The following is a 144,179-nucleotide window of genomic DNA, read 5'->3' on the forward strand; positions in this document are numbered from 1 at the left end:
GTCGTCCTTGTTGCGAGAGCGTCGGAGGCCTGGGCCATGGCTCTCGCCGTCTGCGTACTCCATGGAAGGTGGAGGGGAGTAGGCTGGGCTTTCTGAGAGTTGGCCGTCATGAAGATGTCAGACTCGAATGTGGCTTCCTCTTCTTTCGGGGGGCCCAGTCGATTCGCCCTCCGAACCCTCGCGAGGACGTCCGAGAAGGAAGGTGGGACCACCATCGAGGATTCCGACTGGGAAACGGGAGGGGAAAGGGAGCGTGGCCCCCCCCCCCCTACGGCGCTGTGGACATCGTCGTCGGCGTAGGAGGGGTCGGCACGGGCAGAGAGGAACCGCACGCTACCATCCTCGTCACTGATGGGTTCAGGGGGGGGGGGGCTGAGCAAGTGGAAGCTGGTCGAGGGGGGCCCTTGGGGGCGGAGACTCCTCACGAGCTTCCGTGCGGTGCACGAACCGCGCTTGAGAAGCGCGGAAAAATTATCTGTTCCTTCAACGTAGTGACGAGTGAACAGAGAGTGGGGAGGAGGTCCGGGGAATGTCCTCTTGGAGAGTCCCGCCTGGGTGCGGATGGTCCGGGAGACGCCAAGGGGAGACTGCCTCCTCTGGACGAAGCTGAGTCACCTACGACGAACGCGCGTGTGGGTACACCTCGGGCTTCCTGCCCACCGGGCATAGAAAGGGTTCCGGTGATGACCCGGCTCGTCTGACGATAGGTGGAAGGGGGACTGGGGGTCACCCGAGAAGGAGAAGAGGCTGACGCGCTCCGAATCTCCGAACTCGGTTCCTTTGTCCGTGGGGGGGGGGGTGGAGCTGCCGGGTAGCATCGCGGGGCCGGCGGACGCATCCGGGAAAAAGCTCGTACCCGGGGGGTAGTTCGCGGGGGCCAGAGGCGCGTGCCCGTCGAAGCTAACCACCCTGTGGGAAGGAACAGGAGACAATTTAGCCTGAGACTGACTCGGGGCGGCTATTGTACAACCTCTCCGTTTACTACTCTTAGGAGGGGGGAGACAACTGCCCGCGTCCTCCGCCGACGTAGCATGCCTTCTCTTTGTGTCGGGTGAGGGGGGAAGCCATCTTCCTTGCCCGCGTACTTTGACCCGTGGCTGCACCTTCCGGTGAGCATGAAAATACGCGGACCACTGCTTATCATCCCATTGAGCGAACGTAGTACACGGGGATGAAGGGGAACATTCCAGATTCCGACAATGGATACACCAAGAGTGTGGGTCCACAGTTGTCGGTGGGAGAATAGCCCGGCAGCGAAATTCACCGCGGGCGAAGGCACACATGCTATCGCGAACAACAACACTAGGACCAGATTCCATACTTACAGAGAAGCGGAGAATACCCGGTGGAGATTAAAGAGTGGGAAAGGGAACAGGGGTCTCAAGCGCTTCCAAGCAGGGGAATGGCGGCGATGCAGGACGTTCCACACAAAGGACGCCGTTGGAAGGGTGTAGAAGGCCGAAGCAGAGTGCGTGCCTTCCGTTCGACACAATCGAACGGGTCGGGTTTGGCGCAGGAAATTAATTTTTCCTGATACAAGCACGGGAGCGGGGAATACTGTCCCCGAACTGAACTTCAGTGTTAGCCGGACTGTGAGAGATGTTGACTCGATCGCTACCGCTTAGACAATGGAGCTTCTACCCTCCTACCCTTGTGGGGGGAGGGGGGGCCCCCCTTGCCCCAGGAGGGCCCCTTACTGAGGATAATGGTTGCCCAGACCCTCGGAGTGAGGTGTTTTCAAGCACACACAGTGTTAGCGGTAGAAACGCGCCGCGTATCCTTGGGTAAGGAGTACCGAAGAGTTTGTATTCTTCGGAACAAATTTCTTTTATATTCGTCTTGCAAGATGACCTGCAAACGTAAGCTTGCAACAGTGAAGATATGCAACCTCAAGAAGGGTAAAGGGAGAAAGAAAAGGTATTAAGACTCTTCAAACCAAGGGGAAACTAGCAGAGATGAAGGGGAGAATGTATTATCGCTGCCTACCCTATAAGTGATTAATACTTTCTTTAGAATGGGGGACCAAATGCCTCTTTATTCTCCACTAGGTCAACCATGTGTATTCATGCCAATCAGATGAATACACATGGCAGAAAAAAAGAGAGAGAGAGAGAGATTTTTTCTTAGAGGCTGATATCTCGAAATGTTTTTTGGACTTCAAATAATCTCAACAAAAATATAATTTGATATAGGAAATACATTCTTTAATTTGTCTAAAAAAAACGGGATTCAGGAGGTTAGGTTAGGTTTAGTTTGTTAGGTTGGATTGGGTTAGGTTAGGTTGGTTAGGTTAGGTTTTGAATATCATTAGGGAATCGGCAGAGAAAGTAGGAAGTACAAAAAATATTAGAGAAAACAAATACTCCAAAGCTACAAATGACCTAATTAAAAGAAAAAGGGCCATGCAGATTAAAAGCAGGAAAGACGAAACAGAAAGAGTAGAACTAAACAAGCTTATTAACAAAAGGCAGATATTAGAGAAAAGAAAGAAAATCATGGATGAAATAGAGGAAACTATTCGGAAAGGTAGAAGTATTAAAAGGACCGAGCGCAGACATGCTTTAGGAAGACAGCAAATGATATGTTTGAAAGATAGAAATTGAGAAATAATTAAATGCAGGGACAGAATGCTAAAAAGAGTAGAAGAATCTTATAAAGAACTTTACTCGTCGAAGACCGTAGTTGAGTCAGTAAATTCATGCGTAGACGTTAGTAATGTACCAGAGATTACAAAGGAAGTAGATTTTGCTCTACAAACTATGAAACGAGGAAAAAACACCTGGGAAGATGGTATACCGATAGATCTGTTGAAAGACGCAGGGAAATTAGTTCATATTAAATTAGCTCAGTTGTACACCCAGTGCCTACGTCAAGAAAGCGTTCCTGATGCGTGGTGCAATGCTACAGTGAGTTTGCTTAATAAAAAAGGAGACCAGAAGGACCTTAGTAACTATCGACTAATTACCTTGCTATCAAATGTATATAAAGTATTCTCTATTCTCTAAGATCCTTACAAATAGACTAAGTCAATTTTTAGATGGAAACCAACCGAGAGAACAGGCAGTCTTTAGGAGCGGATATTCGACTCTAGACCATTTGTAGGCGATAAACCAACTAATCGAAAAAACGACAAAATACAACATACCACTCTGTTTAGCTTTTGTAGATTACGAGAAGGCCTTTGACTCGGTAGAACAAATAGCAATACTAAACTCGCCACGTAAGCAGGGTACAAACGAAAAGATCGTAAGAGTTAGAAAATATTTATGCGAAAGGTACCTCTATAATTCGACTACATAAAAGATACAGAAAAGATCAAGATCGAGAAAGGAGTACGGCAAGGCGATACAATTTCATCCAAACTATTTACAGGTTGCTTGAAAGATATTTTCACAAGATTGAGTTGGGAAAAGAAAGGTTTTAAGATTAATGGCGAATATTTGAACCACCTAAGATTTGCGGATGACATTATTCTTATTTCAGAAAGAGCAGAAGACTTGCAAGATATGCTGAGTGATCTAAACAAGGAAAGTCTCAAAGTAGGTTTAAAAAATGAATAAGAGTAAAACCAAAGTAATGTTTAACACGAAAGTTCAAAGTAAAGATATATAATATATATATATATATATTTTTAGAAGCTCCGCCGTGGGATACGAACCCTGACCCGTGCGTCGAATATCACGAGGTCAAGACGTTAGCAACTATGCTACATGGTGATGGTTCAAAAGGACTGTACTAGTCCCCGACCACGCTTCACGTAACATTGGAAGATCTAATCTCAATTTCATCTAATTGAGATTAGATCTTCCAATGTTACGTTGAAATTGAGATTAGATCTTCCAATGTTACGTGAAGCGTGGTCGGGGACTAGTACAGTCCTTTTGAACCATCACCATGTAGCATAGTTGCTAACGTCTTGACCTCGTGATATTCGACGCACGGGTCAGGGTTCGTATCCCACGGCGGAGCTTCTAAAAATGTTCAATCTGTCATAAGAAACATACACACACACACATATATATATATATATATATATATGTATATATATATGTATATATATACAGGTATACATATGTTGATCCGTATAAAACAGATGAATGGTAGGGTGGTGAGGTAAACACTGTTGATTGGGACTGTCTTTCTCCTATGTTACTTCTCTTTCTGTATTATTTCACATATTTTAGTCAGTAGGCCCTGTGCCTCCGGTCATCCAACTTATTAAAAAAAAAAAAAAAAAAAAAAAAAAAAAAAAAAAAAAAAAAAAAAAAAAAAAAAAAAAAACGACGAAACGAAATGAATATCGCTGAAAAATCCAAAGAGAACACCATAGAATTCTATAGTTACATTAGAGATAAAGTGGCTATCAAAAATCACATTGGCCCACTATTATCTGCTGACGGTCAACTTGAATATTCAAATGAAGGACTGTGTGATATTTTAAACAATTATTTTAGCTCAGTATTCGTAAACGAAACACCTTAAAGTGAACTCCAAACTGAAACCTGTGAAAAGTCTAGGGCGAACTTACTACTGTAAATATAACAAAAAGAAAATTTAAAAGGTGTATTACAGCAATGGTCTGAAAAGTGTATTACAGCAATGGTCTGAAAAGTGGTTAATGAAATTTAACACAAGTAAATGCAAGGTTATGCATATAGGTAAAAATAACAGTGAGTGCGATGACAACTAGTTATTTGGAAATTCGTTAACAAAAGTGGATAGTGAAAAGAATCTCGGCGTAATTATCAGTAACGATCTCAAATCATCTAAGTAGTGTATTTCAGTATCTGAGAAAGTAAATAAGATTCTAGGACTGACTGTACGATCTTTTGTCTTCAAAAGTCCATCTCTCATTAAGAAGCTATAATCGTTAGTTCGTCCACATTTGGAATATGCTGTTTTCGTATGGTCACCGAATTTCATTAAAGACAATAACAGATTGGAAAAAGTACAACGGCGAGCCACAAAACTGATTCCAAATATCAAAAATAAATCATACGAAAATCGACTAATACGTATGAATCCGTTTTCCCTAAAAAAGTGTAGACTCAGGAGACTTGATACAGGTCTTTACCATTTTAAAGGGAATTTAGATGATGTCTTTGATACATTTCTCGTCTTGGCGGTAAGAACTACAAAAGGTGTTTTTATAGAATACTGTGACCGCATTTGTTTGGTCCACAATATTACGTTCAAGTAATACCTTAGTTATCAAGTCAAAGTCACGGTTTGAGTAACCGTTGTTCACCAGCATGTCACAAATATTTAAGTTCAGAATGGAGCACGTGTCACGAAGAACAAAGAGAAATTGCCCGTCGGACATATGCTCTAATCACACCTTTATTGTAGCTCTGTGCACATTCTCCAAAACAATTCGTATATCATTTTCTATGACAGCCCTTGTTCTTGTTCCCTGGTAATGAAGAATAAATAATCTGTCCGCAACCGTGGGATTTTCGTCAGTATAATGCAGAATCCCAATAAAGTATGATAAAAAATTCTAACTTTTTATTTTCATTGGCATACATACATATACCAAGGCTTTTTCCCCCTTCCAAGGGAGGTAGCCAAAAAGGGAAAGGCATAAAAACACTCCCACCCATTTCATCCCTAAATACACTCCACACCCCTCCCACCCTTCCTCTCATCTGAGCACCTCATCTGAGCACCTCCTGGATGACGGGTCATCCCTGCACCCTGCCCACCGCCCTGGGTCAGAAGCAGTGTCGCAAGACACAGTACATCCACAGCAAGGCCGCTTCATTTAATCGGCGACCCCCCCTCTCCGTCCCCCTTTGCATATAAGGAGAGGACGGGGAGAAATCCCTTCGGGCTGCGTCAAAATTTACTCACACATACTACCCCACCCCCCCGCCCATTCCTCCTCATGCAGTCACAACATCATCCATATACAACCATTCTCCACTCACCTCTGTCTTCCGTCCTCTCCCTTCCTTCCTCAACAGACATTCCCCTCTTCCCCAAAGCCCCCTTCACCCCATCCATCCACCTCATCCTAGGACGTCCCCTCATGTTCACTCCCTCCACATCTGCCTTCCATACCTCTTTTACTAGTCTTTCTTCACTCATTCTTTCCATGTGTCCAAACCATCCTAATATTCTTTCATCAACCCTATCTCCCAAATCCTTTTTCACCCCTGTTCTCCTCCTCACCTCCTCATTTCTCACTCTATCTAGCCTAGTAACCCCCACCATACTTCTCAGACACCTCATCTCAAACACATTCAAACTCCTTCTCTCTTCTTCTCTTATGTTCCACGTTTCTGCCCCATACAATGCTGTTGGCACAATCACTCCTTCATACAGTCTCCTCTTCGCATCCATTCCCAAATGTCTATTTCTCATTACACTCTTTAAACCACCAAGGCATTTACTCGCTTCTCTCAATCTACATTCTACCTCCACCTTCACTCCACCTTTTCCTGCTACACTTGCACCCAAGTATCTAAAACTATCCACTTCCTCCAGTCGCTCTCCCTTAATGTTCACTTCCAGTCTACTGCCACTTTCACCCCTTGTACATCTCATCACCTTACTTTTACCCACATTTATCTTTAGCTTTCTTCTATCACATACTCTCCCAAACTCTGCCACCAGCTTCCTCAATCCCTCCTCTGACCCTGCCACAAGCGCAGTGTCGTCTGCAAACAACAGCTGGCTCACCTCCCACTTTTCTCCATTTTCTTTAACCATCTCCAATCCCTGACTCACTACCCTAGCATTCACCTCTCGCACCACCCCATCCATGTATAAGTTGAACAGCCAGGGCGACATAACACATCCTTGACGAAGTCCCACCTTTACTTCAAACCACTCACTCTCTCCATTTCCAATCCTAACACATGCTCTACTACTCACATAAAAACTCTTGACAGCTCCCAAAAGCTTTCCTCCTATCCCATAAATCTGCATAACCTCCCACAGTGCCTTTCTGTCTACCCTATCATAAGCCTTTTCCAGATCCATAAAAGCCCAAAAAACATCCTTCCCCTTTCCTATAGCTTTCTCACATATCTGTCTTACCACAAAGATCTGATCTACACAACCTCTACCCGTCCTAAATCCACACTGTTCCTCACCAATTACTCCTTCTGTTCCTCTCCTAATCCTCTCAATTAAGATTCTCCCATAAGCCTTCCCTACTACACTCAACAGGCTAATCCCTCTGAAATTACTACATTCACACTTGTCCCCTTTTCCCTTGTAAAGAGGAACTATACAGGCACTACTCCAGTCCTCCGGTACTCTACCCTCTCTCCAGCAAACATTAAATAATCTCACCAACCAGTCCACCATCACTGAACCTCCCTTTTTCAGACATTCTGCATGACATCCATCCAGACCAGGTGCCTTACCTGCTTTCATCATCTTTACAACTGCCTTCACCTCATCCTTCCTTATTTCTCCTCCATTCTCCTCACTCATCACTCTCATTTTCTTCGTATTTCCCACTGCAGCTATCTTTCCCTCCCTATCCTCCTTCACATTCAGCAACTCCCTAAAATATTCTGCCCATCTTCCCCTCACTGCCATCTCTTCCATTATCAACTCTCCATCTGTACCTTTTACCTTTTCTTCCCTACTTGATTCACCTCCTCTTCCTCTCTTAATTTCTTTCCAAAACATCTTTTTATTACTTTCAAAATTTTCTGTCATACTCCTACCCCATTTCACATCTGCTCTCCTCTTTGCCTCCTTTACCTTTTGCTTTACTTCTCTTTTCTTTTCTTTGTACGTCTCATATGACTCCCCTGTCCTCTTTTGTAACCAATCTGTGAATGCTCGCTTCTTCTCTTCTACAACCTTCTTTGTTTCCTCATCCCACCATTCACTACCCTTTCTTCTATTTCCTCCTGTCCTTCTTGTTCCACACACCATCCTTGCACACTTTAAGACTCCCTCCTTGAACCATCCCCATTCCTCCTCCACACCCATCTCTGCTCTATCCTTAACTCCCTCCCACTCCTCCTTCAGCTTCTTTTCGTACTCCTTCTCCTTTTCCTTTTCATTCAAGGAGTTCACTCTAAGAACCTCCCTACCTTTTGTCCCTTTCCTCCTTCTCCATCTATCCTCCACTCTCAACTTACCTTCCACCAAAAAATGATCTGATATTCCCCCACCCTCTCCCCTTAGCACATGTACATCCTTAAGAGTTAAGAGTTAAGGATTTTCATTGGCACCCTAATATATATATATATATATATATATATATATATATATATATATATATATATATATATATATATATATATATGTCAAATGTCACAACTAAATACTTTCCTAACTTTTACAATTCGATTTATATAATTTGTTCATTGTGCACTAAATGTCACATAAATAGTAACCTATACCGAAATATTAAAGTCATCTTAACCATTTCCATAATCCTGAAAATTGGAATTTTAAAGATTTCAAACATTTGACATAGTGTAGGGTCGTTGATGACGTCCATTGGCCTAAATTGAAAATTTCAACAATTTCCAGTACATGGAAGTATCATTCTTTTATAAGTAAAATTAATAATCAATCAAGATACAAGCACTAAAGTATGTACACAAATCGGTCGACTAATTTCTTTAAATTATCACTAGTGACAATAGTCTACAGTAGGTAAGCTATTTCCTTTGTATGCCAGGCAGCATAGCAGCAATTCATAATATTTATAGGCATTATTGGAATGAATTGTAGACCGTTTCCCGCCGCTCATCGGTGTGGCCCGGGGTGCTCCGCCGTCACTCGGGTCATTGTATTTTTTTTTAACCTAACCTAGCCATTAATGCTCCCAAACAGTAGATTAAGAAGAGAAAAACGTCACCATGACCTGAGTGACAGCGCGGAGCGATTCGGACCTTTGTCGAATGGTGTGTGTGGGGGGCGGGGGGGTGATTCAAAGGATTACAAAGGCGGAGCATGCCGACAGGAGACCTTTTGGTCCATAACTAGGTCGGATGCGAAAAAACAACAACATAATAACAATAAATTAATAAATAAAAAAATATAATAATGTAAATAATAAATAAAATACATAAATAGATGCATAGGTATAGTTAAATAATAAACAAACAGGTAAATAGTGAATAATAATAAATTGACATATAACTAACAATCAATGAGAATCAAACAGACAAATGATAACAAAACAAAAACAATTGATCCCATTATTGTATTGCTGTTGATACTGGTAATCACTCAAAACACATGCAAATTTCGTTAAACTCCTACCACTACAACCGATAACCAACAACGGTATTTACCTTATTTAATTCGATATTATCTCTACTAGAAAATCAACGTTTTCCAAGCAGGTTCGGAAAATATAAGGTCAGAAACTATTCTACATCTTATGGAGTATTCCGGAAAAACCTTTTGGGCTAGTTTCTGAACAGTCGGAAATTCACCTCCGTTCTTCGGAAATTACGGCCTTTTTCTCTAAATAATAGTCGGAATGACCGTTATTTTTGTTCCAGTTTTTGGAAAGTTCCAGAAAAAAATTGAGATTTCGACTAGGCAGACTCTTCTCTATTTTCTCAATAATCTTCATAACCACATGCTTCCCATTCTTCCTAATTGACCTCTGAGGGAATGCAAGGCGTATTTTGCCTCTTTGGAAGAACAGCGGCCCCCAACTGCCCCTTTTGAACAATAACGTACGGTCCCAGTTCTGTCTTTTGAAGAAGAAAAATAAAATAAGAATACAGATATTAAGTTATTTACTCATCATAAAATTTAGGTAAGGTTGGGTGGACCTTTTGAACAATAGGGACCCATTTTTGCCCTTTTGAAGAATAGGGACCCAAAATCAAACGGATTCGCTCTTCTCCAAAAGCTCCACGCCCTACTACATGTAACATGCTACGTAGGCCTGCTTGGGTACCCAATTTTGGACATATATGATGAAAAAATGTCTAATAAACTGCTCAAAATGGTAGCCAGATGCGGTGAATGTCTTTAAAGGGTAAGGGCCATGATCACAACACGCAGGCCTATCAATGCCTATTGATCACTCATTCATCACGACGCATCTCGCATTTTTTTATGTTTTTGGGAAGCGTGTTGCTGTGGATGTACTGTGTCTTCCTACACTGCTTCTGACCCAGGGCAGTGGGCGGGTGCAGGGATGAGAGCTGAGATTAGAGGGAGGAGGGGTGGTAGTGGAAGGGAGTGGAACGGGCGGGAAAGAATCACTGAATGCATACATTTTGACTTGGTTGTCTTCCTTATTCAAGGGCAGAAACCCATGGTATATAAATAAATAGGGAAGCCTGTTGGCCCAGTCGATTTACTATAGCCATCAACGCTAAGAATTTGGTGACAATTTATATTAACTCTGCTGGAATATATTTTTACTAACCTCTGTTATGCTTCACACCTTTAGCGTGACTTTTCAGTGCCGTAATTCCTTGGTTTTTTAACGAGATTGGTTTCACACAGACACTACAATGAACACTAGTGGAATCACCATTCAAATATTTTTGTAACCAATCCGAGAATTCGGGATCCAGCCACGATCATACGATGACTGGAAATGACGTTGTCCAGGCATTATTCTTTCTGAAACGGTCCTCAACTATGTATAGAAATTCTTATGAATAGCGCATGACAGCCGATTATTGTCTACAAATTTCGCAACATCTTACGCCGACGTGACACTACACTGCAACAAGCGTATAATAATGGCGTCTGCCGGAATTTGAAAAGGAGCGGTCGGAAATCACCAGAAAACAGGACGAGAAAATATCCAAAACATTGTTTGGGGATCAGTGGATCGTCCTGCAATCAGATATTTTCTTTAAATGCGACATTTTTCTAGGCGAATTATTCTATTGACAATTGATTAAACGAAAATGCACGAATTTTCAGTGCCATATTAGCGATCCGCACATTTCCTGAAAATGAAAACAAACATTGCTATGACGTCACTTTTTATTGCGCGGGAAAGCCTCCCCGCGAACAAATAAATTTGTACGCCTTGCAACACTATTAATTTTCTTGAGAAAAATATCCAAATTTACTGGCTATTTTGACGGGATCCGACTTGATTTAACTTTTCAATATGCCACCCACCAAACACTGCTGCTATGGACTATGTCGTAGTGGCTCACGCTATGCGGATAGACCGCATATGAAGGGTGTTACTTGAAGTTGGATCGTTTTCCGAAGACACATTTGGACTTTGAAAATGTCAGAGATGGGTTCAAGCGTGTGGGAGTATTTTGCCACCGAGAACGTGAAAAATTACAAACCCTGTGAATACAGTATCCTGGTTGCAACCAGAAAAAATATTAGAACTTTGTCTCTATGTTAAACTTGAAGAGCTTTAATCCATTTGTGTGCAATTTCCTTCAGCTGAATAAAATAGCAGCTACAATAAGATATTCAAGAATGATTACAACCATCTATGATTGAGAGGAAGGATAAAAATCTACTTTATCAACTCAATCACATATGAGTTTATTTATAAGTGTATATATAAGTACAAACATGCTGAGGTCAATTCAATCCACACCTCACAGTCATTAGTAATCACAAATCCTGAACTTGCTTGTTAACTTGTTTACTTAAAATACATCTGATAAAATGATAAATCTTTGACAAAGAGCCCATGGCAATACAAAGAAGATAAATTTGGTTAATTATATAAAGATTTCACATTGTTGATGACTAGCATGAAGTATAATGTAACTTAAGGGTAAATATCTTTGTGGAATAGTCAGAAATAGATCAGTGTTCTTCACTTGTTTTCCCCAAATTATCTTTACTGACTTTGAGAGAAATAAAGCTCCAACTTGCATTTCAAAGGTACTGTATTATGATGACCTCCCTTTAACACCACTGGCACAATTCCTGAATTTACTTCTTCACTTCATTTGGCACAATGGACTCTTAATTTACTAAAAAGAACTAGTCATGTAATCACTCCAAAATCAGCTTATCTATCTTTCCTTTTGAGAAAAATTGTTATCTAAAGTACATATTAGAAGCATCTAATTAAATTAGCAGAGGATAAGATTTGGTAATATTTTGTATTTGAATGAAAATATAATTTCATAATGAGAGAGTAAACACTATTTCAGGATGAAGACTATGTTGAATGTACAAAATTTTGCTTGTTGGAGTTTTATCAAGTACATGTCGTCTCAGCTATACAGTTTCATTCCTGAAAACCCAATCATATAGCAATCAATCAATCAATTCTTGCATTGAGTTTCACTTTGTGGACCTGCAGTCCCTTAGTGAATACCAACAGTCCTTGAAACCACCCATAAATCTCTCTGGGAAGGAACTTCAGACTGCTGTCTGTGCTGTATCAGTGTGGGTCTGTTACTATATTAATGGTTGAAAGTTGTAAGAAGAGGAGGGCAGTTGCTAGTTGTCTGCTCTCCATGTGTGGAAAAAGTGTAAGAAAAACAGCTTGATAGAGATCTTAGTGATCTTAGAGATCTTGGACCCAGTTTGGAGACCAAGTAACAGCCTCTCAGGGCTGCACCTCCTGGTGGAGTTATGAGGGTTGATAAGCTTTGAAAATGGGCAGCTTCTCTGTCCATCTACATGCAGGTAACCGTTACTGGTCCCTCACATAGCAATTGATCATATGGGCAAAAACAGGAGCAGTGATTACCTTACAAAAGCTGAATATGACAACCTGCTTAGCCTGCCTGATCATAAAAGTGAAACTGTCTAAACATACAGCAATATAAGGGTATCAATATAGTGATCACATATATGTGAAATATCACATAATGAAGCATTGTACAGCATGGAAGACCCATACTTGATATAGCTCCAAAAAACGGAATGTCACACATTCAATAAAGGCTCTGTCCTCAAATGGTGTTTACTTGGCTAAAACCGTAGGCAGCTGCCATCTTCACAAATAATTTCATAATGTCTACTGGCTTTTCATTGAGCAAGTGTACTAGCAATTCATAGTTAATTTCCACCCTCAACATTTAAGCAACTAGTGATATTGTGATACTGTTCTATTAAAATAGGATTTCTCACTGTGAGGAACAAAATAATTTACTCTCAACAAGAACAGATCCAAGGCTTCCTCTAACCATGACACTACAAATTTACTATTTAGACTTCAATGCATCATACAACACATTTCTAAAAATAACTGACTTGTGATAAAATCTGCAAATTGTGCAAGCTGTAACCATTACACAAAAATATTATTTATCATAACATTCAGCTCCTTAAAATGTATGATTCTACTTATCAATAATTTGTATTCATTGCAAAATATCTCGCAATTTGACAAACATGATTGTTTAACATCACTTAAACATGACAAGGCAGTACATCACCACTGTGATAACCTTATGATATTTTTTACACAAAAAACGTAATCTTTCTTTTTCAAATCACTACTGGAATCTAAACTTTCCACATTTTACCTTCAGTTTAAATACTATATATTTATTTTATCAATTATATATTGAAGATCCAATGAAAGATCAAGGTGTTCATAATGACAAAGGTGGTGTAGCATGTTTTAATAAAGCTAATACCATATATAGTGTTTCTCATTTCTTACCTGAAGCAATACATAAATAAATAATTTATGTAATAGATCTTAAGAACTACAATATACTAGAAAAGAATTGTAAAATAATACAAGTCAATGTGATGAAAATAATAGTGGAGAGCAATATGCTGAATAATTTTGTATGTCTAATTTTGAAATGACAATTCTATAATTTTCATACCAAAGAAACAAATTCTTTCCTTTAGTCAGAACCATAATGCAATTACATGGGAGATCCCCAATGATAAATAGTAATATTATTTAGGAAGTAGTATACAGGAAGGGAGCTATGCTTATGGGGTTCTCTCTCCTAATCCCAAATTGTCATATTTACTTGAAATTCATGTATGCATGTATGGTTCCATTCTGTTACCATTACCCCAAGTAATGTTCATGATATCTGGCATTTCACATGGTAATTATATAGAAGTACCATGATTGTCAGTCAGAATGTAGTAAATGTAATGAATAACAATGTCTTTGGGTGTGATAAACAAAAAATGTGGCAATAGTATATATACTGTCATATCAATGCTGCATTAATGTGGGAATGATATTTTTCACTGTTCCCATATAACAATATGTATCTTGCAATACAGCTTGTGTCATATCTCTTCAGAGCAAATAAGTAAAGTTGTAGTAACAGTAATAAGTACTCTATTCAACCATGGCATACAAGTCAAAATGTGGTCATAAAGTTGTTTGTAAAACAGTCTGACATCTGAGTTGCAGTGGAGTGATGTTCAAATGGAGGCTGTATTAAATGACAACAAGAGAGTAGCAATACCAGTAGCAACAGTTTTCATTTCCTATCTGTACATCATAACTTTAGGGCTCTGATAGAAACACATATAGGCATCACAAAGAAGTCTACGTGGCAAGTCTGGAAGAGCCTTGTTGTCTTTCACTGCATGGAGCATCTGGCTTCCTTCTTCACCCACCCACTGCATCAGGTCACCACACTCTATTACCTCAGGAATATTGTACCCATGTTGTTCACCTGAATCATGAGAGAAAGAATAGAGGAATTAACTTTTTAAGTATAGTATGTTGTTGAGTGAATGTAATAAAATTAATCAACAATATTAATCTATTCAAAATTATTCATTATGATTACAATAGGTATTAATCTAATTTCATTACAAGAGAAAGGTAAAAGATAGGTAATAAATAGATTGATAGACATGGGAAAGGAACTATAAAATGTATGAAGAAATATCAAAACCATTGGAAAGAAAGAAGAGAAAGGGTTGACATAATAGGAGAACAACTTTAAGTGGAACCAAGGGGTGCATGTGGTGCATCAATGAAAGGATGGATAGTTGGGGTGAATAAAGCAACAGAGCCTGGGGACAGAATAACAAGCAAGTGAAAAATGAGGGATTGAAAAAAGATGGCAAAGAATACATGAACTAAGGCAACCTGTTCCATGTCAGGAGTGCCCCTAGGATGAACTGGCAGTATTGCTGGGAAACGGATGTGTAATCTTCACATGGTTTATGTGGGAAGGAGTGAAAGAGACGAGGATGTTCTTCTCCCATACCTAACCATGTTAATTTGCAGAAGATGAAGAAGAAGAGATGATGATGTTTGATGATGACACTGACCTTTTCTGTCTGCCATAGAATCAAAGAAACACCAGGTGGCATCTGCTCCTGACCCACAACGAGTGAAGGTGACATAGTGTGAAGTTTCAATGCAAACCACAGCAAAGAGCTCCATATAAACTCTTGGTATTGTACCACAGTGGTCAGCCAACATCTGAAACTCTGAAGGAATCTTGAGGCGTTTGGTTGAGGAATGACACCCTCTCTTCTTGTGGCTATGAACCTGAAGGAAATTAAAAAAAAAAAAAAACTGTTCTCATCACTTCTTGTCATACATATATACATAAATACACAAATGTGAGCCCTTTAGGGCAGCACCTCCAGATGGATGTGAGGGTGTTCACAGGTTTTGAAGATGGGTGACAGAGAGATGATTCGCTCTGAGGTTTGTCTTGTAGGATCACTACTTGCAGGCACCTATCATGGCCCTAACCTGCAACTGTAAAAGGACAACTATGCTTCACTTTCCACACTATATACTTAGAAAAAAATCAATCCGTTTCGTGAAAACTAACCTTATCCATACACTTTGTACAGAATGCAATGCTCTCTAAGCCAGAACCGCACTGTCCGAAGCACTGTTTACACTCGTATTCTGCCAACTTGCCACATATAATGCACTGTCGAGGAGCTAAAAAGAATAAAACAAAAATTAAATTAAGAGCATAAATGGCATACTAGAGTAAGTAATTTTTTTTGCTAAGAAATATACATTGATATAAACAACAAAAGTAGTAAACATTATGTTATGCTTTCAAGTTCACTATTCTTTTTTAAAACATTATTCATTAGTGCCTTCACTTCAGTTAAATACTCTCCAGATTTCAGCCTGGTTGATGCCAAATAATTTCATTCAGTTTGGTAAATATTACCATGATGAAAAGGTTGTGAGTACCTTGATAAATCACCTACCAATAGTGACATACTTATTCACTTTATTCTGGCATCTTACAACCAACCAACCAACCAACCAAAAAAAAAAAAAAAAAAAAAAAAAAAAAAAATATATATATATATATATATATATATATATATATATATATATATATATTACCATGATGAAAAGGTTGTAAGTACCTTGATAAATCACCTACCAATAGTGACATACTTATTGACTTTATTCTGGCATCTTACAAAAAAAAAAAAAAAAAAAAAAAAAAAGCATCCTATAGTCCAATCTCCCTACCATCCACTTTATTGAAAGACAGACTAATTTCAGAAAGAGTATCATAATTTCCCAACTCCCCTAACTAACATGGATTCAAGGAGGGGCACTCCACCAGTATGCTACTCTCACACATCACAGGGAAAGTACTGGAGGGGTGGGAAAAAAAAAAAAAAAAAAAAATTATGCCTATAGACATTTGAGTCCTAAGCACATACCATCAAAACAGATCATAAACACATCCACAACAATGACAAGAAATAGTTAAAATACTGTGCAGCTGGAAGAGAAGCCAGAAGATCCCAAAACAACAACCTGAAATTACATGGTTAAACAACGAAATCCCTCCAGGTGAAATATTTTCACAAACACTAATTAACCTTTTCATAACTGATCTCTATACACCAAATCTAGAGTATAACACCAAGCTTCTCACCCAAATTTACTTATATGAACTAGAATAGAGACAGGAACAAAACAAAATGGAAGCTTCCCTACAAACCTTCAGTGACATTGCTCACCCTAGATGAATCAAAGAAACATCATATAATATTAAACAGAGAACTTATTCTACTGGACAAGTCTTTCATTTTTACTTGTAAGTCTTTCAGCTCACATATCAAGGAGTTAACAGTGAAAATCGACACAGAAATAAACATACTATGATTTGTAGCAAGTACAGGTTTTGGTCTACAGAAAGAAACTCGAATCCCAAGCAGTTCTTAAGAACCACATTTGACTATGCATTCCTGGCATAGTTTCCTATGAATAAGAAAAGCGAAGATACCTTAAACACTACACAAGAAATACACAAAGCACTAAGATAATAACAAGAGGGGGGAAACTGAAAGTAAATGTAAAAAGTAAGATAATGTGTATAAAGGGTGAGGGTGACAGTGGGATGAAAATGAATTAAGGGCAAGAAGCTTTCAGTATCTGGGGTCGTATATAGCAGGGAGTGGAGGTGAATCATAGAGTAAAAGAGGCAAGTAAACGGGAGAATGAAAAGCGTCTTGAAGGATGAACACAAAGAGAAAACTGTATAATGTGATTCACCATGGTCTTGGATCATGTCCTGGGTTCATGATCGACAGCTATTACCTTCCTGGACAAAAGCTCAGAGCTCATATATGACTGATCTATGAGTAATGCTGTGACCTCACACACACACAACTCCAACTCCCCGCCCATGAGAGTTGGAGTACCAACTTGCAGTGCAGCAATACTGAAACTATTTCAGCCCTAGATGGGGTTCAAACTCAGACCACTGGAACAGCGATTGCAAATGCTACCATTGCGCTGTTGAGCCGTTAATCCATAGCACTGCATGAAGCAGATATGAAATTTCAAGGAGGAGGAAAGTAAGACTCTAAACATGTTTGAGATGAGGTGTTTAAGAAGTATGGTGGGGCTTCAAGGGAACAGCAGAGATTTTAAACTTTAACATAGCTGAATGACATGTGGCTCAGCTTCATAGGGGCACCCCAAAACAGTCCCTAAAGTATTGGCTGCATGGGAACATGCAGCCAATACCCCAGTATGGGGACCTACCATCATTGAAAGAAAGAAGAGGTGACATGACTGAGGTGTTTAGGTCAATGAAGTGAGTGGAGAAAACTGACAGAGTTCATCACTTTGGGATGGGAGGGCATCCTGAGGTCATGGGAACACATGTCTGAAAGATATCAAGAAACAGTTTGCTATACCGATGTTTCAACCTAAATGATATAGCCCAAGCTAACACCATAACTAAATTTAAATCTAGATATGACAGAGGGGCAATCTACCATCTGTACATACATACATATACCAAAGGTTTTTTTCCCCCTTACACAGGGGGTAGCCAAAAAAAAAAAAAAAGCCATAGAAACCACTCCCCTACATACTCCACTTCTCTCCACCCTCCTCTCTCCCTCTCATCTTGGCACCTCCTGGATGACGGGTCATCCTTGCATCCTGTCCACTGCCCTGGGTCAGATGCAGTGTCGCAAGAAAGAGCACATCCACAGCAAGGCAGCTTCATAAATTCAGCAACCCACCCTCATGCAGAAAAGGAGAAGACAGGGAGAAATCCTTTCGGGCTGTGTCAATTTATTTCTCATACATACTTCCTCACCCCCCATCCCCCACCCACTCCCCCTCATGCATCACAGCATCATCCATACACAACCCTTCTCCATTCACCTCTATCTTCTGTCCTCTCCCATCTTTCCTCAACAAACATTACTCTCTTTTGTAATGCCCCTTTTACCCCATCCATCCATTTCATCCTAGGACACCCCCTCATATTCACTCCTTCCACCTCTGCCTTCCACACCTCTTTCACTAATCTTTCTTCACTCATTCTTTCCATGTGTCCAAACCATCCTAATACTCTTTCATCAACTCTATCTCCCAACTCCCTTTCCACCCCTGTTCTCTTCCTCACCTCCTCATTTCTCACTCTATCTAGCCTAGTAGCCCCTATCATACTTCCCCGACATTTCATCTCAAACATATTCAAGCTCCTTCTCTCTTCCTCTCTTATGTTTCATGTTTCTGCCCCTTACAATATATCTACACAAAAATGCATACACATTCAGATTACTAAATAACCCTTTCAAGATAAACAACCAGATTCAATACTCGACCAACAACCCCCTAGAAAAAAAACTTTCACATCAGGTAAAAACTATACTGGCATGCTTGTATTCAGGACACCATCCAGCACTGAAATGGTGCTAACACAGAATTGGCCTGGCCACAGATTCAAACTGCCCCAGATGAGACCACCACACAGAAGACACTGAACACCTCAAACTACAAAGCCCCACACTGACAATTTCTAGACAACAACACACTATGCCTTCCCTGAGTGACTTGTGGATCTGCCTAGAGGCCACAGGTCTTCTACAAGAGAGACCAGTGGCAACACACTGATCAACTGACATACATGCATATACCAAATGCTTTTTTCCCCCTTACAAGGGAGGTAGCCAAAAAAACAAAGTCATAAAAACCACTCCCACCCATTCCATCCCTATCACACTCCACTCCCCTCCACCCTCTTCCCTTCCTCGATTGATAGATGGAGAAAAAATATATGGGCCCTATGAGCATGACAAAGAACTGATAAGGCCTCATGCTCAATATCATCCACTTCTTCATAAACATCATTATCAAACCAATTTTTAATCCCCTTTTCCTTGGCACATCAGACCTCTTCAGAGTTAAAAAGCACCATCATTTCCACATCATCATCCTCCATCTGAAAACTATTAAAGTTCTTGTGTAGGTCCCCCAACTTTCACTGCCATATGAATCCCATCTGATGTTACAGCAGTCTTTATGTTTTCCAGTTCCCTTTCCTGCTCTGCTTAAAATTCACCCTGACATCAATTCTCTATTAGTATTGTGTATGCCTCATATCCTACAACCAACATTAAGTTTTCGTGGCTCTGTCTCAAGTACATTTTGATTTACATGGATATCAGGTCCTCATGAATTTCTGTCACAATCAGAAATATTACCAGCTTCCTTAGGTCCCAATGCAGCATCAGAACTAGTCTTGGGTGCATCTCTGGATTATTCACACAACTTGTCCTCACTTTCTTCATCACTCCTCAGACTATCTCTGTCCATTTCACTCACCACAGGCTCACTCCTGTTACAGCTAGTCCCTGTACCATGGCTCTGCATGAGTCTGCACTCCTGAGCTCTCACATAGATACCTCCATGTCTCAACTCCAGGGCCATGCCACTTGTTACCCCATTCTGAACATCGTTCAAATCACTGGAACTAATAATGTGTCTTAGAGCTCTAGCTAACCATTCACTCGATTCAGATGTGATAAACTTACTCCTCACTAAATGTAAAGCACTCAAATGGTCCCTTACCATATCTGATATATGAGTAGGTTCCAAAGCCAGAGGATCATTCACATAAACATCAGGTAGCCCAGGGTTGTGTCTAAAGACCAGTTGGTTTGGGGAAAACCTTGTAAAGTTGGACAAAGTATTCCTGGTCAATATGGCCCAAGCTAGAGCCACTTCCTGGTCACATCCATTATTCTGCAATGATCTTCCTCACTATGCTGCCGAGTACTCCACTCTGTCGCTTATACATCCCACTCCTCCATGGACTCTTTGCCACAGTAGCCATAACCTTTATGTTGAATGCCTCTCCCAACACCTGCATCTCATTATTCTTGAATTTCAGGCCACTGTCTGATAAGATCTTTCCAAGGGCACCAAAAATACTAATCCAACTCTTGAATAAGGCTTTGTCAATGGTTGTGGTACACTTATTCTCAATAAAAGTAGCCATACAGTATCTCATTGCCAAGCAAATAATACATACATACATATACTAAAAGCTTTTTCCCCCTACACAGGGGGTAGCCAAAAAGAAAAAGGCATAGAAACCACTCCCACCCATTCCATTTCCTATATATTCCACTCCCCTCCCCCCTCCTCTTATCTTGGCACCCCCTGGATGACGGGTCATCCCTGCATCCTGTCCACTGCCCTGGGTCAGAGGCAGTGTCGCAAGACACAGCACATCCACAGCAAGGCCGCTTCATAAATTCGGTGACCCCCCCCTCTCCATCCCCCTATGCAGAAAAGAAGACGGGGAGAAATCCCTTCGGGCTGCATCATATTTTTTCTCATACATACTTCCTCACCCCCCATCCCCCATCCCCCACCCACTCCCCCTCATGCTTCACAGCATCATCTATACACAACCCCTCTCCATTCATCTCTATCTTCTGTCCTATCCCATCCTTCCTCCACAAGACATTCCTCTCTTTTGTAATGCCCCTTTCACCCCATCCATCCATCTCATCCTAGGACATCCCCTCATATTCACTCCTTCCACAAATAATAACAAATAATAAGCACAAATAATAAGCAAATAATAACCAGAAAATACTTATCGCCCTACACCTTGAAATCCATTGTAATAACCTTGTTGAATCTTGATGCCATTGGTATACTCATAACAGGACATGGTTTAGTCTTTTGAAACCTTAGGCAAATATTGCACTACTCTGTGACTTTTTTCACTGCACACTTGAGTTCAGAGTTCTTAATACTTGCATCCACAATTAATTTAATGAATTTTGCTGGAGTGAGATGTCCAAATTGTCAATGAAGTTTCAAGGCAGTATTCCTAACATCACCTCCTTTTAAGGCCACTAAAGTAATTGTTTCTTCACAAAACTCTTTTCCTAATCATGCTGAAATTGGCAAAAAGTAGTGACCTGATGAAGAACTATGCAAGTCTATACAATGGCCATTTACTGTCATCTGATCAGAACCAAAATCCATCACCATATTTGCTTTCTTCATGGACATCTTACTCAGCAGTAAAAGAATCTCAAAATCTTCCACATCTGTTGGGATGCTTCTAATCATTCCACCAATTGTACCTGGAATCATGACCTACTTCTAGGAAGGGATCGTAACCCCATCAGCAAACATGAGCATAGCCACTGATTTCTCTTTGACCATGTTTCCATGATCATAGTCACTACGACCAAATAAAAACTCACTTAACCAATTTCTTCTACATAGTCATAGAACATCCAGAGTCTAATACAGCACATCCCTTTGCTTCCTCCACCAGCATAACTCACAAACAAGGATAAATTAACAAACTCTGTCTCGGTGGTGCCACCTTAACTTCTTTTTTCATGGGCATCCAGGCAATGTCTGGCCCATTGATAACATGAGTCACAAATCACACATTTTGTTACTTTTCCATCAGGTCCTAGTGGGTTAAGCCTTCTAGATCCACTTCTTGACCTCCTCGACATTTTTCTGTAGCCACTCATTCTACTTCTTGACCTCCCATGCTGAGGGTCTCTAACAAATAATGCTTGATTACTCCTGCTTTCCTCATGTTCCGCCCTCTCGATCAAAAACACTAGTTCAATCTTTACCTTTCCAACAGACTTACTATACTGTGCACTATTATCCCCAGCAAATATTCTATTTAAAACAGCTTTCATGTTACTATATGTTACCTCAGATAATGCTGATATCACTAACTGCTGCTCCCGATTCCTCAATTTGCAAGCCGCCAACATCATAAAGGCCATAACTGAGTCTGGAAGTGTCATGTCTTGCTTGGTAAACTTGAAATAGGCACGTTCAAATTCTGCCACAAACTTTCAAATGTCCATATCACTAGGCCTTGTCAATTGTATAGCTCCTGGAAAGCAGCAAACTCTCTGCACCCTTTGTCCACAAGGAAAAACCCATCAGGCTTCTCCAGAATTTTTTGCACACTGTTTTCAGCTTCTAGATCACTCACTTCCAACTCCAAAGTAGTGATTTTCGCCCTACCTTCCAGTGATAAGTGAATGGCCAATGCTTTCTTCTTTGCCAAATCCATCAACTTGCATCATATTTCCATGTCTTTCTTCCAGTTCTCATATCCATATTCTTCCACAAACTTCGGGGGGTATCTAGTTGTCATTATCACACTTTCCTGGCCAAGAAACTATGCTCTGCTTACAATGTTAGTTCTTTACTTGTTCACTCGCTGGTTGTTCACTACTGACCATCCCTTTCACTCCACCATAGCCCCCATGTAACACTGGCAGGACCATGATCTCACAGCTGACAGGTGCACTCCACTTACTGGTTGGAGGGGGGGAGAGCGTGGTGTCATATTCATCCTCCTCTAAAACCAGTGGTAGGAACAAACATCACAGATGACATATCAACATAAGAAATTATCACATACTAATAAAAGAACATTATCTTGAAGAAATTGTCCCAGACACAACCACCACACCAAGGACATTGAACACCTCACCTGACAAAGCCCTACTCTAGCCTTACCCAGACAACAAAACAATATCTCTTTTTAGAATGACATATGGGCATATCTGATGGCTACATTACTCGTCAAAAGGATGCGGCCCCTACCTCTTGCAGTCACATATTTATGACAAAAATAGGAAGGCATTTTCAGAGGTGAAATTATGTAGACAAAATGTATCTAGTAATCCCCTGCTGTCATGCTGGGTCAACAGAGTGGAACATGAGGGAGAACCCAGTCAGTTGCTCCCACACTGCTGTGGGAAGAGCATTTATAGGTAACCACTCAAAGAAAAGAAATACCAGACCTGAATTATACAGGCAAACTAATTCTGAGTCACTTACAGTCCTCAATGACATCAGTGACATCTAGCACCATGGAAGGTAAGATGCGTGGATACATTTTGTAGTCTTTTCCGAATCTTGGCATTTGTATGATGAGGCATGATGGAACCTGAAAGAAGAAAATAAATTTCAAACAACTGCTTTTGTAACCAAATGTACTCTTCATCTATATATATAAAAAAAAAAAAAAAAAGGTCCTCTCCACATGTAAGAATTTATTTCAAATCAGTGGTAATAAGATATGAGATATGGGCTGCCGATTAAATGAAGCAGCCTTGCTGTGGATGTGCTGTGTCTTGCTGCATTGTTCCTGACCAAAGGCTATAAGTAAGATGCAGGAATGACCCTTTATCCATGAGGAGCCTAGATGAAAGGGAGGGAAGGGTGGTGGATGGGAGTGGAATTATACCTTTTGACTTTGGCTACCTCCCTGGTAAGGGGGAAAAGCCCTTGGTACATGCATATATATATATATATATATGATATGATGATGATATGGTTTAACGTAACAAACTCCCCCCTATCGGAAGGCTAGGACGGGGCCCTCACAGAGGGCTTTGTAGCATGGAATTTAATGAACCATGCCCTTGGTTCAACTTCGCTGGTGGCAGGATTCAAAACGCCATCCCCTCGACCTTCGCCGCAAGTAACGATGCCCTAACCCGCTCAGCCAGCGAGATGGATAGATGGTTTGAAAGGGGCTTTGAGCAAGAATGGAATGTCTGTTGAGCAAGGAATGGAGAATGCACAGGATACATGTGAGTGGAGAATAGTTGTGTATGGATGAGAGAAAAACAGTCACATACTACTAATACAACACTGACAACAGTCCAATGTTTCTTCATAGAGGGATCTATGTAAGGACCTGAGGACTGCTCTCAGCCACTGTAAGGCCATGGGTTTACATACACATATATACCAAAGGCTTTTTCCCCCTTACAAGGGCGGTAGCCAAAAAACAAAGGCATAAAATCCACTCCCACCCATTTCATCTCCATATAATCCACTCCCATCTACCCCGCTCCCTCTCTCTTATTTTAGCTCCTCCTGGATGACGGGTCATCCCTGCATCTAGCCCACTGCCTTGGGTCAGAAGTAGTGTCGAAAGACACAGCACATCCACAGCAAGGCCGCTTCATTAAATTGGTGACCCCCCTCTCTGTCCCCTCAAACAGAAATGGAGTAGATGAGGAGGAATCCCTTTGGGCTGTGTAAATTTATTTTTCACATGTACTTCTTCAACCTCCATACCCCACCCATTCCCTCTTTTTTTTTAGTTAGTTAAGGTTTATTCAACAATATAAAATACAATTTAGACATACATATATACAATTTTTTTTTTTTACAAAATTAGTAGTTGAAAAGGGAGAGCGAGAAGCAAAGCTTATGGGGAGTTGCTCTCCCTTTAAGGATTTTTTTTTTTTTATTAATTTTTGTTACATGTTAGTATGATGCATACATACACATCTACACACAAATATACATATATACACACATACATACATACACATATATATACACACACACACAATGAGATGCAACACGACGTCCGCTAACTCCGACCTCACGTAGGAATCGGGGTCATCACAGCATCATCCATGCACAACCATGGGTTTACAGTATTATTTTTATTATTATTATTATTAATTATTATTATTATTATTACAATAATAATAATAATAAAAAAAAAAAAAAAAAAAAAAAAAAATCCAGGCAACTTATCATCATCATATAGCAAATAATCATATAATAGGCTCTGCCTGTATTTACCGTCAATCTGAACTTCAAATAGTAATCCCTAACAAATTTCTTGACTATAGTTCACTAAACATCTAAAATGTTTTCCAGGAATAAATTACTATGAAAACTCATTTACCTGTTTGAGCTTGATATCAGATGTTAAAAAAGACTGATCGAATAACGTTTGGACTGAGGGTAGATTTAGCCGTTCATCCTTGTCCACAAAGAGCTGGTAGTGGTATGCTTCTTGTCCAGAAGACAGCTGTAATAATGGTTCTGCCTGCAGAATCTGGGCTAATAAAGAGTGCAAGAATTCTTCTGGATCTATAAAAGATAAAAGGGAAAAGACATACATGAAATGGGAACAGCAGGTTTTAAAAGTAATAGGGATTCATTTTAGACACTATATAGAAGTATATATGCATACATACATGTACCAAGGGCTTTCCCACCCTTATAACATAAATCCACTCCCACCCATTAACCCCTTGAGTACCGGATGTGTGTTTCGTGACACCTGCGTGTCACAGCTGAGTGCACCCGCCAGGAACTGAGTGCGCTCCCCGTGACACGCACGTGTCACAGTTATAAGTTGTGTGTATTGAGGGCTCTCAAGGCCTCGGTTTCTGGGTTATTTCTACCCACATGGTGGCAAGTGTCTGTATTTACAAACATAAGAGTCCAGCCATTCGTGGGATGGTTTGAAACGTTTGTTTACATAAGGTTGACGGGTTGGTAACGAAGGGGTTAATCCCCGCATACTCCTCTCCCATTTACCACCCCACCCTCCATCTTTTCTTGGCTCCTCCTGGATGATGGGTCATCCCTGCATCTTGTCCACTTCCTGGGTCAGAAGCAACACAGCAAGGCACACCACATTCACAGCAAGGCCACTTCATTTAAGCAGTGACCCTCCCTCTACATTCCCTCATGTAGAAAAAGAGAAGATGGGGAGAAATCCCTTTGGGCTGCATCAAAATATTCACACATACTCCCTCATCCCCCCATCCCCCGATAATATCCCATCCATGCATCACAGCATCATCTATACACAACCATTTTCCATTCACCCCTATCTTCTGCTTTCTCCCTTCCTCAACCAACATCCCTCTCTTTCCCAATGCCCCTTTTACCCCATCCATCCATCCATCTCATCCTTGACCTCATGTCCACTCCATCCATCTCCACCAACCATGTTGGAATAGAAGTATAACACAGATATAAGAAGACAGAAACATGAAGATGCTCTAGTAAAATAACAAAGCAGAGTTAAAAGAAGAAAAATCCACCAATCTCTTCCAGGACAGAACCTGGGTAATGAACTCTCTGATTGTGTGGATAAAAGTAATCTATATTTCATATGTGGAGTGCCAGGTAAAAATTCAGTGGAGAGTTAATGGTAAAGATGTGTTTCGAGAGTTGATGATCGCTAACACAGTGTTTAGGAAAAAGGTCAAGCATAAATACACATGGGAGAGGGTGGTTGATAAGGCATTGACTATGTGTAGTGGTATCCAGGAGAAGAGTAGGAAGAGTTCTGGATGTTCATATTCTTAGAGGAGTGGGGGAATTATAAGATCATTTTTTGGTAGGAGGTAAGTTGAAAGTGGAAGATAGGTGCAGAAAGAGGAAAAGGGCAGAAGGTAGTGAGGTGCTTAGAGTACATACATATATTTACCAAGGCTTTTTCCCCCTTACAAAGGAGGTAGCCAAAAAGAAAAAGGCATAAAATCATTCCCACCCATTCCATCCCTAAATACACTCTACTCTCCTCCACCCTCCCTCTTATCTTAGCACCTCCTGGATGACGGGTCATCCCTGCACCTTGTCCACTGCCCTGGGTCAGAGGCAGTGTCGCAAAGCACAGCACATCCACAGCAAGGCCGCTTCATTAAATTGGCGACCCCCCCCTCTCCATTCCCCCCTGCATAAAAGGAGAAGACGGGGAGAAATCCCTTCGGGCTGCATCAAATTTTGCTCACACATACTACCTCACCTCCCATCCCCCCACCCATTCCACCTCATACATCACAAACTGTTTAAATGAGAAAAAATGGAGCACGGGTACCAGGAAAATCTGAGAAGTGTGGGAGGTAGTGAAGGATACAGTATAGGAGGAATGGGGGTGTTTCAAGGAGTGACAAGGTGTGCAAAGATGGTATATGGAATGAGAATGATGGGATGGAATAGAAGGGTAGCGAGTGGTGGGATGATGAAGTGAAGAAGGTTGTGGAAAAGAAGCGACCATTCAGGGACTGGTTGCAAAGTAGGATAAGAAAAACATATGAGAGGTACAAAGAAAAAAGAAGTAAAACAAAAGATAAAGGAGGCAAAAAGGAGAGCACAAGTAAAATGGGGGAGGAGTATGGCAAAAAAAACTTTGAAAGTAATAAAAAGATGTTTTGGAGGGAAGACAGGAAGGGGAGTCAAATAGAAAAGGTAAAAGGCACAGGTGAATAGATATTCACAGAAGAGGAGGCAGTAGGGGGAAGGTGGGCAGAGTATTTTAGAGAGTTGTTGAATATGGAGGAGGACAGGGAAGGATTGGTGATAGCAGTGGGAGGTGCTAAGAAAATGATGGTGTTCAGACAAGAAAATGGAGGAAAAATAACAAAAGATGAGGAGCATGTAGTTCTGAAAATTATGAGAGTAGATAAGGCACCTGGGTTAGATGGGTGTCATGTGGAGTGCATGAAGAAGGGAGGTAGAGTAATAATGGACTGGCTAGTGTTGCATGGACCATATTTTTGTGGTACAACAGATCTGTGAGAAAGCTTTATGGATTTGGAAAAGGTTTATGACAGGGTAGACAGAAAGGCACTGTGGGAGGTTTTGCAGATATATTGAATTATGGGAAAGCTGTTAAGGGCAGTCCAGAATTTTTACTAAAGTAGTACAGTCTGTGTTAGAATTGGTAATGGAGTGAGCAAGTAGTTTGAGGTAAGGGTGGGACTGTGACAAGGATGTGTCATGTTGCCATGGCTGTTCAATTTATACATGGATGGAGTAGTTCGAGAGGTAAATGCAAGGGTAGTGGGTCAGGGATTGGGGATGGTTAAAGAAAATGGAGAAAAGTGGGAGGTGAGCCAGTTATTGTTTGCTAATGACACTGTGCTTGTGGCAGGGTCAGAGGAGGGATTAAGGGAGTTAGTAAGACTTTGGGAGGGTGTACGATAAGAGAAAGTTGAAGGTAAATGTGGGTACATGTAAGGTGATGAGACGTATAAGGGGAGAAGATGGCAACAATTTGGAAGTAAGTCTTAAAGGAGAGAGGCTGGAGAAAGTGGACAGTTTTAGGCATTTGGGGTCACATGTGGCAGGAAAAAGGAGTGGCAGTGGAAGTAAATTGTAGACTGAAAGAAGCAAGTAAGTGCCTTGGGGGATTAAATAGTTTTATAAGAAGTAGGCATTTGGCAATAGGTACAAAGAGGCGACTATATGAAGGGGTGATTGTGCCAATGGCACTGTATGGGGCAGAGACTTGGAATTTAAAAGATGCAGAGAGGGAAAGTTTAAATGTGTTTGAGATGAAATGTCTGAGAAGTATGGTAGGGGTTACAAGGTTGGATAGAGTGATAAACAAGGAGGTGAGGAGGAGAGCTGGGGTGAAAAAGGAGATGGCAGATACAGATGATGAAAGAATATTGGGATGGTTTGGACACATGGAAAGAATGAGTGAAGAAATACTAGTAAAAGAGGTGTGGAAGGCAGAGGTGGATGGAGTGAACTTGAGGGGGTGACAGAAGATATGGATGAATGGGTGAAAGGGGAGTTGAACAAGCAGGGAATGTCTATTGAGGAAGGAAGGAAGAAGACAGGAGATAGGGGTGAGTGGAGAATGGCTGTGTATAGATGATACTGTGATGCAAGGGAGGAGAAGGGAGAAGGTAGGGAATGGTTATATGTGAATGATATTTTGATGCAACACAAAGGGCTTTCTCCCTGTCTTCTCTTTTTTTGCATGAGGGAATGGAGGGGGGGGTCACCAATTAAGTGAAGCTGCCTTGCTGTGGTTGTGCAGTGTCTTGCTGCATTGCTTCTGGCCTAGGGCAGTGGGCAGGATACAGGGATAACCCATCATCCATGAGAGGCTAAGATGAGAGCGAAGAAAGGGTGGATAGGAGTGGAATGGGTGGGAGTGGATACTTGTCTTTTGACTTGGCTATCTCTCTTGTAAGAGGGAAAAAGCCCTTGGTATATAGGTAGATATTTCACATAGATATATCAAAGTTTCTTGTGTTGGAAATTCATGTCTTGTGTGTACTGAATATGTCCCAGTATGACTCCTTCACAATGTATACCCTGTACCAATGGTCTATCTATACATCAAAGAAAAAGAAAAGAAAAGAAAAATATCATAATATTCTATATTTGTACAATTACTGACCTTTTTCTTCTGTTGTAAGTCCCCGAACAGAGGACAAGTTGTCAAGTTTGGTCCGAAGCTTCATGATTCTGTCTGCACGCACAAACATATTTGCACGTAGTGGATTGACTATTTCTTCCCGCAAGATTCTTTGCACCTCTGAATATTCCTTGATGTCTTTGGTTGTTGGAGGTCTATATAACAGACTATCAAATACACTGCAAAAAATTGAGAATTCATTTCACTCAAATTTAAATATTGATGAAGTGTAGCAACATTAATACATGTCTGTCAGCAAGGATATTTTCTTGTAGTCTAGAACTGGGAGGGGGAGGAGGAGGAGGAGGTGGAGGAGGAAGAGGAGGAGAAAGAGGTGGTCAATAATTTTTACTATCATTACCTTGTAAAAGCAAACATGCTGAATAGCGTTGCGTCTAAATAACAGGAGTTTTGGTGGCCCTGAATTCCCCGATTTTTACCAAACATCGATCTGACTTCTTCCATGGTAGACAGGGGTGCTATCCGTCCAGTGACTGGCTGGCAGTCTGTGCTGCCAAAAGCTGAAATGTCAAGAAGCTGTGCGTGCATTCCAGTACACTTTTCTAGTAATACATTTACTATTTAGCAGACCAGTGAAATTATGATTCATTATTATGCAGTGTTGAACAATCACCATCCACAAAGGTTCTACAGTCACACAAACATAAAGGATCAAACAGTCATGCAAGTTACAAAAACAAAAACATCAATCCCTAGTTCAAAACCAAAAGCAAAACTACACAAACCCTTCAAACACAAAAATCTGATAGGAGGAGAGTTGGGTAAAAGTGATTAATACTCAAGATATTTCTATTTTCCATCGGGAGAAAAGCTTTAATTAACAGGGTACATAAAACAGTACATAAAACAAATAACATACAAATCTTGTCTAAAGGCAGTGTCTTCTACATAAAACTAAATGGAACTGAAAATATCCATATAAAGTCTCACCCAGGATGATGACAAACTTTTTTGAAAAAAAAAAAAAAAGAGAAGAAGAAGAAGAAGAAGAAAAAGAAAAGAAACTAAAGTCAAAAGAGTGATGCAAGAGTGGACACAACTGACAGGGAAAACTTCTTAACTTGTGCTAAGAATCACAAGATATTGGGGGGAAAATATTATAAACGAAAGGACATCAAGAAACAAAGTTTTCCATACAAATGTGTCAACATTAAATGACATAGGTACCAGCAAAATTGTGGGAGAGATGTATGGATTGCTGCAGAACATTAAGGTGACTTTTCACTATATGGACAAAGAGATGATGAAAAACACACAGAAAGCCTGATATATCCAAGACTGGAATATGCATCAGTAGTATGGCTCCCTGCCAAGAAGACCATAAAGATCGTCTATGAGGGTTGCAAGAACCACCTACCACTGAAGGGTTGTGGGTTGCCAGTCTATGAAATTCAAGACAACAACTGTAGCATTCCTTGGGGAGACGGGACTGCTTGGACAGACAGTCTAGGGAACGACAACAACAACAACAACGACAACAACAACAACTGTTATTACTTACTATAGGGTAGTGAAAGTAGGATAACATAAAGTCAGACAGAAGTGTTTGGAGATAATGGAGATGTGGTTGCAGAGAAAGATAATAAAGATACCACGGACTCAGAGGACAACCGATGAAGAGGTGCTTAATATGGTGGGAGAAAGGAGGAACCTACAAAGAACAATAAGGGGATATCAGCTGAGATTTGTGCATCACAGAGTGAGAGAGGGAGGGCTGGAAAAAGCTGCTCTCACCTGGATGATTGAAGAAAAGAGAAAGAGAGGAAGTCCAATAGAAAAATATCTAAATGACTTGGCAAGAATAACAAACCAAGAGCTAAGACCGTACTGCAAAACATATTGACATCCTTGAAGATATGGCAGTGGTAAGGGTAAGGTGAATACAATAGAGTAAGTATGCATGATGACAGGGATTAGAATCAACAAACATTTAGAAAAGAGAGGTTAGATCAAGATAAGCTCAATAACATGATCAGCAGGTACAAGAGAAGACAATACACAGAATTATGGTTAGGAGGATGAGCAAAAGAAGACACATGGAAAAGTAACAGTGACAAGATTATGTAGTTCTAAAACAAAGAAAAACTATGAGCTGCCAGAAGTGGATATGATACAAAATTTAAAAAGGACTACGTGACATGATGTGGGGCAACAGGTGAAACAAAATGAATATTTATAGCAAAAGAAAAGAATTACAATCAGAAGAAGAAACTTTAACTAGAAGAACTGGCAGAAGGAAGAAATCATTTAACTATTCAAGATCTAACTACCCTGAAATGTACCTCCATATTACTGACTGTCAGATTTTGTAGTCAACACATCAAGGGCTTTAGTGATATCCCTATAGACCAGCCACACAACATTCTTTTATAACTGGAAACTAAATTCCACTCATTAAAGAATGCTGATTACTTTAAATTTCTATACTTCCTCCTTTCTGTTATCTTCCATTAGTCTCTTCTTTACCACTTCTGATTCCTTCTCTTCAGCACACCCAAGGACAGAAGCGCTGCTTATCAGCAACAAAATACAAATGCCATGAACTCTACAATTACTGTACATCAAAGTGTGATGTGGATCATATCAAACCATAGTGTGTGTTTTTTCATTACACCCAAACTCAAATCCATTCTGTTTTGCTTCCAATGACCAAAAAATGATAAAAAAATACTCTCACTACAAAAGCAAGAAAACATTTCCACCTTCAACTAAACACAGCCTCATTGCATGCTTATGACATTCTTTCATTCATTAATGAAAAAGGAAATTATTTAATCAAAACTTAAAGTGTGACCCAAGAGTGATTTAGATCAATAAAAAGTTGCTTATAAATTTCTATTAGTAATGAACCAAGTAAGGAGTAAAAGGGTAGGACATGAAAAAGCTAGTGTTGAAACAGAAGTAATGCACTTTACCCCTTTGCTTTGCTGAAACAGAAGAGATCCATTGTGAATACCTCAGGTGTCTATTACAAAATTCTACTGTAAGTTTCAAGTATATAAATAATTTGGTTATAGCATGAAGAAATTGTATTACTGGTAATATAAATTTTATTCACATATAAAGGATGTTCAACTTCTTTAATTTTTTCCTACTTATTAAAACTATATTTCTAAGACTATATAACAGCAATCCTGAAAGCAATGCCTTACAACTATATGTATATGAAAGAACTGACTATACTATACAGATAAAAGTAACACTTCAATTATAAAATGTTAGTTTTTTCTAAAGCTTATAAGTACAAGCTCAATATAATGAACTAATTTAGCTAAAGCCAAGTTTGTTACAGAGAAAGGTTGGCTATCTAGTTTGTTATCAAAATCCCCATCACCCTTGTGCTCTAGTTTGTGAAATTTTCCTTAGATGAAATGCCTTTCCGCTATATCCTTCATGGCTATTTAACAATGAAGTTTTCTCTGATTCTTTTTGAGGGCAACATTAAGGTAGATCATGACAGAAAAGTACAAATGAACAATATATATGGAAGAAATGTTAGAACAAAGAGCACAACAGGACTGAAAACCACATGAATGAATAAACATGCTTGCCATTATCTAATGCAATCTGATTTCTTTTTGAACTTTGTTCACAATCTGTTCTTTTTTGTGGACTTTAATTCACAATAGGGAATTTTTTTCTGAAAATTTTAAATTCAGTTACTGCAACTGGGGAGTTTCCTACATTGAGATTGTACCACATACGTAATCCACCACTTGGCTTGGCTTACCTGAGACCAATTTCTTAGATAAATTTTGTGAAATCTATGTGCAAATGTGTAAAAATTTATGAATGTAAGTTTGAGTGAATTTATAAATATATCTACCTAGCTCTACTTTTCAGAACAGAAATCCTCATTGTACATACATACATATACCAAGGCTTTTTCCCCCTTACAAGGGGGGTAGCCAAAAAGAAAAAGGCATAAAATCATTCCCACCCATTCCATCCCTGAATACACTCCTCATTGTATCTCATCTAAATTCTAATTTGTCTGACATAACCTTGAATTCCTGGATACCTTTAAAATATATACATTTTACCAGCCCAGCATTGGGAAGTTCTCAACATCTTTTGTGCCCACTTCCATTCTATTATGGAGTTTGTATTTTAGCCTTTTATTTCATATTGAATTATAATGGCAAAACATACCTTCAAAGAACTCAAGGCAATTTTCCCATTGACTCCATTCCTCCAATCATATGTACCCAGGACTTTATTAAGATATTTCATCTGTGTATGGATACTAATGATATTGATACGGAAGTACTAGAGGTGTGCTATGTCAGATGTACAGTGGATTGCTAATACTCTTGATTTGTATGTCAATGGAAATATATTGTGATTGAAAAAGAGGCCTTAGTGGTGATAGAGGGGTTGGATAAGTTTAAGGTGTATTTAGGGTGTGAAAAGGTGGACTAAGAATGGCAGGTTGGTCAAATGGGCATAGGTAAGACTTAGGTAGTAAAATTAGACACATGACCATGAAGTTAAGTTTCATGGTAGATGCCTTGTTCTTCCTTGAATTTTAAAAACTGTAATCTCTAGTTCACATTTCTTCTTACAGTGTGAGGGTATATGGTAAATGTGTATATTTATTTTTACCGGAACTATTTTGTGTGTCAAGGGGATTGTTTGACATGGGGTGAAGTGTTTGTGTGGATTGGTTGGTGAGGTTGTTTAATATGTGCCTATGGGAGGAGAATATGTTAGAGGACTGGAGGAAAGCTTGTATAGTTCTGCTTTTCAAAGAAAAAGGGACCAATATAAATGTAGTAGTTTTTGATGGATCAGTTTGTTGAGTGTAGTTGGAGAGGCACATGGAGTATTTAATGAGAGGATTAGGCAGGGAATAGAGGGCATCACTGTGGAAGAACAGTGTGGGTTTAGGAAAGGTAGAGGATGTGTGGATTAAGTTTTTGTGGTGAGGCAGATATGTGAAGTGTTTTTCAACAGTCATTATATTGGTCCATAAGAGTCATTAAAAAAGAATACTGAGTTATTGTTAGGGAAGTGTAGGATGAGAAGTTCAATGTCTATGTGTGAGGGTTACATCTGGAGCAGTTTGTTTCTGAAGCCAGGCCTATTCTGTGTTGGTACTGTTTTTGTGCTAGTATGGTTCTTGTTTCTTGGTTTAGGGATGGAATGGGTGGGAATGATTTTATGCCTTTTCCTTTTTGGCTACCTCCCTTGTAAGGGGGAAAAAGCCTTGGTATATGTATGTATGTATGGTTCTTGTTTCTCTTGGGAGGGATTTTTCTGTGGGGCTGATGTCTGGAAGGGTTTGATGGTGTATGACATTTGGAGGCTGGTCTTGAAGTGACTGTTTTGTGAATATGTTTTTGTATGGATGTATTGTGTCTCCTCTTCATACCACTTTGAACTAGTGACATACAAACAATCCCATACTGATACAACACAAAGTCCAAAGTTTCTTCCCAAAGGGATCTGTGGGAGGTTCCAAGGACCACTGCCAGCCACTGTGGGGCTGTGGGCTTTCCAGTTGGCGAAACTTCAGGCAACAATTGATTGATTGGCTGACTGCTCTATCCATATGATTAAACTTGTTTCTCTAAATCATCATAGTTCCATTCTGAGGCAAACGCAGCACCTAAGTTTTGTTCCGAGATAAAACATAAATTAATTTCTATATATCTATATACCAAAGTAAATGAACTACATACCCATGCTTGCTCTTGGATTTGATGATATAGACTCCAGGAACCTGCTGTCTTTGTGGCACATACGAAGAGGTACAAACAAGGCCTTTCCAGGTGTACAGGAAAAGTATCTCTTTCCACTAAAAGTTCCATCTGAGAGTCCATCTTCTTGATCTTCCTAGAAAAGAATACAATCAACCATAACAATAAACAAAACTTAAAATTCCCTTACAGATTTTATTCAATTTCTGAGTTATGACAATGAAAATGGTGCTGGAGGTGGTATGCAGAACAAGAAATGTTAGGCAGGGAAGGAAAGTAACGGATTAGTGGTGTGAGGAACTTGAAAAATTGTGGAAAGAGAAAAAATGGAAACATGAGGAATGATTGGAGAGTAGCATGAGAATGAGCTGAGGAATTCAAGGGATGTAGACATGAAATGTGGCAGAGGGTGGCACAGTGTATGTACATACATACATATACAAAAGGCTTTTTCCCCTTTATAAGGGAGGTAGCCAAAAAACAAGGGCATAAGAACCACTCCCACCCATTCCATCCCTATCACACTCCATTCCCTTCCATCCAGTGTACATGGGAAGTGAAATATGGAGACAGAGGATACGTCAGGATTCTAAAAAAAATAAACTCTTCTGGAAGCAGGTAAATGAAGTTAGAAAGACAAAGAAGGTGGAGACTAGGGTTACAGAGAGGAGGAAAAGGCAATTAACAGAGGAAGGAAATAAGGATGGATGGAGTATTTTGAGGAACTACTATCTGTGAGCTAAGACAGGGGAGTTAAGCTAGAACATCAATGGCGGGGAGTAGTGGAGTACAAAACTGTGGGAGAGTAAAGAAGATACAAATTAGTGAAAAAGAAATGGAGGATACAGTGGCAAAATTGAAATCTAGGAAAGCAATGGGATTTGATGAGGCGAGTATGGAAATGGTTAAATAATGATAATTGTTGCCTCAAGTTTGACTGATAGCCTGCAGCAGCCCAAAAGTAGCTAGTAATAGTCCTTGGGCACTCCCATTCTCTGGGAAGAAATGCAGTTTTCATTAGTTTACATAATGATATAAAGGATATGAGGTATGCTTATGGTGTCCCGTCTCTATCCTACTATTGATCAAATCTAATTTTAGATTCACTCCTTGTATCTGACTACAGGGACCAAAGATGAGTACCTGCATTTGGTGGTCCTCTAAGATGAACAGTGAAGCTGCCCATTTTCAAATCTTGTAAAGCCCCTCCATGAGGTGCGGCCCTAAGGATGACACTCAACCTTCAGATTAGGCCCCAGATCTCTCTCATCAATTTCAGCTGCGAGTCTTACAGTTCATCACACATGGAGAGCTGGAAACCAGTGATTGCTCTTCTCTCCCTGCAACTTTCGGCCAGTGACATAAAAACAATCCCACATTGATACAACACACAACAATCCAAAGTTTCTTCCCAACGAGACCTGTGGAAGGGTCCAAGGAATATTGCCAGTCACTGTGGGGCTGTGAAACTTGAAGCAACGGTTGACTGATTGACTATCTGACTATACTATTCCTTCTTTCATATTATTCCAAGGATCAATACACCATTGTGGAAAACTACATTTTTCAGCATCTTTCAAAAGTCTTCTCTTTTTCAGTTTCATCATGTGACCTCTGGTATTTGATCCTGCATTAATAAGTCTTTTCTGTCAATTACATCCACTCCTCTCACAGCTCTAGATATTTTTATAATATGATCTCTTTTCTTCTTTTTCCTAATGGAGTGGACCAGGGGGTGATGTTGCTGGTTGCAAGCTTCCTTGCATTTAAAGGTGGAGAAAATTCTGTTAAAGTTGATAAAGAAAGATCTTGGGCCTAGTTTAGAGAATAAGCACCAGCCCTTCACAGCTGCACCTCCAAACAGAAGTGAGGAAGATGACAGGGTTTGAAGATGGGAAGCAAGAGGATGACTCTCTCTGACATTCTTCTTGTATGATCACTTTGTGCAAGTACCCATCATCAGTCAACATGAATAGGTAAAGAGGCATAAACAGCAGTGAGCAATATACGTACCATCTCAACACCAGCCACTTTGCGCCCTTCTTTCTTGTCCCCAGGAATGGTTCCGATCCAGCGAATAACACCAAAGCTTTGAAAGAAATAAAGAATAACATTCATCATTCCTGAACCTACCATATACAGAGTGTACATATATATACATAAATATATGTATTTATATATATATATATATATATATATATATATATATAAATATATATATAATATATATCTATATATATATATATATATATAAAAAAATATATATATATATACATACTTATTTGTATTTCTATACATACATAGGTCTCCCTTGATATACAATTGGGTTACATTCCTGAAAACTCAATCATATAGCAATCATTCATATAGTAAGCTTATAGAAGTATGTGAAAAAATAGGGGCAGTGATCACCTTAAAGAAGCTGGAAATGACTGTCTGCTTAGCCTGCCTGATTACAAAAGTGAAACTGGTGAAATGTAACTATATAAGGACATTAGTACAGAGCAACTGTATATTGAAATAATATACAGTAGACCAATACATCATGTACTGTGGGAGACCTGCATATAATTTAGCTATAAATTGGACCACTATATCCCAAAAATCAGATAAATAAGACTTAGGGATTTTGACACATATCCATAAATAATAAATCTAGGATATATGGCACATGTCTGGATAGTATTCAGACAGATATTGTACATTGGATGATGATCTGTTTTACTGCTAAGGATTTGGTACAAGTCCAGAACAGATCATATCAAAACAAAGGCTGCCTGCTTCTCACATGCTGCCTCAGTCCTATTTGTGTTTTCATTCTGCCTGCATCTTCATGCAATGCTTGCTTGCACACATACTAAGTGCTTTGTTGCCCCTCTAGCCTTGTATTAATGCACTGTGATGGCTTCCAAGACTAAGGTTGTATCCTTTACTTCCTCTGGAAAAGGGGAAGAAGAGCCTGAGTATGGCTAAGAAATTAAAGGTGATGGAAACTCATGAGAGAGGGTTTAGCCGAGTGCAACTCATCGTCCAGTGTGACCTTTAAAAGTCAACCCATCATGACATCCTGAAGGGTGAGGAGTGAACGAGAAAAATTATTAACAAAACAGATAGTAAGAAGGGGAAAGATGTCTACCATTCAAGAAAACTGCAGAATGATAACCTGGACAATGTTGTCTACAAGTGGTAAATGTTGGAATAAGTTATGGGTGTTCCTGTATGAGACATAAATATCCAGCATGTTGCACAAATGCTTTCAACCTTCTTGGTATCAAAACCTTCAAGTGAAGCTATGGCATTGTCAAATGTACCATAACTGGACAGCTACGGAGCACAATTTTTGGAGCTGTGGAGTCCCCTTCATTAAAAAGCTTCACCAGGTAATGGAGATAATATACCACCCAGTTCCAGCTCCACGATGCTGACAAGACTGCACAATTCTGGTATGATCTTCCTAAGAATATGTGGGCCTTGAAGAATATCAGCAGCATCTAAGGGCACTAAGAGCTCTCATTATGACTTAGCTGCCTGTCAAATACCATGGGGCCCTTTCAGTCTGGTTTAACCAGGATACTTTGATATAGTGGTACCACAACACCTTTGAAGCATCAGACAACTTATTATGGGACAGGGTCAAAGGATGTGAAGGGAGTATTTTTCTTAATAATGCCCCAACCTACTCCTTAACTGACAAATTGTATATCAAAGATGACCAGCCAATGGACCAAGAGATACAGGGTGCCAAGAGATACTACAGAAACTTCACTAGTGTTTCATGGTCACAAGGAAAGATATGAGATCAATAAGTGAAGAAGACAATGCAGAACTTCAAAATGTACACCATAAGGGATGTAATCTTTATCTAGGCTGAGGTATGGGAGAAGATTCTTCTGAACACCCTGAAGAATGCTTAGTGCAAATTCCTGAAAACAACACCACAAACTCCACCACTTGGTCATGATAAGTTTGGAGGCTTCAAGTCTTCTATGGTCAAGATATTGGTTGGAATAGCCTAAATGTTAATGCAGCTTAAGCTAGAGCCACACATGAATTGAAAACTATGTGATAATTGAAAAGTAAGCGATAGGACCCTATGACTACAGCTCTTTTCCTGTATATGACAATTAATAATTAAGTAAATGAGATCTATAGAAGCTGGACAGGGACAAGGTCAATGGGAGGAGATGGAGGAGTGTGTGGAAAAGAACTTCAGTGTATTAGGTTACCACCACCTGACCAAAAAGAAGATAGCAGAATAAGCTGAATGTGCTGAGACACCAGCCGAGGAAAAGGATGAGGAAGAAAGGACAGCTACTGGTATACCTTTGTCAGCTGGGCTGGATGCCATCAACATCTGCTTTATATTCACGAACAAGCATGGGCAATGGCTCAGAGGATATTATGCTACCATGAGGATGATGAATATGCACAACTATCCCACCTCCACAAAGAGTTGCGACCCTGAGGGAATGGTACCTGACCTGGTCTCCAAATTAGGCCCAGAAATACACACTATTCACCCTGTCACTCATTATCTCCCCCTTCTTTATACCTGTTTTTTTCACATATGGAGGTCAGTACCCTGGTGCCTACCCCCTCACACCTCCTATTAGCCAAATACACAGAAACCATCCCAGGCCCATGCACATGCTTTACATGTACAAAACCAATAAACTGTGCACACATCCATCATATGCAATATATGCCATTCTTAGTTCCACCTCACATGCACTACATTTTCCAACACAAACCAGTACACAAAGAACTGAAGCTGTAACCATCACATACTACATGCAAAAAGATCTAAATAACCTATAAACAAACATTAATGTAATTGCAAACAAACACATAGGAGTTGGTTCATTTCCTACATGAACACAATATTCACATAGTTTTAACCCAAGAAACAAAATTTACACCACAACCTACACTATCCACATTCACTGATTACACAACACACAACACAAAAATGAACTCATAACACTAGCATACAACAACTTACCCTATTCCAATTAAAGAAAACTAGCATGCACAGACACAACAAATCAATCCCAATCCAAACACAAATGAAGAAAAAAAAACTTACATTATAACAGATATTTACATAACCACCCACTACATCAACCCCGTAACGATACATCCCTCAACTCTAAACACTCAACTCATCAACCACTTCAGTACGAGTCAAATTCTCATATGCAACATCAGCTGCATATGTACAATTCATCACACTACTCCCCAAAAAGAAATAACATACATACATACATATACCAAGGCTTTTTCCCCCTTACAAGGGAGGTAGCCAAAAAGGAAAAGGCATAAAATCATTCCCACCCATTCCATCCCTGAATACACTCCACACCCCTCCACCCTCCCTCTCATCTTAGCACCTCCTGGATGACGGGTCATCCCTGCACCTTGTCCACTGCCCTGGGTCAGAAGCAGTGTCGCAAGACACAGCACTTCCACAGCAAGGCTGCTTCATTAAATCGGCAACCCCCCCTCTCCGTCCCCCCATGCATAAAGGAGAAGACGGGGAGAAATCCCTTTGGGCTGCGTCAAAATTTTGCTCACACATACTACCTTAACCCCCATCCCCCTGCCCATTCCACCTCATGCATCACATCATCATCCATATACAACCATTCTCCATTCACCCCTGTCTCCTGTCCTCTCTCATCCTTCCTCAACAGACATTCCCCTCTTCCCCAAAGCCCCCCTCACCCCATCCATCCACCTCATCCTAGGACGTCCCTTCATGTTCACTCCCTCCACATCTCCCTTCCATACCTCTTTTACTAGTCTTTCTTCACTCATTCTTTCCATGTGTCCAAACCATCCTAATACTCTTTCATCATCCCTATCTCCCAACCCCCTTTCCACCCTTGTTCTCCTCCTCACCTCCTCATTTCTCACTCTATCTAGCCTAGTAACCCCCATCATACTTCTCAGACACCTCATCTCAAACACATTCAAACTCCTTCTCTCTTCCTCTCTTATGTTCCATGTTTCTGCCCCATACAGTGCTGTTGGCACAATCACTCCTTCACGCAGTCTCCTCTTAGCATCCATTCCCAAATGTCTATTCCTCATTACACTTTTTAATCCACCAAGGCATTTACTTGCTTCTCTCAATCTACATTCTACCTCCACCTTCACTCCACCTTTTCCTGCCACATTTGCACCCAAGTATCTAAAACTATCCACTTCCTCCAGTCGCTCTCCCTTAATGCTCACTTCCAGACTACTGCCACTTTCACCCCTTGTACATCTCATCACCTTACTTTTACCCACATTTATCTTCAGCTTTCTTCTGTCACCAACTTCCTCAATCCCTCCTCCGGTCCTGCCACAAGTGCAGTGTTGTCCGCAAACAACAGCTGGCTCACCTCCCACTTTTCTCCATTATCTTTAACCATCTCCAATCCCTGACCCACTACCCTTACATTTACCTCTCGCACTACCCCATCCATGTATAAGACCTTTAACATACACCAGTTTCCATCCTTAGAGAAGTGAATGAAACAGCAATGACTCTCCAGAAAGCAGGCAAAAGATACATTCCAAGGGGCTACAGGAAAATAAACAATCCTCAAGTATACACAAAAAATAGCCATAAAAAAAAAAAAAAAAAAAAAAAAAAAATCACTGAACAAGAAAAAGAACCACTACAGTTAAACAAAGAAATCACCAAAGAAATTTGGGAAAAACACACAATTCAACAAGAGGCAAAATATATAATACATACATATAACAATGGCTATTTCCCCCTTACAAGGGAGGTAGCCAAAAACAATGGCATAAAATTCACTCCCGCCCATTACATCCTCACATACTCCAATCCCATTCACCCCCTTCCCTCCCTCCTATCTTGGCTCTTCCTACATGATGGGCCATCCCTGCATCTCACCCACTGCCCTGAGTCAGAACCAGAGTGGCAAAACAGCATATCCACAGCAAGGCCACTTCATTTAATTGGTGATCCCCCTCTCTCCGTCCCCTCATGCAGAAAAAGAGAAGATGCGGAGAAATCCCTTTGGGCTGTGTCAAAATATCATTCACATACTTCCCCCCATCCCCCTCCCACTCCCTTCCATGCATCACAGCATCATCCATACACAACCATTCTCCATTCTAACACATGCAGAACTGTAAATACCATCAAAAACTAAAATTTGAACCCACTCAACAATGAATTAGAAATTATAGAATGGTGGCCTCCCCTCACAAATCACCAACAGCATTACTCACTCCAAATAACCATGAATAAAACAAGCATACAATAGTAAAACTGAATAGTAAAATCCTTCCAATGGAGGGAGGGAGGGAGGGAGGGAGGGAGGGAGGGAGGGAGAGAGGGAGAGAGAGAGAGAGAGAGAGAGAGAGAGACAGAGAGAGAGAGAGAGACAGAGAGAGAGAGAGAGAGAGAGAGAGAGAGAGAGAGAGAGAGAGAGAGAGAGAGAGAGAGAGAGAGAGAGAGAGAAAATCTAAGCTTCAAAATCTGGAAAAAAAAGGCTTTAGACAACAGAAGGAAACTCTGATCACAGAATACAAACAGTTCTTAGAACCCAAAACTTGACAATACTTTCACAGCAATCAGGAAAACAAACTTTGACACTTATCACACTATACAAAATAAAGCGATGATAATAATAACACAATACATGAAAAAAAAAGCAACATACTACTCAAACATCTTCATCCTACCACCTGTACAACAATAAAACCATAAAAAATACACTCCCTCTCAGACCACAAAACAAGCACTCCAAGGCTGACCACAAAATTCCCTACTCTATCAAACACCTCCAGAAAAACACTTTCACAGAAAAATCACTTCCAAGAGAAGAACCACGCTAGGACAACTGTGTTCAGGTCATCACCATCCAGAAATAAAAGACTACAACAAACACAATCAATCCATCTATTCCCCCTGGTTTCTCTTGCAGAAGACAAACACAGAAAAGGCCTGGCTATACAAACTGACCCAGATGAAGCCATCACAAAGAAGGTAATGAAGATCTTATCTTACCCAAACAATAACACAATTTTTCTTCCTTGAGTGACTTATGGATCCAATGGTTGTTACCAGTTACCTGGGTCATCCACAAGAATGATCTGGGACAATGGATTGACTGACCTACTCAAATTAGAATATTAGCTACTTCTTGCCAATCTGAATATTTTGTTCAATAAAATAATTCACAAGTATTATATCTTCACTTATACCACACATTCCTTTATTAAACTAGTATCAACTGGATACTCTACTGTACTATAGCTTAGCCATGTTAAAAGGGTAATTCAGATATTACATGGACTTGTAGGAACCTAGCCCCTATTCATGTCATGACGCTAATGTACTACACTCTATGTATACATATGGCTTGGGTCAAGCTGAGTATTTGGCTCTCTAGACATGTAACTAAACACATAAATTAGACACACTTATGGGAAATGACAAAAATAGTCAAGGAAAAATTGATTATCTGGCAACATAGGTCACAGACATCACCTCTGAATTAATGGTTACATGGCCTCAGTCTAGGTTACATTATCATGGGGAGTGATTCTTTTGTCTTAGGTCCTGGCAGATTTGAAGCCATATATTTTACATTTGTAGTGATTTATGTAACTGTCAATACCCATGTTGAACAGGGGCATATGCATACTTCACATGACAAAAAAGTAGGTATTGTCAAATTCCACAAGGCAAGAAAAAGTGATTATGAAATATTGAAGCACGTGGATATGAACGAGAAAACTGGGATTTGTTGTATGGCTAAATATCATGTGGGTAACAATGCTAAACTTTCACAAACATTATAAAGACTAGAATTTCAATGAATGGAGGAAAGTTTTATGAAACGACAAGTCCGTTTTTTTTTTTTTGTGAGCAACACAAAAGGGAAACAAGTGTAGTGGGGGTTGGGAGTTCAGATGCTCATAACCCTAATCTCACTGCTAAAGAAGATGCTGTAATGATTATTATTTATTTCATATTATTTGTTTTTGTTTTGTTATCATTTGTCTGTTTGATTCTCATTTATTATTAGTTATATGTCAATTTATTATTATTTACTATTTACTTGTTTGTTTATTATTCAACTATACCTATGCATTTATTTATGTATTTTATTTGATATTTACATTATTATAGTTTTTACTTATTTATCTATTATTATTATTATTATTATTATTATGACTATTTTGTTTTTGCATCCGACCTAGATATGGAACAAAAGGTCTCCTGTCGGCATGCTCCGCCTTTGTAATCCTTTGTAAATTCCCAGCATCACTTATGTTATGGAGTGCTTCCTGGTATGGAGGTGAATATTCAATATCAGTTTTCAATGTATTTCATACATATCTATAAAATTTCAGTGAGTCTACTTATGTGTTGTGGTAAAATTTACATATTTCTCAACTTGATCCATGCCCATAGTATACATAATGAAAAAAGGAGAAACACAAGAAAATGAGGTTAAAAAAGTTACAGTATCTGACACTATACCGAGGAACTTCCTTGATGATCACTTGCACCATTGAGCCAATATCTAGGTCTTCGTCTCCATTAATACTACCCTCAGGAGTTTCATACACACTGCCTTCCCCTTCTGATACTACTTCCAGTTGATCTATTCCTGTAACATTTTCTGTGTTGCAAAAACATTAAATGCATACATAGAAATGGAAACATATATACACTAGTTACTAAAAGTTAGTTTATATCAAATTCAGCAACATTGAATTAGTCTGAGGTACAATCTTTCACAGAGAACATAAAAAACAAATGATCTACTCCTACCTTGAACTGAAAGTTGATAGAGAGGATTCACTGGGACATCATTGTCATCAAATCCATGAGAGTCTAAATCATTGTTTATTGTTAATGGTCTTCCACTAGAACCTCCACTTTTTACCTTGTTACTCTTTTTTTCTGGATTTTTGTTCAACATCTTGCTCTTTTCTCTATGGCGGGGTTTATGATCATGTAGATTTTCCTGCAAATAAAATTCAATAATCTATGAATCCAAATCTATACATGTTTATAACGATAGATAGATAACAAAGAAATAATAATAAAAATGGACACCTTTCTGTCTATGAAGACAGACACACACACATAAGGTATTTTATAGGAGTAATATGAAAATTGGAGCTTGCTGAAGGACACCCTTTCATTGTGGGGGCATTTTATTTACATCACGCTCTCCTATGAAGGTTTTCAGCAAGATGTAAACATACATATGAGGCCCCGCATGGAGAAGTGTCCCATGCGACACAATGGCCGGTTTTGAGTTACGCACATATAACACTATTTTGGCCCTTCTACTTCAATCCGAGCATGTCGGAAAGGACAAAACGTGACCTGCAATATGGTCGAAACGCTCCTAAAACAAAGTGGTAAAACCTCACGCTCGCTCGGCCGGTGCAAAATAGTGTTATATGTGCGTAACTCAAAACCGGCCATTGTGTCGCATAGGACACTTCTCCATGCGGGGCCTCATATATACATGCATGAAAAGGTCCTTTCCTCCTTATAAGGCGGTTGGCCAGGCAAATAAAGTTAACAAAAAAAAAAATGCACAAAGTGAACAATTGGTGACTGCTCTCCTATTTCATCTCCTGAGTCAAGGAATGATTTATAAGGGAAAGACAGATTCAATTTTGGGAAGATAAACTTTTTCAGGTTTGTGGAAAATTTTTCAAGATACGAACTGAGAGGAACGAATTTGTAGACACAGAGAATATGGGAAATCCTTCTATACTTTTGCAACTTAGGTGTGAATGGACACTTGTCCAAAGTCAGTAGAAAGAAAAATTGTAAAAGTGACAGAATACATTAAAGTGTAAACTATAAATACGGCTTCTTAAATCAAGGGATGGAATAATTTCCCCAAATCCAATAATGTTCATACTGATGCAATAACAGAAATATGGAGATTACAAATCTATTCATACAACTCTCAAATGCTCACACATGAACATATCAATACCAAATTATATATATTTGAAATGAAGGAAAAAAAATCCAACTAATATTATGTCAGCAACTAATATGATACAAAATATGCTGAACACTTCAAAGAAAGTTACATGACCTACATAATACGCTTATACATGGATATACTGTACTCAAGAAAATCAATATCCACCCAACCACAATCCTTAGCCTTAGCCACATGTCAAGGCTAACTTACAATGGCCTTGTGCATGTCTACCGGAGTCTGGACAGACGTTACTTTATAACTACATCTTCTTACTATAGGGGACCAAAGAAGTAGACCTAACCTTGTTAGCTGAGCTGAAGTTTTTATGGCTGCTGTAGGTCATATGTGGTAACAATTCCCATTCATCTTTTTCAGGATAGCCTCCTCCCCCTCCCCCTCCTCCACCCCCACCTGGAGCTGAAGCTGATGGTCCTCTGGTTCCTGAGGTCAGTTGCTCATATGCCATCAAATGAAAAGCAGTCATATTAGCCAGGTCGGAACTCAGCTGATTGTCATTCTGGAATGCCACAGAACAACAACAAAACACTTAGCAACCACTTACAAAGTCTTGGAAGCCTTATAAGTTATGTGCAACTCAAGACACTGTCATTGCACTTCCTCTGACCTCAGATCTTTAATAAGTTGATTACATTACATAATAGTGATTACATGTGAAGGAAAGAGTAGTTCAGGAAATATAGACAATTAAGTAAACTGAAAAGTTCCTTTGGTGTGCTAATCTACACTTGTGAAAATTATAGAAAAGGATCCTAAACAAATTACGGTGCTAAAACATATATTACAGAGCATGTAAGTTCTATATCATATCACTTGTGAATTTAATATAAAAATATTTTTAGACCTAGTGCAACAATTACTATCATCCAGGAATGGGGTACTTGTACTGTAAGTATATTTTATTTCAAAGAATTTTTTTATCATCATAGATCCACATGTATATAAACAAGATCTTGTGCTGAGTTTACTAATGTCCTGTTGTAATTATCTACATAATTAACATGCTGTTATAATTATCTACATAATCTTTTTAGTACTGCATATATGAGCTAAAGGTATGCTCATACCATAATGTTAAATTGCTAATAATTCAGATGTAAACTATATATTCAAATAAATGTTATTTGTACAGCCAGTACAGGGATTTCTTGATTTATGTGAGGGATACATTCCTGAAGAGAATCCATAATATAAAAATCACATAAAGTGAACATGATTACTGAATCAAACTGTACAGTACATACCAAGTCTGGAGTACTGCATTCAGCTGACATTAAGTTGAAGGATATGAGTTGTGGGATATCAAACAAACTTATAAAGAAGTTAAGTTTTACTATTACTTACTTGATTTTTTACACAGTGTTATTCTAAATAATCCGAGTAATATGAAAAAAGTACTAGATTTTTTACCTCGCGTTATTCCAAAATTGCATATTTTCAACATGTATAAATCAAGAAATCCCTGTATCTATATATTGTGTCTACACTACAGTTCAACCTTCCCCCTGATGGAGAGAAGAATACTGCCATCAAGTTCCCACATGTCATAAAAGGCAACTAAATGGGACAGAGTAAGAGGAACTTGGGAACCCCTTTTTGTATTTCTTTCTTACGAAGAGCCAGGAAACAAGAGGACCTGGGAAGAGGACCCCAACTGCAACCCTAGTAATTAGGTAATTGAATTTGCATGGATGAGAAGAAAGATGGATGTGTTAGTGTTGAGTATAATCATACTGAATGGGTAAGGTAAACTGGAGTTTGGGAGCATCATAAGTCAGGTGTCAGGAGTAGCGAGATGGTGAGCAAGGGAAGGTATGGCACTGTTGGTACATGATAAGTGTGTGGCAGAGTTAATGAGGATGATATGGGAAAAGGAATGGATGAGGATGATGTGGATGTGGATGATGCAAGCAAAGGAGAGACTGTGATGGGAGACATAGGCATTTGTGACTGCATATAGCTCTGGTGGTGAGAAAAGTAAGGTGAAGAGAACTTTATTTTTTAGCAATTTAAATAAATTTGTAGGGAGTCTGGAGAGAAATAATAATATGGTGGCATTGGGGATGTCAGTGATAAAGTAAATGAGCTGGTAGATGGATTAATAGGAGGTACAGAATGGTAGACAGATGTTAGAAATGTGTACTGAAAGGGAAATGATGACAGCAAATAACATTTAAGAAGAAAGATGAACATGGTATACATGGGCCAGGGTGGCTGGTGGGATAGTAGCCAAGCAGGTATATCAGTGGATTCTGATAATTTTAGTGGTGGGGAAGTTGAAAATAAAGGTTAAGTGGAGAAATAAGAAAAGAGAAGGAGGTAGAGAAGTGTTGAAAATTAGCAAACTGAATAAGGAGGAGGAGAAATACTGGGTAAAACTGAGAGAGGTATGAGATGTAGTAAAAGATAAAAGAGAAATGGGAATAGAAGAATGAGTATGTTTCAAGGAAAAAGTGTTAATGTGTACAATGACTATGTGGAAGGAAGATGGGAGGAAACAAAAGGTGAGGCAGTGAATGGTGTGATGAAGAGGTGAGGGTCATGCTGGGAGCATGTTAGGAAGCAAAACACAAGGAAAAGAAGTTAAAAGAGTGGGGGGATGTGAGTCAGGTTGAGAGGAGAAGGTAAAGGATGCAGATGGGCATATGTAAGTGGAAGTGAAAACTAAGTTAAAGATGGGCAGAGTATTTCAAATTGTTGAATGTAGAAGAGGAAGGAGAGGTTCTGACTGTGGCAGTAGATGCCAGAAGAATGATTATGCTGGGAGAGAAAATCTATAAGGCAATAACAAAAGAGGAAATGCAAAAGGTATTGACAGAGATGAAAGCTGGTAGTGCACATGGGTTAGATGGTTGTCATGTAGAATGTCTGACAAAGGGAGAAGTAGTTATAGTGGAATGGCTGGTGAAACTGTTTTATGTGTATAGGGGAATGACATGTACTGGTGACTGAAGTGCAGGTATAATTCTACTATGCAAGGGAAAAGGGTAAAACCTAAAAATCCTTAAAGTCTGCACCATTCCACCAGTCTAATACTACATACATATACCAAAAGCTTTTTCCCCCTACATGGGGGGTAGCCAAAAAGAAAAAGGCATAGAAACCACTCCCATCCATTCCATTTCCTATATATTCCACTCCCCTCCACCCTCCTCCCTCCCTCTTATTTTAACACCTCCTGGATGACAGGTCATCCCTGCATCCTGTCCACTGCCCTGGGTCTAATACTATGAGTCACATTTTTCAACACACCTTTAATGGCACATGAGGAGTGCGTGTGTTTGTGTTATTAGGTACATCATGCACGTCTGGGGTGGAGCGGTCAGCGGAGAGAAGGTCAGCTTTGATGAGTGTGGCTGCAGGCAGGATTGATGCGTGTTGGGCTGGGGCTTCAAACAGAGCTCTGTTGTTATAGATGTGGTTGTCACTGCCCACTGGGTTATCCTGTTTTGTCAAACATCTCATCAAAATTACATGAAATATGGCAAACACATTCACAAATTATGTTGATAAATTCACATATTGTGTGTTGTATAAAGTATTAATATAATAAATATTTACATTCTATACCACACTGATTTATCTTCCCTATAGCTAACAATGACTTTCACATACACAATGTAATTTTAAATTCTGATAAGCTTGTCATTATCATGACTAAATGATACTGTAAAGGTATCACAAGAATATAATCCACAAGAATGGTAAATACTTGTTTGATATTAAACAGCCTAACTGGGTAATCCTTATTGCCTCATCTAGCCAGATGTACATGTGGCCGTGAGATTCCCTGAACTTTTCCAAAGACACTTGGCATGTGTCCAACTGCTGCTTACTTCAGAACATAGTAAAAATCCATGAAAGATGGTCTAATTTCAAACATTGTTGGCTGACCTTAAAACATGTACTTCAAGATGAACCATTGAACTCCATAGTCCATCCAATCCTTCAGACATTAGCCCCACATTAACATGACTATATTCATGTTACCATCAAACATAAAATCAATCACAACATAACAAGCTTGGCCTCTACAAATAAACTGCCCCATATGCAATCATCACACAAAACACAACTAACACTTCATCTTAAACTGCCCTACCCTATCATACTCAGACGACAAAACAACATTTCTTCCTTGATAGATTTATGGGGCAATCTAATGGCTGTTGCCAGTTACCTGAGATCTGTGGGTCTCCTATAAGTGAGATATGGGGGCAACGGATTGACTGACAGATTTTCATGTGATGACCATAGCAAAGTTTACTAAAGTTGACTCAATCTGTTCTGGGGAACAGCGGAAAGGGAAACGTAGGACTTTTGTAAGTGCCTTTATAGGGATTGTTACACCTCACTCAACCAGTTTTGAGTTAAGTCTTTCTCAAGAGAAAGACATAACTTGAAACCAGTTGAGTGAAGAGTTACAGTATCATAAAGGACACTTTCAAAGACCCATGTTTCCCTTGTCTTCCCATACCTGTCTATACAAATTCTAAATATCAATTTGTTTTGTTTATCTAAACCTCTGAGCACTCAATAGATTTTTACAATTACACCTAAATGTGCATGAGTAATGAACAAGTCCTGAATGGAACTACTGATGCCAGTGTTAAATGTTTCTCGTCTATCAAAACGAGTGCCAACATCTAAAATATGAACATAAGAAAGAAGGCCATAAGGCCTGGACTAGGCACTTCCAAGTCCATTACCACCTATCATCCCCACACATAAAATCATCTAACCTTCTCTTAAAACAACTAATGGTTTCAGCACTCACTACATGGTTACTAAGTCTATTCCATCCATTGACCACTCTATTGATGAACCGTTCTTGCCTATTTCCTTCTTAAATATAAATGTCAAATTTAAATTCATTACTGAGTCCTGCCCTGTTGTCTTTATATGATGACCTTGTCTACATCACCCTTGTTAAAGCCCTTAATCCACTTGAATACCTTCTTTACCTTGTATTCTGTGTCTTTCTAGAGAATGTGAATTAAGGTGCCTAAGCATCCTTGTAAGGTAAATTTATGAGCCCATGTATCATTTTGGTCATTCTCCTCTATACCGATTCTAGTGAATTAATATCCATTCTACTGGATGGTGACCAAAACTGTACTGTATCTTTTCCTCTCTTCTATAATAAATGAAAAAAGATATAACTGGTAGTCAGATGGTCATGTTTTACTGAAAACCACTTCTCTATGTTGAAAAACACACATACGCTAACCAGAAAGAGCTCCCAAATGCCAAAGCAGGTATATTTAATATTCTTTTACAGATCATGGTTATACAATAAAATAAATGGGTAGCAGTCCAAATTGTGAGGTAGCTACATATTTCCTATTGGCATGAAGATTCTAGGTAGAATGCTAACTGCCATCATGACCTAATTTCACAGAAAACCTGAGCTCAACTCAAGGCCAAACAGAAAGGCTGCTATGAAACCTTTATGGGCTTTTGTCATTGTAAATACCTGAAGAGAATCGCTATTAACAGTGTATATCATTCATATAATTTCCAACAGTTGCCCCAGGGTTCAAACCAAGGTCTTGCTCAATGCTAAACCAAGGTCTTGCCCATTGCTAAACCAATGCCTTACCGACTGAGCTATTGGGAGTTTCAAAAGTTTTCCAACTTGGAGTTGAACTAACTCCCACAGATTCTGGGTAGGCTGCTAACTGCTGTCATGTCCTAATTTCATAGAGAACCAGAGCTCAACTCTAGGCCAATCAGTAAGCTGGTACAAAATCTTTATGGGCTTTCTTCATTGTAACTACCTGAAGAGAATCACTAGTAATAGCACGTATCATTCACATAATTTACCACAGTCCTCCCAGGGTTTGAACCAAACTGAGAACTTTTGAAACTCCCACGGTTCAGTTGGTAAGACATTGGTTTAGCAATGAGCAAGACCTCAGTTTGATCCCCTGGGTGACTGTCAGAAATTATGTGAATGATATGCACTCTTACTAGTGATTCTTTTTAGGTACTTACAATGATGAAAGTCCATAAAAGTTTCCTACCAGCCTTACTGATTGGCCTAGAGTTGAGCTCGGGTTTTCTATGAAATTAGGTCATGATGGTAGTTAGCATACATACATACATACATATACCAAGGCTTTTTCCCCCTTCCAAGGGAGGTAGCCAAAAAGGGAAAGGCATAAAAACACTCCCACCCATTTCATCCCCAAATACACTCCACACCCCTCCCACCCTTCCTCTCATCTGAGCACCTCCTGGATGACGGGTCATCCCTGCACCCCGCCCACCGCCCTGGGTCAGAAGCAGTGTCGCAAGACACAGTACATCCACAGCAAGGCCGCTTCATTTAATCGGCGACCCCCCCTCTCCGTCCCCCTTTGCATATAAGGAGAGGACGGGGAGAAATCCCTTCGGGCTGCGTCAAAAACTACTCACACATACTACCCCACCCCCCATTCCTCCTCATGCAGTCACAACATCATCCATATACAACCATTCTCCACTCACCTCTGTCTTCCGTCCTCTCCCTTCCTTCCTCAACAGACATTCCCCTCTTCCCCAAAGCCCCCATCACCCCATCCATCCACCTCATCCTAGGACGTCCCCTCATGTTCACTCCCTCCACAACTGCCTTCCATACCTCTTTTACTAGTCTTTCTTCACTCATTCTTTCCATGTGTCCAAACCATCCTAATATTCTTTCATCAACCCTCTCTCCCAAATCCTTTTTCACCCCTGTTCTCCTCCTCACCTCCTCATTTCTCACTCTATCTAGCCTAGTAACCCCCGCCATACTTCTCAGACACCTCATCTCAAACACATTCAAACTCCTTCTCTCTTCTTCTCTTATGTTCCACGTTTCTGCCCCATACAGTGCTGTTGGCACAATCACTCCTTCATACAGTCTCCTCTTCGCATCCATTCCCAAATGTCTATTTCTCATTACACTCTTTAAACCACCAAGGCATTTACTCGCTTCTCTCAATCTACATTCTACCTCCACCTTCACTCCACCTTTTCCTGCTACACTTGCACCCAAGTATCTAAAACTATCCACTTCCTCCAGTCGCTCTCCCTTAATGTTCACTTCCAGTCTACTGCCACTTTCACCCCTTGTACATCTCATCACCTTACTTTTACCCACATTTATCTTCGGAAGTTAGTTCAACTCCAAGTTGGAGAACTTTTGAAGCTTCCACAGCTCAGTCACTAAGGCATTGGTTTAACAATGAGCAAGACCTCAGTTCGAACCCCGGGGTGACTGTCGGAAATTATGTGAATGATATGCGCTGTTAACAGCGATTCTCTTCAGGTACATATACATATATCTGCCTGGCTGTATATAAACTTTAATCTGTGAATATCCATCAGTCAACTGGGGTGAATAAATTTCTCCAAATGATACACATCTAATCCTGGTACCTTACTAGTTTTCATTTCTATTGATACTATTCTTAATTCCTCCCTATCATCTTTCTCATCCATCAGTCACTGTAATACACCCACATCATGATCTTTGCATCATCAGCAAATAAATTTGCAATGCTATTTATTCCTTTCCTCATGTAATTTAAATATATATATATGAGAAACATTACTATTGCCCAAACTTTAATCTGTGGTGCTCGGCTAGTTACTTTTCTTCATTCTGACTCTATCTCTTACTATTGTTCTCATGTTTGTCTTTTAAAAAATCTTTGATCCATTTCAGTATGTTTCCTCAAAAGCCTCCCATTTTCTAATTTCCATGTCAATCTTTTGTGTGGCATTAAAAATATTTTTGCAAATCCTGATACACATAGTACATTCATCTCCCTCTCATGCAGCACATCAATCTCTACAAGAAACTTGGCGGATTGGTCAAACAATGTTTTCCTTATCTAAATCCAAATTGGCTATCAGCTAATTTTCTTTGCTTGTTTAGATGATTCAGTCATCTATCTTTAATATTTTTTCACATATTTCAGCTATTGTAACAGTCAAGGAACCTATAGTTTAGTGGTACCTCCATGTTACCTCCCTTGAAAATTGGTATCACATATACATTTTTCCAGTCCAATGGCACCTTTCTTCTAGTGAACCTGTTATCAATTGATGTATTCTGTCCACTAATTGTTCTCCACATTCTTTCAGTATCCAATTTGAGACCCCACCATGTCCTGAGGCCCTTCTCACTTCTAATTTTTCCAGCAATTTATGCACTCCTCATATTTCCAATGTTATATTGTTTAAATTTTGTATATTTACCTAACTGTAGTATATAGGAAAGGAGCAATGCTTGTTGGCTCCAGTCTCCGATTCTCTAATTTTCTAACATACCTAGACTCAAATTCATGTGCAGTTCCAACTTAATCTATATCTTTGATTTCTAAATATCATATTTAGATTTGAACTCATGTATTGTTTGAGCTTGGGCTATATCACCTTCTAAGCTATTTCACACATTTATACATCTGTGTGGAAATTGTATTTCTTCACATCCTTTTGACATGTGGTCTTTGTTAATTCACTTCCTCTTAAAGCCCTCCCATCTTTAATCAGGAGATTTCTTCTATCAATGCAATCTATCCCCTTTAGTGACCTGAACGCTTTAATCATGTCATCTCTTTCTCTTCGATATTTCAATGTTGGCAGACCCAGTGCCTTTAGTCTTTCCTTATATGGTTTATCTGCCAGGTTGGGGGCCAGGTTGGTTGCTGCCCTTTGTATTCTCTCAATCTTGCTTATTTCCTTCACTCTGCGTGGGGACCATACTACTGACATATATTCCAGTCTTGGACATATCAGGGTTTCAATGAATTTTTACATTATATATTCATGTCTCTCCTACAATCCTGCTAATGTGTCTGTCAGTGACAGGTTGTCTTTTATCAAAATGCCCAAGTCTTTCACCTCTTTTGCTTTTGTAATAAGTTCGCTTCTCAAGGAATTGTTTAAAGATGGGCTTTTGCTATTATTGCCCATTCCCAGTACTTTGCAATTTTTAGTATTGAACTTCATTTCTCATTCTTGGCTCCATGCAAAAATAGTATCTAGATCTTTTTGCAATATTCTACCATCCTCCTTATTTTTCACTCTTCTCATGATTTTTGCATCATCTGCAAATATGTTGGCATAGCTTATTGTTCCTTTCATCATGTCATAAACATAGACAAGAAACGTTATTGGTGCTAGCACTGAACCCTGTGGTACTCTGCTTGTTACTGCCCTCTAACTTGACCTCTTGGCCTGTACTACTGTCCTCATGTATCTTTCCTTCAAAAAGTCTTTAATTCATTCAAAGGATTACAAAGGATTACAAAGGCGGAGCATGCCAACAGGAGACCTTTTGATCCATATCTAGGTCGGATGCGGAAAAAAAAATCATATTAATACTAAAATAATAAATAAAAACTATGATAATGTAAATAACAAATAAAATACATAAATAAATGTATAGGTATAGTTAAATAATAAACAAACAGGTAAATAGTAAATAATAATAAACTGACATATAACTAATAATAAATGAAAATCAGACAGACAAATGATAAAAAATAAATAAAATAAAATAAAAACAATATAAGATAAATTATAATCATTACAGCATCTTACTTAGGTATTTATCTAAATGATTCTTAAAGCTTCAAACTGAACTACATTGCACTACCTGTGCAGGAAGTTTATTACATTCATTAACTACACGGTTGGCAAAGTTGTTTCTACCTACTTCCAAATTGAATCTATTTCCGGACAGTTTGAGACCATTGTTTCTTGTCTGATTCTTGCCTCTCAGTCCTCCAACATGCTCCAATTTCCACATAAGTCTGTGTGTGTGTGTGTTTGTATGTGTGTCTGGCAACATGGAAGGTTAAAAAGAAGTGGTACTGGCTCCAAATGTGGGACAACAGCCAGCGAGAGGAACATCACCCAATTGTGGACCAGACACTAGCCAAAGAGCACACTGCCACACCTTCACCTGAAGGTGGCCTCTAGAGTAGGCCCAAATTATCACTCCTTTTTCTTTACATATGGATGGGCTTATTCTAGCACTTGTCTTCTCTAACCTCTTCATAATGGCTGGTGACAGAAACAAACCCAGGCCCCTAAACTTGTACATACATGCACAAAACAAATTACTCACACACCTCAATACAATGTAACTCACACACAACCTAGGTTCACCTTAAATATTTCATGCTAAACAATGCAAACAAACTGGATCTGCTATAATTATACATCCAAACCCACACCAAAGAATACCACAAAAAACCAAACCCAAAAACCATTGAAACTCTACAAATGACCAGCATTATGCAATATTTTGAACAAATACACAGAATTTCAGTTCCTTCACAAGCACTCAGTCCACATATCCTTAATACAAGGAACCAAATTAACACCACAAACAACATTACCTACCTTCACAGAATACTTATAACAATTAATGTAGATAATACATAGTTCAAAGATGATGGACTCATAACACATGCACAACAGCATAACATTCTCCAACAAGATAAGAGAAACTAAATAGACAATCTCAAAGACCAATCAATCAGTTAATCAATCTGTTGCCCCATGTCTCTTCCAGGAGACCCATGACTCTTAGGTAACCAGCAGCCACCGGATTGGCACATAAGTCATACCAAAAAAATATACTGTTTGGTATTGTTGTTGTTGTCATTCCCTTGACTGTCTGGTAGAGCAGTCCCATCTCCCTGAAGAACATCATGGCCAGAACAGTTTTCCCACAAATCCTTTATGGAGTGTAAATTGTGTTGTTAGCATGCATGGTTGTGTACAATGCAGTCTTTTATAATGTGCTGTATGGTATGGGGTGGTATTGCATCCTGGGCAGTTGTTTGCGATGTGGTCATCCAATCTCTTCTGGTAATTTTGAAGGACTGGATGGTGATCACAGTTTGGCCAGGTGGACCCTGTCTTCTCAGGGGAGAGAGGATTCAGAGGGATGGATATAAGGGGGTCTGGCATGCAGCAATGTTCGTGTATGGAACAGTGAGCGATATGATTATTGATATGTTTCTGGAGGAGGCTGGTGTCTGGTGGTTGTGGAGGAAGAGAAGAGAGTATTTGTGTGTAATATGGGTGTTTGGATGTTTCTTTGCATGTGTATGTTCTGCCATGAAGTGTAGTTGGTGTGCTGTGTTTGTGAAGGCTGTGGCAGGTGTTTGTGTGCCTCTCATGTCAAGGTGATCTTTGACTTTGAGGACTTTTGTTTCATGTAGATAGTCTGAAGGTGTTTTATTTGTGCAACCTGTAATTATCTTTGGCGCTTTGTTTTTATATGGACTGTTAGGTGCTGTGGTGTGTCTTAGTGAAACTAGGGGCCCATGCAGGACTCACATAATTCATCACTGAGAATATACATTGTATATCATAGTGGTACTTTCTTTGTTTTATCCGAATGTTGTTCCTGCAACTGATTTAAGCTCATTAAGTTTAGGTGTGCATTCTGTCTTTATGTTTATGATGCTCTGTTCAAATAACATAGATGTGTCATGTTACACCAAGAATCTTGGGTATGTGTGTGTGTGTGGTATGAAAGTGTTGTTCACAAAGTGGTGAGTATGTATCTGTGTTCTGATATCCAATTCATGAAAAGTGTGGCTGTAAATTTGGTTGGGGCTATTCCGAGTCTTTTTGTAGTAAACTAGGTGTTCAAGTGTGTTGAGGTATAGTTGTAGTATTTCTGTAGCATTGTCTGCACTATGGTGTGTGCATGTAATTGTTATGTCATTTGCATAAAAAGAGATTTGTATTTCTGAGGTGTTGGTATATCGTGTATGTATTGATGAAAGAGTATAGAGGATAAAACTGAGCCCTGTGGTACTCTGTTCCTAGTATGTGATGATTGGCCAATATATGGCAATATATGTCAAATAATTAGCCAGCCATCTTTTGGTATTATTGTGCATGTCTGTGTTGCATATTCTGCTTATGAGATTGTGATGGGGGATGGTATCAAAAGCTTTACTAAAGTCTAATGTTATTAGAGGTGTTTTGTGTGGGGACTTATCGGAATTGACACCATCAAGAACTTTTTGTCATTGTGTGGTGGTGTTTACACTGTGGGACAACCCCCTAACCCCAAGAGTTGGGAGCCAATCCGCCACAAGAAACCCTTGCCATCTGCTCTTATGCAGGTGGCACTGATCCCTGGGAGCAACTTCGGTTACCCATGTGAGTCTCGAAGGGTGGTGTGGGATGAGATGCTTTGTGTTTTCTGTGGTGATTGCATCTGAGACACCATTTCAAAGGTGAATGACGGCCTGAATACAGTCATGCCAATGCAACTCTTGTTTGTTGTGAGAGGGGTTTCTCTGTGTAGGGCTGGGGAAGTCTGGCAGAGCATGAAGTTTGCTGGTCACCATTGGAGTGTTTTGTGATCTGAATGTATATGTTTTTTGTTTTTTTAATAGATGTAAAGTGCTACACATTTTTTCATTCAGTTACTTGCACTTGGACATGTGATGGGATGAATGGGAAGGAATGTCATGTTAACATTATGTATGCTATGGGATGATTATATTTCCTTTCTATTACATTCTTTTGCACTCCCAACTTTGTTGGTTGATTCTCTAACATAACACTCAATAAATTACAACCCATCACTTTGATGGTGTCCTTGTCATTTCTTAAAGCTTCAAATTTGTTTTTAATTTCCATCTCAAATTCCTTCATGTTTTCATTTATCTTTACAAGGCTTATTTCTTTTTCTTGAATACTAGTTTATTTTTCTCATCTCTGAAACTTAATTCAGTAGTGCAATCTACCATTCTATGGTCACTACCTATATTCATACATACAGTAGTATACACACTAAAGGGCCTTTCTCCCTCATATGAGGAACAACCAAGTCAAAGCCTATGCCCACTTCATACACATTAAAATCCATTTAATGTCCCCTCCCTCTCATTCATGTGCCCAATCCACTTTAGAACAATCTGATCTACCTATATTTACTTTATTTATAGCTGCAACATTGCTGTTGGTCTCATTGCCTGATATGAAATCAGTTTAATTTTTTGCTGTTCCATTTGGACTTCTCTGAAGTCCATTTATAACTTGCATGCTTTTAGAAGAAAGTGTTCATTATTTTCATGTTGTAGTACCTGTAAAATTATCAATTTATTTCTAGCTGAGAGTTCCTAAATATTCCTTACGGATCCCAGTTTCCCATATTTCCAAAATTTGAAAATCAAGACATTTTCATAAACAATTCTAGCTTTCATAAGCATACATACATACATACATATACCAAGGCTTTTTCCCCCTTCCAAGGGAGGTAGCTACAAAGGGAAAGGCATAAAAACACTCCCACCCATTTCATCCCTAAATACACTCCACACCCCTCCCACCCTTCCTCTCATCTGAGCACCTCCTGGATGACGGGTCATCCCTGAACCCTGCCCACCGCCCTGGGTCAGAAGCAGTGTCGCAAGACACAGTACATCCACAGCAAGGCCGCTTCATTTAATCGGCGACCCCCCCTCTCCGTCCCCCTTTGCATATAAGGAGAGGACGGGGAGAAATCCCTTCGGGCTGCGTCAAAATTTACTCACACATACTACCCCACCCCCCACCCCCCCGCCCATTCCTCCTCATGCAGTCACAACATCATCCATATACAACCATTCTCCACTCACCTCTGTCTTCCGTCCTCTCCCTTCCTTCCTCAACAGACATTCCCCTCTTCCCCAAAGCCCCCTTTACCCCATCCATCCACCTCATCCTAGGACGTCCCCTCATGTTCACTCCCTCCACATCTGCCTTCCATACCTCTTTTACTAGTCTTTCTTCACTCATTCTTTCCATGTGTCCAAACCATCCTAATATTCTTTCATCAACCCTCTCTCCCAAATCCTTTTTCACCCCTGTTCTCCTCCTCACCTCCTCATTTCTCACTCTATCTAGCCTAGTAACCCCCACCATACTTCTCAGACACCTCATCTCAAACACATTCAAACTCCTTCTCTCTTCTTCTCTTATGTTCCACGTTTCTGCCCCATACAGTGCTGTTGGCACAATCACTCCTTCATACAGTCTCCTCTTCGCATCCATTCCCAAATGTCTATTTCTCATTACACTCTTTAAACCACCAAGGCATTTACTCGCTTCTCTCAATCTACATTCTACCTCCACCTTCACTCCACCTTTTCCTGCTACACTTGCACCCAAGTATCTAAAACTATCCACTTCCTCCAGTCGCTCTCCCTTAATGTTCACTTCCAGTCTACTGCCACTTTCACCCCTTGTACATCTCATCACCTTACTTTTACCCACATTTATCTTTAGCTTTCTTCTATCACATACTCTCCCAAACTCTGCCACCAGCTTCCTCAATCCCTCCTCTGACCCTGCCACAAGTGCAGTGTCGTCCGCAAACAACAGCTGGCTCACCTCCCACTTTTCTCCATTTTCTTTAACCATCTCCAATCCCTGACTCACTACCCTAGCATTCACCTCTCGCACCACCCCATCCATGTATAAGTTGAACAGCCAGGGCGACATAACGCATCCTTGACGAAGTCCCACCTTTACTTCAAACCACTCACTCTCTCCATTTCCAATCCTAACACATGCTCTACTACTCACATAAAAACTCTTGACAGCTCCCAAAAGCTTTCCTCCTATCCCATAAATCTGCATAACCTCCCACAGTGCCTTTCTGTCTACCCTATCATAAGCCTTTTCCAGATCCATAAAAGCCCAAAAAACATCCTTCCCCTTTCCTATAGCTTTCTCACATATCTGTCTTACCACAAAGATCTGATCTACACAACCTCTACCCGTCCTAAATCCACACTGTTCCTCACCAATTACTCCTTCTGTTCCTCTCCTAATCCTCTCAATTAAGATTCTCCCATAAGCCTTCCCTACTACACTCAACAGGCTAATCCCTCTGAAATTACTACATTCACACTTGTCCCCTTTTCCCTTGTAAAGAGGAACTATACAGGCACTACTCCAGTCCTCCGGTACTCTACCCTCTCTCCAGCAAACATTAAATACTCTCACCAACCAGTCCACCATCACTGAACCTCCCTTTTTCAGACATTCTGCATGACATCCATCCAGACCAGGTGCCTTACCTGCTTTCATCATCTTTACAACTGCCTTCACCTCATCCTTCCTTATTTCTCCTCCATTCTCCTCACTCATCACTCTCATTTTCTTCGTATTTCCCACTGCAGCTATCTTTCCCTCCCTATCCTCCTTCACATTCAGCAACTCCCTAAAATATTCTGCCCATCTTCCCCTCACTGCCGTCTCTTCCATTATCAACTCTCCATCTGTACCTTTTACCTTTTCTTCCCTACTTGATTCGCCTCCTCTTCCTCTCTTAATTTCTTTCCAAAACATCTTTTTATTACTTTCAAAATTTTCTGTCATACTCCTACCCCATTTCACATCTGCTCTCCTCTTTGCCTCCTTTACCTTTTGCTTTACTTCTCTTTTCTTTTCTTTGTACGTCTCATATGACTCCCCTGTCCTCTTTTGTAACCAATCTGTGAATGCTCGCTTCTTCTCTTCTACAACCTTCTTTGTTTCCTCATCCCACCATTCACTACCCTTTCTTCTATTTCCCCCTGTCCTTCTTGTTCCACACACCATCCTTGCACACTTTAAGACTCCCTCCTTGAACCATCCCCATTCCTCCTCCACACCCATCTCTGCTCTATCCTTTACTCCCTCCCACTCCTCCTTCAGCTTCTTTTCGTACTCCTTCTCCTTTTCCTTTTCATTCAAGGAGTTCACTCTAAGAACCTCCCTACCTTTTGTCCCTTTCCTCCTTCTCCATCTATCCTCCACTCTCAACTTACCTTCCACCAAAAAATGATCTGATATTCCCCCACCCTCTCCCCTTAGCACATGTACATCCTTAACTCTTCCTATCATAATCCTATTTACCACTACATAATCCATTAGCGCTCTATCTACCACCCTTCCCTCCACCACCCTCTCCCATGTGTACTTATGCTTGACTTTCTTCCGAAACACTGTATTTGCTATCATCAACTCTCTTTCTAGACACATTTCCACCATCAACTCTCCACTACGATTCTTTCCTGGAACTCCACACTTCCCAACCACTCCATCGATTGGACCATTTCCCACTCTAGCATTAAGGTCTCCCAGTACTATTACATTGACATTTCTTCCTAAACCCTCTATGCACTCATTTAAATCTATCCATAAGCAACTAGTGCAAATCTATAAGTACAAGAATTTTTCATCATGTGATGACCCTTTTGTGTGGCACTTTGTCTTGCTGCTCTACTAGTAATATTTTGCAGTTTTTGTCAGCTGGTAATTTGGCAAATCATAATACAGTATACTGAATTACAATAATTCAAATTACCAATAAAATATTCATGCAGAGGCATTTTAGTATAATAATCCTTCCCATATCTGAACTAACTAGGCCACAGGTTGTTTAGATTTTGGGAGTATTCATATAAATGACATAAAATCACCCCCTTTAGTGTTAAATTATCAATTCTGATGGAATAAAAGTGATATACAGTATACTTTCCTACATTGTTTAGCAGGCAGAAGGTCTGTAAAGATGATGCAGGTAGCAAAACATATACACAGTAACCATATTGACACCACAAAAAAATGTACTAAGGGTTTGTAAAATATTGTAACTGTATCACCATTGTTCATTGATTGGAGAACAATCGAGAAGTGACTGACTCATTGTAGTTTCGATGAGAGGTGGGAAACACTATACATATCACCCAACACCAAATATATTTACCTAGTTGTATTATACGGGAAAAGAGCTATGCTCATGGTGACCCGTTTTTGTATCTCTCAGCATCAAGTTTTTTCTTAAAATCTTGAATAGTGTTTGCACACACTGTTTCGTTGTCTAATTTGTTCCAACTATCTATCACTCTGTGTGGGAAGCTGTTCCTTTTCAGATGCAGTACACAGACCTGTATAGATTTTAGTGAGGTTTAGATAATGCCAGTTCAGATATGGGTGAGATTACTATAGTCCTCTAATCCAAATATTTCCTTACAATGTTAATGTTTCCTCGGTAATATCTTATTATTTTCACCATTTGATTCACTCATATCTTTAGTCATCAGAACAAGTGTGTGTCTTCCATCTACATGAGCTTTCCTTCCTCCCTTTGGACCTAACTCATTCCCATAATATCACAACTGATGTCCTCTAAAGTCTCTCATCAAACTACTTTATGGTCTTCTGAAATGCTTCTCATATTGCATGTGTAGATCCTCATCTACTTCAGGTTGTTTAATGTCCAAGACTAAGATCTGCTTTCCCATTGTTTACTAATATTTGGTAGTGTACTGCCTCTAAGCACAAAAGGCAACATAATTAGACTTTTGGGTGACAATGATCCAACAGGATCACCTGTTATAACATTGGTTGTGATATACATAGTGGCTTTGGAGGTTGTGACAGTGATCTTACCTCGCCACAAATTTTATAGTGAGATGCATCTTTGATCTCACTTTATTCAATATATTTGGTGAAACCTATATCTATAGGGTACCAACTGCTACATACTATCATTAATGATTATAATAATACCCCATACATCTATAAAGAATTTCCCTGTTCATCACAGGGGACATGCCAGTTAGCAGTGGGTCCTATCCTATGACTATACTAGGCATGAACTGATCTTCATCTCGTCTTTTGTACAAGACCTTCTCGATATGAGTGACTCTGCAGAGATCTTAATCTCTTAATCAAACAGATCTTGTAGTCAATAAGATACCTATTCACTAACATCGAAGTGTAAGCTCTAGAATAGGTTTCCACCATCACTCAGTCATCACCTCACCCTCAACTAATAAGACCTTTTTCATCTACTTCAGCAGAGCTGATGTGTTAGTTACTTACAAATTCCACGCCAATCATCATTTCTGAGATGCCTTCGTGATTCGGAAGCTTTCCTCGCCATCTGACGAAACCAAATTCTGGGTATTCCTCCGTCAGCCAGACTACCACCTTGTCACCAACATTTAAGGCACACTCTTCCATGCCTGAAAAATCTGGGTTAACCTATGCTTCCAAACACACACACACTTTAGTTAATGTTAAGGAAGATCATGCAACAAAGCGCACACATTTCAAATAATATTCTACTTCGCAAAATCATTTGAAATGAAAATGCCTCCAAGGTTCGTCTGCCTCCCAAACGATGTAAACAAATGTGTAATTCATGTGACGTCATATTTGTCAAAGAAAATGAATCTTGAAAGAATTGATAACTCTCTTAAAACATATAATAATAGTAAATAAAGATTTTAAATGTCAAATGAAATATAATTAATTAATGACAATAGTGTAAAAATAAGGAGCGCCTGCGCATAATAGGATAGGGAGAACAGATCTAAAGTTTTGAAATTTAGATGTGAGTCACATATATACTTTAAGACCTTAACTTATGATAATACATATATGGGACATTACTAAACATACATAGCTAGTTTTTGATGTGATGAAATTTGGTATAAGATACGTTTTAATATCAACATGATGTTAGTAAATATTGTTAGCTTAGTGCTCCCATCATTCCTGGAAAATATGCAGACGACAGAACAACTACAGTGATGCGAAAGGTGGCAGATATATACAGAAGAATGTGACTTCTCTCGAAAATTCAGGTATGAATGAGCTTGGTTGTATTTGGTGATTTTTCAACATCATCCATCGTAAAGAATGGATATAAACTTTATCACAAATTATTTAGTGTTGAAAAAGTAGCAACCGAATGGCTTGAAAAACGCACTTTACTCGCATAGCTTTCGATCTTTGGAATAAAACATTTTCAATTATTATTCTGAAATGCGCTTTCTTCTAGGTTGTTTTACACGCATCGAGTTTAGAAAACAATATCACCAAGGCCCACTTGCTTATAACGTGACTGATAATGTTAAAGTTACGACACCTGCACTCAACCTGCCTAGACGTCAGAGGAAATGCAGTTTGAAATATTCCCACCAGTCCTAATCTATGTATTTTGATGCCCAAGATCACACAAGTTGGTTTCGCACTGGCACGGCAGCTATTGAACCGTTTTGGTGAATCGACACAAGCAAAGGATGTAGCGTGAAACATTGCTGGACTTAGTACAAAATCAACAATCAATATTGGCGACATAAATGGTAATTGACAGTGTATACTCGTATTTCTTAAGATTATTGCACGATTTCCCTGATTTTTTATTTGAGTTGAGTGATATGGAGACACGCGTGCACATGTGTAAGTATGTGTGTGTACAAATATGTGTGTATGTCATAGAATTACCTCATTGTAACGTACAGGTAAAGAACTATACATAATATGACCAATTATATTTGAACTAAAATTGGGACACTCCCATATATATATATATATATATATATATATATATATATATATATATATTATATATATATATATAAACCTACTAGCCTACTAATGAACAAAATATCACACAGCACTTGAATTTTTCATGTTTTTCAGTGGAAGCTGGCCACTTTTTGTATTTACAAGTTTTTACTTGAGGAGAACATCCCAAAACACATTTTTTATATTTACATTTAATTTCTTTTATTTTTATCGTACTGTATTACTTGTCCCAATACGTGTTTCATCACTCCATCAGATGTGATATTAAAAAGTACATGAAGTTGCCAGTTACTGAAATACGAAATTCGAATAAAGATAGAAATCAGGTAGAAATATGTATCTTGATAATTCTGTTTAATATAATGGGAACAGGAATAAAGACGGGACAATTTAGGGCATTTTAGTAATATTAGAAACAAATCGAGACAGATGTTAAAAAAAAATCGTCCTTGATAAAAGTGGTGAATCTGGTCACTTGTCTGATCTCGCCAGTCTAAGTCAGTTTTATTTATTATCATTTATATTCCGCTATTTTATCTTTTTGAGTTTCCTGATATTTTATGTGTATTTACCAAGGCCGGATTGAAAGGTACACACACACACACACACACACACACACACACACACACACACACATATATATATTATATATATATATATATATGTATATATATATATATATATATATATATATATATATATATATATATATACACACATCAAATATAGAAAATATGGCGACCTAATGCTTGTCATTTGATATATACAATACTAAACAAACGTATTACTATAATAACATTATTAATAATATGTTACTATTATCAATACGTTTGTGTTTCTATGTTATTATGAGTTGGTTCAGTTGCAACATTATCACTGGAATGAAAAAATACAAGTAAATAGATAAGTAAATGAACAAGTAAATAAATCAATATATAAATAAAATTGATAGATAAATCAATATGTAAGTGAATAAAATTTCTTGATTAATATTAATAGTTAATCCCGGCCTGGTATTTACCCAATTGTTGTGTACAGGAAAGATGGGTGTTTGCGTTTATATATCTAATTATTATACACAGGAATCGGACTGTACATTTAGGATTCTGTTTTTGTGTCTTTAATAACAAAGCTTTGGTTTGAAGTAGTGTATGGTTTATTAGTTTATTATTAATTTATTAGTTCTATAGCCTGGATTTTTCCCAATTTTTTTTCCACAAATGAACGTATTGGTATTGAAGACTGTTCTCCTCTTTCAGACATTTCGTTATCTATTTATTTGGTTTTCCCTTTTATTTTATTACCAATAAATATTCTTAATTTGGCCAATACCTTGCATACTTATAGAGATGCCTATCTCTCTCCTAGCTTTGACAATTCTATTTTTTCTAATACTTCGTCCTACGTTTGGTCAGCCATTTCAGTTAACGTTTAAGTTGTCTCGTTTTGCATTCTTCATCATTATTTCTTTTTAAGACCTTCCCGCTTCTACATATTTCCATCTGGTCAGTATTAGACTCTAATCTATTCCAGGAGTTTATAGTATGCATTTGTCTGGAAAGCTATATTTCTTGGCATCCTGTCGACATTTTTTTCGTTCAACTTGGCCTCATGACCTCATGACTCACTCTCGTCCCAGACTGAGATTTGTCAGTTTCATCCATCACCTTTAACGTTCCACTATTACCAAATAATCTTTTACTCCTCTCTCTTTCAATTATGGTAAGCCTAATATTTCCCACTTTTGTGTGTGTGTGTGTGTTTAGTGCATGTGAGTACTGTATATGTATCAAGTGTATCCACATTGATTCACGAATTGATACAGGTTGCACATTATGCTTTCGATGTAACCATTTACTACCTAAGAATTATGAAGCCCTAAGAAGCACTGGGCTAAAATCACTTATTGTCATATTATTTTATCTAGCACAGATCAATCCCAAATTAGCAAATGGCATCTTAGCCTTGCATGTATATGTGTGTGGGTTACCAAATAGTCTGCCATCTACAGTAGTTTGATTTTATTAGTTGATATACATATAGTTGGCGTAGACATGTAATAATTTCTCTCTAATGCATATAAGGTTGAATATAATGACACATTCTACGTTGCAGTTTCTTATGTTTTTTTCCTAAATGTCTAATAATTTATTTAGCAGCTTCAGGAAATTTACAAATTGTTTCTTCATAAGACATAACACTTCATAGTACTTGTTCAGAAATTTACAACATTAGCTAGGATTTTATATGTTTTAGTGTTGCCGAGTTAAGCCTTCATGGTCCCTTCCAGGACCGTAATATCCACTAGAAGAATGACACATCCTTTGTATATCACCACGATGGGTTGATCCGTTTACTTTATGTACAGTGAAAAGTACACGTGGAGTGTTGGTTGGTTGCAAATGTCTTCTGAAACCAGTGTTGATCAGCTCAATTCTATTGATTAGGCCCCTGGACTGAAATCTGACCCTTGCTGTGTACCTCTGATGTCCGTCGTTGCAGAGTGGGGTTGGGAAGCAATGAAAGTGCGACTTGAACAATCCCCATACACCTGCCGGGGATCAAACCCGAGACTTCCCTGTCCGAAGCAGGAACGCCTTTTACTGTTTCACTGTTGTAGCAAGGGCATATTTGGACACCGTGATTTAAGCACATAAATAATGCTCCGTGTGGAATGTAGGAAATTCGTGGAACGCGATAATTCACGAGAAAATTCCTGCAGGAATCATCTCCCGTAATCTTTACACCGTATGCAAACAGATGAATGTATCTTGTCGTTCCATCCATAATGCCATTTACGTACATCACGAACATTATGGGTGTCAGTGCCGACCCTTGCAATATTCTGCTAGTTGTTTCACTTTAAGTATTTCCTTGAACTAAATAAAAATGCATAATGTTAGCTAGAACAAATTCCTAAAATGTGCAAAAAAATTATACAGATAACTATATAAAACAAAGTTCTGCATTGACGTTCCTTTTCCACATTTTCTCAGTCAAATGATTCGTTTCGGCAATTTTTAAAATCCATCAATCGTCTCCTTACAAGGCATGATGTCTCCTTGTACAGAGTAATGTATGAACAGGTATTTGTATATTCGTTTGACCTGAAGAGAGATTATCGCGCTTCTTGGTGTTTCTTTAGAGGCTGGAGAGATGTTTGTTCGTATGACAACAAAGATTATGTTGACGCGTCTTCGGAGGCGGCGCGAGAACGTAAGTGCCGCTCCGTGTGAAGCTTAGAAACTCGAGAAACCATATAACGAGAAGAATAGAAAACGAGGAAGACTGCAAATGATTACAAAAATATATGGATAGAGACTGTGACTGGAGCTAATCGTGAAAAATAGATGCCATTGCTAAAAACCCAGTGTTGAATGCGGACTAAACTGCAAAGAGGCCATGATTTACTCGATAGGAAAAGAATTATATATATATATATATATATATATATATACATATATACACATATATATGTATATATATATATATACATACATATATACATATATACACACATATATATGTATATATATACTGTATATACACACATATATATATGTACATATATATATATATATATATATATATATATACAGTATATATATATATATATTACAACACACTGAATGGTCCCCAGTCACTGTCCATTTGTTACGCATCGGCTAGGTTTGAGTCCTAGCCCGACAGCGTATTAGTTTCCTAATATACTTCCATCGAGCTCCTTGTTAGTCTTGATCGTGTTTGCAAAGAATTAAAATGGAAAAAAATAAGATGAATATATATATATATATATATGTATATATATATATATATTAAGTATTTTAGACAAATTATTTGGATGATGGAGAACATAAACACAGGGGAAGGCTCGGAACCCTAAACACTCTAACGTTTCGTTCGCGTAGAACTTCTTCAGAGAGTGTATGTAGAACTGCAGTTGAAGTTTATGTACTAAATCTAATTATCTTTTCGGACACTTGGGAAAGGTCCGACATAAAACGACATAAAAGCACATAGGACATCTAATTCTTTAGTAGTTCATGCGGAAAAATTCGATCATTTACCAAACTGGAGAGAAGCTGAAGTGCTACATAAAGGTTTTGATAAATTCACTAGAAGAATTGTTGAATCAGCATATATTTCAACTAATAATTCATCGAATCATCGAGGAGGGTTTATCAATTTAGCTAAAGAAACTAGTATTTTAATTCTAAAACACGCCAGAAAAACGACCTTTCCCAAGTGTCCGAACAGATAATTAGATTTAGTACATAAACTTCAACTGCAGTTCTACATACACTCTCTGAAGAAGTTCTACGCGAACGAAACGTTAGAGTGTTTAGGGTTCCGAGCCTTCCCCTGTGTTTATGTTCTCCATCATCCAAATAATATATATATATATATATATATATATATATATATATATATATATATATATATATACATATAATATATGAGTGGAAGAGTGGTGAGGTAAACACCAGGAACCGTTGGAGTCTTTATATATATATATATATATATGTATGTATATATATACATATACATATACATATACATACACATATATATTACAACACACATTGAATGATCCCCAGTACATAGATTTTCATCTTATCAACCACATTAACTTTTTCTATTTTAATTCCTTACAAAAATGATCGAGACTAATAGGAGCTCGATGGAAGCATATACGGAAACTGATACGCTGTCGGGCTGAGGATTCGAACCTACCAGATATGTAAGAAGTGAACAGTGGATACCTGTGGTTAGATGAAAGTCTATGTACTGGGGACCATTCAATGTGTGTTGTATTATTATCTCACTTGTGTACATACTTCCAATGATTAATCATGGCGGGAATGGGTTGAGTATAAAATCTATGTATATGTAACTCGAGCATACATGTATGATAAGCTGTGCTCAACTTACATCTTTCTTGATAGCGCTATTGTTTAAGTCATTGCCCATTTGTTACGAAGAAGAAAATCTAGGAGTATTAGTACATACATATACCAAGGCTTTTTCCCCCTTACAAGGGAGGTAGCCAAAAAGGAAAAGGCATAAAATCATTCCCACCCATTCCATCCCTGAATACACTCACCCGACAAGCACACCTGTGAGGTTGTTGGCAAAACACATAAACTGTTGACGAACATGAATGACATTTCAATAAATGGACGCTGAGATGAAAAACCTCACAGGAAGTTTGATCGAACAAGACTATTGTGGAAAAAAATTAACTTAAACTGTCCTACAAAAGAAATTTCCAAATTGATAGTGAATAGAGACGTTTACGATGAAGCGTCAACACAGGGTTAGGTAGAGAAGAAGGAAGTAGAAATTTATGTCGTGTTGTATGAAATAAACGTGGACGTAAAGGAAATACACAAACTACTGGAAATAGAACACATGAAAAAAAACCTTTGTGACCCAGTGGAATCTCAAATTGGTTACTTAAAGTATGCAGAGACCAATCGGCGGACAGAATTCATAATCTAGTTGTGTGCTCATTGGATGAGAGGACAATACTACACGACTAGGAAAGAGCTAACATAGCACCAATTTATCAAAGGGGAGGTAAATAGAAACCGTTAGATTACAACTGGTGTTATTGACCATCATGATATTTAAATTGTGTGAAAAATGTAAAAGATGATTAAGATATTTTGAAAAGAAAATGCCTTGATTGGTAACCAATTCAGTTTGAAAACAGGAAAACCATGCATGTCAAAAAATCTAAGGTCTCATTTCAGAGCAATTGATGTGGTGCAGGAGAGAGAGGTTTGTGTGTACCGTGCATACTTATATGTGTGGAAAAGTCATATGACAAGGTGCTTTATAACAGACTTTCATGGAAACTGGAACACATTGGAAGACTTAGAAGCAAGTCTCTCAAAGGGACAAAGGAGACAAAGGATTTCCTGAACGACAAAAGAATATAAAGGCCCAAGAATGAAGGAGACTCCAAGAGACTATAAGGTCTACACTCTCCAGTTCCATATCCCTTACCATCTGTTATCCCTATCCATAAAGTTATCTATTTTTTATTTTTGAAGCAACCAATAGTTTCATTGTTCACTACAGGGTTACTAAATATATTCCACTCGTTAACCAACCTGTTGGTATATCAGTCCTTGTTTACTTCCTTCTTCAACCGGTACAGAAGGACGAGGAATTAGGTGAAAAGCGGTGTCCCTCAAGGGTCGGTTTTGGCACCTGTAATATTCTTGATATATGAAAATGAACATGATGCAAGATACGACACACTATACTATACTATACACTAACATGTTTGCAGATAATGCAAGAATCACGAGAAGAGTAAGATATAAGGAATTCGGTAGATTATTATAAGAAATGATTTATACGAGTATTTGCACGAAGGCAAAATGGAAATTGTAAAAAATTGCAAAGTATTGGAAATTTACAAAAACTATAAAAAAAAAACGGTAAACAACTCATTTGAAATTTATTAAACTCAAAAGCAAAGAAGAATGAGCTATGAGAGTGTTGATCATAAATATCATGTCACCCGGTAAACATTTCACCAAAATTTTTGGTGAAAATTGTGGCTTTTAATACACATAGAAATAATTCTTCACTACAGTGATGAAATGATGAAGAAACAGAGTGCCTGGTACGCTCCACTTTGGAATGTGATATAGTGGTTTGGTTTCAGCATAAAAATGATTGAGAAAGTATAAAGAACAGTGACCAATTTGGTTCCCAACCAAGAAAGGTCAGAGAAACCGAATCTTCCTCATGAGAAGAAAGATGAGAGAGAGGTGACATGTTTGTTGTGTTCAGAAGATTGAAAGGAGTGGACAGAAGTGACAAAGAAGCCCTCTGTTTGGGACGGGAGTGCTACAAAAAGTCATGTAAAAAAAGTGGCTGAAGGACACTGAGAAACATATTTTTCCGCACAAATACGCCGGGTTTTTGGGAATAATCGAATCAACAAACATGAACGGATTTAGAACCAAATTTGACAGATGGGGACGAAGGTACGCAACCCACAGGTGCAGCTCTTTTTCTATACATTGCAATCAAGTAAATACAATTAGGTCAATAAACGTGTACACACAAACCACATGCGCGCGCACACACACACACACACACACACACACGCACACACACACACACACACACACACACACACACACACACACACACACCGACACTGGAGCAAAGAAGAGAGAGAGGTGACCTATTGACCATCTACAGAATCATGAAAGGCACAGAGGTACTCGATAGTGAGAATTTACTTAACTGGGACAAAAGAAACACAAGAGGACATGGAAAGAAAATAAAAAAACATAGCTATAGAAGAGAACTGAAGAAAAACAGTTTTCCTCATAGAGTTTTGGACACTTGGAACAAACTGGACAATGAAATAGTATGCGCAAAAACCATTCATGAGTTTAAAAACAAACTAGACACTGCAAGATACAAAGGCGGGACAACACGAGCATAGCTCCCCTTCCCGCAAAATACAACTAGGTAAATACACACACACACACACACACACACACATGCAAACACACACACACACACACACTCGGTGGCGCGGTTGGTAGAGTCTCAGACTGTCAGTACGGGGGTGCCGGCGGTACCTGGTTCGAATCCTGCCCAGGGCTGAACTTATTTCAGTATCGCTGCGCTTCGAGTCGTTACTTCAACTCTCGTGGGCGGGAAGTTGGGTGTGTGTGTGCGTGTCTGAGATCTCTTCCGGGAGGGAAATAGCTGTCGATCACGAGTCCAACACGTGATCCAAAGACCAAGGTGAAAGGTGAATCACATACACACACACACACACACACACACACACACACACACACACACACACACACACACACGGATTGCTGATGTGGTGTCGAGGAACATGGCCTACTTACGTGTTGGGTCCCAAGTTCAAGCCGCGCTCCCGGCATGAAAAGATTTTATTGATACCGGAAGTCGTTATTGACCTAGATGAGCAAGGAGATGGTGCGCGGGTCCATATGAGGTCACACCTTTACCTATGGATCGGACTATGCGAGTTATAGGTTTTCGTGTGGGTGGGTAATAATTAATTGTCGATCACGAATCCAACACGTGATCCAAGATCATGGTGTAACGCACACACACACACACACACACACACACACACACACACACACACACACACACACACACACACACACACACACACACACACACACAGTGGTTAGAGTTCCCGGCCGCCACTACGGTGTTGGTCCGGGTTCGAATCCCGCCCAGGGCTGAAATAATTTCAGTATCGCTGCGCTGCGAGTCGTTTTTCCAACTCTCGTGGGCGGGGAGTTGAGTGTGTGTGTGCGTGTAAGGTCACAGTATGACCCATAGATCTGTCATATATGAGCTCTGAGCTCTCTTCCGGGAGGGAAATAGCTGTCGATCACGAGTCCAACACGTGATCCAAGACCATGGTGAATCACATGGCATTACCCATCCGGGAGGATAATAGATGCCGATCACGAGTCCAGCACGTGATCCAAGATCATGGTGAATCACGCACACACACACACACACACACACACACACACACACACACACACACACACACACACACACACACACACACACACACACACACACACACACGCGCGCGCACGGTGATTGGGGGCTGAGCTCGATGTAAATCCCGCATATCCAAGAAATTGAATTAAGATTGATTTGAGCTGAACTAAGGTGGAGACAGGGTGTTATATGATTAACTCGGTCATCTAAACGATTAAGTGAAACATGTATGGATACATACGCGTAATACTTCACACGTGTTTGTATACGTATATGTTTACTGTGTTTACATGATTGTTACGTACAGGAAAACATATGCATTCATGAAGTTTCGTCTCTGTTTCCATTGGTCAAAGCTGGTTTCAGATTTGCTCATGTTATTTTTATTAGGCTATTTTCTCATATATACTAACACATAGATTGATGTACTCGTAAGGACAAGTGCTTTTGTTGATGTCCTTCGAGCAATTTTTTTTTTCACGACCTATTTATGTTCTCCCGTCCTAAACTAAATCTCTGTCACCTTTGTCTGATCCGGTCATTTCTTTCTGCACAATTGTCATGTCAACTCTATGTTTCCTCTAATGAGGACAGGTCCATTTCTGTCTAATTTTCTGTTTATACAATTATGTTAACATGGCTGAGGATAATTTAAATTGTTCTTTGCATTCTCTTGATATTTTTTTTCATATCAGTTTCATATGGAGACCATACCCCTGCTGCATATTCTGATATAGGGTGGATACGATTATCTATTTTCTTGTTATCATTATCGATAAACTGTAAATCCCACATTCTGAGAAAAGAAACATTGTTAAGTGGTGATCCGTATATTCTTCTCATGTCATTCTCTATCTAAAAAGCCCTCTCTAAGTATTCCACTATATTCTAATTTTCACAAAAGTCAGTTGTGAGGTACTTTGCAAAATGCTTTATCTAGATCCAAGTAGACACAGTCCACCCAACCCTCTCTGTTGTAGTGCATCCACCACTCCTGAGTAAAATCTTAGCAGGTTTTTTGGTCAGCATGATCTTCCAATCCTAAAATTGAATTAGTCATCTACCAGAATATTTGTCTTTTACAATTCTTTCACACAGTTCTGCCATCATGCTGGCCAGGGACACTGTTCTGTAATTTAATGGTTTTGTGTGTATTAATCCAATTTAATTACCTAATCGTAATATACGGGTAGGAACTGTATTCATAAAGTCACGTTTCTTTATCTCAACTTATCAAATTTTATACAAAATTTATTTGTGGTGTCCGGTTGAATGCTTTCTTCTGATCTCTGTGTGTATGTGTATGTGTGTGTGTGTGTGTGTGTGTGTGTGTGTGTGTGTGTGTGTGTGTGTGTGTGTGTATGTGTTTGTGTGTACGTATGTGTGTGTTTAAGCGTTTGGCCTCTACCACGATGGTCATACTGATGGAGAGAACTCTTTGTTCTGCATGAAAGTTCCATTCATTCCTATTACCAAAATCGATGACGAAACTTATGATCTTGACTAGAATAACATCCAGTTTCCATCCACAGATGACTGTTCGGCTGCCGGGATCATGAAAATCAAACTCCGCAATTTAGAGGTAAGGAACATAATATCTCAAGGTGTTCACGTTCTCAATGTCCATGCTGGGGGGGGGGGGGAGTTTATATGTACGTGTATCCATGCGTGTGAAGGTGTGTGATTCACCATGGTCTTGGATCACGTGTTGGACTCGTGATCGACAGCTATTTCCCTCCCGGAAGAGAGCTCAGAGCTCATATATGACCGATCTATGGGTAATGCCGTGACCTTACACGCACACACACACCCAACTACCCGCCCACGAGAGTTGGAGTAACGACTCGCAGCGCAGCGATACTGAAATTATTTCAGCCATGGGTGGTATTTGAACCCGGACCGCCATAGTGGCCGCCGATAACTCTAAACACTACGCCATCGAGTGAGTGTGTGTGTGCGTGTGTGTGTGTGTGTGTGTGTGTGTATGTCTGTGTGTGTACGTGTTTACCTAATTACAATATAAATGAAAGAGTATATGGTTGTGAGGTCTGACTCTTTTTCTCCAACTATCATGCCTAGTTTTCAATTAAGTTATGACTTTACATTGGGTTACTTCAACTTCTAAGCTATTCTAGGATTGCACGTGCATATACTGAAAGCTGTATTTCTTGACATCCTTTGCACATGTTTTGACGTTTCTATTTTGTTCCCACGACTTAACGACTTTGTTCCGTCTCAAAACATGAGATTTTCTGTCAGTTCGCTATATCTCCACCTAAACACTATTGTGTGTATACATTTATCTATTTGTAATGTACACAAAAAGAGCTAAACTTGTGATGTACTCTCTTTCCTTTCAACTATCGTACATAGCATATTTTTTGTTGTTGTTGCTTGTAGTCTAACTTGAGATGTTTCAGCTTCTAAGCTATTCCAGAGGTAGGTGTATCTTTATGGAGAACTGTGTTTCTTGACACGCTTAAGACATACGGTGTTTTTTAATTTATTCCTATGGTCACATGACTGGCTATCTCTTCTGTTTCACGTTTTTGGTTAATAAGTTTTTATCTAGCTTTCCTTTCCACTAACGTTTAGTACAAATCTGTCGGCACCCGAGTTGTAGACTTTTTCTTTTTATAGAGATCCCCTATTTCTACTCAGTTTCTTTAGGCTTCATGAATTCTTTCCAATTTATTTCTTACAAAAATAAACTGGAGAAAATTCTCTTCCCAGAATCACATCTACCCTGACAATATGACAATTATTGATACATTTGTTTTTGTTTTATACCTTTTGCCGACTGGAATTCAAGCTTCATATGGTCACTTTTTCCTACGCTTCACATGTACTTTGATAAATCAATAATATCAGGTTCCATAATATTAAACCCAGTCTTGATGGATTGTCATCCCCTCTTACTCATATTACCTGTTTTACCCATTGGGTCACAGTATTTTCCTTTGCAATATTTAGCAAAGTATTAACTCGGGATTTTTCTTTTTCACCTGTTTCGCATCGTTCCCAATCTATCTCTTTGCAGTTAAATTCACCCATTAAGATTTAGTGTCGCTTTGTTCAGTCACTTTCCTCAGGAGGAGGGGAGATGTTTCAGGTAACATCGTTTGGCAATCGTCATCATTTCACACTGTCATGGCACATGAAATACCATGAAATCTCTTTCACCTTTTCCTTTGGATTCAGTTCTCAGCTTCAGTCGTTCCACCACTCGATGTTACTTCATTTATATATTCATATGATTTTCAACAACTAGCATCTCCCTGGCTCCCATTCTGTCTTTTCTATCACGTCTCCAGACTATTTACAATTTTCCAGATGCAGGTCAATGTTTTCTGGTAACTTGGTCTCGATGAAGCGCAGAATATTGGGTTCATTTTCTATTAGGAAATTTATAACCTGCTTTTTACCATGCAACTTTTAGTTTCCTTAACATGTATTTTGTACAGTTTGTATTTTTATCTTTTCTATGCAATTTTGCTGTCGTTAGAATTTTGTTTTATCTAACGCATTCCTGTTACGTGTACCATAAATGATAGATCTCTTCGTAATCTAGATCAGTGTTTCTCAACCTTTTGTAGACCCCTTACATCGACTTATATATTCAGAGGACCGTTTGATACGGGATTAGATAGGATATAATCATTATACATTTGTATGTAAGAATTGTCAATAAAAAGTTTTCTTTTCACAGGGAATGGCGTGTGTTATCAGATTGTTTTCTTTGTACAAAACATGAATACTGAATTTTTTATATCTATGAAAATAAAGTAAAATGTTGAGTTCCCCGTCCTGCGGACCCCATGGTAGATTTCTGTGGAACCCTGGTTGAGAAACATCGGTCTAGACCTTCTCTACGCTGAGATGATCCTTTTTTGTAACCTTGCTATTGGTGTGAATGTTCCAGAGACTTGACAATGTTCTTTGTAGGGGGAATGTTTGACCCTTCTTCTCATGACCACGTTCCTATTATCCCCCCCCCCTCTCTCTCTCTCTCTCTCTCTGTATGTGTGATTGCGTGTGTGCATCTACCTAATTACAGTATACAGGAAATGAGCAATGCTCGTAGGGTTCCGTCTCTTATTCTCCAATGATCTTCCTGGATCAGAATCCATGCATGGTTCCAACTTTGGCTATAACACCTTATTCTCCATTTATCATACCTAGACTTAAACTCATTTATGGTTCCAGCTTGGATATCTTCTAGGCTATTCCAATAGTGTATGTATCTGTATGGAAACATGTATTTCTTCACATTCTTTAGACACTTAGTCTTTTCAGTTTGTTTCCATGACCTCGTGAAGCCCTCCCACCCCTAATCAGGAGATCTTCTCTGTCAATGTAGTCCACCCCCTTCAGTGACCTGAACACCGCAATCAAGCCAACTCTTTCTCTCCGATCCTTCAATGTTGGTAGGTCTATGCTTTTAGTCTCTTCTCGAATGCCTTGTCTGCCAGGCTGGGAACCCATTTGGTGGCTGCTCTTTCTATCCTTTCAATCCTGCTTACATTTTCTTTTATTCTGAGTGGAGATCATCCCATTGATGCATATTCCAGTCTTGGACGGATGAAGGTTTCTATGAGATTTTTCGTCATCTCTTTGCACAAGTAGTGGAAAGTGTTCTGCAACGATCTCTACACCCCCCCCCCTCCCACAATCTTGCTGGTATGTTTGTTGAGTGTCAGGTTATCTTTTATCGACACTCCCACATCTTTCTCCTGATTTGCTTCTAACCAATCTGCTTTCCAAGTAATAGTTGGATGATGGTCTTTTTGAGCTAATGTTCACTTCCAGTACTTTGCATTTTTTTTTTGTATTAAAAGTAATTTTTAATTCTTGGCTCCAGGCGTATTTGCTGTCTAGATCCCTTTACACCATCTAGCTGTCTTCGCTTTTCTAGAACATTGCACCAAAGTTATTAGTTTAGCTTGTTGTACTTTACACAGTCTCACTAACATAAATAAGAAACGTTAAAGGTATTAGTACCACATTTTGTGGCACTGTGCTGGGGACTGACCTCCCTTCTGACATGTTATGCTTTACTATTGTCCTCTTGTATCTGCTTCGGTTTAACATCGCCAACTCCCTCTGCCGTTTTCTGTTCACGTGTTTGTCCTGTTACAGATCATCCGAAATTAAGATCCCCAGATTTTTCTGCTCTGTTACACTTGTGATTAGTTCATCACCATGAAGGTCTTCTCTTGCTTTGGTCCATTTCCAGAATTTTGCGTTTCTTTGTATTGAATTTTATTTCCATTTCCGGCTTCATTTATAAACCTTGTCCAGGTCCACTTGCATTAATTAACAATCCCTCTCACTCCTCACTCTTCTCATGCTCTTGATATCAAGGAATAGTATTACGTAGTTGTTATATTGTTAGTGCAAATCACCGAGCCCTGTGGTAGCCTCCTATCACTTGTATCTAACACTTTATCAAAAGCGTTCTGTAGGTCCATGTATACACATTTTATCTAGTCCTCTCTTTCATGTAGTGTGTAAGTGAATAAACAATTTTATTACATAGAATCTTTCCTTTTCTTATCCGAATTGGTTGCTCACAAGGTCTTCCTATTCTTCCAAGTAATTCATCCATCTATTTTTTCACAATGTTTACAATGTTGTTCACACAGTTAGCTGACATGGTAGTCAAGAACACTAGTCTGTAATTCAAAAGTTCCTCTCTACTTCCTCCCTTGTAGATTGGCACTACATTTGCCATCTTCCGCTCCTGCGGCACTCTGCCCTCTTTCAGTGAACGCACGATCAATTGGTGTATTTTGTCCAATATGTCTTCTCCACAATATTTCATTATTCATTATGAGATTTTATTTGGTCCTGGTGTCTTATATTTTTCATAAAGTTTATTCACTTCGTATTTTTTCACTTTGGTATCGTGCAATACACCCCATTTTCGAAGACCTTATATTCAGTGTTTCAACTTATTTCTTACTGATAATTTTTTAGTACGTGTTTGTCCACCTGCATGTTGTACAATTGTTAAAAAATATATATTTCTCCCTTTTTTCCTGTCTCGTTGAATTACCTCTAGTCCCCTTTAGTGCTCTTGAATAGTCAGCTTTTGTAAAATTATATTTTTCTTACCTGTAAGACTTTTCCTTCTCTACATCCAAGCTAAAATGGAGAACCACATGATCACATTTTCCTATTGAACACTAGTACTTCGGTCTTTCAATCGCATTTGCCCTTTAGATCAAACCCAGTCTTTTAGGTGTATTTTTGTCTCTATTTTGTTGCTTATTTCACCCATGGAGTCATTAGTTTGATTGCTGCTATATTAAAAAAAAAAAAAAAAAAAAAAAAAACATAAAACATAATTCTTCACTCCCGCTTTATTTCTATTCCTCCCACTTCATCTATCCACAATTGAAATCTCCAACCAATGTTTTACCATAACTTCTTTAGATTCTATCGCTGTTTTTAGTTCATCAGCTTTTCCTTGCACTAATTCTCTATATTCTGTTTTCTTCGGTAGGATATATATACCATTGCGAAATCTTGTTGTCCTTTTTTCTCCATTGAAATTCTTACATTTATTAACTCGACCCAACCTTCTCCCATTTCCATCTCGTCCACCTTTATGTGTTTTCACTGCTATAATAATTCCTCTTTACATTTTGTTTCTCTTGTGAATCTCTGCCGTGCGTTGTATTTTCCTACTTCTACTTGAATATCGATAGGTACATTTACTTTGGTGTCGACAAAATAATGAGTAATCGTTTCATTCTAATCTTGCTGAAATCATTCCGTGTGTTTCAGTGCACACTATTTCTGTTTTTCCCTCTGAATCTTCTCTGAAACACCTTTTCCTCATCCCCTGATTGAAATCAATCTTCTCCTCTTGATTCCTTTTCTTGATTTTTACCTGTGTCTTCCTTCTTTCACCATTTTTCTTATTTTCTCTCTTTCTTCTTCGGTTGTATTCCATCTTACCTATACAATCTTGTTCTCATCCTTGATTGCCAGTTTCCAAATTCGATTAATTATTTCATTCGCTATACTCTGGGATTTGAACTTCATTTTTGGATTGCCCTTCCCTGAGCATACCACCTGACATAAAAAATATTCTTGTATATTGGCGTCGTTACACATAATTGCTTTCATTATGCCCTCTGCTTTCTGTCTTCTTCGTGATTACCTCCTTGGAGTGTGTGTGTGTGTGTGTGTGTGTGTGTGTGTGTGTGTGTGTGTGTGTGTGTGTGTGTGCGTGCGCGCACGTGAGTGTGAGTGTGTTTTACCTACAGTACATGTATATACCCAACTGTAGTACATAGAAAGAAAGTTAAATTCATGGATTCTTGTCTCTTTCTCCTGCTGTCACACTTATTTTTGAATTTGCTGAATGTCTTAGCTTGGGCTGTACCAACTTCTAAGATATTCCAGGAATTGATTTATCTAATGTGTTTCATGATTTCTTTTTATATATATATATATATATATATATATATGTATAATATATGTATATATTTGTCAATTTGTTCACATGGCCTCGTGATTTTCGTATCTAACCAAACATTTTCCTCTATCAGCTTTATTTTTCAATTAGATGACCTGAAGTGGTCTACCATCCAACGTCATCGGTTGTTCCACTGTAGATATATATAAAAAAGTCCCAGTATTTACTTAGCTACATCTCCATGATGAGAATTGTTTCCCCCTATATAGTTAAAAAAAAAAAAAAAAAATTAGCTTCCGAAATAGCCATGTAAGGCTGATGTCACACGGGCGGTCTACCCGCCTGACCGCGGCGGGTGAGACGCATTTCCCCACATGAAACCGCCGCGACCAGCCCGCCTGGCTATGTCAGACGAGAGGTTTATACATAGGAATCAATATAAAGCGGTTCCGCGGCGGCTGACCCGCTTTGCACCCGCGGCGGCCAACCCGCTCGTCTGGCTAGGGCTTAAGAATCAATAACTTTGTTGCTGTTTGTTTGTCCATGTCACTCTATGTGACATTATTATTACGTCACCTCTTTCTCATTTTTTTTTTTTTTTTTTTCTAATTAGTGTTGGGACGATTTTACAATTTTTAACGATTCCGATTCGAGTCCCGATACCGATCTAAACTTCCGATTTGATATGATTCCGATTCCGATACCTGGAAGGATTATAATTCATGGTCATTTTCAGACCCTGGTTTGGAAAACGAATATTTTATGAACAAAATACATTAATTAATAATTTATCGGAATCTGAAGTTTAAAGGAGCATCGGGACTCGTATCGGAATCGTTAGAAAGGTTTCTTTACTTTTAATGATGGCAAGTTCAGTGCTTTTAATTTGTCTTCAGGTTCTTTATTTGCAAAAAGAGAAACCAATTTGGCCGCTGCTCTTTGTATTCTCTCGATATTGATTGTATCTTTAAATTTTTGCTGCATTTTTTGGTTTGGGGCGTATCAGGCAGTCTGTGATTTTTTTCATCATCTCTTCTTCCATGTTATGAAAGGCCTCTTTTATGTTTGGGAGAAATACATATGTTTCACCCAAGATTTTACAGATATGATCGTGGTGTGACCAAATGTCCCTGACCAACACTCCCAGATCTTTCTCTCCCTCAACCCTCTCTCTCTCACCCCTTCTCTTATTATTTTTCCTTACTTGAATCATTTCCCATTAGGTAATGCATTCATGGTCTCTTCGAGCTTTTGTCCATTGCCAGTACGTTTCATTCCTTAGCAATGAACTCCATTTTCCACGTTTGACTACACAAAGGATTACAAAGGATTACAAAGGCGGAGCATGCCGACAGGAGACCTTTTGGTCTTATTGTCTAGATCTTGTAACAATTTACAACCCTACTGGTGTTCCACTCTTCTCGTGATCTTTGCATCATCTGCAATACGTTTTAGTTTAGTTAGTCGTGCCCTCCACTTTGTAATTTACATATGTCAAGAACATCATAGATGCCAGAACCGACATTTGTCGGACTCTGCTGATCACCTCCCTCCATCCCTCCACCTTGTCTTCCACTTCTGTTCTCACGCTCCAGTCTTCCAAGAAATTCTTTATTCATCCAAGAAGCTTATCTTCAAGTCCTTCATCATGTTTCAAATTCCAAAGAAGTCCTTCATTATGTTTTAAATTCCACGAAAGTAGATTGTGAGTTAACAAATCAAGTCTTCTCTTAGAAATCCAGGTATACATAGGCTACCCAACCCTATGAATGTGTGCGTGTTTGTGTGTGTCTGTGCATTGACTTAACTGTATTTGCGTAATTATAACATACAGAAAAAAATACACGGTTTTAGCTTGGGTTGTATAAATTTCCAAGGTGTTTCGAGTGTTGGCGTATCTATTTGTATATAAAAAAACTGATTGTAATATACAAGAGAAGAGCGTTGTTCGTGTGGCTCTTTTTCTCCAATTATCATACCTAATTTTGAATTTGCTTACTCTTTTTAGCTTGGGCTGTCAAAAAAATTCCAGGAGTTGACATATTTGCATGGATTTTTTATTCTGTCATTTTTTGTCTTCATCCATCGTACGTGAATTTGAATTTGCTTATTGTTTTTAGCTTGTGCTGTATCCTCTTCTAAGCAGTTCCAGTTGACATATTTGCATGGGAATTTTTTTCTTGGCATCCTTTAGACATTTAGTTTTTTCAATTTAATTTGTCCCTATGACCTTGTGACTCTCTCTTTCTTTCTCTCTCTCTCTCTCTCTCTTTCTCTCTCTCTATGTTTACCTAAATGTAATATACAGGGTTGGAGCTTTTCTCACGGGATGTCTCCGGAAACAGAGAGACATCCCGCCACTGTTACAGGTTTTCAATTAAGCATGGATAATACGATAAAAAAAAGCAAAAATTTGAGGGCATTTTTCTCAAAGTATATTTTTCTCAAAGTATATTTTTTGAGAAAAAAGAGGAAGAAGAAAAACGCTCAAAAAGTTTTGATTTTTTAATCTTATCCTGTTATCTGTGCTTATCTCCAGTTACGAAATTCATCTATAGTGTCGGCCTGAATTATTTCTTCTTTTAATTTGTTATACAAATTGACGCATCTGTGTGGAAAACTTTGCTTCCTAGCATGTTCTGAGCAGTCTGACTTCTTAAGATTTTTGCTATGTCTTTTGTTGCTTTTTCATCAAAAGTTATCTATCATAGTCAATTTTTTCTATTCCTTTCACTGCTCTAGATATAACTATTCTAGATTTAACTATCATATCACCTTTTCCTATGCCCTTCTAATGTAGGCAATCTCAATTTGTCTAATTTCTCCTTATATGTCTTATAAAACATTATAGTTGTCACACCATTTCTTCCGTAAATGTTTCTTTATACCGCTCTTTTCATATAATGAGCACACCACTACTGCATACTCCGATTTGGGGCGGATTAGATCTCAGATAATATTTTCATTGTATCCTGATTAATATAAGATGCCAATCTTGTGTTAGTTGATAATGATTGATATATCTTTCTCTTTATTCTGTTTATATGTTTTTCCAGGCGACATGGCACTTCTGATTAAGATTCCCACATCCTTTTTATTTTTCTTTCCCTTTTGTGAAGTAATATTTTTCATCGCTCTCGTTTTTCCGTCTGGTTAGTATTTTTTCAAAGCATTATGGATTATCATATCATTCCTATAATTGTATGGCAGAAGTTCTCGACCTGTTTCAGGCCACGGAATTACAAAACATATTATGGACCATCTTCCTCTTGAGTAATGACAGAGAGTAGATAGCGATCAGTTTAGTTTGGAACATATTTCCTGCAAACAGAAATTTGATCAATTATATAGAATAGAAGACAGTTAAAAAATTTCGTATTGTATTATCATCAAATTTAAAGATATATGCACTAATTTCCGATTCATTACCATATATGGTGAACATCATGTGGAACACTAAAACAGTCTTCTTGGACCTACAAAGGCTCTTGGATTATTGTTTGAGGACCACTGCATCAGGGAATAAAGAATGTTTGAAATCCCGATAAGCTTGTCGTTTTGGTCATGCATTTTTCTCTTTCTATGTGAAGCCATTTAAGACTAGGTTGATGTATGGGGACGTCATTGCCTTGGTAGAATTTAAGTTTTATTTATCATTGTAAACATTCTTTGAAATGTTCCTCAAACCTAGTCCACATATTTATTTTTTACCAAATGTTGTAAACAAGTCAGTGAGTTATGCAGCTTAAAACTGGTTATGATATAATTACTAGATACAATGGCTTTACCCAATTGTATTTCATTTATCATAATTTCACAGCCTGTGATTTTTCATATTTTAATGTCTTGTGGGCGCATTTACGTGAGTACAAATATTTATTACTGAGAAATCATACTGAGCGGCTCCCTGTTCTGCCATGTCCCACTGTCGTATCACTATCAGCACATCACGACTGCAGAAAATAGGCAGTCCAGATTGCCTTTTGTTAATGATCATGTAGAACCTATGATTGCTCCAGCAGCTCTTTCTGCGTAAGATTTTTTCACTAAAACGGAAGTTAGGCAGTTCTTGAAACCATGGGTTGTCTTTTGTGAATGATAATATAGGGCCTATGATTGTCCAAGAAGATTTTTCTTTGGGAAATAAAAAAAGAAAAGCTTCACTGAGACAGAAGGTAGGCAGTTTTTGTCACTACAGGTTGTCTTTCGAGAATGATAATGTATGGCCTATGATTGCCCTGGAATATTTTTCTTTGATAAAAAAAAAAAAAAAAAAAAAAAAAAAAAAAAAGTATATATATATATTATATGTATATATATATGTATATTATATATATATGTATATATATATATATATATATATATATATATATATATATATATATAATTTTCACTGAGACAGGAGCTGGATAGTTCTTGAAACCACAAGTTGTGTTTTGTTAATGATGATATAGGGCCCACGGTTTCCCCCAGCATATTTTATAAAAAAAAAGTTACACTGAGACTTGCACCTCTTTGCAGGCACTGGTGACGCTACTGTTGGTGCTTGTGCCATGGCCAGGCCCTTTGGAGCCCCGCCCCCCTTGTCCCCGCGAGAAGGCCACTCTGGTGCGGAAGCTTGTCAACAAGGTAAGCTACCTCGTCAATTATCTCTCTCATCTCTCAAGCCGCTTTCACACGAACGTTTCCGTACGCGCGTTCGGGTGCGCCGCGTTTTAACTTTCAATGGAGTTCAATGGGACCGCAAAACGCGTCGTGTGAAAGGTCCCATTCAACTCCATTGGAAGTTATAACGCGGCGCACCCGAACGCGCGTACGGAAACGCTCGTGTGGAAGCGGCCTAAGTGATGACTGGTTCAGGAAACATCCACCCCAACTCTCCAAACACAAATATTTCTCTTTGCATCATTCGCTCTTGAGAAGCTCTCCTTTCCTTAGGCTCTGTTCACACAAGCGGTTTGAACCTCGCGGAAATAGTGGTGGTACCGCAAAATCAAGGAAAAACTGCGCGGTTGTGTGTGAACGCCTCCTATGAATTACACTGTAATAGAACCGCCGCGGTTGAAACCGCGGTTGTTGAAACCGCTAGTGTGAACAGGCCCATACTGAAGATACTGTGGACCTTGCGAGACACTGAGATGCCTTGCGTTCTTGTGTTCCTTCACCTTCCAATTACCCATCTGAGGTTGAATGTGGTTGTTATTTTCTCAAAGATTTATGGTTTATTATATCATTCCTGTAATTATATGCCAATGGTTCTCGACTTGCTTCAGGCCACGGAACAATCTTTTGCCTTCATATCAATATAAATTATAAGCACAGTACTTGCAATAAACCGTACTACAACGGAATAGATATTTTTGCACCTAGCCGCAACTGGAATTGTGGTGTTGTGTAGTACTGATGACTGAATAAGATTTGTTCAGTAATGAAACCTCGAAGGCAACGTTTCCCAACCTTTTCCGACCCTAGGAGCACCTGCTGTAGTCAGGTCTAAGCAGCCCAGCACCCCCTAACTAATATCTTATTACTAGATGGATCCACTTGTCCTAGGGCAGTGGACAAGATGCAGGGATGACCCGTCATCCAGGAGGTGCCAAGATAAGAGGGAGGGAAGAGGGTGGAAGGGAGTAGAGTATGTAGGGGATGGAATGGGTGGGAGTGGTTTCTCTGCCTTTGTTTTTTGGCTACCTCCCGTGTAAGGGGGAAAAAAGCCTTTGGTATATGTATGTATGTACTAGATGGATAAAGGAAAGTGTATGCATGCATCCCTTATAATTGATTTCGGCACACCCCAGGTTAAACACTGATCTATGGTAAATGTTAATGCAACGGATTCCTTTACTATTGATAATAAACTTTCTAGTGTATTGCAGGCGACGGTGCTTTGATTTTAATTTTTCTTTTGTAATTTTGATTTTTTAGCATGGAAATGGCCTTCCGCCCGATAATTTTTTTGTAAACAAGTTAATTTTTCATACCACCGTTCTCGTGTTTGTTGTCATAATTGGTTTTCGGTGAAATTTATCAATGATTGGATGTGCACTGCATTTCAGTCCGGAGTTTTCCCATCTCGGTCTATCCATTCACAGTATCACTTAGATTAATGTTTAATATCTTATTATGTAATAATAGGAAATTAGCACTACATTCTTGGATAAAAATATGGCGCAAGTTAAGAAAAAAATCCCAGTATTTCCTTGTAACATTAGTCGTGATGGTCATCAGAACGAACCATACAATGTCCCTTTCCTTTTCTGAATTTTGATTCTTAGTTAAATGAAAAACAAAATATAAAAAAATCAATGCTAAGTATGGTAGGCTACAATCACGGGGTCCAGACTAAATTCTAAAATAATTTCTTAACCAGCCGATCAAGGCCCCGGCCTAGATCTATTTCTGCTCTAAAAAAAAAAAAAAAAAAAAAAAAAAAAAAAAAATATATATATATATATATATATATATATATATGTATATATATATATGAAAATAGAAAGACAAAATCTTTATTAGGGCATGTTTAATACAAAACTGAACTATGTTAAGTATGTTAATGATTATGATTTTCCTCAATAATCATGAAGGGATATTTTCTATTAACTCCTTTTTCGTGACCTCAACAGCGATGGATCCCGATCTTGGAGAAATACAGCGTGGCCATGCCCCTTGAGTGTCCCTTGCATCAGGTCAGGGATGTCTTCGCGGAGCATTACACTCGCAAGCTGCACCATCCGCCTCAGTGGACCTGCGGATTCTGCGGCAAATCCTTCTACCACGAGTCCCAGCTCGACAGGCACTTCGACAATAGACACAGCGAACACATCAATGAGGTACTGTGTAGGCTACGTGATTCAGAGCAGAGGTTGTGCATGTAACGCCAATGTAGACTAGACCCCCGTCCCATCCTGTGCAACAGTGAGCAGAAGATGAAGCGTACAAAAATGAGTAATGACCATCAAAATAGCGGTAGAAAAGAAATAAAGATTGTAGCGGGCAGGGAGAGGTTTTAGTGTGTCAGCCAGAGAAGAAACATTGATAAGGCAAAAGACTTTGGGCTCTACCTTGCTCAGGAATACGGAGTGAAGTGAGTCACCCCAAACATGAGAGGAATACTCCGTACAAGGGTGAATGTGTCGCGTGTATAGAGTAAGCAGTTAGGAGATAGGAAATTGTGAACACGGTACAAAACACCTATGTTCATTGAAGCTTCTCTAGCAATAGTTGAGATACGAATTCTCCAGTGCTTACCAGTGCACGATAGACCAAGTATGTTTAGGGGATGAAGAAGAACAAACTTGTATGTCATCGAAGAAAATGGGATAGCTCCGAAAGATTGAACATAAAAACCTAAGAATGAAGGAGACTGAGGGTAAGTTGAAAATGAAAGATTCGTGCTATATTCTACCAAATGTATAATGCAGCCAAATTCCACATGGAAAACAACCAATAGTCGGAATATATATATATATATATATATATATATATATATATATATATATATATATATATATATTCATATATATACATATATATATATATATGTATATATATATATATATATATATATATATATATATATATATGTATATATAAATGTATATGTATATATGATCTGGGACCTAACATTACTGGTCAAACCTTTGGGTTGTAAAACGGGAGCTGGTGAAAATGGGACGGAGATTGTCTAGGCTGATGAGAAGTCTCAGCTCTAAGTTTCGAAACCTTGAAACACCGATCAGTCGAGTGTTTACAATGCCCATGGATATGGTAGTAGCTAAGCTTATCCTGCGGCTCTACTCTAGAGAGATCATGCATCACATTAAGAGAAACATCCAATAAATTCCTACGGAGAGAGGATTGCCTTGACTTGTGTACGTGACGCTTATGGCGAAAACAAAAAGCACTCGAATGACCTGACTTGTTACAATGGGTACATGTGAGTACAGGAGGGGTAAATGTAGAGGAAGGGGAGCTGTGAGTAGGAACTGAAGACTGAGTGGGTGGAGGAGCAGAACTAGGAACATTGGTATGTTGCTGAGCATTGCTAATACATAAGGAACCAGAAGGCACTTCCCTAAGTTTACATGAAAGCCTTGTTACGAAAGATAGTGGGGCCTTATTTGTCTTATAGCTAAGAGAAGAGGCAGCTATGCTCTCAAAAGGTACTAAGAAAATGATGTAAAAAAGAAATTCCAAAGTAAGGCGGAACCTGTCTAAAGTGATAGTGCTCTTATCTATCCACTCTGAAGGGGAGAAAGAATCTAAGGTTTCAACTATAATTTTGCTGGACTGGGCCTAAACAAGCCTATAGTCAAGAGTACTCAATCTGGATGTAAAAACATCAGTCAGCGTAAAACACCATTGAAAGGAATTGCCTACAGGGGTAAGAGAGAGAGAGAAAAGAAAAGAAAAGAAAACTAGACCTAAACAGTTCATAATTGTAATCCAAAGACTTGGGGTCGAGACATGAAGCAGATAACATCTCAGAAGCCAATGAATTAGGCAAAGCTGTGACCTCACGAAAAAAGAAAAGAAAAGAAAAAATCTCAGACCCCAATGAAACATTAGTATTTACATAAAATTTTTCGCACTGGCAGATAAATCACTAGCTTTATATTGGGGATCATCACCAGAAAATTTAAGAACAAAAGGATCCTGATATAATAATGTGAAAGTATGAGCCATCATGTCAGATGGATTTGGGGAATAAAGAATGGACGGTACCTTCTGTGTAGATATATTAAAAGAGGAATAAGATAACAACCCACTTTGTAGTAATAAAAAAAAAATACATATAGTTAATAATGGCAAACGCAATGAATAATTTCTCGAATCAGAAGACTGACCTGAAAAACGTAAACAATAATATTCGTTTTAATACACAAAGCAAGAACGTTATTAATACAAATTATTCACAAAGAACATAAATACACTTCTCTATGAATCCCAATTCCAATATTCGTGACCGTCATGAAATGAGGTTACGACGGAAACAAACTTGCTGCGAAGGCAATACGCCTGGCCAGAAAAGTAATTATGTATCAATTAATTCACTATGACCAGAATACAATATGGCATTGCATGCATAAAAAATACATACATACATGTACATACCCTATGCATAAGAAAGCAAATAAGATTCGAGGGCTGATTGCGCGATCTTTTGACTTCAAAAGTCCATCTCTCATTAACAAGCTATATAAGTCGTTAGTTCGTCCACATTTGGAATATGCTGTTTCCGTATGGTCACCGAATCTTATAAAAGAGAATAACAGACTATAATATAAAGTATAACGGCGAGCCACAAAACTGATTAAAAAAAAAAAAAAAAAAAAAAAATTATACGAAAATAGACTAAAACATATGAATCTGTTTTCCCTAAAAAAGCGTAGATTCAGAGGTGACTTGATACAGGTCTTTAAAATTCTAAAGGGAATTGACATAAAAAAATGACAAAATTTTCACACTGAATGAGAATCCGACAAGAAACAATTATTTCAAACTGTCAAGAAATAGATTATATTTGGAAATGGGTAGAAACAACTTCGCCAACCGTGTATTAATGAATGGAATAAACTTCCTGCAGAGGCAGTGCAATGTAGTTCAGTTCGAAGCTTTAAATTCGTTTAGATAAACACCTAAGCAAGATGATGTAAAACCTGCCATTTATTTTATATTATTTGTTTGTTATTATATGTCTGTATAATTATTATTATTTGCTTGATTATCATTTATCATTATTTATGTCAATTTATTATTATTTTCTGTTTACCTATATGTTTTTTTATTTAACTTTACCTATTTATTTATTTATTTTATTTATTGTTATATATATATTATTGTATTTTTTATCTATTTATTTAATATTTATCATTATCATATATTTTTCGCATCCGACCTAGTTATGGACCAAAAGGTCTCCTGTTGGTATGCTCCTCCTTTGTAATCCTTTGTAATGTATACGCGCGTGTATATGGTGGAAAGGATGTGTGGCGTCATCTGAGGTGCCAAAACCTCGTAAGGCTGACTTGGCCCTCGGATGGTGGGCCTCGAGGTCTTTGTCGGCAAGAAGGACGACCCAGAGGACGGACGGGGCACCAGAAACAGGAACACTTCACATGCGGCGGAGGATTCCCAGGTTAAGCGGAATCCTCCGCTTTGCCCCGTCTCCTGGAGGAGCATCATCGTCGAGGGTCAGGGCGGGGCCCACTACATCGTCTTCGCTGTCGTCATCAGCCGCCTCTCCTCCAGAAGCAGAGTGCCTTTCCCTCTTCGAGTCGCGTTCGTCTTTTTCGCGACTTCTTCCGTCCGTGGACGCGCTCGTGGCGGCGATGGGGCTTCGAGGGCGAGCGGAGGCCATTCCGCCGCGAGGTTGTCCAGCTGCGAAGGGCAGCGGACCAGGGCAACCGTCCTTCCAGCTGGGCCGCGGCGTCCCCTCTCCCAATTGGCGGCAAGGAGGAACATATGACAAGAACGGCGGGTGAGCGACGTTGTCCTCCCTCTTTTCCACCTCCTCTTTATGGTCACAATGACTCTCCAAGTGATCCTCGAAGAGCCTCTAAAGGCACTTCCTTCCAAAAAGTTCGACCTCATCAGAATCTCTATCACCTCAAGTCTCAAGGGTCTTCTAATCGACGTAGAATCGTCAAGAGTTTCTTGAGGACCGCAGTTCCTGCTAGACTTTCTTAATATTTCTTTTATACAACTCTTCATATTTATCAAGTTCTACTAAGTTTAAATGAAGACTTATTTGCAGATGAATAAAATCGCCTGGCTCTGGCCGTAGCAAAAATATATACTGTATAAAATGCGTCACCAAGGTTACCAAGGTAACGAGTTACTGAAACGCGACGTTACTGTGTCTGAGTCTTAGAAACCAGAAAATTCCCCTATCTCTCCGAGGCTCTAAGACATCTTCCGTACGTCTATTAGAATCTGTCGGAGTCAGCTGGAATCTGCTGAGGTCTATGTGTTGCCCTCGAGGCCCTTTTGACTTTGATTCCTGACACCCCAGTAGACTCCACCAGACTGCAGCAAACTCTGAGAGACTCTGACAGACTCCGTCAGACTTCAGCATACGCCAATAACCTCTGACATACTCCAGCAGAATCCACCTGACTCCGACAGACTCTGATAGACTCCGACAGACTCTGGCTGGCAGGTATTCTGGAGTGTCCGACGGGAAGTCAGGAGTAAAAAGGGTCAGAAAGGGAAACATAGAATTTCCTTTTGATAAGACCTTTAGATGTAGGTCCACATGGAAACCCAAAAAGACTCCGGTAGATTACGGCAGACTCTGGCAGATTCCCACTCTGTTTGCAAACGGTTGTATATCACACTGGTCATTTTTAGTGTCGTTTCATCCCATTCGAGTGGTTATTAGCTATTCTACACAGCTTAGTATCGTCAGCAAATCCGGACACAGTATATTTTACTTTACGGTTCATGTTATTGAATTATCCAGAAACGAAACCCTAAAGAACTGCACTCCTTCTAGAACATCTCGTTTATTACCATTATTCAGTCAAGTGTGAGCCCACTTTCACGTGTGACCTCTTATTCCACGTGAAGAGACTTTAGTTAGTCGTCTCTTGTGTGGGACAGTATTACATGTATTGTGATAAGCTAATTTAATTTCTTACACTGTCTTGCTGGATGCATGTCCACATTACGGTGTTAAAGGTACGTTTTGGTTGGTGCGATTATTAACCTACCACAGCCAATGGCGGCGGGTGACACGCATCCTACTACCTGGCATCCTATTTGGGGTAAGCGCGTTGGTTGTAGGTTCGGTTAAGATCATCAGCCTTGTACTTTGTAGATCGAAGCAAAACAGCCCCATTCAAAAACAAAAAGAATCGTTTGACGATCATCGTTGAGCGATAATTGCACCGATCAAAACGGATCTTAACCCATTAAACTCCGATGACAAGATTCCTTGTCATTTGGTCAAATAAAACAAAAAATCATAAAACACCAAAATGTTTGATCAAACACCAGAAAAATATGACGTCAGTCCTCGCTTCGCTGCGAGCGAAGCGAGGATTGACGTAATATTTTTCTGGTGTTTGATCAAACATTTTGGTGTTTTATGATTTTTCGTTTTATTTGACCAAATGACAAGGAATCTTGTCATCGGAGTTTAATGGGTTAAGGAAGCTGGAGGTGTATTATACTACAGAGTAATTTACACTCTCTGGATCCGACCTCAGGAGTATAGTCATCATAGATGCTGTTTCGTTGTTTCCATTGCTATCTAATGTTATAGGAAATGAATGTATAAAGATAACAGCTGCTCATGTTATCATGATAATGATAAGCACTATCTTCCATTCTAATCTTAATGATTGTACTGAGTAATCATCTTTATTTTCGTCAGCCATTTGAACATCCTTGACGCTTGTTGTGGTTTCCAGAGCTTCTTAAAGGTGTAAAGCGAAATGCACCGTGACTGGCATGACTATCAGTTGCTCCATCACTCTTGGCATCTCTGCATATGAGTCATAGCACTTTGAGTAGCTGAAGTAGTAAAGGTAGAAGTAGTAGTATCAGTAGCAACACTATTTGCAATATCATTGCAATACCATGACCACCGGCCTTCTCACCATCTCTGCCTCTGAAATCTGTAGCACCATAGCATCTATCATTACCACCGTGACCAGCTTTCGAACAACCATGGCATGCTACCACGAAAACACTCCACTTTATCGTATTAGAATCTATAATAATTACCTAGAACACGCCAGTGGCTCGATTGAGATCTTATTTTGCTTCGGAATTGCCTCCCCCCTTCTCCCATGCTCCAACTGTATAAAACACCAAATTAGCCAAAAGAGAATGTGTACAGAACGTCGCCAAAATTAGGCATCATCATCATCATCATCATCATCATCATCATCATCATCATCATCATCATCATCATCATCATCATCATCATCATCATCATCATCATCATCATCGTCGTCGTCGTCATCATCATCATCATCATCATCATCATCATCATCATCATCATCATCATCATCATCATCATCATCATCATCATCATCATCATCATCATCATCATCGTCGTCGTCGTCATCGTCGTTATCATCATCATCATCATCATCATCATCATCATCATCATCATCATCATCATCATCATAATCATCATCATCATCATCATCATCATCGTCATCATCATAATCATCATCATCATCATCATCATCATCATCATCATCATCATCATCATCATCATCATCATCATCATCATCATCATCATCATCACTATCGTCATCATCGTCATCCTTATCCCACATTTTTACACCCATTGTCTTCGGAGAGCGTCACTATCACCACCCTACCTACGGTAACACTATCAGCAATACGTACTACCACATAACTTTGATCACCAATACCACCACCGACCTCACCTACCATTATCACGAACAATATTACCATGATTTTCTTCATAGACGTCGTTTCCATTACCACAACCATTCTCCTACCATCATCATCCAAACTCGATTGACAACAGTCGCCATGGTCTCTACCTTCATTTCCACCATTAACATTACGAATGCAACCAACACCGTTACAACTTCACTATCACTCAATGATCACCACTAAATGATTGCAACTGCTGTGGAAAACCCTGGCACCTTCGTCCAGCATCCTAAACCCTGCTCACATTAGTCAATCGGATGGTCAGACTCTACCAACTTGCCGGACTTTGGCCTGTTGTCGAAGAGCTCGTGATGTGTCCGACACTTCAGTACAGACCACGATGCATGATAGCGTAAGGGCAATTGTGGTCATATCACCGATAATTTACCTGTTCTTTCCTCAAGACGTATACAAGAACAATCCACTAGCCACATCTCGGCGTCGTGTGTATTGTCGATTTGAAGCAAAACTGATTCGTACACCGTTGAAGAGAGCTGTCGCGCATCATTATGCCAGGAGACTGTCTTCTTGTTACCACCGTGCTCACCTGATCGGCCCGGCCCGGCCCGGCCCGGATGAGTCTGTCTTCGGAGGGCGTCATCTTGTGTCTCAACGAAGGCCATCTCAAGCCAGCCATCGAAACGATTTCTCCCAATACAAGGTAGACAGGGAAGAAGAAGAAGAAGAAGAAGAAGAAAAGAAGAAGAAAAGAAGAAGAAGAAGAAGAAGAAGAAGAAGAAGAAGAACAACAACAACAACAACAACAACAACAACAACAACAACAACAACAACAACAACAACAACAACAACAACAACAACAACAACAACAACAACAACAACCGTGGAGATCATTTACCCAGCTGCAAGGTAAAAGTGTAACTCTGAAATGGTTGCCAAGTCACACTGGTATCCAAGGAAATGAGAGGACTGGCGGAGTTGCGGCTTGACTCGTAGAAAGCCCAAGGTAGATGTCTAAGTTTGCCCAGCAGGAATCAGCTCGGAGTCCACTTCCACGATCGACTACGTGGGGGATCGAAGTCCTGGTCCAGAGATTTCCTCGATAACCGATGTTTCTGGTAGGCCATACATCAGAGACTTGTTGAAGACCGTCGTTGCCAGCATTGTCATCCCCCGGACACTGATCTGTGCCACTTCTTGTGCGACTGCCCTGAAACTATATTCCTGGGGAAGGAACAGGCCACGACATCTGATGGTCTCGTGAGCTACATCTGCACACTCTGACGTTGGTGGAATGTTAACTCCCTCCCCAGTAACTCCGTTTAGGTGACTGTTCGGTCGCCCTCCAGGACGGAGAGATATTCCTGATCCCTTGAGTCTCGGTTGCCTCCGAATCTCCCACAAAAACAACCGTAGAACTCGGATCCATCATTGAAATCAACCCAATACTTGCTGCGACCACCAACACTGCTCACCCACAAAACCAAACACCTGTGCATTATTTTTTCTAAGATTCACTTCCTTTCCGATTTTCTTTCGCACTAAATCTTATTTCTGTTTACCTCTTACTAAAAAAAAATCTTTCTGCCTATCCCTACTGCTAAATTTCCAAATTTTCTCCAGTTTGTTTACATATTGGCTGAAAGTTGGAACAAAACACTGGAAGTCGTATTGACGTCAGTTCCCTTTCCTTCCCGAGCAGTGACAAGTACTGGCCCAACACAAAATTCAGAAAAACGCTGATTATTAGTAGCCACTTTTATACATAATTAATCCTTTATTACATAACAGACCGGTCTCCCTTTCACACAATAACCAATACCGTGAACACGGTTAGTCTTGCATAGATGATCCCATGATTCTAAGCAACACTATGGTTAGCGAGGCATAACTGTCTAGGAGTTTGCTTTCGACTCTGCTTCCTACTTTAGCAGCAAGTTCCATTGGCTCTCCGACCTGTTCCCGACGAACCACCAGTTCTTCTGGCCACCCTACCAATGACCTTGCTTTCTTCAAGTCATTCACCCTGGACAACGCATATGGAGCTCTGGTAAAGGTATGATAGGCCATGCAAGTCACTGCTGGATTTGACTTTGATCGTGAAACCCACGTTTAGCCTCGGGACTTAGCTGACAGGCTCTACCTAACAGGAAGGATGATGAGAAAGCCTTGTTTCCTTTTATTTTGGAAGTCTGCTGCAATCTAATCGCCTCTAACTTTATGGTACTCTCAAACACAGATCGTCTCCATCATCATTCCACGGTAACACCATAGTGGCGGCACCCTGCAAATGTTGCGGACTGTAGTTAGACTAGGAGGACAATAGACAAGAAAATTAGTAGTTGTACTGAAGAAAATCTAGTTTGTGCTCTGAAAGAAAGTTTATGAATCCATTAAAACAAAGTCCTGTTATGTTTTTTTTTAATTCCTATTGAGCATATGCCATGATTTTTATCATAAGGATATGTTCTGAAATTTTCTGAAGTTATTTTGAAAATAGCTTGATGTGTCAGCAACAGAATCTTCTGCATGCTTTTGACTCACAGCACGGCAAAAGATTGATAGCACCACCGCAGTAGATATTAATAGTTCGTTCTCTTCACATAAGCTCATGATTTTTGTTTTTTTATTTTGTATTAGTCACAATAAGATAATTCGGTCGATTATTTCTATGAAACAACCAGTGTCGAGTGTATGCTGTAGCTATGCTCGGTCATGTAGATTGACTACGTAGATCATTTGATGGAGTCATGTAAACAAGATTGACGAGGCTAGCGTTGTTGATCAGGGAGTAATCAAATGTTAGTGTTGCTACGCACGTGTCCTTTGTTGAGATGAGCCTTACCCGCCCGCCCCCCCCAGGCCGAGGACTCTGTGTGTGTGGCTGACTTCTGTGACGTCATGCGCTGCGAAGTCCTTCTAGAACGCATGCGCGATGGCGACGGCCTTGCCGGTACTGCGCTGGACGTTTGGCAGCAGCCCCTCGTCGTTCCCCTCACCAGCAAGGGATCGTCAGGTGGGTGGGATACCCTGACTCTCCCCCTCTCTCTCTCTCCCTCTCTCTCTCTCTCTCTCTCTCTCTCTCTCTCTCTCTCTCTCTCTCTCTCTCTTTCTCTTTCTCCCTCTCCCTTCCCCTTCTTTCTAACCTAAATCACTCCCCTCACAGGCAAAAATATATACCCCTCTTTCCTTACCACACTCCTTCACTATATTTGATTAGGTCTTGCCGCTCAAACACCCACCCCCCTCCCAAGACGCGCACCATCTATTAGCTGAATTCAGGATCAGGGAGGGGAATAACACATAGATCGTAGTCATGATTGTCATTACGAAGACAAGGCATGAAAAAGTAGAGGGTTTTTGATGATAGTAGTAGATTGTAAATGATACTTTCATGATCTGTAGACTATTATCTATATCGCTACTATGACAATTACTGTTTGTAACAAGCGTTACTACCACTTTTGGTTCTGTTTTTTTGTCTTCTACTATTACCATTACCATAGTCTCCATCTTACCCACAATGCCATTCCTTTTTCACCATGTTGCTACCACTTTTACTACTACATCTACTATTACTACCAATACTACTCTTAATGCTGGAACTGCTATAGTACAGGTGATCTCTCTACACCTAACGGTTAATTCTGAAGGTGACCAGTGATTGGGTCGAACGACTGTTCGAGTAACAAAATAAACTTTTGGGAACATATAGCCATTGTGATCTCATCAGAAATATTGAGAAACTTTCATACGAATTGGACAATATTTTCAGTGCTGTAGATCAACAAAACTTATATACAATATAATGTGTGTGTGTATTTGTATGTTCGTAAGAATGGACAGGAGTCCTTTATATATATTTGGTATTAAACCTAATTGGTGTGTGTGGAGTTGAGTCAGCTCCATAGTGAGGTCTATAGTGATAATTCTACCTTCCTAATTTCTCTATACTTCATGATGATATATTGACATATTTCGCCTGACTTCGAAAGTGTTTCTCGTAAGATCGTCAAGACCAAGATCGAGAGAATACAAGGTCTACTCAACAGCTATCCAGTATTTAGGTTGTTTGCGCATTGACGTCACTAGAAGTGCTTGGCCCAAAGACTATATAGGAAAGACGGGAAAGCGCACGGAGAGCCGCTTCGTCCACATACATTTTACTGTGCGGCTCTCTCACTAGATGGCGTTTACGTCAATCACCAGTTTTAACTGCATCGTCTGTTTCTTCATTAAATATGTCAAAGATAAGCCACAAGAACATTTTTCCAAAATGAAACCCCCCATTTCAACGGTTGCAGAACATGAAATAGGTAAGTCTCCCAGAAACTCTGTGGTTCCTGTACGTTTTCTCTTTTACCTAACATTTTTCACTTACGTTTTCACAATTTTCTCTGTGGGCTCCCCTTCAGATGACGTCACAACATGCGCGCGAGCAGACCTTGTATTCTCTCGATCTTGGTCAAGACAAGACCACCCGCTTTCACGGAATCGCTGTTTCTGGGAAGGAAAGAACGTTCTTTAGGAAAAAGAGAGAATAGATTATGAAAAAGCGGCTATTGCCAGTTAGCTCCTTTTAAGAATTTTGTGTAGGAAGAGGGGACTGGCGCTGATTCAATTTAGTTATAAAAAAAAAAAAGGGGGAAGGGGGATAGGAGATTAGTTGCAGAGACGGGCAGAAAGGCGAACAAATATAATGAGAGGTTTACTGAAATGAAAATGTGTAGTATGGGGGAATGTTGTAAAAGAAGTGGATTTTAGTAGATGAAAAAACATCTAAGTGTTCTAGCTCGTGGATATGATATTATTTGTGTGCTGAGTGTGCACATGTTAGCGACGAGGGTTAAGTTCCTCACTTTTCTCGCATATTAAATACAGATCATAAATATATTGCATTCATAAAAACATAAGGCAGAACAACAGTGAAATGTACTCAATATAATCATCGCAGATCCAAGCTGAGTAACATATTTAGAATTTAACTCATTTCCTCAACACACTCCAAAGAGTAGCAGAGGAATCATGACTGTTGTGTTTGGTGCGGGGGGAGGTTAAACTGCAGTATATTATTACACAAACGGGATCAGTCATGGTTAGTAAAAGGGTATAAGTACACATATCAAAATTGAGCAGACACACAGGGTGGGATAAATACATATTTTATAGAGTACATACAAATAATTCAATCATACCCTCAGTCTGACCAGAGTGTCATTATTGGAACATAAGTGTCGCGACCTTACTCCTTTTCCTCAAGCATACACCTTTGAAAATACCAGATGAATTTATGTAGCGATATTTGGATTGAAAATACTGTACATCATTTTTAAATTAATCTAAGTCAACCATGTTTGGGAAAAGGTTACACATTAGACACTATTTCTTGTGTATTAGTGTGTAGAGGGGCCAGGGCGCACAATGACAAGTAGTTTGTGAGGTCAGGTCTAGATGTTATGTTTCGTATCAGATGTTCGTGCTTGGTGTGAAAACTGATAACTATTCGTGGCCAGTGTTGTGGCTTTTAAGCACTTCAATTTGCCTAGTGAAGCCTCAGCCCTATCCATTGTGCTTCCCAGCACAATTACGTGATCACCCTTAACTGAGACATTTGTGTTGATAAATTCAAGACGAGTTTCCGTGATTATTTTGATAGTTTTGCTGCAGTGAAGGTAGACACTCTCGTTGGTCTAAATAACATCACTTCTGTTTTCATGCGTGTGCCTCGTCAAATATGTTTTGCATTACGTGTAAAGCTCCTTTCACTGTTTTGTGTCTGTCTATGTTGTCTGTGCCGTAAGGGCCTGGTTATGTGGGTAGACCGGTTCTGGAAGGTTCGTATATAGGTCGTATAGAGTTTGGGCATTCCAGCCTCAGGTACAAGAGATCGGGACAGGCAGCCACACCTCTATCTTTATCGTCCTGTCATCTAACTAGTTGCAAAGAAATCTTGCGAATGGCAGGGCAAGTTTGTGCCAAATGGCTTTAAATCCTTACAGACCACTGTGTGATCAATAAAATGACGTCTTCAGCACGTTGCTCTGGAGAAAAGCCAAATTGACATTTTCAAAAGATGACATTTTTTGTTGGTACCTGGTTAGGCTGCATCAGAGGACATGCTTGAACAATTTACCTGAATACTCTAGTAAAGATAGGCTATTAGACAGGATGGTTGGAGGTTGAGGATGAGGACGATATGGGAAGCGTTTCAAGATTGTAGGAAGTGAGCTACCGTGTAATGCTATCATGTGTGTAGTTCTGTTGTCTGGTACGCGTTTGCATAGCTGTTCGCCAGTCCTTAAGGGACCGATGGTTTGTCACACAGGAGTTGGAGAGGAAAGTCATTAGGAAATCCTTATGACATTCCTACAGCCAATGTAAGTTTTGCAGGATAGCGTCACTGGACTATGGGCACGCGTGCAGGACGTCATTAAACCTGTTTAGCAAAAACACTGGAACGTTGCCTATCGTTCCACTGATGTTGTTCCCATCATCCTAGGCTGACACTATCAGGGAGCAATGCTCCTCTTGTGAATACCACTCTGGAGTTGGTTTTCATTATGAGGTTACCGGGAAGGTAGCCGCCGGTACAAAGAATGAAAAAGGGGCTACCCTAGGACCGATGGTACAGTCTCGGACCCCGATGTGATGCCTTGTATATGCACTTGCAAATAAACATCTAAATAAGGTTTTCAAATTGGGTGGTCGTGACTCATAGATGGGTCATATCAGGTTTGGCGTGGGTCGTTGGGAATCATTTACTGTTGGAAAATCTTTACACGTCACCATCACTTTTCTACATTTTCAATTCCTGCGGCCGCAATAAACACGCATTGTACAATATGAATAACTAAATCAACCACGGTCAATATATTCTTTAAAATTGCATATAACACACTGTAAACTATAGTTACGAAAAAGGTACACTTTCATTTTCTGGCCAGGGTCAACATGATAGTCATAAAAGATCCCTCCATGTTGGTCGGAGGGATCGTAAAAAAAAAAAAAAAAAAAAAAAAAAAAAAAAAAAAAAAAAAAAAAAAAAAAAAAAAAAAAAAAAAAAAAAAAAAAAAAAAAAAAAAAAAAAAAAGGGGAAACACTGTTCTGAAAGAACAAAACTATCCAGAAGAACAAAAAGTTCAACAGCTAATTGAACACATGCAAGAACGAGAACATCCCTCATATTCGTAGTACATTGGGCGTTTTGAACAATCAAATATTTTTATTCACACTTACATTACTTTTTATACGAATATCCAGTGGTCCACGAAGTCACACACACACACACACACACACACACACACACACACACACACACACACACACACACACACACACACACACACACACACACACACACACACACACACACACACAACAACAACAACAACAAGACTTCCGACGTGTTGATACAGTTTTTTACTTGCATGTTAATCAAGGACTTCCATGATTATGCCATTCGCCATCTAAGTTTGCACAAAACACTAATCCTCGACATTTTCAGTGAAATGGTCAATGATAAATCTCCATAGATGTCCCTTTACAGGGTATTGATTGCATGTTTTATGCAATTGATATTTTAGGGGATTTAGTGACACCCCTACGGACCAGAGTCACTCAGCATTCTTTTATGACTGGAGACTCATCTCCAGTTAGAACAAGAAGACTGATCACTTTTAGCTTCTAATATCCCTCCATTCTGTTACTTGCTTTAATGGTCTCCTGTACCACTTCTTTGATTCCAACTCTTCATTGCGATATTGTCTCCAAGGACAGAGGCGCTGGTTATTGTTAACAAAATATTCCCCATAGATGTGATGTCATTCACTGGCAGTTTATTGACCACATGCGAGCTAATGGTGGTGGTGTGGGTGTGTGGGGAGGGGGGGAGGGTTCTGTCCGCCCTTGGATGTCAGTGATATACCATAGACACAGAGCCACATAACATCTCCAGAGAAACCTAGAGAAATGGCAAGACTACTGTAACTGTTATGAAACCAACGGAGAGCTAAAAACACTATAAATTTCCTTTTCTTTTCTCTATTTTTTTTTCGCTTTTTTTCTCATTTCTAATGCGGTATCACAGAAAGGTGGAGCCATCTTATTCCTTATAGGATCTTATATTAGTTTAGAAATATATCTAACTGTTAGACATATGCCCTGTACAAGACAGTTGGATTTTTTATAATACTCTTTAGAGGTCCCATAACCCTAAGGCTCAAACACGTCCGCATGTAACCCCCCCCCCCCCCGTAATGCCTGCTTACTTCAAAGCCCAAGAAACGATGTTAAGAGAGATTGTTCTTGTGCAGGGGAGCAAGCGGTGGAACGTGCCGCACCGCGAAGCCTTATGAGAACTCAGCCATGGCCCCAGTGGACGCCTTCCCCCTCGCCATCGCCCGCACCCCCTCCTCCGTCGTCCTCCTCCTCATCGACGTCGTCCTCGTCCTCTCAAGGTGCACCCGTCCCTCCGTCCACGGCCAGCACCACCGTGTCACCCGCCTTATCCTCCCCAACGCTGTTACCAGACGAGGGAGTTTCTGCGGAGGGGTCTGGGCATTTGTACGAGTGTAGTCAGGAAGAAGAAGAGGAGTGTCCGGCTTCCGATGAGCCTTTAGGGGACGAAGACGAGTTCGGGGACAGTCCGCGAGAGGTTCCGTTGCACCCTTTGCACAGCTGGAAGGACACCTGCAATGAAGAACACCTTGCGGAACTTCGAGTCAAGTGTCAGGTGACTAGATTGTTGACTTTTTTTCCTAATTGAACATTTTTTTTTTAATTTGTATGTTTAATGAAAATTATCAACCCACTGTCGGAGAATGAGATAAGAAAGACAGAAGATCTGTACATTTCGACCACTATCTGTGGTCCTCTTCAGCAGGTTGATGTTTAATGAAACTTATTAACCCACTGTCGGATAATGAGATAAGACAGAAGATCTGTATATTTCGACCACTATCTGTTGTCCTCTTCATCAATCTGCTGAAGAGGACCAGATAGTGGTCGAAATATACAGATCTTCTGTCTTTCTTATCTCATTTTCCGACAGTGGGTTGATAAGTTTCATTTTATAAGTGTGCCACTACATTATATATTACTAATTACATGTTTAAGTTTGTTTGTGTTTGTGCAATACTTGTATGTAATAGCGTTTGTACACACACACACACACACACACACACACACACACACACACACACACACACACACACACACACACACACACACACACACAAATACATGATAATTGTGTTCAGGTCATTAAAGAGAACAGATAAAATTGACTGATGATCTTTTGTTTTGGGATAGGAGAGCATCACGCGGTAATAGGAATAAACTGAATATCACGTGTCTAAAGTATATAAAAAACATTTTCCATATAAATGTACTAACTCCTAGAATAGCGAAGATGATACATCCCAAGCTAAAACCATAAATTGATAAAAAAAAAAAAAAAAAAAAAATAGGGGTAATAGTTGGAGAAGAAGGGGCAGGGTTGTCCCTAGTTATAGCTCCTTTCCTGTATATTGAAGTTAGGTAAACACACTCCCGGCCTTGTTGGCAAAGAGGCGAGACCAGAGGCGTTGATCTTGACATCATCAAAAGGAAGAAGAGAAGAGCGTGGTCACGGGGTTCAGGTCAATGGAAGAAGTAAATGAAATTGACAGAGAAGATCATTTGGGGAGGTCGTCACGAGGTCATGTAAGCAAATTAAAAAGACTACATATCTGAAGGCCATCAACTGTCAAGAAACATTATTCTGTACAGATGCACTAAGTCATGGAACAACTTAGATTATATAGCCCAATCTAAGACCATAAAAGAATCTTGAACAAAATATCATAGATGGAGAAAAAGGGATAAAAACTAACGATTACAGCTCCATTTCTTTGTATTGAAATTAGATAAACGATTAGGCCAAAAGAATAGAGAGAAATGTATATATATATATATATATATATATACATATACATAGGTATATATATATACATATATATATATATATATTACACATATATACATATGCTAATAAGAACACGGGTACGTGTGTTCACTTATGCAAAGTAGACCACTTGGAAAAAGAAACTAACGAAGCAGAGAGCTTTCGTATATTACATCTTCAGTGTAATATACGAAAGCGCTCTGCTCCGTTAGTTTCTTTTTCCAAGTGGTCTACTTTGCATATATATATATATATATATATATATATATATATACATACATACATATACCAAGGCTTTTTCCCCCTTCCAAGGGAGGTAGCCACAAAGGGAAAGGCATAAAAACACTCCCACCCATTTCATCCCTAAATACACTCCACACCCCTCCCACCCTTCCTCTCATCTGAGCACCTCCTGGATGACGGGTCATCCCTGAACCCTGCCCACCGCCCTGTAATATGTATATATATATGTGTATATATATATATATATATATATATATATATATATATATATATATATATAGAGAGAGAGAGAGAGAGAGAATCAAACGGAAAAGACAGTGGAGGAAAAGGAATGATTGTGGACAGTGACAAAACATAGAAAACAAACGCGAGATATAATTTAATTTCTCATCGGTAGTCTTGATGTACGCCTTCGTTATATAATGTTCTAATTGCTCATCCTTCGGTTTCCAGCACCTCATTCAGCAGTGCATCAGCGGACTCCTCCTCAACCTAACGATGGATCAGTTCACTGAGATCGAAGGTGAGATGGTTTTGTGTCGTAAGCAATTACCGCCACGGCTCATCCTCTGGTTTAGGACCAACGTAATGTACTGTACAGTACAGTGATTTTTTTTTCTTCATTTGTTATTTTTCTTTCTAGTATTTTGTCGTCGTTAACCAGCGTTGGTATTCCTGAAGACAATATCGTGCCTAAGAGGTAGAGTCACAGAGGTGGTAGAGAAGATATTTAAGGAGGATAGTAGATAGAAAGGGCAGTATAAGTTAAAAGTGCTTTATTGTACAGTAGTAGGCACGTAGTTAGTTCAAATTGTGAAAGAGCATGCACCATTGGTTACATAGAATAGAGGTAAAAATATGGAGGGAGTGAACTTGAGGGGACGACTGAGGATGAGATGGATAGATGGGGGTGAAAGGGGGCGTTGAACAAGAGGGGAGTGTCTGTTGAGCAAAGAAGGGAGTAGGCATGAGATAGGGGTGAGTGGAGAATGGTTGTGTATACATGATACTGTGAAGCAAGGAAAGGAGGGGTGGGGAATGGGGAGTTAGGGAGTTGTTATGTGTGAATGATATTTTGACGCAGCCCGAAGGGATTTCAACCCGTTTTCTTTTTATGCATGGAGGGACGGAGAGGGGGGGGGGGGCCGATTAAGTGAAGCGGCCTTGCTGTGAATGTGCTGTGTCCTGCTACATTGCTTCTGACCCAGAGTAGTGGGCGGGATACAGGGATGACCCGTCATCCATGAGGAGCTAAGATGAGAGGGGGGAAGGGGTAGTGCATGGGAGTGGAGTGGGTGGGAATGAAATGGGTGGGAGTGGGTACATGTTTTTTGACTTGGCTATCTCCCTGGTAAAGGGGAAAACGCCATTGATATATAGATAGTGTTGCGTGGTCTAAGGGTGGGAGGTACGCTGTTGCTCGGTTCTGAAGAACGATGACCGTGAAGATAACGATAGCGTAGAGATAGAATTGCATAATTATGGCAGACAAGAAAAGGCAGAAGTCTCTCAGTGAGAAAAGAAGAGTTAACAAAGTGGAAGGCTTTGGACTCTCTTTTGCTATGGATCGGTGAGTGAGGTAAGTCGCCCCAAACGTGAGATATGCACAAAGCCAAATAAGTCCTTTGCATAGGATCGGTACCTAAATTGGAATTAGATGGTTTTAGAGGCGGTGCACAATACCTATATCATTAAATATATTCTAGAAGTAGTTGAGATATAGATTTTCTAAATAAGCTTGCTCGTAAATGATACTCGTAGACCAATATAATGTAGAGCGTTAGAAGGAAAATGTTGTGTAGCGTCGAAGAAAAGAGAATATTTCAGTAGAGAACTGTTGAGTGGAGAGGTGAAGAATTTGAATTTTGGTAGCTCTGAAAGACATTAGGTTCTCTCTATCTTGATCAGATATTATAGCTCAGAAGTCAAGTGTTTTGCACCAATCCTTCTACAAGAATAGACCTCAATTTGTTTAGAATGTCTGAAGAATGATATAGAAATATGTAGTGTCATCAACATAATTGTGTATAGAGGAAAATATACGATCAAGTAAGTCATATATGAATAGGAGGAAAAGAATATTTTGAAGATGGCAAGTACCGACAGTGACAGAACTACCAATGGATGTTCCGCATCTCTGTATCCAGAAGTGTCGAGGTGAGGACGCACCCTGTTTTACTTCAAGCAGATCTATGTATTGGGCATTAAACAACCTGAACATGATGGGGCTAAACACTTACAACGTGGGAACTCTTTCAGAAGACCATAAACTGGAGAACATCAGATAGGATATCGTGGGACTGAGGGCGATCCGAAGGAAGAAAAGCACAGTCATTAGACTGTTACCACCTATTCTACTATAGAGGCCAGTGGAGTGGGATTCTTGATTAATCGAGAACATACTGGTAACATAGTTAATTTTGGTTGCATATCAGACAGATTAATCTAATTGCGATTAGGATATGTAAAAGATACCCTCTAGAAACAATTTAGGCCTATGTACAAACTTCATGAAATTTAGACGATGAAACTGACTTCTTTATTCAGGCTTCTCATGGCTCGTAGGGACAAATATGTTACAATTTAGGCCTATGTACAAACTTCATGAAATTTAGACGATGAAACTGACTTCTTTATTCAGGCCTCTCATGGCTCGGAGGGGCAAATCAGTTGAGCTATTTGGGTTGAATCTTCGAGTCAGGCACGTCATGTGCCAAGTAGCTTTCACTTGGGTCGGCATCGCAAGGTGGTAGATGCGTATAATCTCCCACGATCCCCGAGACTGCTGGATTAAAAATGTATATCCAGAGCCTAGACTTCTTTCGTTGGGGTCTATGGTGGGCAAGGGAGTGGAAGGATGAATCTTTAACTTTGTATCCAGAGCCTAGACTTCCTTCGTTGGGGTCTATGATGGGCAAGGGAGTGGAAGGATGAATCTTTAACTTTGTATCTATTGTGTTTATACATGCCACTTATAGTAGGGTAGGCTTGCAACTAGTCCCTATCAAATCCACCAGGACCCTCTGCACGGGTGGCCGGGGTATTGCAAATGATACACAAACGCATCGAGTCAAACCCGGGGTAAACCTCTGTTGGCTCTCTAAGTGGGCGCCTGGAACATTCTTTTCCTCTCCCAGGACGATTGACTATCCTTTTTATCAGGGGAGCTAAGGAGGTGTATATTTGTTCACATCTAAGTTGTAGAAGTGTAGAAATGTTTTCCATTTCTTCTTTGTTTTTTGTCTACTTCTCCTGTTTACTTTTGTTTTAATTGCCCTTTTAATCTCCAATATCACTTGTTTCCTACTCCTCCAAATTCACCTCTTTACAGTCAAAGTCTCCCACCAAGACTGTATTGTTACTTTGTTCAACAGTTTTCCTTGAGAGAAAGGACGTGACTGGCAACATTTCGTGATTCTTAATTTTGTAGGAGAGAGGCCAAACGCAGAGTATGGGATCGTATATGTTTGACGTTTCGCCCAGCAGGGCTATTTCAGAAACGTCAAATATATTCGATCCTATACTCTGCGTTTGGCCTCTCTCCTACAGTGCTGTTGCAGTCGTTGCTGCTTTTACTCATTCTTAATTTTGTTCCAGGTCCTCGTCCCAAAGGGACGTGTATTTTCATGAAGTTTCCTTTATCTTCCTCTTTCGTTCTGATTCTCAAGTTTATCGTTTCATCTTTGCCTCACTTTATATCAGTCTACTGTTGTGTAATTTTCACTCTTATCATCACCTCATCACCCCATCTCTTACCTTATCTTTTCAGTCACATATCCAGACTCTGTGTCCAAAATATTCTAATTGGAAATCAACATTAATTGATAGTTTGGTCTCTGCTGATAAAATAAGATACAATAAAATAAGGTCAAGCAGAATAGAATAGAACAGAATAAAATAGAATAAAATGGAATAAGATAAAATAAAATAGACTAAAATATGATAGAATAGAATAAAATAAGATTGAATAAAATAGGGCAAACATGTCCGACAAAAATCACTAGATTTATAGTAAATGTTGCAACCAGGAACTTAGGATGCTAAAATCAGAAGCAATATTTGGTAGTGCATAATGAAACAGAGTTAGCCTTAACAATGTAGCAATGAGCACTTCTTTTTTTGTAGACAACTGTAGAGCAATGACTTTCTTGTGCAAGATGGTATGCAGTACTACTAAAGCTAGCGCACTAATGCAGTAGGCCGTTTCAAATACCATTATGCAACCAGCATCATGCAGTCAGCTCCATGTACCTCGCAGATAATGTTAGTGACACTTCATCTAGATATATATGGAGCTGTAAACTATAGACTTCGAACTAGTGCATTTAATCCGAAGACTTGGAGCTCAGTTGTATGTTAGGTTATTTGCAAGTGAACCTTGTATAACAGCTCGATGGTGATGTTAGTGGCTTCTTATCTAGCTACGAATGGAGCTGTAAACTTGTAGGCTTCAAAATAGTGCATTTAACCCGGAGACTTGGACTTCAGTTTTATGTTAGGTTATTTGCAAGTGAACCTTGTTAAACTAATAGCTCGATGGTGATGTTAGTGACTTTTTCTCTAGCTACGAATGGAGCTGTAGACTTGTAGGCTTCAAAATAGTGCATTTAACCCGGAGACTTGGACCTCAGCTTCATGTGTCACTTCCTTTGCAACTGAACTTTGTTGAACCAACAGCCTCGCTGAACCGCGCCGTGTGTTGGTACCTGACGTGTGACCGTTACTGGGAGGCGGGCAGCATGGAGACGCCGGAGTTTCCATGGGGGCTCGTCACAGCCCTCATTCTCCTGCTTACACTTGGAATTTCTTTGTGCTACTACATTGTATGGGTTCTCTGCGAGTAAGTATCACGATGCACTCTTTCGTTCTTGTCACTATCACGGATTGTTATGTTAAATACTTGAGTTTCCTTTGAGTAGTCAAGAGTTCGTTGGACAGTTCATCTTTAGTAGATCGTTACCTTTTGGAGTATTGACAAGTACGAACTAAAACGACATTGTCCCACTTTTTTCAATCTATATGACTTTTCTCTGATTCTAGATTGAACACTAACAAACACACTTCTTTGTTTTGACAAGTTATTTCAATTGAACTTAACCAAATATGTTTTGATCTTGCAAAATATAATGATTTACTGTTATGTCCATAGGATATGATCTTCTCGTGTAAATTTTTGTGTCAGTTGTGGTTAGTGTTATTCATATGAACTTAATTTTTTCATTATCCACGTAAATCTGGCTTTCAGCTATTATCAAAAGGATAAAGTTGTGTCTAGTTTGCACCAGATACAAGGTAGTCTCTTCACCTAGGTTCTTCTTGAGCATGCGCTTAAAATAAAAGTTACCCAAATTGATTTAGATAGCATTCTTCATGCCTGAATACTTTGCATATATTTTTTTGTCTTAAAGAGTTAAACATAAAAACTATTGTATTTGCCAGCGTATAAGCCTCACCTTAGCATTCATATTTTACAAGGATATTCAGTGGAGGAAAAATAAGCATGTTTCATCACACATTTGTTGAAAGATATTTTGAAGTGGTTTTGTAGGGAAAATGTATGATTCTGTGCATCCATGATAGGGTCACATTAGACGCAGGGCAATTTTGTGATACATTTAGAAATAAAAAAACCGTGTCTTATGCGCTGGCAAATACGGTATACCCCACCCTTTGTTGACTTTGTTTAACTCCTGAAGACCATCCTATGCACACCTTGTTGGCGCCAATCTACTTTATGTCTCCCATTGCAGGTCCTACGACACGGTCAGCTCACCCAGCAGCAGCAGTCAAGAGTACCAGAACTCCTCCGTGCCTCCAGCACCACGAAGGGTCCGAACCACTCCCGCCACCGAGTCTGAGAGTGAGTGCCGTGACTCTGGCTTTAATGAGGGTTCCCTGTATCCTGACCCAAATGATACGGGGCACGCCTATAGTGATTATGATTCCCAGTCGTTCAGGTCTAGACACTACTCAGGCGATTCCCGGTTGTCTTATGCCCACGAGGACCAGCCCTACAATTCGAGGATGTATCTGCACGAGGAGAGAATATACAATTACTCTACGTCATTCATGCCTAATTACGAACAACGCCGGGCCAGGCGAAATAGATATAATTATGTAGATGATTTCGATGAGTATCCGGACGCTGATAATGAAAAATATTACGACCCGCGCGGCCTCACGCGGGAGCATAGTGATGGTTTCATATACGTCACTTATCCACCCGATATTAAGAAGAGGTTTACTGAGAGCAGGTGATCATGCATATCCACCAATATAACTTTAGAAAAGAAATTTGCAAGTTTGTCTCTGAGTAACTTAAACGATTTGAACAACTCTATGTTGAGGACGGTAGTAGGTACTACTGAAAATATCACACTTTTTCAGATATGGCTATCGAGTGACGTGAAACTTGGGTACATCTAGCAGTGACCTTGAGAATGATTTTTCCCCCCAGTCATCTGGCTTACTTCCGTCTTTGAAGCAATTTTTCAGACTCTTCCTAATAACGCTACTCTGTAGAAAATAATCTGTCTAGAAGATCTTTCTAATCTGCATGAAGTAGTTACATCGAAACTATCCCAGGAGCATTCTTGGCTTTTGTAAGGGATGATTCTTGTTAATACTTGAGGTGATCGGTGGGGAGGGTTCTCCGCGCGCCCCGGCCACGCCTGTTCCCAAACCTTTCCTTTGGCTTATGGAAACTGTCTTTCATTACCTGGACTAAGACCCTGCCCTTTCTTAAACATGAAGAAACAAAGGCTCGCATGTTTGGTCGAGTCTGGAGCTCCTTTAAAGATCATACGGCCAAAGAGGCAAAGACATAGGCGCTTTTAGCAGATTTAATGAAGAGACGATGCGCTAAACAGAGTAGGGGAATCCATTACTGAGACAGACTATTTTTATATTTCATTCCAATCCGTCTATAACTCTTCCATGTGTTTTATGTGCAACTTGCAGAGATGGCGTGGTTTGGCAAGTACAAAGAGTTTTTAGGCGAGGCAGGTGGTTTTCCGCAATCACCCTCCCCCTTCCCTCGAAAACCCGTTGGCGATGAGATGGCACGTTTGCAGGATTGTTGGGTTCTTGGACTTCGTGGATAGCGTGCGTGTATGTGCACGTGTTTGTGTCTGTGTGTGTGTGCGTGTGTGCTCGTTCGTTCGTGTGTGTGTTTGTGTATGTTAGTGTGTGTGTTTATGACGGGAATAAAACCGAGATTAGGCTACGGAAGGTTACGAGTTCCTGAGGTAGAACTGGCAGAGAGTTGACAGTAAACAAAATACTGACCACAAGAATGTTTTTTGTTTTTACAGATTACGCTTCAGAAGTAGGAGAGAGAGAAAAAAAAAGGTAAATATGTGAAGTGTTGTGTTCCACCTGGACGACACATGACCTCGAATTCATGTTCACTTGTCTTTCCGATAGAGAACGGCAGATGACACAGACCACGAGGAAACAGGTTCTTCTCTGAGAGGCACAAACCGCATAGGGCGCCGTCTGCCCAGCCTCGGCACGCTCGGTCATCGTTGGGGTCAGTTGCATTGAATTGTCATGGTAGATAGAGCCTAGTTCGTGGAAGTTAGCCACAAGTACCTAGAATAATAATAATAATTCCTCTCAGTCGTTGCTTTTATAGGAATGCACAAACTGCCACCTAGTAGAGGAGTGCTAAAATGTGTTCATTTAGCAGCTAGAGTGATGGATGTTGTTTGGTCATTGGAGCAATTCCAGTCCATTTGATGGGGCTAGAATGCATCTTTTCTAGAGATCCAGTGAGGGGGAAGTGTTGTGTTAGAAAGCCTTTAGACTATAACCCCACCACTTCACCCTAACCCTGTTTTTGACTACAGTAGAGTGTTGCATTGGACCCATTCAGAATCACATCAGTGTCGTGTCCCCGGTGAGTTACAGAAGATGATTGCAATGTCAAGCGTTAAGATTGTGTAGTCTGTGTCTGAGCAAGCAAGCAAGGAAGCGTGTGTGCTTGAGGCGTTCCTGTTGTTTACATTTTTCCTCGTGAATGCATCTTGAACTTTACACGGTGTATCTTTTAAATACTACAGTTGTGACTGTAGGGGGGAATTTGTTTCTCGTGTAAATACTTCTCCATTTGTATTCTCAAAGCAAAATTGCGAAATGTGGACGCATACGACGGACAAGAATTTTAGATGTTTCAGCTTTAAAGTTTTGTGTTTTGAATGTGTTTATGCACACACACACACACACACACACACACACACACACACACACACACACACACACACACACACACACACACACACACACACACACACACACACACACACACACACACACACACACACATTACAAGGAGATGGTGAATGAATGAGTGTACTTGAATCTGGAGAAAACTTTTTATAAAGTATTTAAAAAAAAATCAGTGTGGAAAAGGAACATACAAGAAAACTTAAAAATCGCTTGCTAGAATGAATGAATTCTATTTTAAAGAACAAATTAATAAGGATTGTGAAGGATAGGATGTATGATTAGAAGGAAGAGACGATTGGAGTACCCCAGGGATTGGTGTTGGCACTAGACATATTCTTAATTCACGTTAAAGATAAGATGATTGGCGGAAACAATTACATCTGTGTATTTGCTAATGATGCCAAGATCATAAGGAGAATGAAAGATTGCAAATTTTTACAGGAAAGAGCTAGGTAGGATATTATGTATAAATGGGACCAGAAATAGAGAGTTACTTTTGTTACAAAAAATTATATGATATTGGAAAATGGTAGAAATAAGAAAAGGTAATCTTTAAACTATGAACTGGGAATTCAAACTATTACAAAAAGGAAGAAGAAAAGGGACCTGGGAGTAATAGTAATGAAATTTTTGTCAGAAAACGTATAAAACGATTGGAGGGGTGACTTGTAGTGTTGACAAAAATAAGAACGATATTTCTTTACAGTAATGAAAATAAGAAGAAAAAAAAATATCGGAAATCTGTTTTGGCCCAGATGAGGGTATGCTGCAGTGGAAAAATATAAAAAAAATATAGAAAATAGAATAAAGAAAAAAAAAAAGTTTCTATCTTGGGTGATAAAACACACGAAGAAAAATAATGTATAACTGCAAACTTTAGGAGAAAGAAAAGAAGTGTAATGATAGTAGTGTTCAGAACTATGGCAAGAATAGACCTAATCTACAAAGAAGACTTTGTAAAGTGGTAAAGAAGAAAAAACAGAAGACATGAGGAGAAACTTAAAAAAAGATAAGGTATTTGAAGAATATTAAGAAATACGCGGAAGAAAAACAATAGTCAGATGAAATTAGTAAATCAAAAATTAAATTGGATCAATGGAAGAAAAGGCATGGTATACTGCAAGTAGGTGCATACGTTTAAGTTTGACCAATGAAAGAGTTGATCCCGCGAACATATGTCTCATTTTGTACATTACAATTTGATGAATACAATTAGGAATATGCAAAATACATAGACACACACACACACACACACACACACACACACACACACAATTTTACATAATTTTGTCCACTTCTGACATCATGCATATATCTCTTCTACAAATTTATAGCCTTCATTGTCCTCCACTATTCTCATTATCTTTGCAGAATGTGTAAACGTATTAGTTTAGTGTGCCGTACCATCCATCATGGTCTTTACGTATATCAGGAACATTGCGGATACTACATCCGACCCTTGAGGAACATCACTAGCCATCTCCCTCAATCCCGATATCTCGTCTTTCACTATGCGTATGTATGTGTGTGTGTGTGTGTGTGTGTATGTGTGTGTGTGTGTGTGTGTGTGTGTGTGTGTGTGCGTGTGTGTGTGTGTGTGTGTGTGTGTTTCAAACAAATTAAATGAATAAATTTCCGTTCAGGGAATCGAGTTGGGGACAGTAATAGTTCTAATCTCGGACAAAATGCTGTTATACCTCAGAGAAAGTGTCTTGGTTCTTAGCCTAACATTTCCCGGGGGCACTCTGCTTAATCAACTTCAAGATAGTTACCAACAAATATTTACTTGTTTCAGACATACTGAACGTGTTTTTTCCCCTTTAGGGAGTAGACCTAAGGACCGCAATATTTTTAATTCAGCATTTGCCTGTCTTCATATGGTTTATCCGTAAGGCTGGTAACCAACATGGCCGTTATCATCCATCATCTTTCACTTCGTGTGGAGACCATACCACTACTATATATTCCGATCTAAGGTGGATTAAGTTCATCATCACTTCGTCCATGTAGTGAGAAATCACTCGTATACGTCAGTAATCCGTATTTTTCGCCTACACTGATATGTTTGCCGGGTGATAAACTATTTACGATCAACATAACAAGAACATTCTCTTTTGGTTATGTAATTGAGAGACTCATTAATGGTCTTTTTGAGATGTTGCACGTTTCCAGTTTATAGTGATGAAACTAACTTTCTACTTGGTTACTAAATAAAGATAGCTTCTCTTTCACTTAATTCTTAGATAAATAGAAAGAGAGAGAGTATTGAAAATAATTAACTTTTCACTTGCATATTCAAACTTTCTGATTGTTTTTGTTTCTTCATGGAGATAAAATAAAAGGCTTCCGTAATTCATAGCTTGTAATATGGCATTTCACTCTCCCTCTAGCGTTTTCAAGTACAGTTGATAGTGAGGTACAACAATATATACATACATATATATATATATATATATATATATATATATATATATATACATATATATATATATGTATATAATATATATAGACAATAATGAAAGTGCAAGTGGAGGACGTAATAGAATAGAAGCTCTGGTTATATCCATAATCTGAAGAGTTGTGGTGCTCCGTGGGGTGTCTGCGAAGGAGCTGGAAATCCACATTTAGAAGCCGAGTTTAAAGATGCGGAACCACATTATACATCTATAATTCGTGTCTTTTCGTAATTTTTTTTTACTCGAGTGTTCCTAGTTGGGCCACCAGACTGCAGGCGACTGGTGAGTCGTCTGGAAAGAGATGTCAAATTTGTGTAGACGACATTGAGCTTCTTTGGTGGATCCTGGTCGCAGTTCACGTTGTTTTTCAGAATGAGTTTGGAGGTTCTGATTTTTTTGTTGTAAGCAGTTCTAGTTCGTCTTCCGGATACATTTATTTGCTCGGCAGGCTGTGCTTATGAATGATCTGTAACATAGGGTGATCTTTGTAGTATTGTCATAGTGTCACAGCCTCTGAAGTCAAACATTTTCTGGCGTATGACTTTTTGTAAATCTTTATTAGGAAATATTTTGTTCATCAATACTTGCTGGAGGCTTTCAAGTTCCTGATGGATGAATGGGGATTTTGCTTAGATCAGTCATTAGCCAAATCCCCACTACTAACTTCAGAAAATATGAACACTATTGACTCCATTTAAAACAACTACGGGTTATAATACTAGAATTTTTTTTCTGTTAACTAAAAAAAAGCAGCAGTTGTAAGTGTTTTCATGAAAGTGGCAGTTGCCGACAAGATTGACGAGTTAAACACCATATGAGGACGGAGCCTTTATTTGTACGACGTTTCGCTTATTACAACTTTTTCAAGTAACTCCGATGCGTCATTTTCTGGTGCTGTTTGATCATCAAACATTTTGTTGTTTTATTATGATTTTTTGTTTTATTTGACCAAATGACAAAACATCTTGTCATCGGAGTTGAATGGGTTAACTCGTCAGTTATAAGTGTGCAATGCGGTACCACATCTTTATCCTGAGCTTTTCTATGTGGACACTGGTCTACCTAGAAGACACCTTACAAAATGCCATAGCTCTTGGGGACATGGATATAACCAGAACCTAATGTCTTTATTGTTCTTCACCGATACTTTCACTGTTGTACATGACTATCAACATGTACTCGAAAATGCTCTAAAAAGAACGAGACGTCGTATCATAAGCCATGAACTACGAAAGCCTTGTATTTCATCAACATAAAGGGCCAATATCCACAGATAAAAAGACTGAATCTGCAAACAAAAGAGCTAATCAAGGTCAATCGGCGGTCGTTTTCAACACAACATGTACATATGAATGAGTGAATGAATGAGGGTAGGAGTGGACGTTGGAGAAAACTAGTGGACTAGATTTCTAGATTTTTGGATAAATAACTATATACAGGGAATAAGTGACGAACTGAAATTTAGGATTATATGTGTCCGGAATGATGAGAGCTGCCCACGTGGAGTCCTGTTTCTGCGTTTCCATTGGTCAAACTCAACGCCATGTCCTCCGGCTTTTCTTTGGTCCCATGCTATGTAGTCTTCTTTTCCGATCATGTCTACTTCTTTTACATTTCTTTATAATATTTTCATGTCGTCTTTCTTCTAATGTGTGTATGTGTGTTTGTATTTGCGTGCGTGTCTATGTGTTTGTTTGTGTGTGTGTGTGTGTGTGTGTGTGTATTCACCTTGGTCTTTGGATCACGTGTTGGACTCGTGACCGACAGCTATTTCCCTCCCGGAAGAGAGCTCAGAGCTCGTATGACCGATCTATGGGTAATGCTGTGTGTGTGTGTGTGTGTGTGTGTGTGTGTGTGTGTGTGTGTGTGTGTGTTTGTGTGTGTGTGTTTGTACTGTATTTATAAGAATATTTACATGTTTGCATATATGTGAACATAGAGTGCCAGTAGATTAGGAAAGAGAAAGTAGGAGAGACAGGAATATGTGGAAGTATATAATGAATGGATGAATAGATGACGCGGCCTAAAGGTATGTTCCCCGCATCTGTTCTATACACGAGTGTGCCCGGGGTTAGGGTGACCCTTCATCTCTGAAGTGCTGAGATGGAAAGTGTGGATGAGTGGGGCTTTTGGTGTGGGTAAGTGTTTTAATTTGATCACCTCTTTATAAGGGGATGAAGGCCATAGGTATATACATACTGTTTATGTAACACTGTTTATGTATGAGCACGTCGTGCCGTGGCTCACTTGATAGATTCTAAGGTGACAAGCATGACTTCTAAATCGATTCAGCGTCAATATTGTGCCCTATGTAGATGCGAAAACGCGCAGGCGGAAATATCAAATGGGAGTTTCCAGTTTGTTTACCAAGGAAATCTACTTTGGAGTGAATGAGTTGTTGTTGTTCTCATCTTGAAGGGAATGAGGGCGTTACTGAAAGCATGGGACAAAGTGACATAAGAATGCTAATTGTGATCTGAAATTGGATATTCAAAGAATGTAGGAAACACGTGGTGAAAAAGATTAATAAAAATATTTTTGTGTATCAAAAGAATGAAAAGTGCATGATGACTGGAAAATGGCTAATGTAGTGCGAATTCATGAATGAAGTAGACTGATGTCCTTGTGAAGGAAAACACTGGCGGATAACTGGTTTAGGAAGGGAAGATCGTATTTCTAATATGTCGAGTTTTTATCCAAGAGTGATCGATGTGCTTCAGAAGAATGCAGATGGTTTAGACTTTGCATACTTGGACCTGGAGAAAGTTTTTGATAAGGTATCCTTGAAAAATATTATGGAAATTAGAGGATTGAAAGGAAGATCTGCTAAAGCGTGTAAAGGACTATCTGAGAAACAGATTAACAAGGACAGTAATGAAGGGTAGACTATTTTGTTGGAGGAAAGTGAGTAGCGTAGTCTCACGGGGATCAGTGTTAGTGCCAATAATGTTCTTGATACATGTTAATATGGTGGATGGACCAATCACTTATGATATTCTATTTGCTTACGAAACCAAAATCAAGAGGAGAGTAAAGGCTGTAGAGGATTATAAGTGTTGTAGGAGGTTATAACTTGAAGTGTATAGTTGTTATAGGAGGATCTGGATAAGATATATGTAGAGAGTCATGAATGGGGAATTAATTTGAATGCAAATAAATGAAACATATTAGAAATGAGTAAAAGTAAGTGTAGGACATTTCTGAACTATAAGATGGTGTAATTAAATAACAACAAAAGGATAAAATGGAAAAGTCATTGGGCAAATGGTTATGGGAAAATTGCAACAACAAAAAAGAGGATTAAAGGTGATGCATATTAAGTTTGTAACAAACATGAGAATAACGTCTCATTACGTGGACGAGGATGTGATTAAAAAAGTTTAAGTAATTTACTTGACCCAGGTTGACGCATACCGTAGTGGTCTAGTCGCTACCCAAAAGAGAAAGATATATTCAGAATAAAGGAAATGCACAGAGATGTAACTGAAATGGTTCCAGATCTTGCTGAGAAAATATACGAAGGACTAAATATACTTGTGTTGCCAACGTTCGAGGAAAGGTGATATGGTAGCAGTGTTTGAGGCCATGAAAGGAGTGGATGTAATCGATTGGATTGCGGCGTTCAGGTCATATATCTCCATAATTTAATTCCATCGTATACTACGATGATTTATAGAGAGAATTTGGACATGTTAGGAAACAATTGTTTGAATCTTTGTGAGAAGCAACGACAGTCATAAACAGTCGTTCATTGGTGAAACTAACATTTATGGTTATACCCAGTAGTTTCACCAAATGAAACAACAAGTTTGTTGCTCTGGATATTAAAATTAGCTTTATATTCAACTGTTCATCACTGCTTATAACCATATGTTTACGAAAGCTTCACTTGATTCTTTACATTTTGTTTGGCTAAATTTTCATATATAAAGAACGCACAAAGTTACAGACGTCTTTCTTACCAGATTTTCTCAAGACCAATTTTTATGAAGCCGAGGAGGCTAACTCCATATCTAAGATGGAGAAAATCGCCTTTCTGTTGATGAATATATATATATATATATATATATATATATATATATATATATATATATATATATATATATATATATATATATATATATATACTGTACATATATATAAGTACATCATCGCCATGAAAAGGTGACGCATTAGCTGCCTGATGTACGATGAATTATCACAAAACTCGCATTATAAAACATAAAGTCACAGCTGTATTACTTGTTCTCTTTTACTCTGAATGTTAATACCCACAGAAAATATGGTCAGACCAGTTCACAGAAAATGAGGGTTACTCAGCTACAACTACAAAATAAATATAATCAAGACTCCGACGGCGGCATCCTCATATGCCCATTCGCTCCTCATGACGCCTACGTGGGTGCCATCGTATGGAAGGGGTTAATCTAGGTAAACCGCGGGATTTTGATGCTTTATGTATGTATCTTTTCGTAATAGAGCAACAAATCATTCAGAAATAACGCTGACCATGAACACTTCCCCTGATCATCAGTAGGCCACAGCGTCACTTGCCACATCCCTGTCAACAAGAAGATACATTGCAGGTTTTGTTCTTGGGAAGGTCAAACGAATTTACAGCTGAGGACAGGACTCTGGATTGAAGGGATTAAGAGCAATCGAAATCTTTTCGGAAAGGGAATCCAACCCTCAATTGTATGATATCGTCTATCCTCAATCCCCCTAAATGTCAGACGTGGCTCGATACTCGGTTAGTGGTAAATAATATGCCCTGATGCACACTTCTGAAATATATCCAAGCAAAACTTATATATTGACCTCGGTATCTTGTGTGACGCTGTAGCCACAGTAACAAAAATCTAGTTGGTGTTTGTAAAGTAAAAGAGGAATGAAGCAAAATATACTAAAAATATTGAGTCACCCGATAATGATCCCCTTACTTATCAGAAATGTATACACTGTTTTTGCTATGCTATGAAACCCATTGAATTTACGAAAAGCTATATGGTTAATTTCCCTTTAAAAATATCATGCAATGATAACGATGAGAAATGACAAAATATTCTTTTTTAGCAGTGTAAAATTTAGATTCTATATGGACAATTTAGTTTCAATATATTATTAATTCAACTTTTTTCTCTGAGAACGGTGTTCCCAAAGTGTGTAACTTATGTTAAAGGAGGGGGAAAAACGTTCTTACAGTATCTTAAAGTGTCAGGAAAGTATTTGTGCATGGAATCTTGGCTATAGATGAATGGCAGCTTAAGGTTTAGTTGTATTGGTAGTAGTGGTTGAAATATTTTGGCATTATCAGGACACAATGTTTTAACTTCTTCAACACGCTGTTGTACTGACGCAGTAGATCTTAGATCTTTTCTTTCTCTTTCTGGTCAACGACGACAAAGCACTATACTCATACTTTTGGGTGTTGACTTCTGGATCAAAAATCCAATTTTGGCCCCTCAGAAGTGACTGACATTGGGCAGAATAAAGATCTCTTAAATACGTCATTGTGTTGTTGGGATCTAAGAAACTATGTTTGTCACCTTGGACAACGTGTTTCTTTCATGTTGAAACTTGTCATTTGGTTGAATCCATTTCATAACTTAGATTGAACGCATGGCTTCCTTAGTTTTCCCTAGTAGCTGAGATGTCATATGTTTTTAAACATTGGTTTTCCATTACTCCTATACTGAATTCCCGAGTTATTTATTTGTTCTAGAAAGAATAGTCATTTAAGATAACGTTTTCCAAAGATCGCCGCCACATTCATGGAGAGGGTGGTACTTCATAGGAAGGGCAAAACCATCTGGATTCAAATGGTTTGCAGATATCAGTGAATGGACCAAACTTTCCTCGCAGTTTCTTTGATTATCTTGCGCTGTCGTCAGGCATAAGCCACTATAGCTGGATACTTAAGTCAATAGTATTCATAATGTCGAAGGAACTTTTGAGAAGATAACCAGATCAACTGAACGGAAGCAGGGCCGCATCATATCACTTCGTCGCGTTCCACCTGAATCATCATCAAAAAGAGAAGACTAACGAAGAGTGAAGCACACTTCCTACTTTGGTTTTGTGCATGGATATTGAGTAGAAAACGATAGAATGGTCGAACATGTACTTTCAGTGATGCCGGTTTTGAAGAAGTAGTGGTCAAGTTTTATGAAGTTCCGAAAAATGCTCTTGGTTTACAAGCTGAGCTGGCATGATGACGGACCAAAAGTTAATGGTCATGCTTGTAGTCAAGGTGCTCTCATATCAAGTTCCAATTCTCAACTAACTCTTGAGAGAGTGATAACTTGTTTGAAGGACACGAGAAAGTGGACGCCTTCATATAATAGCCATCTTTAGGATAAGAGGATCTCGAACAATGAAGTAGACGAATAGTTTATAGTTACTTGGACAAACATGAAAACCTGCCGACAAATTGATTGACAAATATTCGATGAAACACACACTGATGGTGGGCCTGGATTCATGTAACCCACAACATCTGAAAGGACAGCTTTGAGAAAGACCTGTTCCTCCAGAATATCTGAAGCTAAATCAAGTAATTTGTGTCATGAGTTGTGAACTTGAAACCTTTTCACGTGGGGTGAAAGTGACTCATGCAACAAACTTCAAGAATTCCGTGGCTGACATCTCTGTAAGACAAACGTTTATACTGGCAGGTACGTAGAAGGTGTTTTAATACCACATGCTGAACTTGCAGCAATTATGGGCAAAAGGCATATCCCAAACGTTTCTCTCCCCTCCCAATAGAACAAAACATGGATGGATTTGCCCAGAGCAGTTAATGCAGGAGTTAGAAAAAACTAACTTTGGTGACTCATTCTACTTTGTGATTCCGTTCTGAGCAATAGATTTTGACTTAGAAGTCACATGTACACAAAATAAATGACGACCCTTATCTCTGTCAGGAAGCATTGCCCCCTAGTCATCATATATATATACAAAAGTGAGATCTTGATTATGCACAGTTATTGTAATTGGACTGATAGTACAAGTTGTACCAGGCTAATGATCAGTCATGGGTGTTTCGATGTACTTTTGAAACAAAAAGCCTCTTATGGGGGATTAATCCACAGTGTTCTACAAACATCCTTCATTTTACAGAAAACTGCAGAGGAGGAAAAGTATCTTAGCAGTCAGAGAACGCGGCAATGCAAGATCTCTTTTTTGGAAACGCGTACACGTACATCACTACGAATGACTGCAGATTGTTGAAGCCGTTTCACTATGTACATATAAATAAAAGCGTAACTGTAGTCCTAGTGCCTATTTCTCAAAGTTCAATGTCACTTGCATAACCAAAAGTGTAGCACTTCCATAAAAACTGACACAAGAGCACTACTAAATTTAAGAAGGATAATTTACTGTGTAAGGATGTTTTCTGGGTACAACACGTGAGATCCAAACATAAGATATGTAGTGACCCATAACTTCTGATACATATTTCTACTCGAACAAATGCAGAGTGATTTTTAGGATATCATAAATGTATATTGCCCATCCATGACTATCAAAGCCTGTCACATTTAGTTAGTGAGGTGACTATGGAACTAGACTGATGTCAGCCATTAAATTGCACTAGAAAAGGGTTCGGCTCCTTTGTACATCTTATCATGTCCATGAAGCAAGACCTTCCTCAACAGAATGTGCATACAAGAGAAAACAGAACTAATAATGCTATAAATTGATAGGAAATAATGACATAATATCAGAATCTACCTCGAAAAACATGCTGGTGTTTCTAAGTCTGTTGAACGTCTGTTATATGGAAAGGTACTCAAGTGATGAGGCTCAATTTTTATGACAACATGTGCATTATAGCAAAGATCATTGATTTAGGGGCGAGGCACCTTTGGCAGCTTTACCCACTAAAAAAATCTTCGAATGAATTTGGTAGATTGACTTCTTTGTAGACGAAGTGTTGGGAAAGGTAGACTGACTCGACAAATTGTGATATTGTTCAACCCATTCAACTCCGATGACAAGATTCTTGTTATTTGGTCAAATAAAACAAAAAATCATAAAACACCAAAATGTTTGATCAAACACCAGAAAAATATGACGTCAGTCCTCGCTTCGCTCGCGAGCGAAGCGAGGAGGACTGACGTCATATTTTTCTGGTGTTTGATCAAACATTTTGGTGTTTTATGATTTTTTGTTTTATTTGACCAAATGACAAGAATCTTGTCATCGGAGTTATATTTTGATTATTACGGCAGTCAGTGTTTGGGTCGATGGATATATCATTCTTGGCACCTCAGAGTTGTTCCACTTTATTAAAAAAAAATCCTCCTCTGATAGTCATACAATACTAAATCAGCGGTTTGTTGTTCAATGTCAAGGAAAGGCACGATCCTATAAAGGCTTAAGAATGTATAGTTTCGTTACCCTGTGAATGAAATTGATGATACCGAAGAATAGAAAAATGAATAAACTGTTTGGCTTGTCCCTTCTTCTGGAAAACTAATAGCGTCTACATCAAGAAAAATCACACTAAATGTATTTTGAAGACAAAACCATTTTCATGAGGGTAGCTGTCCCACTTGTGAACTATTTAACGCCTGTCTGTGTTCGACTTTATCGAGGTTTTGTATATACGACGATCTTAAGTTTTCTTCGAGCTCTGCCATGGTTTGCACGATCACAAGAGAAGGCAGGAGATCTGAGGTCAGTTGTATGTCCCAGAGGTGATTGTGGCACAAGAGCTTGGCAGCCACACTGACGACCTCCGGACAGCAACATCCCCTCTGGTACGTTCTTTTGCAAATATATTTTCGTTCTTCTTCTTGGTCGGGAATCCAAACGTTAGCCTGATTAGTGCTTTCCACTAGCCTCTTCAGCACGAATCTACAAAATTTCTCCGTTTCTGTCATCTGACGGTTGCGTCGACTTGTTCTTTTGTAATTTGACTTGACACATTGAGTACTGTGTCACACATATTCTCCTGCCTATTCGCTGAAGGCAAGATTCCTGCTCTGTACCAGACATCACTGGCTGAGATTTCGTAGAACGCATAAAAAAATTTCATTCATATCTGTTATATGGTTTATGAATATATGCACGCTACTTCATATACGAAGAACCAAGGAGTTGCGTTGCCTCTTTCTAAATATTCAGTAGCGAACCTTTTCAGCTTCAACCTACTAATGGGGCGGTATCTCGATGTCGGTGGCAAAACTCTCCAATCGTGCAACAAGTATCAGTAAAAGGTCACTATCGAAATTAACAAGGAAAAACGGCTATTCTAAGGACTATTCTCTTAGTAAAAGCTGCTATGTTTCTGAGCTTTCATTGGTGAACTAGTTAAAACTCATATCAAAGCGATGAAGATAGGAAAATGGAAGCTCCTTTAACACACGAAAAAGAGAATATTACACCTTTACGATCAGTAATACAACATATATATATATATATATATATATATATATGCTGTATATATCCGTTTACTTCGGGACAATGTTCTCTTTAATGGAAACTGAATTGAATAGGACAACCTTATTCCAGGTATTTTCAAATTTGCTCATATTGGATCTTGCTTCGTTAAGGTGAGCAAAGACCAGATTTCCAAAATCTTCCAATTCATTTAACGTTTCGACAACAAAGAGTCATCTTCAGAAAAAATAATAAAAAGTAGGGCAAAACAATTTTGTATACAAGACAAAATTATCGTATAATAACACAGCCGGGGACCATGGAATTACCCACGCCAGACCACCCGCTTTCACAGTTTCGGTGTTTGTAGGATGGAGAGAATACCCCCCATATGTATATATATATATATATATATATATATATATATATATATAGATATAGATATATATATATAAATATATATAGATCGATAGTTATTTAGATAGATTTCTGTGTGTGTGTGTGTGTGTGTGTGTGTGTGTGTGTGTGTGTATGTGTTTACCTAGTTGTATCTTACGGGAAGGGGAGCTACGCTCGTGGTGTCCCGTCTTTGTATCTCGCACTGTCTAGTTTGCCCTTAAATTCGTGAATGGTTTTTGCACACATTATTGTTTCATCCAGTTTGTTCCAAGTGTCCATCACTGTGTGTGTGTGTGTGTGTGTGTGTGTGTGTGTGTGTGTGTGTGTGTGTGTGTGTGTGTGTGTGTGTGTGTGTGTGTGTGTGTGTGTGTGTGTGAGATTCAGCTTGGTCTTTGGATTACGTGTTGCACTCGTGATCGACAGCTATTTCCCTCCCGGAAAAGAGCTCAGAGCTCGTATGACCGATCTATGGGTAATGCTATGACCTTACACGCACACACACACCCAACCCCCCGCCCACGAGAGTTGGAGTAGCGACTCGAAGCGCAGCGATACTGAAATAATTTCATCCCTGGGCAGGATTCGAACCAGGTACCGCCGGCACCCCCGTACTGACAGTCTGTGTGTGTGTGTGTGTGTGTGTGTGTGTGTGTGTGTGTGTGTGTGTGTGTGTGTGTGTGTGTGTGTGTGTGTGTGTGTGTGTGTGTGTGTGTGTGTGTGTGTGTGTGTGTGTGTGTGTGTGTGTGTGTGTATGTGTGTGTGTGAAATAAAAGGATGTTTGTGTGTAAAAATGGCTATTGGCGGTGAGTGTGTTTTAAAAGTTCTGTGTATATGTCGCGGTTCGAAAGGTACGACACGAAAGAAGGGGACTGGGCTGGTGTTTATCCAATTCATCAACAAAGATGGGGAATGAAGGTGAGAAATTCGCAGCAGAGACAGGCAGAAAGACGAAGACATTTTAGTGAGAGGTAAACTGAAATGACAAAATATTGTTTGAGAGATACTCGTATTGTTCTTGTGGTCTATATGTGCCTGCATCAATGAGTTGATTTAAATTCTTACGTGCAAACGGAAATATGGATATATCACATATCTGCTAAACATATAATAGAAAAATACATAAATGATGTGAATGTACTGTAGACACATAATTCAATCATGACAGATTCAAGGTGACCAGTGTGCTCAATGATGTAAGAGTATAAGTAATAGAAACCTACCTCCTTTCCTTAGCATATACCTTTTAAAGTAGGAGAGACATTGTATGTGATCGTACTCTGGGACACATATTACTGAGGACTGTGTGCCTTGTATTTCTACATATATTGGTCACATGCCATACAACCTCACTAGGCGGTGGGTCCATGTGTCTGTTTGCAGCAAGGAACAATTAAACAGCATCTTCATCGTTACCATAATTCTCAACTGGACAAATACAATAGTGAACAACATTAGAATTGTCTCACGATGCAGTTACCTCAAGAAGATAAAAGGTTGGAAGCACTTTACATGTGTCCCAGTCATCAACATCCAAACTAGCCTTACTTTAATAACATTATTAGACAGAGGAACCAATTGTTCATCTGTTGGTACTTAGATAAGCTAGCGGACATTTACCCCATCCCCTGACACGATAAGCCTAAGGCATTAGAACTGTCCACGTTGATAAGCTCCAATCGTATCAAGTACCAGGTGCGTGGACAGTGACCTGGCCGAAATTACCTTTAATTTTCTATTTGATAGTAATTTTCCCTCTTCTCATGTTAGACATTTTACTTTGTGATTTTCGCCTTGAATGCGATATTGTTATACCATACATTATATTAATTTTCTGAAGATGAACCTGCAGTCAAAACCTTAAATAAAATGGGAGATTTTGGAAATATGGTCTTCGCTCACCAAACAAGTTCCATAGTGAGAAAAAAATGAAAAGTGTCTGTGTGCGTGTGTGTGTGTGTGTGTGTGTGTGTGTGTGCGTGCGTGCGTGCGTGCGTGTGTCTGTGTGTGTGTGTGTGTGTGTGTATGTGCGCGCGCGCGTGCGCGCGTGTGTGAATAAGTAGCCAATCCTACCGGGACTCGAACGTCAGACCGTATCTGCAAGACTACTTTGGTATCGCGGACGCCAATAAATGGAGAATGATCGTTGAGTGTTTTTCAGTGGGAATGATGTCACCAAAGATATTTTATGAGTACGGCTTGCCGAATAGATAATCGAATCTTAACCCATTCAACTCCGATGACAAGATGTCTTGTCATTTGGTCAAATAAAACAAAAAATCATAAAACACCAAAATGTTTGATCAAACACCAGAAAAATATGACGTCAATCCTCGCTTCGCTGCGAGCGAAGCGAGGACTGACGTCATATTTTTCTGGTGTTTGATCAAACATTTTGGTGTTTTATGATTTTTTGTTTTATTTGACCAAATGACAAGACATCTTGTCATCGGAGTTGAATGGGTTAAAAGGGAGCACTGATCGTGAAATACGCCCTTTCGGCCCAGGATAAAGACTAACTATTGGATATGTTACAAGACTTTCAAAACGTTTACGTGTCCATGTGGATATACGAGTTTGGGTATATAGGCACATACTGTGTATATATGTATGTATGCATGCATGTATGTCTGTTCCTAATTGCGTGTATGGATACCATTGTACTACCGGGGACTGCATGTATGCATGAATATATGTATTCATTCATATATGCATAAATGTACATACGCATGTAAGCACGTGCGTATATGTATAAGTCACTTTCCTGCGGAATGTTTCACATTTGTCCTCCGTCTTTCAAAAGTCTGTGAAAGTGACAGTCAATGATCAGCGTAGGCTAGCTTAATTCAGATAATGTGACAGAGAAATAAATTGTACGGGGCATGTATGTATATGCACATATATTTACATGTATGTGAATGTACACATATATATGTGTGCGTGTGTGTATTTGGATAGGAGGTTCTTCCTCAGACAAGTATTGTTGGAAATCATGTCACTTTCACAATTAGGAATCGTCCTAAGTCTTTTCTTCTTCTCCTTAAAGTTCGAAGTTCAGGAGGAAGTCTGCCCAGAAGCTGAGGAAAGGTCATAGTGACAAAAATACTGATATTAGGGTAAAGTATATTAACGACGTTTTGTTCTTTTACAGAGCATTTTCAAGTGGTACAGTTATCAAATGGAGTAGAATATAAATAGAATAACGTTACAGTGGGAGGTCACATGCAATCAATGGTTGAAATTTTAGAGTCTGGAAGTTTACAGGCATGGCGCGCCGCGGAACGGTAGTGCGCCGCGGGATAGTGGCACTCCGTGGGGTGAGAGCGAACAGTACGGGAAGAATGGCGGTAAGAAGCAATGAGTCTTGTGCTCGGAAGGGTAACCAGTTTGTCCGTTTGTACATTAAGAGCAGGGTACTTCTCTTTGGCAGAGAGAAATTCCAGGGTTGCCAGCCGGAGTAGAATTATCGTGGTAGACATGGTCGAAGATGAATTGGATGGTGAACTTTACGGGGATATTTGTAAAAAGAGTCTCGACGTCCAGCTTATGGTTTCATTACTCATAAGATTTCGCTATTGCCTCTAAGTGACCTTACTATTGTAACATAATTTTCTTTAAATTCTACCCTGTTTACTAACTGCATTATTTGAAAATGCTTCTTGATAGAGAGAAACGTTGTCATTTTACCTTAGCTAAATATTACCAATGTTTGTCATTACGATCTTCGTTTAGCTTCTGCACCAGCAATCTCCTGAACTTCAAACTTTAGTGAGAAAAAGAGAAAGACTTAAGAAGAACTCTAATAGCGAAACTGACGTGCTTCGTAGACAAGAGGGAATGTAATTATATCGAATAAGCGAAAAGATTGAGACTACAAGAGGCAAAACAAGAGGAGCAAATCTTGCATATTCAAATATAGATAGCTTATTATCACCCAGGTAAATGAATCCGATATTCTGTTCCTAGATAAAGTTATTATGAAATGTTACCCTAGAAATGGAAAACACTGCATACACAGATTCAGACATGACAGAGAAGATAAAATGAGAAGCGGGTTGATGGTAGTTTAACAAATGATATCAGAGCAGATAAGTAATATTGAACGAAGGAAAGTCTGAGGCAATATATCTAAGAACTGAAACAAAAAGAGAGTTTATGGTTAAATGTATCACCCAAGACGAGGACGTTGGATATTGACGAATATGGTTTTAGTTACAAGGGAGAGAATTGGGATGAGTAGGAAGCAGGAGGGGAAGAAATTCATGAGATGATACTTTAATACTGTAATGGGTAACACATCGTCCCAGGGTAAAAGAAGCCACACGGGTAAGAGGAGAAGACACTCAAGCAAGATTTGATTTTATGCTAAGGATCCTGATATTGAACCGCTGAAATACATGTGCCTCTTACGGAAATGATCATGTTGTGTTCAATTTCAAATGGCAGAAGGAGTTACAGGGCCGAGAACGAATCACACAGATGAAGTAGATATTCTTTTGGAAAGAGTCTTCTGCCGTTTAGGTGTTTCTTAAAGAGGCAAATTGGAAGGAATTCATAAATGCTAGAAATTAAAAAAAAAAAAAAAAAAGTGAAACAGAAGAAAATCCGAGATGTGGCATGGAAAAGGTGGAAGAAAAGAGTATGGGTGTGTATAGAAAGGTTAGAAATAAGCACACAAGAAGCCGTAGAGAGGAAGAGAAGGACTGAAAAGAGTATTATTCATAAGTACAAAATTCAGCCTATTCTGCAGGCTAGTCAACGGTAAACTGAAACAAAGAATGTTTAAGTTAAGAGTAAATGGAAAAGTTTGAGAAGAAGCATCACCATAGGCTGAATAGTAAACAGAAGTTTCCAAACAGTTTTCACCCAAGAAATATTTTAGTAGAGAATGGAAAAGTAGACAGAATCGTCGAGTTGCATGAAATAAAAGTGGAAGAAAATGAAGTGCACACATTATTGGAAACAGCAGACCAATTGACGGGCAAGATACACTACATAATTACCGGTACATGCTCATTGAAGGAAGTGATAGTATCAAAAGACTGGAAAGAAGTTAGTACAGTGCCAATTCGTAAAGGAGAAAGTAAAGAAATCCTATTGAACTACAGAGCAGTGTTAGTGACCAGCCTGATAGATAAACTGCGTGGAAGACTTACAAAAGATAGATGGATTATCTGGAAAGGGATTTTTTTGTAGATAACAAATTTCTCTTTAGAAATGGAATATCATATGTATCAAATCTATTATGCTTTTACTCAAGAACGGTTGATGTTCTGTAGGAAGGAAAGGGTTGGGTGGACTGTGTATACTTGGATATAGAGATGGAAATCGACAAGTTACTTCTCAACTGACTTATATAGAAACTGGAACAAATTGGAGGACTTGGAAGTAAGCTCCATAAACGGGGAAAAATCGCCAGAATGATCAGTATGTGAGAATAGTTGTGAAGAACGAGATGTCTGGATGGAGAGTGGTGACTAGCGGAGTTCCACAAGGATCAGTAATGTGCCTGACATAATGAAGGGTACGGCGAGCTACACTAATACGTTTACAGACAACGCTAAGATCATGAGAAGAATAAAAGATGAGGCAGGCAAATTATTGTAATATCTAATTTCTAGTTACATTGGTAATCACTTGTGGTGATATAGTTTGTATATATTCACACACATATACACACACACACACACACACACACACACACACACACACACACACACACACACACACACACACACACACACACACACACACACACACACACACACACACACACACACACACATATATATATATATATATATATATATATATATATGTATGTATGTATGTATGTATACACGTTGCCTCAAAAATCATTGACTGGAAGCCCTCATCCCTATAAATTAGGCTGGTAAAGGTCCTCGACCCTTCACAATATCTCCTTGGGAAAGAACTTTGGACTGATATCTGTGTCGCGTTGGTGTGGGGCTATTTTTATGTCACCAGCTTGTAGCAGCGAAAAAGGAACAGCTACCAGCTGTCAGCTCTTCTTATGAGTTTAAAAAATGCAGATGAAGTTAACTGAAAGAGATGTTAGGCCTCGCCCGAAGACCGAGCGTTAGACCTCAGGGATGCAGCAAATGGAGGTAGGATGACAGCGGGTTTAGATGGGTGGCAAAGAGAGGATTCTTTCTGATGTCCTTATCATGGGACCACCACCAGCAGCAGGTACTGTTATTGGTCTCTATAACACACACACACACACACACACACACACACACACACACACACACACACACACACACACACACACACACACACGCACACACACACACACACGTGTGTATGTGTGTGTATTAGTGTGTGTCTACATAATATACATTATTGATTCATGTATGTTGGCACGAAAATTCTACTGGTGTATTTATAAAAATGAGAGCTTTTGCAGCTTTGATATGCCTTTTTTGCTAAACTTTCTCTTTTTCTCGATATGTATTTTTGGTTAGAGTCTGATTCATGTAATAAAGCATCATAGTTCATTTGTATGGGTGAAGGAAAGTCAGTAGTAGATATTAACACACTATGATAAAACATTTCATGCCTCTTTGCACATCTTGATAGAGCTATCAATAAATATATTCCTACAGGCTACAGGAAAACACAGCTCCATTTATACACCAGAGATAGCCTGCCTTATAAAAAAGATAAAAGAATTAAAAAGGTAGGATGAACTCCACAGAGAATTTTTCCCAAGACACGAAGAACCAATTTTGCACAATTGCATTCAGGTTACCATCTAGCAGTGAAACACTACCAACACAGAACAACCCTGGCCAAAGAATCAAATTGCCCCGTTTACAGTCACCATAGAGAAGACACAGAGCACCTCGTATTGCACTGCCCTATTTTCACTCTACCCAGACAACACAATAACTCTATGTTAGGCTGGTAGTCTCCCCACATTGGGCGCCAAATGTTAGGCCGGTAGTCTGCCCCACGTTGTGCAGCCAGTTAGGCTGGTTGAAGGTAAACTCTGACGGAAAGTTGGGTTTATTTAATAATGAATGTTGGTCGCCAGGAGGGGGCGAGACGGCGAGGGAGGTGACGACTGTGTTTCAAGTCGTGTCCCCAGGTGATCTGCTTACGAGGGAGCAAGGGGGTGGGGGGTGGGGAGGACGTGAGACAGCAAGGAACCGCGGGCCAGGCTCACGTATGAAGCTCCGAGGCGATCTGAATATTTGGCGTCCACTCAGCTCTTACAGTATATACACGGGCAGATCATGATCTGTGCTCCTAATTGGCGTGAGGTCACGTGTGCTCCGCGGGAAGTCGGAGGCAAAACGTTTGACGCCGGTGACTCACGAAGACAGAGGGTATGCGTTCTTCAATAGGTCCAATGTTCCGTCACGTGGCTGGCCGAGGTGCAGGTTTAGTCATGGCTGGCCGATGCTGGCACTGCACGCGTTTTTCTTCAAAGAGGTTTTGTGGTGGTCACGTGGCAGACCCTAGCGCTGGTTAGTCATCTGCTGGCCCCACGAGCGATTCCCTTGGGGGCCTCGGAGGTCAAATGTCGTGGGCAGAGAAGAGGTGAGGACGGGAGTGACGAGGAGAGGACTACTCCTAACACTCTACTTCGAGTGACTTGTGGGTTGGTCCTTTTATCGTTGCCGCATGCCTGGGAGTCATGGATCTCCCGGACGACCTGGGGCAACGTAGTGATTGAATGGTACATCTTACAGTGGAGTGACTGCAATGGTAAAATAAACATAATTATATATGAAAAGGTTGGACAGGACCGCAACAATTTCCAGATATCACATTGCTTAGTGTGCTGCACAAGGCGCTCTCCCATCATTTGCTGGTATCAATTTGTTCGCATTTACTGAGTTTCAGAGGAGTGAGCAGTCTGGGTTCACGCTCAGTAAGTCAACAACTGATCAAATCCTAGACTTTTAGTTCTTGTGGAGCGTCGACGTGAGTTTCGGCAGAGGGTGCTTGCATCATATTTTGATCTCAATAAGGCGTATGATTTAGTGCATCACTTGGTGCTATGGTATCTGCTGCGGATCTGTGGGATTCTGCAGCGATTACTGGCTTCATATCTGGTTTCATACTCTGGGACAGAGAGTGTTGTGAAATGTGGAGGAGGTGTGTCTAGTTTCTTGTGAATTCTCAAGTGGGGACGGGATGCAGTCTCTGCCCAACTTTCTTCAGCACCTGGATGGGCTGGTTGCACAGGATGGGACTCCAGGTCTCTTGGATCAAGGCCAAAGTCCAGGCGTTTGGTGGCTTACTCAATGACACAGTTCAGTACGTCCATACATATGACGAGGACAATGGGATCTTGAAAAGCTTCATACACCTTTTGAGTGTCAGGAAGTCCCTCGAAACTTTAGCATTTGCCCAGTGTGTTTTGGGGGGTCGCTCTATTAGAGTATACGGCGTTGTCGATCTTTATGCAGGAAGTTTAAGATCCTGATCTTCAAGTCGCTCGTTCTCCGTGTTTTGCTACGCGGCCGTGAGACATGGACAATGAATGCTGACTCGAAGAGGCGTCTTGACGTCTTTGGTACCAAATGCTTTCGGATAAATCATGAGGTATTGTTGCAATGAATTTGCATCAAACCAACGCCTGTTCCACGAGAGTCGGTCATAAGCTTATCATCATGATTTGTGAACATCAACTCTGGCTATATGGACATGTGACACACTTTCCTGACATTGATCTCACTCACAGGGTAATAGAGGCAATCCTCAACGGAGACGCCCACAGATCTCATGGATAGGAAAAGTCGAGCGATCTTTGTTAAGAGATGTTTAGAATGGGAAGAGTGGCTGCATAGGAGCTTGCTCAGAGAAATTGTGGGTCTTGGCCTCGATGTGTGAGTGAAGCGACGCGTCCTCCGTCGTATGCTCCCAATTGGTGATGAAAAATCAGCGGAGGTCAACAATACATGAATCAGTTCATATAAAAGACAGAATCCCGGCAATGACCCTATAAAATGTTAGATTAGAAGCCTTGCCGAGCATGAAGCCTGTCATGGCACACCACGGATCGCCAACTAACATTCAAACAGACAAACTCCGAGGGCATCAGCACATATATCAATTTATTTAAATATTTATTTTATGTATTTTTCTACCTTTCTAAAACCAAGACTTTCATATATAAATATGTTTGCTTTCTCATTGTAATTACTCCACTGAAAAAAGTTCTAGGAGGCACGAAACGTTTGGGTTATAATGTGGTACCGTGTATCTACTACTGACTTGACTTCAACTCTACATACAAATGAATTGCGATGCTTAATATCAGAGTCCTAACAGAAGCATACACACACACACACACACACACACACACACACACACACACACACAAACGTATACATACATACAAACCATACATATATATATATATGCATACACATATGTATGTACGCATTCATGTATGCATACTTGTCTGTCTGTACGGAAGTATGTATGTATATTTTTACCAAGTATGAATGTTTTTCTTGGATTTCTCATACTTTTAGAGGTGTATATTGAACGTTGGTATTTTCATGGATGTTTCCAGAATACAATTATGGAAAATCTCATCATAAGAATAATTTTACTCGATTTAGGAGAGACAAAGGACAACCAAAGAAAACATTAAAATTCAATAAAAAGATACTGTGATTAGTACACTAACACAATGTTATATATATATATATGTACATACCTGTTACAGTAGGAGTCTATTTTTCTAACGTCGATGATGCCACACAAATGGTTTGAAGCTGTCACGCTCAGAAGTGAGTAGTTCCTGGCCAACGTTGCTTGATGTGTGTATAGATGTCGTCATAAGTTTGTTCACCTGAATGACACAACTCGTTTTGACTTAAAAAACGGAGACTTCCACGCAAGGCTCGTTGTTAGAGGGCACCATTTTTATGAAAACTTCCTCCCGAGACAATACTTTACTCTAAATCTTTTGTAATGTGCAGACCGGACGAAATGTCGAGGGTTGTATTAGTGGCAATTGGTGGCATTTGGCATTTAGGAAAAGTTGTCGACTTTCGTTCCTCAAGGAGTCTGTGGGACCAATGGTTAACTAATCTTATTGTTCTGGTGCGAAGTCTTCACGGGCAGAGTCTTTAGGGGGGGTTAATCCCCATAGGTTAAAGACTGTTGTTACAGAAAATAGGCTTTGATTGTGTACACTAGCGAGACTTCTGTGCCAGTTTGTCTTCGAGAACGAAGTGTTGGGTGTTTCAAAGTGTATCGTCTGTTCTATGTATAAGGCTTGTTGCTTTCGGACTCTTTCGTGCCGGTCTTTGCAACGTGCACAAATCCCTCCCCCCCCACCCTAAAAAGGGTGGAAATTTGATGTGATGAAAAACAAAAAGGGGGGAAAGAAAGCACAAATTAGCATCGCAAATTTGTAACTTGATCAGTATTGGTAAGCCTACAACCAAGTGGTGCTGAAAACACTTCTTAGGTTTTTTGCATTTGTGGTCGGATTTTCAAGAACGGCGTTCTCTTCGCTGGATTTTTGGTGCCGTATTTTCCTCACTGATTCCGTAACAAGTAATTGACTGGGAGATCTTCAATCACATCTCTGATTTCTGTAAGAACACTCATACCAATGGTTTCAAACTTGCGTAACCCTGAAATTGATTGAATTAAGGTCTGTCGAATGATGCAACAGAAAATAATAATACTTGGATGATCCACCGAAATATTGTAACTGAAATATTTTCTCGTTAAATGAACGAGCAAAAGTTGTGAAAAATTTTGTTCTTAGTGCAAAACTAAGGGTTTGACAGAATTTTCGGACAAAGAAAGAATATAGATATACGTGTATAAATATGTATATGAACGCACATACATCTATAAACATGCACCAAAACTAAGTCACTTGTATACAACAATATACATTTGCACATAATTTCATACTCTCTCGCTCTCCACCTGGTGCACTTTCTCGTTCTTCCATCTTTTCCTCCCTTTCCATTCTCTTCTTGCCTTGTCATCATCTCTTCTTCTTCACCCAATTCTGAAACATTTCTTTCTTTATCTCTTCCATCTTCTTGCTCAGTGTGAAATTCACCCTCTTCCTCTGGTCCTCCATTCTGTCTTATGATTTTTAATCTCTGTCACATCTGCATACATAGACTCATGGTATGAAATGCTCTGTCGTAAATAGTGTAGATTTCTTAACTATTCTCTCCTGTCATCCTTCCCATATCTACTTTTCACCCATTGTTAAAGTCACCCCTTCCTCTCCTCCATTATCTCTCTCAGGTGTTTCAGTCTGTCACATCTACATACAGTACACAGGTTCGTTGTCTGAAACGCTCTTTGGTAAAAGGTGTACTGAAACTTGCGCACACAAATACATAAATTTCTTACACAGAGTCTCAATAATTCCTATTTATGAATAATGGTAAAATTCACACTTGAATAATGTATTGCACAATACACACATGATAAAAAAATAGTGTTACATAATTCAGCAACTATTTTAGAATTAAGGCCAGCACTGAAAGATGACAGATACAAGTATATTGTATGGGAAATTGTTTTATCATAAACATTGGTTAGCTTTAAGTAACTCCTTGTTATCATAAGATAGTTAAAAATCATATACATTTTCATACTAATGAAAGAAGAATGTGTAAATGTGATGATATCAATGTATATGCACAAATATTCGTTTTCTTGACTGAAGTTCACACAAACGCAAAGATGTTTGTGTAATTCAAAGAATGAAGTCTATTCTCGTAAACCAATTTTAATTGCACACCTTAATTCTTTCCCATATTCAAACAAGCAATTGATAATCTAAGAATAAACATCGTATGTAGTCTTAAGTATTAATTCAAACGTTTTCTTTTCTATAAATCTAGATTATGATTTTCCGGCTGAGGCTATTTTTGTTTTACCATTCTTTGCATTTCTCAAAAATGAAGTTTCGATATATTTTGGTTGAATTTATAAATATTTCGCACTATCTCCAACAGCTGTCGGTATAATTTTAAGCCCAAATTCTAAACATTGTAATGAAGCACATATGTATCATGGTCGTGCTATTACGGCATATGTGTGCATGAGTTTTTGTAACTTACTTAAGAAATCCTTTTTAAAGTATATAATGAATATAAGCTGTTTTTTGTATGAACTATTGTTAATCATTACCAAGATTTTTGCTATCTGATTTTGAGTTTCTCTGTATCGAAGATCATAATTTTTTGTTAAGAAAACCAGCATTTAAAGCTACAGTAAAATTTTCAAATCCTTGCAACTCTGATTTTATTGCCAAGATTCTCTTGGATGCCGTGATGATTTTTCTTACGAGAGAAGGAAATCTGTAGCTCTTAGACTAAAAGATTATTTTTGACTGATCCCTAATCCCCAAGAACAGCAGGATATACAACACACATAGCACAAACGCTCATTACTTCCCCATCAGAGGAGCCAACGACGGAAGCCTCCAAGTAACGGTCCTGTGAGATGGACGTTGGATAGAACCCTCTCCCCACCAACTGTCTTGAAATTCCGTTAACACTCTCCCCTCTGTCTGGAGGTGCAACCCTGAGGGGCTGACACTCGGTCTCTTAACTAGACCCAAGATCTCCGTCAGTCTCGACAATCTGGCCTTGTCCACACTAGCGGTTTGAACCGCGCGGAAACCGCGGCGGTACCGAATAGTCATGGAAGAACTGCGCGGATGTGTGTGAACGCCTCCATTGACTTACACTGTAACTGAACCGTTACAGTTCAAACCGCGGCGGTTCAAATCGCTAGTGTGAACAAGGCCTCTTTCCTCCATTGAAGGAGAGCTGGCAAACATTCACTGGTCCGCCTAATCCACCCAGCTCCTCTTCCATCCAATGACATGTAAACAAGCCCACAGTAATACAACAGACAACAAACATTCCGGTGTTTCTTCATAGGTCGATCTATGGGAGGGCCGAGGACCGTTGCCGGCTACTGTGGGGCTGCGGGTTTTCATTCAGTGAAGCCTGAGACAATTTCTGTTTTCCCGTCAGGTCTCTTAGGTGACATACTTTGCATAATTTTTTTTCTTCATAAAATCGCTTCTCTTCGGACGGAATAGAATTGGTGATATACGTCACTGTGTTGAAAGGGTGAAGGCACTTCAAGTTGCCATGGCAACCTGACACTATGAGCAGCGCAATGACGAAATGTCATGTCGGTAAGTGACTTGAAGTACTCACCAGAAACATACGTGCCAAATCAACCCCATAAGGTCAGTGGCAGTTTTCCATAAGTGTTCTTCTGACCAAACTATCATATTCGGCCAAAAGGTGAAATTTGAAGAAAATGTGGGTCTCGATCCGTCAAGACGTGGTTTTGTACAGTGTCCGACCGGCTCGACTCGTAGATCCCGCGTCATCTGCACTCGAGCAGATGACGCGTTAAGAAACGAGCTTGCCTTTCTCGTTTAGTCTTTATACTGATCCTAAAGTTAGTTAGTCCATTGATGACGTTTGTTGTATTTGGTGAAGAAGAAAAAAGTTAGTCCTGGTATAACAGTTTTAGTAAAATACACCTGACATGAAAAAGAAAAGAGACAATAAATGACTTTGAAATAAGTGTAGTTTCATCTTTATAAAAGATACATGTCAGTAACAGTGATAAAGAAAATCTAGACCAGGTTAAAGTAGATACATTTGCTGACACAACAACAGGAAGTCTGTACCCCCAGATTTTCCCCAGCGGCCACTAACTACCATGAGTCTAATAGATAACCAACAGTCAGAATAGATGGGTAGCATTGCTCTGGAATACCAGACCTCACAATTGACACACTCATGACCCTCCCCCCATGATTTACAATCCTCAGAGCATAGGGTTTGGGCAACAGAAAGAAACATTTATCACTCCATATAAACCGCTCATGAGAACAACACTTAGTTATGCCTCCACAGCATGGTATCCAACAATGAAGAAAAGAAAAAAAATTACAATCACCAAAAACTAAAAATAACTGCATGCATTGAAAACAACACCAACAGAACATCTACACATGGAAAAACATATGAAAATGATAAGAGCTATAAACCTTTCACTCTTCAAACTATATCACACAATCAGTACCCACTGAACGTAACATGAAAACAACCCCAACATTAATCTACTCTCTAAAATAACCTTCATCCAGTGCGCCGGAACACATGTACACAAAAACATAGATACACTTAGCTCATAAAACAAACACTCCACCAAAGACTGCCAAATACTATACTCCACCAAACTCCCCAATAAATCTACCCAATATAGAAATCACTCCTACGTTCAGGTCACCATCCAGCACTGAGTGAGTACGAGCGCAGAATTGGTCCGAGAACAGTCCTCAGTTGTCCCAGATAATACCACCAAACAAAAAGCACAGGGGGACTTCATACTACACTACCCTACACATCCTTTCCAGACAGTAACGCAAAACATCTTCACTAAATGACTTATAGACTGAAACGGTGACTATGAACGACTACTTGCAATAGAGAACTGAGACAACGGATTCATCGATACTTTGCGAACCGTTGATTAACAACCAGTATGAAGACATTCAAGCTCACTTGGCCTCCTGCATTAGTTCATATATCTTCAAAAATAATTTCCGACTTAACAAAGTTGCACTCAGTTGTAATGTGTCAAGAGAAAATAAGAATTCTATGCATATACACAACTGCTACTGTTGATTCACCCTAACAGAAAAAACAATAATTCGGTAACTTCCTTCTTTCCCACTGTAGTGGCTGATCATGTGTGAGGGCAGCTTTGACACTTTAAGGCTCAGACACACTGATGTAGCTATTTGCCAAACCCTACCATCACCTATTTCAACACAGTGACGTCATTTATTTAGTTCAAGTTTAGAATTGGGACAAAACTATTAATACCCCGTCTTGCCCAGAGTCCACCCTTCAGGACAATGTTTTCACTAAAGCCCGCCCCTCAGTTGAATAAAATGTTCAAGTATCGACTAAAAAAAAAAAAAAAAAAAAAAAAAAATCTGAAACGGGTCATGTCATTACTGAAGGGTTACATGTTCCTCGCAACAAGAAATTGATAAATCGTTATTGCTCAGTTGATGCAAATAGTACGTATATCTGCATAAAAGAATATTATCATTATGGAACAAATAATGTATCATTAGTTCGCAATCGTATACTGCGTTAAAGACTCGTAATTTGTATCATCGAATTCTCAATGTGATGGGTACTCGGTTACTTCTTCATTTTCAAGTAATGTACAAATAATCAAAAAGATATCCTAAAGAGATAAGACATATCTTCGATAAGTAGGCACAGACCGGCTAAAATATTTCTCAACAATAAATGAAAATGATAGATAAATGGATAAATGTGTATATGACATAGCCTGAAATTGTACAGTTTTGTTATTTTCACCCAAAGATATCGCGAGCCTTTTCAGACACTTATTTATGCACAAAACAACTCCGAGAACCTTCTGTCTCTGTCTTTGTCATTCATAATTAAGGGATATTAGTCCTCTGAATATCTCATCAAACAATTAATAACAGAAAAAAGGGTAAAATAATTATAGATAAATAGTGTTGCCATAGATATATGAGTTTATTTAAGGACAGTTCATTATTATGGTGTTACATAATTTATATACAAAACCCTTCAAATGCGAGGAATGAAAAGGATCATAAAATAAAAACATGATTTCAGTCTCTTAAAGTCAAGGGATAATTAAAATAGTTGATGCAAAGAACTGAAGAAAGACGCAAAACAATACAGAAAAACTTTTTTTAATTCACCTTTTTCAAGAAAAAAAATTAACTGCCTCCTGCAGTAATGAAGTTTTGATTGTGGACAGCGCTCACGAAGAGAATATAAATACTTTCAAAATAGTCATGTAAAAATGTTTTATTTGTTTCTGATAAGAAATGTTTCTCTGAAAGCAAAGGTACAATTACAAAAAAGGTACGATATACATGTCGCCAAAAAAGGACAAAGATTTATGAATCAGAAAGCCGCACATCATTTATGAAAGGCAAAAGTCAATTCTGTCAAGATTACGACTTGACATGGCGAGTTTGTTTTTGAAGACCAAAGGTCTTACACTGAGCATGCATCTTCACTCAATCTGGAAAATAATATGAGAATGAAGGCCTTCAATCAGTCAATCCGTTGCCCCAGGTCTCTCTTGGAGGAAATCCGCGGCTCCCAGGCAACCGACAATAGCCACCAGACTGGCCCATTGGTCTCTCAAAGAAAAGATGTTGTGATGTTGGTTGGGGAAACCTAGAACAAGGAGAACTAGGGTGAGGTGTTCTGTGTCCTCTGTTTGATGATTGCATCTAGGACAAATTTATTCTGTGTCCAGGCCTATTATGTATTGTGACGATTTCAAGGCTGGATAGTGACCAGAACGCAGTCGAAGGAGTGATTTCTCTGTTGGGCTGATCTCCTGGAGTTTTGAGGGTCGATCTTGGAGTGTTTGTTTTGTAATCTGAGTGTGCATGTGTCTTTATATGAGTGCGTTGCGAGGTGTAGATGATGGGTTGTTGGAGATGTTTGAGTAATAGGCTGCTTTCTTACTGTTCAGTTGGTTGTGCTCATGCGGTGGGATGGATGGCTGGGGTCGAAGTCTCTTGCGTAGAACTGCGTACCTATCATTTCCATGTGTTGCTATACAGGGAGGGGTTTTGGTTTCTTAGTGTAAGTGTTCTGTTAGTGTGGTTTCAGTGTTTCCAGTTATTATTCTTAAAGCTTTGTGTTTAGGTGGTTTGCAGGATATCTTTGTTTTCTTGATTGTAGGGTGCTGTCCTGTGAAGGTATACTTGAGTGCGGTTCTTATGAGTTGTTTGTATACTGTGATTAGTATTCTTTCTGATGACCAAAACCAGCTCTAGCTACTGATATTAGTATTTTTATTTCCTTGTCTGGTTTCACTGTTTCTTCCTTGATGTGTGGACTGAAGGGTATGAACTAGTTTTACGAGGGAAATGCAACCTACTTGATAACTTTTAGCTAAGCTAACATAGTGGACGTTTCGTGACACGTTTACATCAATATTTGACTTTGTGATCTCGTTATGACCTCGATCTTTCGATTTTTGTTTAGATTAGATAACCGGTAATGATATACCAGCAGAGAAGTTACTCTAATATTACTGCATCATACTCTAGCGCAATAAATCATAACAATTTAACCTTTCCCTCTCATCTTTGACAGATGCGATCACGAGTAATCTCAGTAGCTTATGTGAATTTTCACGTGTGTGTGTGATTCACCATTGTCTTGGATCACGTGTTGGACTCGTGACCGACAGCTATTTCCCTCCTAGAAAAGAGCACAGAGCTCATACTGTATATTCGATCTATGGGTAATGCTGTGATCTTACACGCACACACACACACCCAACTCCCCGTCCACGAGAGTTGGAGTAACAACTCGCAGCACAGCGACACTGAAATAATTTCAGCCCTGGGAGGCCAGGAACTCTACCACTACGCCACGAGTCGTGTGTGTGTGTGTGTGTGTGTGTGTGTGTGTGTGTGTGTGTGTGTGTGTGTGTGTGTGTGTGTTTGTGTAGATTCTACTGCACTCTCTCCATGCCATCACTGGTGGGCTTTCCAACTCCAAAATCAAAGAGGATGTGGGTAGCACTAATGACCTCACTCCACAAATAATAAGCTAAACTGAAAACCCTTGTCCTTCACCTATGTCCCTCTCTTCATGTTCACCTTTTACTCTGTGATCCCCACGTTACGTCCTCACTATATTCTTTCTCAATTTCTTTTACTTCCTAATCTTTTTATCTTCCTCTTCTTCTTTCACATACACATTCTCTCCTATATTTTTCCGTCCATTACACTAGGGTCCTTCACACTTCCTTACTAACTTCTTTCCAGCCTCCTCCTTCTCCTCCTCCATCTTCTTCTTCGCCTTCTTCTTCTTCCCCTTCTCCTCCTCCATCTTCTTCTTCGCCTTCTTCTTCTTCCCCTTCTCCTCATTCTCCTGCACCGCCTTCCCCTCTTCCTCCTCCTCCTCCCCTCTCACTAATACTCACGTTTCATATACTTATTTTCTTACAAGTCTCGCCGCTTTCATTTGCTTTTACTTCAAGAGTAAACATATAAACATATACTTCGATGTTGCAAGAGGAACGGGTGAATGAGTTTAATGGCATAATGTGTTGAGGATATGGATAAGAATAATATTGATAAAACAAGTGAGGGACAAAACAGAAATACAAAAGAGTTGTGGAAAGGGAAATGGTTGAGAGAGTGGTAGCAAGGAGATAAGGGATAAAGTTAAAGAAAAGGATTAAATCATAACTGAAAAAATACAATATCTTAAAAAGAAAAGGCAAATTCGGAAGAATGCGGTACAAGAAATCTGACAGAAAAAAAGGAGAAATTTTGTAGAAACTGTACGAAGGAGAAGTGGACAAAGAAGATGTATAAAAAGAAAAAGAA

General features: G+C 39.3%; 2 protein-coding genes across 12 annotated transcripts; one reads left to right on the top strand and one right to left on the bottom strand.

Annotated features, from left to right (window-relative positions):
- Window positions 1-11,447: 11,447 nt before the first annotated feature.
- On the bottom strand, window positions 11,448-64,550 carry CYLD (ubiquitin carboxyl-terminal hydrolase CYLD). Of its 8 annotated transcripts, none has more exons than XM_076204676.1 (15): window positions 64,480-64,550; window positions 49,612-49,803; window positions 46,643-46,858; window positions 45,156-45,351; window positions 44,862-45,003; window positions 37,361-37,436; window positions 35,330-35,483; window positions 32,561-32,626; window positions 29,986-30,145; window positions 29,607-29,803; window positions 25,356-25,543; window positions 23,480-23,588; window positions 15,675-15,790; window positions 15,160-15,382; window positions 11,448-14,552 (listed from the first exon to the last, which is right to left on the bottom strand). In XM_076204676.1, the coding sequence occupies exons 3-15, from the start codon at window positions 46,823-46,825 to the stop codon at window positions 14,362-14,364; spliced, it is 2,001 nt and encodes a 666-aa protein (XP_076060791.1). In that variant the 5' UTR covers window positions 46,826-46,858; window positions 49,612-49,803; window positions 64,480-64,550; the 3' UTR covers window positions 11,448-14,361. The 8 variants fall into 8 exon arrangements, with proteins under 8 accessions (XP_076060791.1, XP_076060785.1, XP_076060786.1 ...); XM_076204670.1 differs by having other exon boundaries at window positions 44,862-44,991; window positions 64,234-64,544; XM_076204671.1 differs by having other exon boundaries at window positions 29,986-30,130; window positions 64,234-64,544.
- A 338-nt stretch (window positions 64,551-64,888) lies between these two features.
- LOC143036844 (uncharacterized) lies at window positions 64,889-112,680 on the top strand. Of its 4 annotated transcripts, none has more exons than XM_076204678.1 (10): window positions 64,889-65,000; window positions 65,198-65,501; window positions 75,801-75,850; window positions 86,219-86,326; window positions 88,321-88,527; window positions 97,940-98,093; window positions 103,390-103,808; window positions 105,717-105,786; window positions 109,941-110,103; window positions 111,014-112,680. In XM_076204678.1, exons 3-10 carry the CDS (start codon window positions 75,824-75,826, stop codon window positions 111,519-111,521), a joined length of 1,656 nt encoding a protein of 551 aa, XP_076060793.1. In that variant the 5' UTR covers window positions 64,889-65,000; window positions 65,198-65,501; window positions 75,801-75,823; the 3' UTR covers window positions 111,522-112,680. The 4 variants fall into 4 exon arrangements, with proteins under 4 accessions (XP_076060793.1, XP_076060794.1, XP_076060796.1 ...); XM_076204679.1 differs by having other exon boundaries at window positions 64,891-65,000; window positions 65,369-65,501; XM_076204681.1 differs by lacking the exon at window positions 65,198-65,501 and having other exon boundaries at window positions 64,940-65,000.
- The last annotated feature ends 31,499 nt before the right edge of the window (window positions 112,681-144,179 follow it).

This window comes from Oratosquilla oratoria, chromosome 21 (assembly GCF_046742065.1).
Source record: "Oratosquilla oratoria isolate Oo_2021 chromosome 21, ASM4674206v1, whole genome shotgun sequence".
NCBI classification, from domain to species: Eukaryota; Metazoa; Arthropoda; class Malacostraca; order Stomatopoda; family Squillidae; genus Oratosquilla; species Oratosquilla oratoria.

What these genes read in the sequence shown, in the direction of transcription:
- CYLD (XM_076204669.1), bottom strand. Translation starts at nt 64,374, where the DNA reads ATGGAAGAGTGTGCCTTAAATGTTGGTGACAAGGTGGTAGTCTGGCTG. An exon ending in TGATGATTGGCGTGGAATTT is followed by an intron (nt 49,804 to 64,233) that starts GTAAGTAACTAA and finishes TTGACAAAACAG; the next exon opens with GATAACCCAGTGGGCAGTGA. An exon ending in TTCTATGGCAGACAGAAAAG is followed by an intron (nt 14,553 to 15,159) that starts GTCAGTGTCATC and finishes CTCATGATTCAG; the next exon opens with GTGAACAACATGGGTACAAT.
- LOC143036844 (XM_076204678.1), top strand. Translation starts at nt 75,824, where the DNA reads ATGAAAATCAAACTCCGCAATTTAGAG. An exon ending in TGCGGAAGCTTGTCAACAAG is followed by an intron (nt 86,327 to 88,320) that starts GTAAGCTACCTC and finishes TGACCTCAACAG; the next exon opens with CGATGGATCCCGATCTTGGA. An exon ending in AACTTCGAGTCAAGTGTCAG is followed by an intron (nt 103,809 to 105,716) that starts GTGACTAGATTG and finishes TTCGGTTTCCAG; the next exon opens with CACCTCATTCAGCAGTGCAT.